We start from the raw sequence: 142740 nt of genomic DNA on the forward strand, positions 1-142740 counted from the left end.
TAAATTAACAACAAAAGAATATATCAACGGTAAATTGTATCTTTATTCACTATTATGTATCTCAGAGTCAATGTATTGTGGGAAATAAACATATAAATTTTATTATATATATTATCCAAATAGCTAGATGAGAGTGCATCCAAAGTTGTAAATGTTGATTCACCTTATGGAATTAAAGTTTGTGGGAGAAATCCAGTAAAAACTTCCAGGACATTTTTGGATCATATGTTTGTTTGATTGGGCATATGATGATCAGTCTTGTCTGAGACTATTTTGAATAATATATTTATCCCAAAAACATCTTAAATACCTTATATTACATATTTTTTTAAAGAAAAACTTATTGTTAAGTGTTCGTAACAAAACCACATAATTCGCAGGTCCAACTATAACTATGAGAAAATGAATGAAAGAATAGTGTCCAAATGTGCTAATTACAGGGAGATTAGCTCCTCAAGGAGAATCAAAACTCCAAAAGGAACTTGCAGAAAAGTTTAGACCTACCAAGCCAATAACTATTAATTTCATTTTCAACGACTCGATAAAATTTTCACATCTAAATTCCGCAACGGCACAAAACTTTGCCACGAGGTAAGCAAATCCAAGCTGCGAAATGATCAAATCAATGAAAAGGCTGCTTGCTCATTAGTATCAACTCTATAAGCGAACAGAGGCACAGGGTCTCGAATTTACAGTGAAAAGAAACATCCTTGTCAGGATCCATATGAACCAGTACACCATCTCTGAAAATAAAGTTTGAATCAAGCCTGAGATGAGCATTCGAGGAAGCATTTTCTTTTGTTGGGGTGCTCTCGCTGATGGTGTGGCATCTGCATTCCACTGGCAAAAGACTACTATTTCCTGAAGTTTTGCAGTGGCATGTAATTGTTTCCGGCCATTCAAACCTCTCATTATTTCCGTCTCTCATTTTATCATCCAATAAGTTGCTGGAACCTCCAGAAATATTCATTCTTCTAACTGCTGCAAGAAGATCCACAGACACTGATGCAACAATATCATGAACATCCTCTGCAGTCCATAGGCTCCTATTTGATCCCCATTTGTGAATAAGAATTTTCTGTGTCAAACTGCGGAGGGTATCTAGACATGTAGGGCAACAACGATACAAGCATAGAACCCCAGACTCGCTAGAGAGACTTGTTTTGCTCAAGATTTCAACATCCATAATATGCTTATCAGCATCACACTTGACATCATTCTGTCCAATACCAGCATCCACTGAGGACAAACCATTAAGCTCATTGCAGACGGTACTAGAACTACAGAGCTTAACGCAGCCAAATTCTTCACAGGTACAACCATCCTCAGAAATGACAACAGATTCAGCGCATTCAAATCCATTTGAATGTTTCAAGGATCCAGAATCGCCATTCCCAACTACATGGTTCTTGTCCTTTTCTGGCTCATGTGGTTTAGGGCTTGTCCCATTTTGGTCATTCAAAATTCCGTCTGAATCAAGAAGAGATTTATCCAGAGTAGAGTTCATTACGACGATTTTCTGGCCAGACAAATCAGAAATTTCAAGTCTACCCTCAGAATTAGGATGACTCAAATCACCATATTCTTCATTTAAGTCAACACTACCAACTTTTTCATTATCAAATCCTTGGGGGTCAATTTCTGGCACTTTAAGCCCATCGGAGCATTTGCTAGTACCATTTGGCTTGGGTTCTTCACTTTGAACTTGATCGTCCGCATGGTGATCATCTGGAGGTCTCACATCGGTTAGCTTAGCATTTTCCATTTTCATTGGAGCATCCACCTCTAAACTGAAATGGGAGCAATCATTGTTAGATAACAACCCATGAAAAGCAAAATTAAAATAAGTAAATAAATAAATAATTCCACAACCACACTAATGGCAGTATAAGCATTACCTGTGCAGTGTGTAAGCCCAGCTATTAACCATGTCTTCCAGATAGGCCACTTGCGATAAAAGGCGAACATATTGATATCTATCTTTCCCACCCTGGATCTTTGCATTGATCTGTAAAACTAGAAGCTCAAGAACCTTCCGTATCTCAAAGGAGACTTCTCTGAGTGATGTGTAGACACCTCTGTATGCCGACAAACCGACAGCAATCAGGCCTCTAACTAGAACAAAATTTTCTTTGCTTTTAATGTTACTGGAGCTACAACCAACAGCTACCTTTTCAATTGAGTTATTAGGACGAGCTATACAAGAATTGAATGGCCAGCCCTTCCAAGGTCCACTTATGTCAGCAGAGGGACCTTCTTTGAGTTTTGAAGTAAACCAACAAAGCTCAGCAAAATGAGGATATCTCAGAATCTGATATCCAAATGAAGATATTGCTAGCAGCAAGCTTGATTTCCCTTTCACTGTTCTATTAGGTGGTGGATGAGCTTTAAGAAGAGACTCATCAGGACCCTGTTTTACACTGTTGTTTGCATCAGCTGATCCATGATCTAGACTGTGATTAACCATCTCTGATTGACCTTCTAATGTACCACAAGTTTTATAATCCTGGCAAGAGCTTGTATGGATGTGGGACGTTTGATGAATTAACAGAACAACCTGTTGAACTATATCTCTTAATAACTCTTCTGCAGATAGATTGATCACCAAATCATGGTTGAAATCTCCATTGACCTGCACTGAAAATCGGGGAACTGTATGCTTCACAGGAATTGACTGATGGTCATTTGATATATCACTCTTGAAGAACTGCCTTATTCTAACTGGAAGTACTGGATCTGCAACTTCCGATGTAGCCTGTTGAAAAATAAAAAGCATTACAAGCTAATATGGACATACATTCCATATTTTTAATATAAAAAGAAATTAAGATTGACATTTAATCTATTTATTTAATACAAAACAGAAATATCATCAAGCAATAGTTTGCATCAGTACAAATGAAGGCAATAAAATAAGCAAAAATAGCCAGGAGACAGACGCTTTAAGCAATGTACATTAAAATTTTCCATGCTTTTATCTTGTGACAGTAAATTGTTATTATTTTTTGGAAGACAGTTATTATAGCCTGTAGCTTCTTTCACCTCTTCCCATTCCCAAAAATATCCCAAGAGGGACCATTTCATCACAAAATGCCCCCAAAATGTTTTGTTCCAATTTTCTATTATTTGAAAAGAAAAAAAAGAAAAAAAAGAAAAGAGATTGCTCCTATAAAATGGTGAAAATACAGTTGACAAGAAGTTACTTAGAACTTACTATCAGGGTTAAGGAAAAAAAGAGAAGCAGAGCATCCATCCCTGTTTCAATAGAACCATAAAAGAATGTGGTTCTTATATAGATTCGTACTCAGATGTTTCCAGGAAAAACTAGCTGTGTTTTCCCATCTGACTGACTTGTCAGCTACCACTTCATCCAAATGCCATTTTTGAGCAACAAGTGAAGCAACTCGCCAAATCAAACTCACAGCCACATAAACTTGTCTATTTATTTATTTTGGTTATACAAGGGCAAAAGCCCAAAAGAAGAGAAAGGGAAAGCACACACACGAACACACAACGCAAAATTAAACTAGGCAAACCCTAGAACTGGAAACACTTTAACATCTTGAAAGAGCAGCTCTTAAAGGCCTGAATAGGCCTGATTAGACAACTGCAACCCAGTTGGTGTAGTACATATAAATTAGCCAAAAATCACAGAAGCTAGCTTCTGTGCAGAAATCTCACACTCTATCTATCAAGTCTCTTCACATAAATAATATTTCATTTCGAATTAAAGATGAAATTCAATGCTGACCTTTTAAGCAAGACTTTTCAATTGGCCATCATCAAAAGAGGACTTTAAAATACATATATAAACAGTGGAAAATTGAAACCTTGAGCTTTTAGCGTGAAATAAATTATGAGAAAGATCCAGATATAAAATAGCCATAAGATTTGCAACTGTATTCTTTAGGACATAAGATATCAAAAGGATTAAGATTATTAGGATTAAAGCACGCCTTCGCCAGCAAAAAAGTGGCAGAGTCAAAACCCTGAAAGCAGCTACATGCTACATCACAACTAAAGCTGTGATTAAAAGATATTTAAGAAAAACAAACAAACAAAAGAAAAATGGGAAAAAAAAGCCTACCAGGATCATCAAGGATGTAGAGACACATATAGATTCCACCTGCTCAACAAATAAGTTCCAGGCATGTGAAGCGCTACATGCAACACCAGGGCACTCGCCCATGTCTTCTGATTTGCATTGCTGTGAAGTGGACCCACTTCCCTCTTCAACAGCTTGACTGTGTACAAAATACGACTTTTCATTTTCAGGAAGTTGATGGTCTGATAAATCAGAATCACTCTCCTCTGTCACTTGAAGAGGTGTCTCCACAGCCCACAAGTCAATTCTTGGCATGAAAACTACACATGGCCCAACACTGGCACATTTCACTGCAATAGAAAATAAAAACTGCTCTTAATATTTAAAATTTAATTGTATTTAACTACTGTTTAACTGTAAACTTCAACTGAATTTATATTTCTTTCTCACATGTATCACCACATCATTTCCTAGTTTTTCCTATGGCTTTTACCTACACTCAACTCGAAATATTTCATCAAGATAAGAACATCTCAAATCATTGTTGTGTCGGTGACATATTCAATGAATTGGTTGCTATACCACAACTCTATTAAACTGAAAGGAAAAAAGAATATTACCAGGTTCAATGTCTGTTTTGACAAGTCATGATGGTGCCTTTAGCAGTACAAATTATCTACTGCTTATATTATTAAACTCAGGAGTGGTGTTGATAAATGTTAGAAGATATAAGGGTAAATCTACATTTTGTTATTCAAACATAGGAGAAATCAAGAAGTTGGAAATACACAGCTTGCTAATCTAGGAACCTTCATTACTGGTGGGACAAAGCTGCATCACATTTGAAAACTTTTGTCCAATGTAGCCGTATGAAGTGCATGGACAGGAGAAGTAATGAATGGAAAAAGTATGCGGCATCATACATGAAAAGAAGCATCCATGTACGACTATGCTTTCCAGACATGGTCATCTTCCCACAGGCCCACACTGAACTTCTAAATCACTTCAGCTAGACCAACACCTCAAATATTGAGGGATCTTATGATACATTAGGCCAAAAACTACCTAGCATCAAAGAATTAGTGGAAATGTTGGAAAAACTGTCTAGGACACGTAGAAATGCATTTAAAAGATAGGCAGATGATCCTGGAACAGTAATCTCCCTTCCAAGGATAAAAGACAAAAAATGAATCACTGAAAGTTCAAACCATGAACATTTCAAGTCAATTAAATATTGTCATACTATTCCAGCTTGGTAAGAGAACTCAGAGTAGCACAACTATTGAGCTTCAAGCATTATAATGCAATAAGCTACCAACACCATGTAGCTTAAATTATCTATGCTAACAACAAAGAAACAATATAAAATACCAGATAACCAAGAGGCACATACTTAATATCTGTGTTATCCCTTGCACCATATCTCCATGCCCTTCTTGTAAAACTGTAGCCAAATCAACCTTCTGAACTTCTACATTCCCAACAAAACAGTGAAGAAGGCAAGAAGCAAGATGCCTTTGGCCAGATCTGGGACTTCCAGCAATCAATATTCGAAATCCTGATTTGTTTGTTGAGGCAACTGATATGTTTTGCAACAAACTAGGGCGTGCACCACCTTGGTGTTTAACTGAAGAAAACTTCAAAATGTTGTCATCGTCATCATCACTAAAAGCATCAGAATTAGCAAAAGTATCATCTCCAAGTAAAATGCCAGTGTGCAGAAGCTTTCTCTCTATGTCCTTCACAACATCTGCTTCCTGAAGTAAGATATCAATATGGGACCACCAACGATCACTGGACATCTTCTTCTTATTCAAAGCCGAAACCATCACACTTTTAATCATTCTTGCAGCTTTCCTGAGAGGAGCCGGCAACCAGAGCCGTTCATCAAGATATAGGGAAACAAGCATAGTAGATAATGGTTGTAGCAGACATGGAATAAGGTGTGTAGGAAGAGGAGAGCATACTACATCATTAGCAGCTATTCCTGCTTCTCTACGAGAGCAGGGAGGCGGAGAACATGTCAGAGCCTCCAACCAGTCCCTGTCCTCCACTGCAAAGGCAGGAAGAGGGAGGCGTTTATGGTCAGAAGCTTTCTTTCCAGCAGCAGACAAAACTTCTTGCAGAGGGAAATTCCTCTTCAAGGACATGATGGCTGCTTGAGTACAAAGTGCTTGCAGATCTGCACCAGCAAATCCAGCAGTTCTTCTTGCAACCAATTTGAGAATGGATCCAGCAACTGGTTTTGGCCACTTTCGAGTGTGTAGCGAAAGAATGGCAGCTCTGTCCTCAACTGACGGCAGTGGAAAATAGATTTCCCTATCAAATCTTCCAGGCCGCCTTAATGCTGGATCAACAGCATCAGGACGATTTGTAGCACCAATAACTACAACAGAACCTCGAGATTTCAGACCGTCCATTAAAGCAAGCAGCGTTGACACAACCGAACTATGTGTCTGATCTTGTTGCCTTGTCCGGCAAGGTGCCAACCCATCTATCTCGTCAAAGAATATTATAGAAGGCTGACATCTCTCAGCAACCTGAAACAAGAGTCTTAGCTGGCGCTCAGCATCACCAACGTATTTTCCTAGACAATCTGCACCTTTGCGAGCAAAATATGCTATCCGTTTATCACCACGCGCACACGCACCTATTAATGCCCGGACAACAAGAGTTTTACCTGTTCCAGGATACCCATGCAAAAGAACACCTCTAGGAGGTGTGAGACCAAGACTATCAAAGAACTCTGGATATAAAAGAGGCAGTATGACAACTTCCTTCATACATCGAATGACATCTTGAAGACCTGCAACAGATTCCCAACCCTGAAATAGTTTTCCACTCTCAGAGTTAGAGCCTCCAATGTACACGGGTGCAATTCTTACCAAATCCCGATGAAGCCTCTTGCTTTCACGTTTCAAAAACTCTTCATCCTCACCACAATTCTCCAACCATTTTTCTTCTGCCTCAATATCCTTCCGCCAAGCATCATTTGAAAGTTTCCTTATTTCCATCTTCATTTTCTTAGCCTTCAATTTCTTTATACGGGCTAAATATTGATTCCCCATAGGTTGGAAGAGATTCCGATGATCAGTGCAGGCGATCAGAAATTTTCGATGATCAAATACGCAACCATAAGCTCGTGCACAAGGCTGCAAAACACAGAATGCCATAAGCCGTAAAATATATGTAATTGGAATAAATATTATGTTTACGTGTGTGTGGGTTGTCTGTTGACAACAAACCAGGTATAGCACATAAATTCGTATTATAAATTGATAATTTTCCTAACATGAGAGCTAAATAACAAACCAAGTGGTAAGTTCGTGGACACCGATCAACACGGCACCCAATTGTGGCTCCTGGCCTTCCACAGCGGGTGCATTTTAATGCTCTCCCTCTGCATAGGGCAGCCCGTACATTCTTTAAGCATCCTAAACCAGCAAAATAAACCTGCAAACATATATCACATGTATGGAGATTTATTGGAACATGAGTTGACTGAAATAGCTAAACACAAATGAAAAATGCAGATTCTAACACACAGTAGCAGATCTATCAAGCAGGTTAAAGTTCAAAATATAAATAAATAAATAATTGCACGTATAGACAAAAGTTTTTGATGATCAAGCAAAAAAGATTGTTGCTTACTTCCTAATTACGTGTTCCATCACAGGGCAAGACAGAGATGGTAAAATGTAGATCCCTAATAATCTGATAAAAGCACAGCATCAGTTAACATTCATGCAAAGAAAAGAATCTTCTAGATCACCAAGAGCAGAGAGCTAACAAACCCAGATTAACCAGCCACTATTTTCAACAGAATAAGTTAAGAGAAGGCTACTGCAAAAAGCTACAAATCAAAGAACTTAACTTAGAGTAATAGAGTGGGGAAATTTTTTTGACTGTAATTTCAGGAAGATAATTGGGATTATCCAAATATAAACCGAGGGTCAGTGTCTTTAAAACTTCAAAATAATATTTAACTAAGGACAATCCAGTCTGTAGAGGTTACTAGAAGTTATGTTAGAAGCAAATGGGTGACCATATAGCTTCCTAGTGCAGTATGCAAACTCTTCTTCATTGGAAGGCTCTCGCCTTTGATATACTTATCATGCAAATAAGGTCCAATACTTTAAGACCGATCACTCAGCCGAATACCATGTCTTAAAACTCTTTATAATGATAACTCAAAACTCATGTTGATGAGGTGTTAACTTTTCTAGCATAATCCTCATCTGGCATTACAGATATACCATAGGTTGATGTCATTGTCGTAATACAGTAAAAAAAAACATTAAATGCAATGGTGTTGTTATAATTAAAGCATCTATGAAAACATAATGTTAAGATGTGACCAAGAAGAAGATAGCATGGAAAAGTGGAATTGATCCATACAGGGCCAACTTTAAAGTTTATCTTCCGTGATACCATTCAGGGACAACTTTTTGGTGGAAGGAGCACTAAAAATTTTGCAACCAAAACAATGATCTTGAATTGTTAAAAGATGAGATTATCCTGTTCGTAATCTCATTACCAACCTCAGAAGCCAACCAGTACTGATAGCAAGTGGTACCAACATGTTCATAAAGCTTGAGATCTTAAAATCTAAAATACAGATAGTACCATGATGTAAAGCACAAAATGTTTAAAAGTCAATCGAGAAACCGCACCTCTGGACTCCACACAGCACAGTGTTGATGGACCCATATTCCAGCAATACCATAACGATCATTTATAGGACCCAAGAGACGTCCAAGCCAGCCAGGTTCATCACCAAAGCCATCCCATATGTTATAGTTAGGTTCCTCAGAGGCTGAAGAGCCACTATATGCCTCATTCTCGCTCTCACCCGTCTCCTGAACTAATTTTTTTGGAGGCATACCATCAGTCCCTCCCCCGCACAAACCACACCGTCTACCCTCCTTAATGCGTGGCTTGCCAAGTGTATCGCATTTCATACCTTTCAACTTATCCACCTTCACATTGTTCACTTCTATTGCAAGATTTTCATCAAGCTTGGCCAAATCCGAATCATTCCCTTCATGACAGCCTGCAACTTCCACTTCATTTCTTGAAACTCCAACAGCTTCTGACATGGCATTACTTTGATTTTCTCCTTCAATCACGCACCCTAATTGTTCCACCTGATTACCATTATTTTCTTCTTGAACCGCACACACTGATTGCTCCACCTGTTCATCAGCATGTTCCATGGTCTCCACATTGTCCATAGTTTCCACATTCTCATTGCCAATGCACCCCTTCTCTAATTGTAAATTCTCCCCTGCCTCAATTATTTTTGTGGAATCACCCTTCACAGTTTCCCCTTGAACCCCACCATCAAGTTCGCTATCCAATTGCAGAGAAACATCTTCATCCTTCCTCATCACTTCCACTTCTTCCTCCACAAGTTCATCTTTGATCACAGGCAACTCATTCTCTTTCTTTTCATGCTCTAAACTATTTGTTGCTCTAATCCTCCCTGGTCTATTCGATTTGACAATCCTAGGCCTCCCACCTTCCAATCCCCCATTCTTATCATTTGATTCAGTGGTCACCATATTCTCTTCACTTCTGCCTCCACCCGTCTCTTCAAAAAGCTTCCTTTTTCCTTTTACCACTGAACCCGCATTTCTACCCCTTGATCTCAACCTCGATCTCCAACTTCCCGGCGTGTCGAAATCCTCCTCCTTCACACTCTTCTCAGCACTCAATATTACATTCTTCTCAATCCTCTGCCGCTTCTTTGGTGGTGCAGGAGAGACATCGAGCATAACTGGGGCCCGCCGAGCCCTGGAGCTCCGGCGCAGCTCCAGTTCACCACTCCCGGAGCTCCCTGGCCCCGGCCCCGCCCCACCATTACCCCCAATCACTTCAACATGGTTTCTCTTATACTCCTTCTCACATATAGCATCAAGCCTCTTGTGCTTCTTCCGAGGCCGAGGCCCCGACCGATTAGAAGCCTTACTTTGCTTTGACGATAATCGCATGACAAGAAGCACACAAGAATCCTATACAAATTTCTCTATGCGAGCCTATGTGTGTGCAGGTGTGATTATATGCAAAAATAACCTGAGGCTTTGGGCAAATGGGTAGTGAGGGATCGCTTTCTTTGTCCAATTGGGCGCCCGATTCAGCTCAGATTCATGAAAGAGAACCTGTATTGAAGCAGAGCTGAAGGACTCACAGGGTCATAGCTGAGTCGATCGGTTCCCCATGGAAAAACAAAAAAGGAGAAATTCAAGAAAGAAATAGAAACCCTAGAAATGAATATGGGGAAGCATATTTAAGCTTCTTTCAGCTGTTGAGATTTTGGGTTTGCTCCGTGAAGATTGGGTCTTCTGGGTTTGGTTTTGGAGACTCTGTCCCCTCTGAAGCTCTCTCCTTTTTCTATCCCTCTGAAATTTCTCTGTTTGCTGTTAAAGTTATAGAGAGACTAGGGCGAGAGGAGAAGAGCTCCACATTGTTTTCATTTATTTTTATTTTTTTAAAACTTATCCCAAGCGCACTCATAGCGCGTGCAATCAAACTCTGATAATCAAGATAGATGAGATTTTTTTATATGAGTAGTATAAACTGCTCTAAATTAATTAATTTATAAAGAGGACGATTCAAACTTAAGTCCAACGGGGTGAAATCACTGTTCTTACAATTGGCCTAACACACATTGGGAGTCTTTTTAAATCAGTGAAGCACATGCAACACATAGTTTGATTTTCATTAGGGCATGGATTTGGGGAATTTGGGAATTTGGTGGGATTTAAATTGGTTGGTTTTTTGGGAGGTTGAGTGCACGCGCGTGGGGAAGGCGTGGGGGTGCATTATCTGAAGAGTGCAATTTGGCTATTTTGCTCCAAGTTTTATTTTGGTGCTTGTTGTTGCCGCCAAATGTGTTGGTTTCTAATTTATTTTTTCCAAAACACAAAGGGATGGGAGGGTGGTGGGTTTTGGAATAAGCATATTGGGGTTTCAATTCAAAGAAGGGATCACAACGGCTCTTTTTTAGTGCCCAAATCTTGCATGGGAGATGATGCTTTCATGTGGGGCTTTACTTTGTGTTGGCATGGCTGCACTTCTAGGAAATAGAGATTCACCCTTTGTAACTTTTATTTGGTAAATAATAATAAAAAAATTTCGGATATATCTTGAGCCAAAATCTTGTTCAGATAACTCTGAAATAACACTAAAATCATGAACTTTTTTTTATATCAAAACACCAAATATATGAACTTTTCCTTGTTTTTTCAACGTATGTAATATTGGGTTTGTGTCTAAATTAATGCCTGAAAAACAGCTTAGTCTGAAGATTTGGCATAATATTAGCACATAAAACATGAAGAAAGAATCCAAACTCAAGATCACCAAGACCAAATATGATCTTCTATTGATATTTTGATAATAATGGTTTAAGCATGTGATTTTAAGATTTAGCATTTAGCATTTAAGAGTTAGGGTTTATATCACATTATGATGACATTGTTTCGACCTAAAGCAGAAAATTACCCTGGTATTTAATTCCAACATATAAAAACCTGGGGAAAAAAAAACTAAAAGAAGTAAAAATTTGGGTGAGTAGAAGTGGGCTGAGATGGCTCATTACACAACTAAACCTAAAACAAAATTAAAGCCTCAATAGGATGGAGGCAAATTCCTTGGTATAGTAACAAGAGATGCGACCGTCCTGGATGAAGTCTCCTCCTAGTTTCATATCACCACAAAATCAAGCCAAAGTCTTATCTCCTAGGGTAGAGCAGTCAGCTGAGAAATAAAGAGAAAGACTACAAGGGCTACAGCAGTCAGCTGAGACTTTAGAATTAATAGCCAAAAAGGTCTCAGATATGACTTCCTGGATGATTGATACATGAGGTTTTCCGTACATTTGGTATGAGAGAGAGAGAGAGAGAGAGAGAGAGAGAGAGAGAGAGAGAGAGAGTGTGCCTTGAGCTGAAGAGCTGAAATATTTTGTTTCTTACAGCTAAGTTAACAATTTTTTAATAAATCCAACTAGAATCAGCTACCTTATTCTGTTCTTGAATAGAAATTCAACCTTCTCAGGAGAATCAGAATTCCTCCTTGCGGTAATTTGTATAAGTGCACCATCCGCAAGCATGTGTTGCACTACCCTTGCTATGTTCTTTGAGTCATCAAATCCAAGATGGTGACTTCCCAACAATGGTAAATGAAGCTCCTTCATCATTGTCATCATTCCTGTTGCCTGCAATCCATAACGAAACAAATATCTTAATTTTGTGTTAGAATTTATAGTTCGGTATTTGGATCTGAAGTTTTGGTGTAAACTTGTTAATGAGAATTTTATGTTAATAAAGTCCACATGTGAATTTGGCTTGATTTCAAATACTCAAAAGGAAAAAGTGTTATTTCGAATTACTCTATAAATCACTTCAATATAGCGTTCTCTTCGCAATCCAAAACAAAAAACAAAAACAAAAAGCTTTCTTTTATGTTTTTTAACATTTAGCAAAAACAGTTTAGACTAGGTAAGCAAATCTGAATCCCTCATTTTAATCCACGTATCCAAATGCAATCTAAAAGAATTCAACACAGAGAAACAGCCTAATAAATCATGAAAAGTAGAGGTGCACTCTGGTCCAGCCCAAAGAATAACCTGAATTAACCTGACAAAGAGTTTGTTGGATGTTTGGCATCAGATTGTGGATCTAAGTTGATGCAAGCCTATTTGATGTATCATTTAATTTCATAGGATTATGCTTGATCATGCTGTTAACTGAAAATACATGATTTGGTAAAGCACTGGAACTGACAGATTTGGTCAAGGCTGTATCTGATACATGGTGGAGATTACCTTGTATTTCATACCAGTTAACCATAACCATAAGGAATACCTTATGTTCAAACAAACGGGAAACTTAAGATAATAAGCCATACAATCCAGAATGCATTTGTAGCATGCATCAATGACGAAGATGTTTAACATTGAATTGAACCTGTTGTTTCATTGAAGTTTGGAACCATTGAGTTCTACTCTGATTCTTTGAACTTTTAGGTTTATTCATATTTAACATCATCAGACCAACCGCATCCAACATCACGTCAATTGCACCAGAAGAGAGTAGATTACCAACATATTTTGGTCAAACCATTCATTCTTAGTTCCATAATTGACATATCATGAGCAAAAGGCAGGTGATGTTTTCTTAAGCATTAAAGAATAAATAGTTTGAACTTTACCCTCCTCTTGTAAAAATTTAGATAGACATCTTTGAGATTGATCCATTCCATAAAATATGACGGAAGCTTCATCCTTGACACTTTGCATTGCTCAGGAACTTTTGTTTTCAAATCCCAGTTTCCACTGATACAAGTTTAATAATACATCAGCAAAATCCAGAAGTTGGTGATGCTTCACCTCAATTGAATATCGTAAGAGAATATTTTGTCAGCATTTTTAAGCAGATATCACGGAGTAATTAAGCGATGACTTTTGACTAAAACTTGAAGGTATTTACACCCAGTGGTTCCACTATGAAGTTTACCGGAAAACAATAATTTTATCCTGAATAGTGAGACTAGTGAAGTGTTATTAGCATCATTTACAGTTTGAAGCAAAAGCAGAAAGTGGAAAGGTTTGATATCACAGGACTAATGAAGTGTTAGGCCAAATATTCATTCCTGAATAGTGAGACTTACCAAGTTACAAATGCTGCTCGATTAAGGCACCCACCCAACTTTTCTCCCCATAATTGATGCTGAATTAGCCAGGCTTCAAATTGTTGAAGAACATCCTTAAATGGTATAGCTGTATCATGCCAAACACTGCAAATTATATAAGTCATATTGATGTCCCACTATCAGCATAAAGAAAAAATATTACAAATGTAATTTGCTAAAATTATCACAATCTGACTTTTCTTTATTAGTATTAGAAACTAACATATGGAATAGCGTTCAATCTAACACTGCAAATTATTGTTTATAGTCAACTCTCTATCACAGAACAACTCTTGTCAATTACTATCATTGTTTCTCCAGTATAAACCAAACCACTCTCTTTGAAAGTTATTCTCTTCACTACATCCTTCTTGGCTTTTCAACCCCAACACTCATCCCAAGCAATCTCTTCCAAATCAGCAGTCTCCAGATCTCGAAACTTCATCTCTACGTATTTAAGGCCATCTAGAACCGCAAAATTGTTCATTCTGACTAGGTCCATTTTGGTGTCTTTCCAGTAGAAGAAGTTGTCTACTAATTTACTGATACCTTTTTTTTTTGGGTACCAGGTCTTTCAGTTTCACATCATTCCCTTTCTAGTTTACATCAGCTGACATCAGCTCTGTAATTGCATCAGACCGGAACAATTTTCATTAGCTACTAACTACTGTGAACCACAAATTGAATGCATACACTTGACAACAAAATTCTATCATAGAAAACATATGTGATATATGACAAATAAATATCTCCGTGTAACTAAATTAAAACATTTTTGCCTTCATTTAGCGTTGCTACCCTGCTTTCTAAATTTGCTTGCATAACTCGATCTATTAGGGTCTTAAATACGAATGAAATTTATTTTTTAATCTGCCAATAATAATGGGAAACATGTTAAGCACAAGTTCTGTGTGGTCAAATCTGAATTACTGGCATACCGATCAACTCCAAATTTGCCATACTTTCCTTCAATATATTCATTTATTCTTTTCTCGCTCATCTCAGATGGCCTCACGAATCTGCAAAAGAATAATGGAAAAGTTAGACAACAAAACTAGCCAGTTCTGGATATCATACTTTTAAGATGAAATCATTTTTTTTATTAATTGAACACCATGAGAAGGCAGGAATAGTAACGGATGCCCCTTTAATTGTCTGAATGGTGCTCCTTTACAGGTACACCAGACAGAATCAGTGTTCCCTTGACAACATGACCGATACTGTTAATAGAAGCATGAAGAATGTACTAGAGTAGGTCTTGCTAATAAATGGGGAAGAAATAAGCAATTGGTGGTTTAAATCGCAGACTCTTCTGTAAAATGAATACTAGTGATCGTCATCTGTTTTGCTCTGATGTGGCTGTTAGTAGTTGCTTACTCTGATTAAGAGATGGTAAACAGTAATCGTTGTAAGAAAACATGAAGGCGCAAAAGTTCATTTTACTTTTTGTTTGACATTTTACGAAACTTTTGCAACAATAGAGATGAGAAAAATTTATAACAATAATGGTGGTGCTAGTAGTAGTAGTAGTAGTAAGCTCCAGCCTTCCAATAGAAAATAAATTATTAGCAGGAAAGGCATATTAGTAATTGCATTGCACTAAAATCCATTGAGGAGGTGCAGTAAAACCTGTGGAAAAAGTCCACGACATCCATGGTATTTGCATCAATCATCAGAACAGGAAACTCAAGAATTTCAATTTTTCCCTCCAAATCAAGCACAAGAAAATAATCTAAGTTCTGAGAGCAGATGCGGTTTGACATGTAATTTGTCACTTGAAGATCTCTGGAGCAATCATGATTGAATTTCTCCAAGTGGGTAGGATCCTCCATCTTCAAAACAAAGTAACTCTAATTAGGTTACAAGTGTTCACACAGTAACATGAATAGGAAAGCAGAACAAAATGATATATACACTAACAACCATTTATATATATCTACAGAGAGATGACAACATTCAAACTATAATTTCAGCAGGTCCCCAAACTCTGATTCAACTCACACAGAAAAAGGTAAGAAATTCAAACAGCATCATAAATTATCACTCACTTTGTCTGAGGCATTCAATCAAACAGATGGAATGCAAGACAATACGCTACTGAACACCAATGCAAACACTTTCCGAAAACATCTCAACAATAAGATAGCTAGACAAACTGCTGCCTACAACAAAATCATGAGTGTACTTGGATTGTGGGAAAAGAGTTTAAGGCTTTAAGGCGTTGGTGGTCTGAAGCGAGACATACCATAGTGCATTTCCCTTGCGTGTAATACAAACACATGGGCTTCCATGGTTGGCTGCTCCTTCTCGGATACGATGGGACCGAAGGAGCTGATGGGTCGTGATGGGTTTGGGAAGCAGAGAGAGAGGCAAAGGGAATGAGGAGGGAACGCATTGGAGGAGGGAGGGGGTGAGGAATGGGAAGGAAGGGTTTGAGAGTTGTTGAGAAGAGTGAAGGAATCATTGGCAGAGTGGTAAGTCTGGCTCTGGCAAATGCCATGGCTGCTTTGTCTTTGTGTCTCCGTCGCTCTGTGTTTCGGGTTTTGCTCAACGGCCTCTTGGCGGGTAATCGTGAAATGAAATTATGTAAGGAAAGACCAGTCAGTCAAGCGTGGACCAGTCGGTTCAAATATGAACCAATAATCCGAATAAATAAATTAATTAAAGTGTGTTTTTCCTTTATTGAGAATAAAAATAATACAAATTTATAAATAAACCCAATCCTAGACATGTATTTATAAAAAAACCCAAGCACTATTTAAACATAGAAACACACCCAAAATCAACCCCAAAGTCAACTTTTTGGGTGTGTTTATAAATGGGTTTTGAGTGTGTGTAATGATGGGTTTTGGGTGTGTTTATAAAGTATTTTGGATGTTGGGTTTTTTTATAATTTCAACCTCTATTTTGGGTGTTTTAGTGAAACTCCCTAAAAATAACTTAACTTTATAATTTTTTTTAAAAATAATTGTGTGAAAAAATGTAGGTCTATCCAAATTTCTTGCCAATAATTTATGCTCAAGTTAATTTTTGTAGAAGTAACTTGATTTACGCTACAACAAGCTGTTAATCTAATATTACTTATTTTCCTAATGTTGCAAACTTAACAAGAAGATTGCTTCTCTCTTTTTCCCTGGAGTAGCCAAGCAATGGCTGTAATAATTTGTTTTTTAATTTATCTGCATATTTTCAAGATATATCTAACTTCATATATAAGAGAAAGGCAAATCGAACTCAAAATGAGAAAAATGTCGTTTACAGTGAAGTTGCCTCTCGATATTTATTTTTTTTACCCCAACGTTAGATATGAATACAAGGAACTTGAAGAGGGTTCGAATTCGCTACCGGAACTGCTTTCAACTACTACATATGCAAAACCATAAAACCCGGACTCTCTGTACAACACCATTCTAGGGAAGGCACATAGCAAGGAACTACAAGCATGTCAAAATAGGCAGCTCAAAGGCTGTGTGCAGACTTTCCAAATCCTGAAATCATCGATCACTCTTCATCAAGCTCAGTAAAATCCTCTATGACATCAGTCATGACAGTGTGTTCCTTCATTGCACGCAATTCATCAATTTCGACGAGTAACAACGGATCACACACCACTTTATCTGCCTGCAATACCTTAGGGCAAGCTGACAGGAGGAAAAATGCCCAAGGGTGAAGCTAGTTCGTCATGTATAAGTTCAGGTCATGTAGATAAAACAAAAGATAAAAATACCTGCAACAGGGCATCGTGTGTTCTTTGACCGTAAGTAATGCATGATTGACCCTTTGTCATAAACATGCTTGCATACGACACTGCATTTGGGGAAGAAATACACCAAGAAAAGATTTTAAAATTGGAAAGGTTAACGAAAGTATGTACTATCAGCAAAGATTATATAAGTAGAGATTCAAAATGGATCTGCATACTGAAAAGCCTAAACAAACATAGAATAGAATCAATATTCAATGCTGGAATTCCTATGCCACAACAAAATTCGGTGAAGACCATACATTCAAATTCTCCCAACAAAGAGAAAAAAAGAATTTTGAAGTAACTCATACAGCACCTGCGAACTGGATGCTGCAGTTCAGTGATAGGCTTTCCACTTAATGGGCAGGTGACATTCAGAATATTGCATTGGTTGCTGGTCATTACAATGTCCTCCTGCTCTTCACCTGGCATAGGCTCTCCTGCATGATGAACATTCTGCAGGAAAGTATAAAGAACATCGACATTTCAGAAAGAAAACGTGAACCTAGCAATACGACGAAAAGCTAAGCAAATTGCTTATGCTCCAAGGACAAAGGACTGTGTCAGCTTTAAGAGATGTGAGTCGGGAATAGCCCGCCCACAATTCAGATTGTTGCCTGTTGGGGCAGGGGAGGGCGCAAATTTACTGATAAAACTATGCTAGACCAAAAAATATGCCTAACAAACAAAATAATATGAAAAATAATACTTACTTCTTTGCCTAAATTCATTTACCATTGTTTTCAATTCTAATTACTTTCATATTAGCATTTACCTAGAATGCAGCAAAACCCACAAAGGTTAAGTAACCACTTACTACAGTCTAAGAACTGATGATCATTAGCTACAGGAGGACTTAATCAGAAAAATACTTGCCTTTTAACTATATACATATAGAATATTAAGCATTCCCTTCAATTATAGAAATAAAATAATTACGCAAGCTATTACAAGGCCAGGCAGAAAAAAGTGCTTTTAACAATTGTTGGCATCTTTCTAGCTGAATTCTCCTGTCCTAAAATAGTTGACGAAAGGTTATTACAAAAAATTGAATTGAAATGTAATGGCATTAACTAATCCATCATACTTGCATTAACATTGTCTCAGCATTGTTAAACGCCATTGAAACTTTCAAAATCTTATTTTGTCCATTTAAAAATAAGGGAAGGTCATACCCAGACAGCTTCCCGGAATTGGCGCATCAAAGGATGGTTTTGTGGATCTGAAGATGAATTAGCCTTGAGCATTACAACCTCATTCTTGAACAACTGATCAAAATCAGTAAGCTGGCTTCAAAGACAATATACACACATCAGCTTGGATGGATTACAGAAATAACAAATATGTAAGTAAGTCGAGATCGGGACAAGAATAAGCAAAGTCATTGAATGAGAAAATGTGCATGAAGAAGAAAATTCCAAGCACCTCTGGCCCAGGTTGGTATTTCTCTCCAACAGATTGAATTGTGGATGAAAAATGCGAACAGTCTTCATGAGTGCCCAACAATTCAATAACAGCATTTTCAAGCTCCTTCACCTGTTCAATATTCAGGGTTTTCATATCTTGAGAAATGATCCTTTATTGCATCTATGGTAACATTTTAATTACAGTTAATATTCCATCCTATCTGCAATTTCTAGCTAAAACACAGGATCCAAATGGCATTACATCAGATAGAGTATCTCAGCAGCTACAGTTTAACAAGAAAACACCCCAATTAGCTAAGGGTTAAGTAACACCTACAAAGTTCATGCTGGTAACTATCAGCCGTATTTATGAACATTTCGGCATACAAAGGTTACTATTTATAATCGAGAAAATGTTGATAGAGTGCCTAACAACAACTGCAGGCACAAAAAATAGACTAACATGAACTAGTATACGAATCAACAATGTTCCATTTGGCTGATTCTCAAATAATCCAAAACTCCGGTGATTGTTAATGTACATTTTATTAAAAACCAAACAGAGCTTAAGACTATTTATAAAGAATTTAAATAAATAAATAAAATAAATTACCCTCTCAAACTGATTATCTCTCTCCAAATCAACTGCAATTTCCTTCATTGCACCCACAGCTCTACGAATATCCTGAAACCAAATAGTCTTCCATAATAACAAGAAGAAAAACCCTAGTTTCTTCTTATTGCTCTTTTTTCAACCAAAGAGAAAATGAAAATATGATAAAATGTTTGATTTATTATAAATAACAGCTTACAGAGATAAGAGACTGGTTGTCCTCGTAGAGAGTGGCTGTGGCGGTTCGGATCCGACCCGTGGCGCCATGAGTTCGAGAAGCGGAGGTCGAGGCCATGGAGGTCTTTGGGTTCTAGGGTTTCCGACAACCGGGTTTGGGCCGAACCGGTTGGCTGATTGGCGGGTTCTTCGCTGGTGAGTGAGGGCAACAGTACTCTCAAAAACAGATATGTGAGGAATTTTGGAGGGAGATTGAGCGTAGAAAGAACAAAAACCCAGACGGCACCGTATAGGCTCTTCCGAAATGCGACGAGTCGTATAACACAAGGCCCAAGCAAGGCAACTCCACAGCACAGCGTGAATTAACATTGTGATCCTAGCCGTCCAATTGATGGGCATGATCCAACGGTTTCAAAATATAGATTCAATTTGTTCAAAATATAGATTCAATTTGTCCAATTGATGGGCGTAAACATCAACCTCTTTCTTTCACTACCTAACTTTTAAATATAACATCAAATTTACATACGTTGTGTTTTTCTTAAATGATCTCAAAATAATCCCTTGCTCAATTAATATAGGTTATTGCATTGTATGCACAAGTAGAAGAACATAGGTGGGGAACTCGTTTCCAAATTAAGTTTTGAGTTAGATTTGTGATTTCATGTCTTAGGAGTATTCTCTAGTGACAACGCCTCGAACAAATGAGAGCTACCTTCGGAGAACGCTCCATGTCATCATCATCATCATCAATTCAAGCAAAAAAAAAAACCTGTAAAATTAGGTTAAGATTTAGAGTAATTTAGGGAGTAGAAATTAGAAAGAGTAGATGAGAGCGAGATGAGAAAAATATTAGGCCAGGACAGAGTAAGAGAGGGGGAGAACCACTTGCAGATGAAAGTCCACTTATACGAATATGATAGAGATGGTTAGAGTTATTAAACAGTTTCTTTCTCTTCTTTTTTGGGTCAAAGAATTAGACAGTTAGGAGTTGATGCTGATCAATGAAATGCACAAGAATGATTAGAATCAGACATTTGCGACAACTATTTATCTTATTATTTCCCTTTAAATTAATTTACTATTCATATAATATTGATTGCTCAACAAACTGATTGTCTGTCACACCAAATAATTGAAAACGTAACAATTGAGAAGGGCGAATTCTATTTCACACCACCATGGCAGAAAATATATATATATATATATATATATATTATGATCCAATTACGAGTCCCATCTGCTAATAATTATCTCAGAAGTAATTAAAATCTGAGATTTAAGATGGATATTGCTATACAAATTGTTTTCCGTTTTTGGTTTTTTTGTTTTCTATTCTCCACTATAATAAATGTAATGTACTTTATCAGTATTCTACTCGAGTAGTAGTGTGGAATATTATCACAAAAGGCTTCGGTAATATTAGTAGTGAAACCATTCATTATATATTTTATTTTATTTATTCAAGTTTCTAATGTGAGACTTTATATTGTTCAACAGCGGGAATGTCGCTGGGGCGGTATTCCAAGCCTATTAAAGTTGCATTGTCATGTCGGAAAATTAAAACGTATGACAATGAATGATTGGCTCTTGGATAGCGCCACACAGTGATATCCTTGGTATAGGTAAGTTTTCCTTGTACTCACCCATATGCATATGAATTGAAAAAGAAATTCTAACACCATCAAACTTAAAAACCAGAAACAGAAAAAGGAAAAAAGGGTCAGAATTATTGTCCTCCAGAATCAGAAGTATATTAATATATATATATATATATGTGTATATTTAACCCCAGCATATATCAATTAAACCCATCACTGCATGCCTATCAAACAAGCATAGAGCTCCTCAAGCTGTTTAACCTCATGATCACTCACTTGATCTTCATGTTGTTGCAGGCTGGAGCTCCCAACACCCTCTTCAGCAGAAGAAGAATTAAACATTGAGCAAATCACAGGATGAGCAGGCAATTCTTGTGTTTGGTTCAATACCAACACCAAGTCATGAGCCTTCTTCAGCTCCCCTCTAAGCCTCTCAACATCTTTCTCCAGCCTCCTCTTTTCAGCTAAGGCAGTCTCCAGCTTTGCTTGGATTGCATTGTAGTCAAGCTCAAGTCTCTGAGTCTTCCACCGGGCGCGCTTGTTCTGGTACCAAATCGCAACCTGTCGCGGTGGGATTCCCAGCTGCTTGGCCAGCAGAAGCTTGCGCTCGAGCTCGAGCTTGTTGTCGGAGGTGAAGTTTCTCTCTAGGAGATTGACTTGCTCTTGGGTTAGCCTCTTTTTGTTGTGCTGAAATGAGTGTTTATGGTTTGGGGTGTGGAAAAATTCCATGATCAAACTGAACTTTCTTGGATTTGTATGAGATTGGGAGATAATATTTAATTGAGAGATGAAAGGATATTAGTGATAATTTTTTTTATGAGTATGAGGCATGTTTTGGGTTCAAGCTATCTTATAATGGTTTGAAAACCAGAGAGACAGAGTTCATGCCCTTGTGGTTTTCACGTGGGAAGTAGCCCTACCCCTACTTCTCTACAATTTTAAAATGTTATCTTTTATGACTTTTGAGTATTAGTTTACTAATTTTTTTTTTTTTTTTTTTGGGTGTGTTTATATTATGACAGATGCATGGTGGGCTACCATTATAGTTTGATCATCAAGCATTGGTCAACATATCAATGTCTTTCTTCGTTGAAGTATAGAAATCGAAGAGTATTTCACTACAACGTGGAAAATGAAGCAAGTTGTTTGTGCTGACAAAGGAGAAAAATGTCTTACAATTCTAATTCAAGGAAATCATCGAGTTTGAAAAAACAAAATGGCCGTCTTTGGAACGAGCTGGATTTGACCATCAATCACAATTTGCAAATAGAAGGTGACCCTTAAATTAGTCTTACCTGCTGTCGTTATCTATGAAAACTATCACCTCAGGAGACATGAAAATATTATAGACAGTTGCATTAAGCCATTACACATCTGAAGAAAGAAAAAGAATTGGACCACAGAAGGGATTCAGACTTAAATATCTTCCAACAAAATGAAAAGAAAAATCACTAAGTTAGTAACTATTAGAATGAGAGCATCTACTCTAAAATCAATTGAGTCTGTCTGACCTTACACATGAATAACCTATTATAATATTATATTAGAATGCGAGCATTCAACCCAAAACAAAACAACTATGAATAACAAGGTCCAAAATCATTTAAACTACTAATGCGAGATTGTAGGATACTCTCAACATACACATAACCAGTTAGTAATATAAAGATCAACTGTACCCATATAAAATATAGGGCCCTTGATAAGGAGATTTCGCTTCATTATAATTGGAGCGGGATACTCGATATGTCATCCATATTATTGATACCATGTCGATATAGAGATCGATGTCATCATACTACCGTAGTACCAGGTGGCCATATACTAGTATATTCATTCTATAATTTATCCTCGATATGAATTGTCAATATTGATGTCTTCTCGATATTTTGTCGAATCCTCTGTTCAAAGCTGAGCCCCGTTGTAGATACATAGCACGCAAAATGCAAATAAAAAACCTATAATATTAGCTATTGCAAGTTGTTCAAGTTGGCGATGGCCATTGTTGTGTTGAAATCAAATGCTTAACGTGTGTCTTCTAATTTCTGGTGTTTCTCCCTTATAGATTGGATAGGCATAAGTACTGTACTTAAGAGGCTCTCCACGGGTTCTGGAGTCACGTGGATGGACTTGAATTAACCCCAAAATGTGAGACAGTTTGATGGGTTCGTCTTGAAATCTAGCGTCGTCTCTGAAAATGCCGAGACCCTGCAACTGGATTATTGTGAGCTAATCAACTGTTTTGAGTTTTGACCCATGCATGCATGTTTGCTAAGTCATTGTCCTTTGATTGCACTATATTCTTTGAGTAATTGACCCTTAAGCCCATATGGAACGTTTGCAAGTAATTGATTTGCGACTTTATCATAACCTACAACATCCACTTGCAAAAGCCCCTATCGCATCAGATAAAGTCTGTCAGATAGTCTAATAAAACAACATTTCTCTTATCGTAATAAGGATAAAACTTCGAATTTATTTTTATCGATGAATTATATTTAATATTAAAATTTCAAACATCCAACTCGAAACTACTCAATAATGAATAGAGAAACAAACAAGTGGATTAACATCAATTGTAGACTTTAATCATGAGTTAAACACCAGAGCTCAAAAACTGGAGACATGAGGTTTACCACCACCATCCGATTGAAACGTAACTTCCAATCATCGATCTATGGTCAACTATACAAAGAAGTTTGACAATCTGCACCCAAAAAAAAGAAGAGTAAAATCTTATTTAGACCAAACTCAATGATTCAGCCAAGAGAAAAAATAAAAAATTATCGCAACCAAATTAAATGCTCCCCCTTTGTATAAGTTTTATCAATCTGATTCTGTCGTTTGGAGGGTTACACAATCTTCCCCACTTATCTTAATCTATATTATTATATACGCATTTTGGTGGTTGGGAACTCTCCATGCATGCACCGTACGTAATGCGATGTATAGCCCCGGGCCTTCTGTGATACTAGAAGATTAGGGTTTCAAGCGTCATATTTAATGGCCTACGACTTATGTTGCTCATGATCATAATAAGTGCATGAACTTAGGCCAGCCGTCACGCCACGCCACGCCACACATAGACACGACAGTGTTTTCACCCACCAGTTTCGACTTTGTTTCTATCTTTTCTTTTGGTCCCTACTGTTTGTTTTAGTATGAAGCTTTTTTAATGAGCCATCATTTTTAGCCTAAATTATTTTGCTAAAACCGTTTTGGGTGTGGAGGGCTGTTTTTAGGTAAGCTCTTTCAAATCGTGGTATTTTGTGAAATCGTTGGTTGCTTGTAAATAATTAAGCAGGATATGTTTCCGCAAAACTCTGATTTTATTTTTAAAATGGAAGGCCTTGCACATCTTAGGAAACATAAGACGTAGGGAAATAAAAAATGTGCATTGAATGTTGGCTTATTTTTCCAAACTTTCCCATGAAGAGGGAAACCAAAACTCAAGTTGAGAGGAGGGCTTCACTTTCCCCATGCTTTCTCATGTGCTAGGCAACCATTTCTCATGCATGGATTTACCAAATATAGGAAATTTATTGATTTATCATCCCCAAGCCTCCTTTCTCATGAACCAAACGGAGCCTTAAGGTTCACGGCGCTGTTATGTTTCCGTTTTGGGACGAGATGGCATTGGAGATGAACCATCCATGACTTGATGAAAACGACGAGGAGATTGATAATTGTAATGAGTTCAGGCAGCAACAACATGCAGTAACGTAAAGAAGGAATAAATCCTTGATTCAACTGTACAGCTAGTTGATATAAATCCTTTGTTCACATTCTGACCATTAACCCTAGCAAATCTGATCCAATTTTTTAGCTTCTAATCATAATCCTTCTAGTTTCATAATTTTTCTTCCATTATCGCAATCTAATCAAAGTTAGAAGGAATGCTTATGTTTTAGACATTTATTGCAATGTTATCATTTTGGTATTCGTCTTTTTTCTTTGAGAGGTTTCTGCCTGATTCTTTGTTCCTAGTATTCGTTTAGTATGTGAGAGTTTAGTATATTATCACCCCTCTCAATACAAAAGACTTCAGAAGGGGAAAAAAAAACACAACCAGCATTGAAGACAAATAATCAAACATAGGGTGTTTGAAAGAGTGGATTCATACTTTGGTGAGGGAATACAATGAGCGTTTATTCAAGAAAGAAAATATGAAGAGAATGGGTGGGATGATAATCTTGGGGTGTGAGAAGAATGTTATATTAGCAAGTGGGCAAAATCCTATAGTTTGAGAAGTTTTCCACTTTAATCTCAAGTGCACCGAGTACATAAGAAAGCATCTTTCACGTCTTTAGTTGGTTCAAAACATGGGACTTTGCCCACGTAAATTTGAGTTTTAGGTGAATTTGAAATGTCGTTTTTGATACGTTATCGCAAAGTCAACGCACTTGAAATGTCAAAAATACCCATGCTCAAGGCAAGCTATAGTGCTACCAGGTCAGAATTCTGTTCAATTTTAACAGAATCATTGCTTGGGACCAAAATTGCAAAACTAAGCATATTACTAGATTAAAATTGCTAAAATTGAAACAGACCAAAGTGAAAATTGCTCAAATAATAGGTACCAAAAGTGTAATGTAGCCTAAATAATAGTGTATTGGGAAAGATTATTATTATTTTTTCAGAATTTGATGAGGTATAGGGTGTGTGGGAAAATAGGATAGCGGTGGTAATAGTAGGAGCACTCATGAGTCAAAAAAGAAATGTAAAAAGTAAAATGACATAAACACCATAAACAGTCGAAAATGAATGCGAATGACTATATATTTTAGGGGTGGCATTTTAAACTGAAAAATCGAAAAACCGCAAAAATCAACCGACAATTTACCGCAATGAAACCCTATTTTCAAAACTTGCGGTTACCGCAAACCGCAAAGTATAGTCGCACGGATGATGAGGTTGAATTGTACAAGGAAATGGAACATATGACAACTTGTAAGTAATTAGTTTATTTATGCTAATGTTATTTATGCTTCTTCTTATAATAAAATGTACTAAACTATGTTGTTTTATTTGTAGATAACATTGGTGCTCAAACAACACAACGAGGTTCTTCAAATCCACTCACCACCAACACTTGAGTTTGTAACATTGGTGCATTGCATTTTCCTTTTAGTTTGTAACTTTAATTAACTTTGAATTGAATTTTTCTTTTTGGTTGTAACTTTAATTCATTTTGCTTTGCATTTTCCTTTTGGTTTGTAACTTTAAAGGATTTGGAATTGGAATGTTTGAGAAGTTTAACTTTAATTGGAATGATTGGAATTGTAACTTTAATTTTCTTAGGTTGTGAATGTTTGAGAAGTTGAGGAGATTGTGAATTTATATATGCTTGAGAAATTGAGGTTGTGTATTTATTTATTTAGGTTGTGAATTTATATTTTTGTGAATGCTTGAGAACTTGCGGTTTTAAACCGCTAATTCTAACCGACCGCATTGCAGTTTGCAGTTTCAAAATCACCAAACCGCAAATAATCGGTCGGTTTGCGGTTTGAGTAAAAATTCGCAGTTACCGAACAACAACCACCCCTAATATATTTGGACCCCAATTGGAACAAGAATGCCATGCACTTGAACATAGTCAAGTGCTTCAAGCCCAAATGGATGGCTTTTGATAAATTTTCTGACCAGCTTTCAGTGCTTGAAAATTTTTCAACAACCAAGAAGTCGATCTACGCAATTGGCACATATAATATTGCCGAAGAATTCAACAGATGGAGGTAAACAAGAAAAAGAAAAAGCACAAAATAAGTACGGAATTGACGGATGCTAAAGAAGATGAGAAGAAATATAAGAAAATTAACACTTGCTTACATTTCCACCTTTCAGTAAAGGACACAAGCTGTTCCTGCCACATCGAACAACACTCTAAGCCATGAAAATTATATTAAAACACCGAGTCTTTTCCACAAAAACATCTCCTAACCAATCCCAAACTAAACATTCCATCAATAGGATATAGCCCAAGCAGCAGCAGAAACAGCATATTACTATTAATTAAGAACAAGACCAACCATCAAAGCTTTTATAGATTTTGATACTTGTGTTGATTCTTCTGTCAAAATATACTAACTACCCGGCGGAGCCCCTCCATCCTCCTGAACGTTCACCAGCTCATATTCAACTAAAGACAGATTGTTATCCTCCTTGACTACAAAATTAGCAGGTTCAGTGACCTCAATACGGCCCCATTTATCAACTGCTAGCCTCATAGATCCTTTGAACATGTCAATCCTTGCATTGCGGAGAATAACAGTTGTACCAGGCTTCAACAAGTCAACTGACCAAACAACATAGAAATAAAAGATACAGTAAAGTACAACAATCATCTCAGTAAAACACATAAATCAAAAAACTGTGAAGCTACAGTTGGTTGTATAATACCTTCCAAGCAAAATTTCGCAATAAACATAACTAGAATACTTATACATGTTGGCATCATAATCTTAGAAGAGAACTTGAATAGGAGTGAAATTCATTTCCATGGCCATTTTCAACAGACAAAGCAAAACCTTATGAACATTAATACATTAGTTTCAAGAAACAACATTAGGCGGATTAATCATAGCATCAACATAAGCTTACATTGAGGCAGATTGTTCAAAAGTTAAAACATAATGTCACATCAAGATGATCAAATGTCAGACTCTAACTCAACAGGAGCTACTATGTGAAGTGCAACAGAAGAATTGCTCAACTAGACTTAACGCCAAATTTCCTCAACTATCCTGATAAAGTTGAGCAACTTACGTAAGCCAATATATTGCTCATTTTCTGTAGTAAAGAGTTCTACTCAAATCATGCCCTAAGATCCAAAAATATCACATCTACATCATCCTCAACAGACTAAAAATTCTACAGAGGTCCCATCCCAATAAACAACCACTTATTAGATGCCAGACCATTGTAATATTTTTCATATTACAAAGTACTATTAACTAAATTTCACAAGTTTTGGATGAAGTATTAGTACTTAATTCCTATCATCTAGCTGCAAACTCAATCCAAACTTGACTCAGCCAGCCTTTTAAAGAAAGGCTTCAATGCCCCAATTCTTCCTATTTTTTCTTCTTAATTTTATACTTGCAACACGCTGCTTATTGTACCAATATATATATATATATATATATATATCAAGTCCACCATAATATCTATTGATCATAAAGCTATTTCGTTCATTTCAGATTTCTTTGCATAGTTAAAAGATTTAACAAAAACACCACAAACAGACAGTAAAATAGTTATATATTTATATAAAAGAGATAGTACTAATAACAAAAAAGCTGTCTTGATTAATCCAAGTATTGGAGACAATGGCACTCCACAGCACCAAGCCTACTACAAACAGAGTTTAAACAACAGAAAACTACACAAATCACAAAGCTTGTGGTTCCAATCAATCTATACCAGCAAAGAGAATAAGTAATGTGTAACTTTTGACTTTTCTTTGATAAAACCAATGATCTCTTAATGGCATAACTAATAAGCAGATTTTTACCAGTGGCATAGATATTTGTTCCAGGTTTTTTTGCGGCCAAGATTAACAAATTTACTGCATTGTCTCAATATTTTGAAAAGGCAAACAGAGAGAAAATACATAACAAAATGTCCATTTCAGAAACGAGACCTTATTTAGGTGGCTAAATCAAGCCAAAAAAACTGGAAGAAGACCAAAACAAAAAATTTACTAAACGTGCAGTGAATTCGATGCCCACAAGCCTACTAAAACCATTTTCTCTAATTCATTTGAGTTTCCCTTCCTCGTTTGAATCCCATCCATTTTGTCAGCAACCAACACATATACAAACAAATCAGTAAAAGATAAACATAATACACATGGATTTATTATTAAACCAAATGGCCAAATAAAGTCAATTTATCACAATCCAAACACAAAAAATGCATAAGCTAAATTTCCCATCATTTCCAGGCAACCAAACAAACAGGAAAATGAGAAAAGCCAATACCTTGATCATTCCTAGCAGTGAAGAGAATAGTCCCAGTCTCGTCCCCAATGAGGCACTCAGAGATTCGGGTCTGGCGGAGGTGCTGAGAGACCGATCGGCCCTTTTGCAAGACAGGGTTGGAGGTGAGGACCTTGGCGACGAGGGTGTGGCCACTGGTCTCTGGCTTGAGGAGCTCGACCTTGGTGAAGACGGGCTTCCTGAGACCTGGCTTGGCATTGCTCTGCTGGGGTTGCTGAGACGGTGCCGTTTTGTTGGTGATCGTCGACATGGCTTCTAAGTTCAAAACCCTAAAACCTAACCCTAAAATCGAAATCTTCGGCAAATGGATTTTCTCACTATTCTGACTCCTCTCTCTCTCTCTCTCTCTCTAGCCGATTCTCGCTCGCTCGCTTTCTGTGTTAGCGTTTTTGGTGCGCTTTTATTTAGTTTAATTGACTTGACGCTACGTATATGCCATTTAATTACTCCTTTAGCATCTTATTCTTCACTCAGTTGTGACTTCTACGCTACCACTTCCTTTGGGCCTCTCTAGTATTTGGAGCCCAAAGACAAGTGTATCTCATTGCACTATGTTGATCAAGAATTGATCTCCACACCCAAACCTACATTTTAACTAAATTCATTTTTATTATTGAAAAAATATATATAATTTTACAAACCAGGTCCACGGTAATAAACCTACATTTATCTGTGCTCTTCTCACCAAGACGATAGGTTCAAGCCCCAATCTATCTGTGTGTAAATTTCCCTCATCATTTTTCTAACTTTTACAAAAAAAACATACTAAAAGGAGCAGAGCTGCGGTTTCTTCCAAGGTTCAACATGCGCCTTTGAAGATTATATATGACTTAATGAGACCCTACGACCCCAATGTGCTGGAAGTTTGTTTCTGAGAGCATGTCAATCACTAGAATCTCCCCTTCAATAACAATATGAATAAGATTTTGATGCCTAACCCATCATGAAGATTAATAAAGCAATTGACGTTTAGCTTATAGAAGGTTTTTTGTGCCTGAGATTTACGTGTTAACATGTCAGTATGGGTATGAGTAGAGCGAGTGAGAAATTAAAACAAGACTTTGAATGCGCGAGTAAACATTCCTAATTTCTTATGAAAAGAAAGCCAACCACCATTGATGAGCCTTGATTGTCCACTTAGAGCAAGTCCACCCTTGCTTCAAAACCGGGCAAAAGGCAAACTGGGAAGGAAGCAACTCAATACAAGCAAGGGCCAGCAAGAGCTGGGTCCCACGAGCCTAGGCAAGCCCACGGGCAAATTCAGCCCGAGCTACTGGGCAATCGATGCAATGCTAACGCTCATAATGACATCAAAAAAAAAAAGGAAAAAAGGAAAAAAACCAAAAATTCCAGAATTTTTTTAAATAAATACCTAGGCATATTCTTTACTTCCCACACCAAAAACTATATACAAATTCATCTCCTCATATCTCATATGAATAGTATTTGCCTTAGACTTGCCCTAGACTTAGCTCTCATGGGTGGAACTACAAATGCAAAAGCTGACACTATTCACGTGAATAGTGGCAGCCTTGCTTGCCCTTGCCTTAGATTTAGCCATTGTGGGTGGAAGTGCTCTTAAAAGACCTCCAACGACCATTTTTTGAACCTTAATGAGGCCAAGGAGGTTCTCTCTCTCTCTCTCTCTCTCTCCTCTCTCGGGAAGGCTAACGATGGTTTGGCCTCCCCTTTTTTTCAAAAGTCTTAACTTTTTTACAACAAAGGCAGCCCACTTATTTTTGCAGCCTATAGCTGGGTTTCTTTATTTGCACATTTGTATTTTAAAAGCCTCTCTTAGGAGATGTGGAAAAAAAAAGGAAGAGAAGTAGCTCACTCACACATTTGGAAGAGATGTGAAATGGAGATAATTTGATTGTCTACCACTTGATTCAAATACATCAATTTGGTTTATTTTACCAACAATCCTCGGTCTCTCCAATCTGCCCAATATGTGACTTGGAAGATGAATCAATTGAGCACACGATTTTATTATGCCCCTAGCTAAGAAGCACGGACACGGATACGGATACGGCGATACGATACGACATGACACGGGGATAAGACAAATCTCCAAAAACTAGGATACGATACGTCATGGATACGGCAATTAAAAATTTATATTAAAATATAATAATAATAATAATATATTTTTTAAAATATATTTTAATTCAACATATTCAATAAAAATAAAATAAAATATTATTAAATTGTCTTAACTAAACAAAACTTTTTTCTTTTTTCTAAACAAAAGTACGTGAGTTTGAAGTTCAACTTTGAAAACTTTAATAATGAATTGCTTTTAATAATGAATTGTTTTTGTGGAGTGGCGACGGATCCCACGTAACCAAAATCAAGCAGCTCACATGGCTGCGAAGATTGCAGACGGTGGGTATAATACACTGGACTAATTGTCCACCACCTTCAATTGTTCGGGTTATAACTTCTGATGGCCTTCCTAGGCCATATTTTCCTTTTTTTGAATCCAGGTCTGGGAACTTCTTTTTGCACCAAGCTGGTTCTAGCTTAGGTTTGTTCCTTTTCCTTGTTGTATCCTTGTTTTGTGCCTTGCCTTTTGGCTTAATGAAGTATCTTTTGGATCAGAAAAAAAAAAAAAAGGTATAAGTTTAGACAAGCTATATCACAATGTCTTCAAATGGGAACAAACTAGTACATGGAAACATCTCTTGTTTCCCTTTTTTTTTAAAATTAAAGCCAGAAGTCAATACCCAGTTCCATAGGTTTTTTCTTCGTGCCTTTAATAAAGCCTGTCTTGTGGGCAGAAAAGGTCAACCTTGATAGCCTGTCCATTTTCTTTTGCCACAATAATTTACCAAAAGGAACACCAAATAAATATTTTAACAAGAAATTAAATGAAAGAATGAAACTATTTGGATTGATTACCAAAACAAAGAAATTTTCATATCGTATGGCCTTACCATTTCTCACCCCTAGCACAGAAGACGAAAGCATCGTGAAAATGGGAAAGAAATGTAACAGATAGCTCGGCAAACCATGTCATAAGATATTTTGAGGTCTTAGGGCACTTCTAGCAGTGAAACTCTTGCCATGGCAAGGGGGGCTAGGGCTGATACTATTCATGTGAATAGTGTCAAAAAGTAAGTTGCACTTCCAGTTGCCATGGCAAAGGGCAAGTACTATTCAATTTTTTGTTTTTTTTCACAAATTTGTTTACCTAAACAATTAATTTGGATAATATTTTCGGATGAGATTTTTTGATAAAATATTCGGATAAGATTTTCAGATAAGATTTTTGGTTTCAAATTTCAGATAAATTTTTGTTTCAAATTTCAGATAAATTTCAAATGAACCGTATGATTGATCGATATACAGAGATACAATCGTCGTATATTCATGAACCCTGTCAAGTTGACTTAATGGAGCATTTATGGGCGGTGAAAGACAATGACGATGAATGAAGTGAAGTGAAGATGTTTTTTAAGATTTTAATGTTCATGTTTTATGTTTAGTTATATTTTTAATGCTTTGGTTGTAGTTAGTTTTTTTATGTATGAAACGTTTTGAATAAAAAGGAATTTTATTTAATAGTTTATTGAGAAAAAGCCATAATGATAGAGAAAATTCAACTTGAAAGTGAAAAAAATTTAGAGTAGAAAGTGAAAAAATTATTGAGTAGAAAGTGAATAATAGTTGGAGAAGGAGAAGATGTATGAGAATTTGTTGTTAAAAGTGAAGAGTAGGGATTGATATTTATAAAAAAAAATTCAGTATTTTTTGGGGTTTTTATAAAAAAATTTACGATTTTTTTTCATAAATTTTTGCCTTGAAAAATTCCTGGCCGTTGAATTGGATGACAACGCAAATCGGAAGGACCAGATTGTGCCACATGGCATAGATCTTTTCGAGTCAGCCCAGGCTTGTGGACCCCACTCTGCCCGGGCCAGCCTTTTTGCTGGAACTTAATTTTGGGCTCTTCCTTCCCCTCTCAGCCCGAGCCCTAAGGGGCTGCTAAAAGTGCCCTTAAAATACGTTAGGATAAGAGTTCGATTCTTTTTGTTGTATACAAAAGAAAACCTTTTTGACGACTAAATTTATGACTCGTCTCGCTAGTGACCTAACAATACGAATTAATAACTAGCATACGAAAAAAAAATTGGTCACAAACAATTAGTTGTTCATAACTGCATACTAACAAAATCGGCAGAACTACCTACCTGTAGGGCTAGGGCCATTGATTTTTAAGTTTGCAGCCGTAGGAGAATGGATGGGGCTGGGGTTTGATACAGAAAACGTTTAAGAAGGATGATGCATGCATTTCACATTTTCACACTCCAGCTGCAACAACCACAGCCTCAAAGTTCAAACCAGTAAAAATTTTCGAAATTTAGAGAAAAACCCAAAGGAAACAAGTAGCTTTCAAAAAAACCCAAAACATTTTCAAAATGGCACGAAAGCCCTTTATCTTGAATAACAAAGACATGCAAGCCCTAGGTCTCTCTTCTCCACAAAAGACGACAGCAACATGTAAAGTCCTTGTCTTTTTCAGCAGAGCAGAATAACAGTACCAGCAGCAGCAGCAACAGTGTAGCAGTCCATAATTTTAAACTTTGTTTGCTTGTACAATCGTCATGTGAATTCTTTGGCTTGTATAGTGTGTGCATGTGAAGTTCATATGAAACTTCAGAGAGTAAGAGAGATAGAAAGTTTCAGATAGAGAAGAACTCTTCTTTTCATCTTTAGCTTCTTCTTTTCTTTTCATCCTTAGCCATGGTAAAGGTCGGTGTAATGTGTGTATATAATTTGTAACTCCGAAGAACGAAGTACAGAACACCAGAGAAGAAAAAATCTCAGTACTTCCTCCTTCAATCAATAAAACTCCATTTGTTCATATACTTTCTCTTTTCCATTTATTATACTTACATACTCCGACCACTGTTAATACCGTCTATCATTGTCAATATCTCCGACCTGTTTATACCCGGTGATAACAGTAGTTCCAGCAACATAAGCAATTAAGTAAGTCATTTTTCTCTTTTATTTTTGGTTTTCTTAGTAGACTTCTTGTCCAAAATAGGGAAACGCTGTTTATAATTATGTTATTATCTTGCTAAACTGACGATCAGTACTGTGTTTGAGCACTTGGTCATGTTTGATATTTGCCATAACAATAATTGGATGTCTGTCAGGGAACCTCTGAGTTCTGCTCCATAGCCCTTAAGTTGGCGTCTTTGCAGTTCCATGTTCTAGTTCCATGTTCTAGGCATGGTGTCTGGTTGTTATTTTGGACTTTAGAAAACCTTGACCGAGCCCGCTGTCAAAATGGTATCAGAGCTTTAGTTTAGCACCTTAATAATATAGTTATACCAGTAAAGTACCTTGAGGACAGAAGTCAATCAACACAATTGATAAAAACCAACGTTTTATAACCTGTTAAAATTTTGTTAATTACCAGAATCACTAGTTGAAAATAGTAAACCGTCTGCATGTTTGGCCCTTGGTGGACACCTATTACAATAAAAGAAAGGTTGCAGGAATTAAAGAAACGGAATTAAAGAAACGGATAGTAGAATACCAAAAAGAAATTAGGAATCTAGAAGAATTAATAAGATTACCAGAAGTAGATAATTATCCTAGAAGAAAGTTAGAAGTCCAGAACAGCATAACAAGAAACCAATACCATTTAGAAATCTGTAAAGAATCAATAGAAGCTTTTCAGGAGCATTTAGGCATCTTAAAAGAAAAAGGTAGACTTAGATAAATTTTATGATGGAATACCTCAATTTAGAAATCAGTGAACAACAAAAGAAAAAATTAACTCTAGATAATAATACATTAGTTTGTTATTTTCCACAAAAAGAACATAAACATCTTTTACATAGTAGTAGTAATCCCTTAGAAAATAGTATTATTGACCTTTTGATTAGTCAAGTAGAAAGTGTAAAATTTGAACATACCAAAAATAATAGAATAATTCAACAGTTACTAGAATATTTTCAGAAAAATTCCTTAAAAACAATTAGACAAAACTTAGACTATATAACATCCCAGTTAGAAGATAATAATAGAAATATCCAAAGATTCCCTAGTAGGAAAGAAATAAAAGAACTCATAGATCTTATAGATAGTAAGCCAAAACAAATAGAACTCCAGTCATTAGAAATTATTGAACAGTTAAAATCAGAAGTGCAAAAATTACAATTAGTACAAAAAACATTAACTGAACAAGTAGAAAGGTTACATCGTAAAATAGATAGACTTTTAGTTTGATGACATTTTCTAAAATTAATAATAAATATATAAAGGCATTAGAAGAAGTTGGTCAACTAGATAAGGAACCAGTAGGTCTCACAGAATTTACAACATCTGTAGCAAGTAGTAATATCCCTATTAGACAAAATAATTTACTTATCCAATTAATTTTAAATTTAGCCGAAAAAGTAGATCAATTAGAAGAACAAATAACAGAAATTAATCAAGTAGTACACAATACCACTTCTACACTACCCAAAGACTTAGTTGATAAATTAGAAAACTTAACCTTAGGAAATAATCCTCATAGAAGAAAAAGTAGAATAAATCCATTTGATAATAGTAAATGGAACTCTTTAGAAGAAAAGGAAAAGAAATAGTTAGAACAGAAGATATATACCCTAGTGAACAAGAAGCACAAGAATTTCTTAGAAAAGGCTTTGAAAAATCACAGAAAAATAAATATAATTTATATCAATTAGGAAGATTTGAAAATAGGCATCGTATTGTAAGTAGTATCAGTCAACATGAAGTAAGTGTATAGATAAAGAAGTAACTCTTAATTTACTTAGTAACACAGCAATAGAACACCTTAAAAAATCACATTATCAACAAATCCATTTAGGAACAATTATGATAGGAATAGCTGGACTCACTAGAGCACAAGTAGGAACCAAAGCACTAGTATACATAGACTGGCAATATTGCACACGACTGCTAACACGACCAATTCACGAAATTATCGGTATTTGGGTTGAGCTTATTGGTCGGGTTGAAAACGGGTGAACCGTTAGCCACCCGTTAAGCTAACGGGTCGTATCGGTCGAAAACGGTTAACCCGTTAGCCACCCGTTAAGGAGGTTAATTCTGTAATTTTGCAAAATATTTTTCTTTTCTTTTCTTCTTCCCCTTTTCTTTCTTCTTTTCCGTGTCTTTTTCTTCTTAAACCCTTTTCCTTTTCTTCTTCCTCTCAGTCTTCTCTTCTTCTCTTCTACTCGAACAAACAATGGCCTCCAAGGGCGAGTCTGTAGACTATGTATACTATGCTCCGATCCCATCCGACCCGACCCACACCCAATCCCAGCAAACCAAAGCAAACCGTCATCCACGACGTGTTTTACTTGCTTGAAGCTTTGGCTAGGGGTGTAATACCCTTTGATACTGATACGGAGGTGGAAGGGACTTTGGGGCTCTTTTTCTTCAAAATTCCTATCAAGGTAAACTTGCTATTGATTCAATGTAGAAGCTTTTAGTGGGTATTGATTCTATCTGAGTTGTTGGTTTTGGTTCTTCAAAAAAGCCAGAGATTGCGTGTTGGCTGGCTGGGTAGAGAGAGAAGCTGTGATAGACTAGTTGTTCCTTTTCTTTTCTTTTTTTGGTTTATTCTTAACGGGTTAACGGGTCGTGTCGGATATTCGCGAATTGTAACGGGTCGTGTTTGGGTCTATTATTTGTCACCCGTTAACTTAACGGGTAGTGTCGTTAACCCGTTAACTTAACGGGTTGACACGAACACGACCCAAAACCCGTTAATTCAACCCGTTTGCCAGTCTAAGTATACATATATGATGACAGATGGGATAACCATTAGCAGGCAGCCATAGCTACAGCAGAAGTAGATCTTAGTACAAACTTAGCAGTCATAGGATGTATTCCAAATTATGTCATGAATATTAGAGAATTTAGTAAACATATTAAAATTAGCATAAGGACAAAAAATTATAATATGAAAGGAGAGTACAAAAATTTAAGTATTAGTCTTATGTATGTAGGAAAAATTTCAGATACTTATAATTACAAATTTAATGTAGAATTCCAAAATTTAGTACAAACTTTTGGTAGTAAACACGTTAATATGATAGAGGCAAAACCAGTAGATAATAGTTTTTTAGAAGGAACAGAATGGATTTTACCTAATTTACAAGTAGCAAAAAATAAACAACCTGATAAGGCACAAATTTTTGAAAATCATATAGGTGAAGCAGTAGTAAGATTTACTAATTATAAACAAATAAATGATATAGAAGACTTAGAAAGTGAATTAGATGAAGAAATACATATGGCATTTGATAACTTAGAAATAAATATGATAGAACATAATTTTGATAATATAGTTGATAAACTCATCGATGACATAGATAATTTAGATGAAGAAGAATATATAGCAAAATATAAAACTTATGAGTTAGGATTACATAGATTATCAGATAAAGAAATGAAAGATTTAATTTTAAATATAGGATTAGAACATATTTTAGGAGAAAAAGAATATCAAAATATGTTAATTGAAGTAGAATGCATGCCAGTAGAAGACCAATATAGTTCATCCGGACCATCTGTAACCCCTGCAAGTAGAACAGATCAGCAAAATCTTAGGCAAACTAATGAACCATATAGAGAAAATAATGAAGAAACAGGTAGAAATGCTTTTCAACAAGAAGCATTTGGAATAAGAAAAAATAGAATCCCTTATAAAGGAATTGAACAAATTAGTTTAGCAGGAAATATATTAAATTTAGATCATGTAGACCCACAGGATTGGGAAAAAACTATAGAAAGATGGGAAAAAGGATGTGTACATGCAGCATTAATGTTAGATTTTAGTAATAATAAAGATATGTTAGATTACTTTGAGCATACTTTAGATGGAATGGTTTTTGATTATTTTCAAGCATGGAAAACTAAAAATCCAATAGAACATCAAGCAGCAAAAGAAATGTTTAATATAGATGCTTTTGTTAAATTAATTAAATATGAATTTTTAGACCATAATAGATTAGATGGTAGAAATGAACAAGAACAAATTAGAGCCATAAGAAATTTAGAACAATTACAAATTTGTGATTTGCAATATATTAGTGAATATACTTCAGACTTTTTCAAGTATTTAGGTAGAACAGGTAGAATTGATGATCTTAATCTATTAGATACTTATATGACAAAAATTAAAGGACCAATAGGAGAAAGAATTTGGAATGAATGGCAAAAACACCCTAGGAAATTAGATGTATCCATAGGTACAAGAATACAACATGTATATGATATATTACGGTCAGAATGTAGTCAAATAAAAGCAAAAAGACAAATTAGAAAACAGTTTTACATGAGTTGTAAAAACATAGATTTACCTAAACAATATGGATGTCATAGGAAATTTAGGCAAAAGAAGCCATATAGAAAAAGCTATAGAAAATATAAACCTTATAAACAACAAAATAAAAATTTTAGAATACAACCTTCCAAAACTTTTAGAAAAAGAAAATATATCCCTATGCAATTTAGAAAAAGAACAAATAAACCATGGATTAGAAAGTATAAAGTACCTAATAAAAGTACATGTAAATGTTATCTTTGTGGTGAAGTAGGACATATTAGACCTAAGTGTCCTAAATTAGGAAAACAACCTAGAGAAAAATTACAATTAATTGAACAATTTCAATTAGAAGATGATGAGGACTTAGAATCAATCTATAGTATAGATGACAATTTAAGCGATAATGAAAGTATTTATAGTGTTAATGCCTTAGACTCAGAATCAGAATTAGATTACTCTAGTAATTCCGATAGTGAATTAGATGAACATATGTGTATGTTTGAAGAACAAACCGAGCATGAAGAATTTAAATATGTTAATTTAGGATGGCCTCAAAAATGTAATCAATGTAAGAAAATAATAGTAGAAAAATATTACACTAAGACAATAGTTTATTGTAAACCTTGTTTCAATAATAGATTAATAGAAATAAATACAGTTGAGATAGATAATCAAAAGAATAATTGCCCTAGTATAGAGAAACAAAAGACTAGTTCATTAATAACAATTAATTGTGAGTTAGAATTGTCAAAAGAAAATAAAATTCAAACAACAGCTATGATAGATACAGGAAGCACAAAAAATGTAATAAAAGAAGAATTAGTGCCAGAACAATATAGGCAAAAATTAGCTAGACCAGTAAGAATCATACAGTTTGATATAAGGCCTGTATACTTAACACATTGTATTAATAATATACCAATTAGGATAGAAAGACAACAGTTTAATTTACCCTTAACCTTTATATCCTCAGTAGGATCATATCCCTTTATCTTAGGATTAAATTTCTTAAAAAGTTTACAAGGAGGATTTTTATATACACCTCCAGACATTACATTTTTTAAGAAAAGTATAACCACAACTGATCAAAGTAATATATTAGAGTCTTACAATAGTATTAACATAGAAGAACAAAATTTTAAATATAATACGGAAGAATTAGAAGAAATAAGTAAAGAAGAAATAAGTGAACAAAATAATCTAGAATATGATGACATAATATTTGATCATGAGTATCCACTTATAGGAAACGTAGAACCTCTAGAAATTATGCAAATTGATAGACCAAAAAATTTAGAAGAATTGTTACAATTAGCTGAACAAACTAGAATTATAGGAGAAGATCCCCAATTACATTGGAATAAGAATAAGATATTAGCAAAATTAGATATTATTAACCCAGACTTAACAATTAAAACAGCAGATATGCCTTGTAACTTGTTAGATAAGCAAGAATTTGAACAACAAATAAAAGAACTTTTAAACTTAAAAGTAATTAGACCTTCAAAATCTAGACATAGATCAGCAGCCTTTGTAGTTAGAAAACATTCAGAACTTAAGAGAGGTAAAGCTAGAATAGTGTATAATTATAGGAGATTAAATGATAATACTTATGAAGATAGTTATAAACTACCAAATGAAGATGAGCTTATGAATAAAATTCAAGAAAGTAAATATTTTAGTAAGTTTGATTGTAAATCAGGATTTTGGCAAATTAGATTAGCAGAAGAATCAATCCATTGGACAACATTTACCTGTCTAGAAGGACATTTTGAATGGCTTGTAATGCCATTTGGATTAAAAAATGCACCATCAATCTTTCAAAGAAAGATGGATCAAATATTTAAGAAGTATGATCAATTTTGTAGTGTATATGTAGATGATATATTAGTTCATAGTAAGAATAAAAATGAACATAGAAAACACTTAGAAATTATTTTAAAAGAATTTATTGATAATGGTATTATTATAAGTAGAAATAAAGTAGAACTTGAAAAACAAGATATAGAATTCTTAGGTATGTATATTAAATCAAGAACTATACAATTACAGGAGCACATAGCCAAAAAAGTGTTAGAATTTCCAGATAAGTTAGAGGATAAAAAGCAATTACAAGCATTCTTAGGTTTATTAAATTATGCTAGAAGTTTTATCCCTGATTTAGGAAGGAAAATTGCAGCTTTACATAGCAAAACTAGTAAAACAGGACAGAAATATTTTAATAGTGAAGATATTAAGTTAGTTCAAAGCATAAAACAAGATATAACTCAACTTAAACCGTTAGCATTACCATTAGATAATCATTACAAAATAGTTGAAATAGATGCATCATCAATAGGATGGGCAGGAATTTTATATCAAAAGAAACATAAAGAAGAAACAAAATCAAGAAAAAATTTGTAGATATGCATCAGGAAAATTTAATGATATACAGGCTAGACTTCCAGCTACTGACTTAGAAATTTTAGGAGTCATTAATTCTCTTGAAGCATTTTCATTATTTTTACATAATGAAATATTTACTATTAGAACAGATTGTCAAAATATTGTTTCTCATTATAATAAAATTACTACTAATAAACAAGCAGCCCGAAGATGGGTGAATTTTGTTGATTCTATTACAGGAAATGGATTTAGGCCAATATTTGAGCATATTAAAGGTATGGATAATGCATTAGCAGATATCTTATCTCGTATTATTCATTAAACAGGTATGCAGTATTTTGGACCATCATCATCTGGCAGCAAAAATAATGGTATACCATCACTGGTGGTAATCCATTAAGCATAAGTAATCAAGCACGATCAGTAGCAAATACTTATTTTTATAATGGAATATCAGTACAAGAAGTTAGAAATCCTTCTTTAAAGTATCGTACTCAAGCATCATTAGCAGAAAAACAAAAAGTTCTTTTAGATAACTTTTGGAATATTAGAATAAATACTGAAAGCATGAGAAGAGGGCATGAAAAGCTTATTAGAGCACTTGAGCAAGAGTTTTTAGCATATAATTATGATTATAAAATAGCAAAACAACACCTTTCTTTTTTGCAGGAAAAATATACATAGCAAAACGGAGAATATGATACAATAGTTAGGCATTTTAGAACTATTAATATAAGATGTCAAATTCTACAAGAAGAGGCTAATAAGCCCACCGTAATTGAGCATAATTTACAAGAAAAAGAGGCTAATAAGCCCAACTTACTTGAGCATAATAGTGAATTTTCTCTTGGGCAAAAATCTAAAAATCCCTATTTTCTTCAAACTCTAGCTAGAGAAAGGTATAAGTTTTTACTAGTAGATGTTAAGAGTCACATAATTGAATTAGAATATGAGCAAAATACATCTCTTCAATTGTACATTCAATCTTTTCTTTTCAATTTAAAAAGTAATCCACATCCTGGCATCACCATTATTACCAAAAACTGTTCCCATTACACTATTTACTTAGCAAGGATTAACATGATTGAATATAGAGAATTGCATTTAGAGCATAAACAAAAAACAATCATAGTTACTCCAGCATTTTTAGCAAAATTTGGTTATCTAGATCAACTTTATGTTGAAAGTAGTAAGCATTTAGATTCATTCCCCGAAAAATTTAGAGAAATTATAAGTTTTTATCTACCTCTCTGGAAAAATGTAAAATTAGATTTCACTAGTATACCCCCAGAGTGGTTTAAAGATAGTATTTACCCAGATTTAGCACAACATAGGATTATTATTTCTTTTGATGAATTACTTAGTCCGGGAGAATCAGCACAAACAGGAATGCCTACTAAGCAAGACATTCAACAATACAGAGGAGCAATAATAGCCGAGCAACAGTTATTTAATGATGATCGTCCCCTCCTGTATCACCCAAATTTATCAAGGTGTATTCGAATCCACATCCAGGAGACCAGATGATATATATGAATACAGGATCAGCACTACAGGAGCAAAAGTTTTTGATGAAATCTACAATCGGATAGCAGCATTACAAAGAAGATAATGACAACTCATACTTGGAATAGCTTAGGAGAAGAAGAGCTACACAACATAGATAACATGATGGATGCATGAAGACCACGTGAAGAATCCATCCAGCAGAATAGTCGCCAAACTATTTGGCTCCATACGGCCAGTACAAAGCAACATATGAAAAGAAGAAACATTTTGGTTTCATCCGGCTAGCAGAAGCAGAAGGATTCCCTAGGAAATTTAGATATGAATAAGGGCATTATGGTCCAATCACTTTAATTTTGTCCTTCTTTATAAATACTGTACCCATTTTGGGTTTATTTATAAGTCTCCCTAAATTTTTTGAACAATTTCAAAATTCAAACCAAACAGACGAACGTGGGGCCGTAAGAACTGACAAAAGGCACGTGTATCTCGGGCAGAAGGTCACAAAAGATTGGGCAGCAAATGTCATCGCTGGCAATGCGTTGATGCGCACTGCCCCACAAATAAAATAAAGAAAGAAAGCATCCTAAGATGCCGACTTCAAACCGTATTCAGTGGGGCACGGCACGATAAATGTGAAAGAAAGATGCCCTTTCGTTGGCCTCCAAAGAAACTCAACTACTCTTCTATAGAAAAAAACCCCATCTCTTGCATAGCCCCTAAACCCTCTCACAAGATCTGAAGATCTTACTTTGGGAACTTGAAGGAGGAAGAAACCTTTCTCTTTTTCTCAAGTTATGCGTGTGTTCGTGCTTGTTTGAAAGACATCTGTGGCGGATGAGATGGTGGATCTTTGGTCAGAATTTTCCTCCTCAGGTGATGAAGCATTGAAAATCACTAGTTTAGAGGAGGAAACAGAAGTTAGGATTCATGGAAAATTTCCGAGGACAAGGCATGTGATATTGGAGTTTCAATCTTTGGAATGGGTGGCATCGGTAAAGTTACTCTTCATTGTCCAGGATGTAGAAGAGAGCTGGGAGTTGTTCTGCAACGAGTAACTCTAATATTTTTCTTCAGCATCCACGGAAAATACAAGATTTTAGAGAGGATAACTAATTTTCAGGTTAGAAGGAAATAACAAGTGCTTAACTCAGTTTCTAATACAAAGTGTTAGGCACAAATTTAGAAATTATATTTACTGTTAATAGGGTGGAAGATAAAGATAACACTAGTGTTATAGCATAAGTTCTTCGGTCATACAACATAAATTCTAATAGAGATGGAGACATAACATTCAACATTTGCATGTTATTGGTGTACCAGTTAATTTTCAATGGTGTATAGCCTCTATTTCTTATATGTGTTTTAATGATTTGTGGTGATATTTGTTGATTACTTTTTCCAATTTAGATCTTCAATTGTTTTGTACCACAATTTCTTCATTTTAAAGACCTTTAAGAATCTTGTACACTGGGGACGAGAGCACAAAGAGTGAGTAACTCAGCAAGACACGATTCAAGGCATCTTCTTGCAGATTTGGGGCTTGCAAGTGATCATCTTCTAAGGGACTGAACCACCAATTCTTGATGCAAAAACACTTGCACAGGCTTTAACACCGGAGATCCAAGAACCTTTTTTGGCTTAATTCCATAATATGAGCATGTGTTACGCACCTGGTAACATTTTCATTATCTTCCTTTTTGTTTCTCTGTAAAGCCTAGAAACCAAATGAATTTGTTCAGTGCGATTAAGCCTAGCTCTGTGATGCATTTCTTTACCTGTAATCTAGGACCACTTGGATTTATGCCATGTTTTGGCTCAGGGCTGTATCAAATGTACCTAAAATGCAAATTGTAACGAACATGGTGATTTAGCCCATGAGAAAACAGAAAATACTTTTTCCCTTTATTTTGGTATATCCACCATAACATATGCTTGGTTTATGATACTGAAGCAACATAAAATGAATGTGCACTGTGAAGTTAGCACACATAAGCATAATATACTTATAGCAGCTATTTTGCACATTCATAATATTTTTGCACATAAGTTGCCTCCACCATTGCGATCAATGATCAGATTTGTTTATGCTAAAAGGGCATGTGAAGAGCACTATGATAAGTTCTAAACCAAGCTATAGGCTTATGCCACATGGAAATGCGGTCCTTTTTTAAAGGAAAAAAGGGAATAAATGCAGGCCGGTTTGGTTTGGTTAAACTGTCGGAGCCAGCCTGGTTTAGTTTTACTACCGAAATTCAGAAAAAAAATGAAATTGGACCAAACCGGCTTGATAGGTCCGGTTCGCCCAGTTTGACTGGTTTTCCAGTGCAAATGCCTAGATGAGAGTGATCTTAGCACTAGGAGATGTAAATATTGGACTCATTAGGTTTAACACTTCAATTTGAAAAGTCCCTTTGTGGAATCTCCTTTGTTCCCTTGTTCCTTCCCATTTTGGTTCAAAACAGGCAAGATAAGTTAAGATGGGACTCTTTGACTATAAATCTAGGAGGCCTATGAGATAGGGCTAATGGGGCAAAACAGGATAGTCATGCAGGCAAAAATTTGATTCTGCTAAATGTTGCGTTGCCTCCTCTGGAATAAAAACCAGAAGGAAACAAATGATGCATACACTGATACAGATTGGGAAGAGATTAAGTAAATCCAAACCATCTCACGCAAATGACGCATGAATTGAAGCTATCCCTGTGAACTAGAGAAAATTAATGCAGTTCATAGTTAGAATACATTGTTCCTCAGGGGTAAAAGATTTCCATTCCAAGAAAATGCTATCTTGTAGTTTTCAATATTTTGCAGTATGCACTTCTGCTAAAAGATTTCCCTTCCAAGAAAGCTTTCTCAAGTATTTTATTCAATCATTTTTTTCCATCTTCACAATCAAAGAAATCAAAGATGAAGAATGCACAAGGCATTTGTAACACCATGGACAATGAGCAATGAGGCAGCTAGGTGCAAGAAGCCTTCCTTCAGCCTTCCTGAAATTGATTACCCCTATATGTAGGGAACAGCTATCCTCTGCGTACCAGTCGGGCCTGCTACCATATCCTCCCAAACCAGATCTGAGAGTGCCATTGTCAGTTCTCCCACCTTTCCTGTTATACAAAACCAATTAAAAAAAATCAGCAATGCATTGTCTTGTAAAAAATCAAAATATCTCTCTGCATTGAAGAAGCAGGGGAGAGGATTTTACTACAGAAAATAGTAGGGAGCCTCAGTATCAAAACCCTCTATTCATTCAAAGGTGAAGAACAGTTTAAGAGAAAGCTGTTACCATCTCCGATGGGTTGTTCGTCCCACGCGATAATTGGCAAAACAGGAAGTGTGCTGCCTACAAACATCATTTCAGCTGAGCTTTTGGCTTCTTCCACAGTAAGATTTGTAGTTTTCACCCCTTTTAGCCGCCCCTGCTCAACCAGTTTTGGTGCTAGTTCAAGAAGCCTTAGCACAGTACACCCGCTAAGGATCTTATCAAAGAAGGGTACTACAAGCTCCTTATCATGAGTTATAAAAGCAACATTCACATTTGGACCTTCTGCTATATAACCTTCCTCATCAACCCATATGGAAGCAAAGGCTCCCTTCTCTTCAGCTTCCAACTTTGAAAGGACATTTGGAAGGTAGTTTACATTCTTCATTCTTGCAAAATCTGGTGACTTCATGGGAATAGTGGATGTAATCACTTTAACTCCTTCTTTGCACTGAGAAAAGTTCTCATCGATGACTACTGCATAGAATGCTGGTGTTGAGGACTCTGCAGGCGTGAGCAAGAAGTTTCCAGGACCTGCACTCAACCAATATCTTAGAGTTCCTTTCTTGATCTGTGATGCTGCAGCCAGTTGCACAAGAATGCTTCGAAGAGTTGATCGAGGGAAGGGAGAGGAAATCTTTGCTTTTGAAGCTGATCTGAGGAAGCGGTTTAAGTGGACGTCCAGTTCATAGATGAATCTGCAGGAATCACAATTCAAGTCAATAACTGCAATTCTGCTCCTTTATTGGATATGCAAACAAAAGTACAAAATTTAGAATCCTATAATTGCATGAAACCTTACAACAAAATCATTGCAAAGCAGAAGCCATAAAGCTTGAGATGTGCCAATGTAAATTTCAAAGAAGGAAAGAGGAAAGTATAATGCCTACCCATTTAAGATAATTGCTGTGTCAAACACACCATGGCCTCGATGAACCATGTGATCATCTATTGGAATTACCATCAAAGCTGGATCAAGAATAATTCCACCATAAGTGCTGGAATACATGGCTGGGTATGGTTGTTTTTCAACCTTGCTCCACTTCTCGTGCAGCTTTTCCAGCAACTGGTTGATGACATAGTATAAGCTTAGAAAGTTCAGAATTAGTCCAAAAGAAATAAGGAGTAGAATTTTAGATTAGGCCATAAGAATGATACTTAAGTAACAAGCCATTGATCTCACAACAGAAAATGACATGACTGCAGAAACCAGAAGTGCAAATTTAGTCACTACAACATATCAGGAAGTGACAAATTCGTGAGCCTATCAAGTTGGTATGGAAATTAGGGAACTACCTAAGAACTCTCTAGACCCAATACCTTCGATCACACACACACACACACACAAAAGATGATTTGAAAACAAACTACAAACAACTGTCCTATGTCATTGTATGCACAAAACATGTAGAGTAATGTTCGCCTTTTGTACAGCGTACACAGTTATGACCAGATATTAGGAAACCATCTAAGCATTATAATCTCCAATCAGAATAATCTTCAAATTTAAGGTCATAGCTGATTAACAAGGTTCGCAACTTGGTGCAACCATCACGATTTACAGCCGAAATAATCTCACTCACATGCAGGATCCTAGATTGAATATTGATTTATTATGTTCCCCTCCTTCTACCCATAGATCAAAATACTTGACACTGACCGAAAGGTATTTGCAGAACATAACTGGATGAAGAATGGAAAACATGTTGCCCTTACGATCATACTGTGACTTGCAGTTACAAAAACCTTGGTAGGCTGTGATATAAAAACTGGGGGTTTCGAGTTCTCACCTCGGATGATGATTGAAACACATGAACTTTGAAATCCTCGACATTTCCGGCATCCAATGTGTCTTCACAACAGCAGCAACATCAATAGCAAGTACATCAACAACCAAAGCACCAATTATGTTTACAGATCATCATGATCAGGTAAATTACGAAATGGGACAACCCAAAAAAGAAAACTACACAAAACAAAACAAAAGCTCACCTGATTTCTGGTCAGAAGAAGGACTGTAGCTTGCCATGGATTAGCAGAAGCAGAATTTAACAGAGCTAACTACAGAGAAGCAAAAAGAGTGAGGAAGAAGACTGATGGAGGTATAATTTATAGGAGGGAAGGGCATAGCAAATGGAATGATATAGAATTGCTTTTGTTGGTATTAACTATTCTAATTAATTATAATGAAAGGGAGCCGCCTTCTGTTTCCACTTTCAACCCTTTGCCTTGAAAGTTTGCTGTTTGTCTTGCAGTGTATCAGGTTACTGACTTTTGTTCTTTCTATTGTTCTCTTACTAGTGGAGAGACTCTACCACAAGGTACTGTGTGATGATTGCAGCGAAGCAATACTAATTCTTCATATAGCTAAGTTTTATATGCTGATAAGAAAATAAGATTATAGTGAAATGAGATATGAGATAAGATTTTGTTCATTGAAGTTTCTAAGTTTTCTTTGGAATTTCAAATAAATACTTCATGTTTAATTAATTAATGTTAGAATTTAACTTTGTTTAGCTAGAAACAAAATGTCTAGTCATTTATTTGGTAAAAAAACTAAAAATTTCATGATTCAAGATTCTTTTTAGATTAAAAAATAAAAATAAAAATATGAAGGTTCTTTTTATTTGAACAGCTTACCTAAAAATCAATGATGACAACCGCATAAGTTAAAAACTTTGTTTTATGCAAAGGACCGTTAGTGTAGTGGTTTGCAGTGATTATTTTGAGATAAGATTAAGGATTAGTCACAATATTAATGTAATATGTGTGAGTTTAGTATATCGCACCTCTCAATAGAAAAGATCTTTATAAATTGTTTTTTTAAAAAAAAAAATTTTTATTTTATAAAAAGGGCTATGTTTTATTATTTAAATCTGTGTTCGAATGTAATGATTTCTGTGCTTTTTCAACTGTGGGTTCCCACGTACCGACGATTTTGACTATGTGGAACCAATTAAACTATAATCAAGGTGCATCTTTTTTAATTCTTTATTAAAAGACAAGTTTGGATGCCATCAGCATTCACCTGTCAAATCCTAATTAGCCAAAGATGAGAAATATTAGAATATCTCCCTAAGTTGTTGTGAGAGCTTTCAGGTAAAACCCTAACCCCACAACCCTGCCAAAGCAAAAAGATTGGTTAACCTGCCAAAGCAAAAAGATTGGTTAACTTTATAACAAAAAGATTGGTCAACTTTATAACAAAAAATATTGATGCAAGAGTAGTGGTACCCTCAGTCGCGAGCAGAGACATTTAAGCTATTGATGAGTGTTAGCCACAAGTAATATTGATGCAAAAAAGTTGTGCTATTGTCAGTCGCGCTTGGCGACTATGGTTGTGCTTGGCGACTGTGTTGGGTCTTGATCATCAGGATACTATCGCATAATGCTTCAAAATTTGCGACAAAAAGGGCGATGTATGTCATATGATCTATTATTAGTAATTCATTACAAATGGGCAGTGGAAGAACAGTATTTTCAGTTCAAATGACCATGCCATCAGCAACAAGAATTTTCAAGCTGATTTACATGTAATTAGCTATTTCTCGTCACTGGCATATATGTGTGAATGTATCTATAAGTTTCTAGCATGCCTTTGATAGAAACATTTTGTCCTTCTTAAAGCTTCTTCAATAGAGTTTGGATCGGCAGCAAATGTAACACGTAGCCAATTTTTCAACCCTACTGCTGTCCCTGCAAAGCAGACGTAAATTTCATTTGTTAGTCATTAAGTACCAAGGAGATGCTTATAACTTTGTAAGCCCCTACAAAAGAAATTTTGTTTAAAGAAAACCAACTATCAGTACAATGATATCCACTAGGATTGTAATTTCCATTTGTTCTTGATAATACTGTATACTGAGAGAAGAAGTACAAAATATGTTTCCGATTTGTCGACTTCTAACCTGGAAGAAAGATCACAGATTCCTCTTTAGCCAGCTTGAAACAAAACTCAATATCATTGGTAATATCCTCCAGTAGTGAAAGGTCTAGTTTCACCTGCATCACAAACAAAATAAATAAGCTGATGTAAATACATAAGAATGCAAAATTTAGTTTCATCTCCTATTTTTCTCACCATTACAGCCATAGATCCTTCTGGTTTGTTTGGACAGGTAATACAAGGAATCTCATTTATCCGATCGCAACAAATATCTGAGGACTGCTTCAGTAAATAGATAGTTTTCTTAAAGAAAACCTCTTCAGTTTGCTCGATGATGCGCGGAACTGCTGCCTATAACTTACCAAATATGTCATCATGAAACAGAGATGAACAATAAGTTAATGCTCTGACTTGAGTAGGCTTGCATAGTCCAAATTATTTTCGGCTAAAAGTTAATGTCTTCACATTTCAAATAGCAGAAGCAATATGTACCAAACTTGTTTCTCTATCTGTACAGAGTATTTGCAGAGGAAATGTAATACTGTATTGTGTTTTTCAGGTTTTGACTACAATTTCTGAGGAATTGGGACTAAATTTTGAACTTTCAACGGTTTGTACTTGAAATTTCCTTTCATTATACCAATCTTGAAATAGCTTTAAGAAATAGTTCTTTTGAGGACAGAAGCTGCAAGTTGCGTGATCTAAAATCAAATAATGACAGGAATCAAGAAAACAAGTATTATGGTGTTTAAGCAATTCAAAACAAGCAAATGAGATGCACACCTGAATGAAGGTTGCAGGTCCTCCCAAAATATCAAAATATTTCTTAATGCGCTCAACAACCTGAATAGGAAAAGCAATATACAATCACTACTAGAAGTGGATGATAGAAGAAATTTTCAACTATGAGATGTGAATAGGAAAAGCTAAAATGTCCAGATGCAGATGGGTGAGCTTGAAAAACCATGTGTAACAAGTCTAACTGGAAGCTTCATGCCATCAACAATGTTAAACCCATGAATCAGCAAAACAACTGAATCAAGGACTTAATCCTATTTCTTGGCCATATGGAAAATCAATTAGACTTTTAAGATGTGCTTCAAACTGGTTAAGAAACTCTGAAGATAATTATCATGAAGTCCACTAAATAGCAGAGAGAAAGGGGCTAATTCTATTCAATAGACAATGCACTGTGATTGTTTGAAATGGTACATAAATCAGTTTAAATGGACTTCAAGATTCTGAGATTAATGAATTAAGAAGTAGTCTGACATACACACACGTGTGTGTGTGTGCGCAAGCGTGCACGTTAGAGAGACAGAGAGAGAACCTTGGGTTTTCTAAACATGCCACACGGATCACTTGTCACAAACCAACCAAGTCGCCATCCAGGAACTATCCATCTCTTTGACAGGGACCCAAGAGTAAGAACAGGAACAGTTGATCCAAAGACTCCCATTGGCACAAATGGTTTACCTCCAAAAGCCAGATGCCCATAAACTTCATCAGCAATTACTAGAATTCTAAGCTTTTTGCAGTTTCTGCAATCTAAGTGCAATACAAAAACAATAAGTTACAACTGAGTCCAATGCCAGTGTCCAAAACGTGGTCTCTTAAAGTACAATATTTCATTTGATGCCATACCATTGACCACTAACCTTTAACAGATGTTGGTAACTGTATACATTCCCACAAGGATTCCCAGGGTTTATAATTACCATTGCAACCGTGTTGTGATCTGCAAGAGCTTCAACAGCATCAAGATCAACCTCCCAGGCGTTCTCTTGCAGGAGATCAAAATGTCGAACTTCAAGATGTCGAAAAGCAGAACAAAGTTCATAAATAGGGAAGCATGGCCTTGGAAGCAAGATATTGGCACCAGGACGCGTAAGCATTGCCAATGCGACATCAATAGCTTGTGTGCAACCAGATGTGACGAAAACATCATCAGATGTTAGCTTGTATGGAAGATCACGGGACAGATATTCAGCAATTGCTCTGTCATGAAGTGAATTTTATAGCAAAATCAATGATATATTTGCTGTCTGACATATTTAAAACAGGAAGGTCACAGTGCACTGAGTAAGCATCATGAACATGATTAGATTGAAATACCCCCTCAGGGGCATTATGTTTTCTTGCCTTACAAGCTTGCAGTGTATAATCCAACACATGCATCAAATGGACTGTCACTATTAAACATGGCCTTATCAAATTTATTTTTATACAAAGTGCTCTAAATTAATCTAATTTACTGGGAGAGGGACTCGAACTTACTGCAATTTGTCAAAGCAGAATGTTAGGTGTTTGACGTTAATGTAGTGATGTAGACCGATGAGTGACTGTCTAATTGTTGGCAAAGTATTAATTATTGGCAAGACTCGGATAAAGTAGTTCCTTACCTAATAACGTACACACATTGCTCCTATTCCAGTTATTATTACTTTTATTTATTTATTCTGGACTGATTTCTACTTTCCCTGTTAGAATTCACTAACCTGTAAAAACTAAAGTAAATTTAGATTTTAGCTATAAAAAAATTTTCACTTTTGAAAAAAGCCAAAACTTTTCTGAAAAAGACAGAAAAATCTCTCAACTTTCAAACTAAAGGCATGCAAATGTAAAGGGTTCTTTAGGAAATCTAAAAATAAATACGGGCATTTTTGTCCATTTTAGCTCTTTAAAAAATATTTCTATCCCCTTTGCCCTTTCCAGAATAAAGCCTAAGCCCGAAAACTTTAAGAAAGTGAAAGTAGAAAGATAGATTTTCAAGTGGATGAAGCATGTTCAAGTTATTTAATTGAACAAATCTACAAAAGTACTTCAAAAAGAATTCAAAAGCAGATTGAAAGAATTCGATGAAAACAAGAAATCCCATTAACAAAAAAGAAAAAAGCAATTGTTGCCATTAAATGAAAGCAAATCTTCCCAGAAGATAAAAGAAAACAAAGAGAGAAAAACATTGAAATTACCTTCTGGTTTGAGGAAGGCCGACAGTAGGAGCATAGCCATTGAACTTGTCAGATTGGATAGCATCAACAACAGCTTCTTGAGCCACTTGGGTTGTGTGGAAGCAAGAATAGGCAGTTGGGTCGCCCATCCCCAATGAAATCAGCATTTTGTTATCATTTTCATCAACATTCTGCAACAGCAAGCTCAGGATGCCTTTTATGGTGATTGTTGCAGAAGTTGTGTCTACTGGTATTTGCTGGTTCACAGCCCCATTTTCCATGGCTGATTTGGTCACTTTTGGGTCTTGCTTTGAGCTTTGGAAACTGAAATTTTGGTTTTTAGGTCAGAGAGAAAAAGAGAGAGAGAGGGAGAGGGGCAAAGACAAATGAAGTGGCTCGGAGGAACTGCACGTCCAAACACCACACGTTGAAGTTCTCTGTTGCATGAAAACAAAACTTGGCGACTGCTGGTTGAAGTTTCAGTTCAAAACAAAAATGCATCACTTCAATTTTTATATATAACAAAAATATAAAAATTGGTGTACTTGATGTAACACATCATTTGAAGTTTCAACGCTTGTTTTTTCAAATTTGTGAAACAAAATTCGTTCTCGCCTAGTGACGTGTCAGTATTTTATTCTCGTCTAATAAAATTTTAGATTTGAGGTGATCAAATATTGTCTTTTTATATTTTATTTTTGGTGTTTCCTAACAGTATTTGTGTGGTTCACAAATTTGGTGTTACCAAATCTAATGGTGACGTGATTATTAGAATTGAAATCGTCCTAATCTTATAGACTTATACAATGTGACAAAACTGTCACATACAAATATCCTTTTAGTAGCAAATAGATTCTTTGTCAACTGGACTTTACAACTCCAACTTCTATGATTGTAATTCGATCCAATGGGGTGAGAACACGTGTGTACAAAAAAAGAAGCCGACATGGACTAACCTTACACCACACGTTGGGAGTCATTTTCCTTTTATTTTTCATGGAAAATTTGAGGAGGTTTGAGAGGAGATGGTAACTTTAACGTGGCCTTATTGTACGAAATGTTACATCGGATTTTTGTTTTTATTATGAGAAATTTGGCCAACAAAGAGCCATAAGGAGGAAATATATAATATGCCCGCCCATACCATAAGGATTAGGGATATATATATGTATAGTCCTTAACGAAACGTTAGATATGCCCATCCCACCTAACCCCTACTTTCCCTTATCTTTATCGCAAACATGGTGCGACTCCCAATGTTTCTCTAACAAATTCAATTAAGAAACAAAATAAGCATGTATGATAATCAACCATATTGAACGCATTAGCCAGGTTTAAAGGTACTCAAACAAGTTGGCTAGAGCGAATTAAAGTTTATAGAGATGGATTTCGTTAAGTTTGTCAGAGTAAATGTGCTCTCTATTATGCAACCGAGTTTGTCTCTTCCCATAAAAAGTAGAATATCACTTGTATAAATAAATAAATAAAGTCACTGGCACAAACATCTCAGAAAGAAGGTGCTAGATCCATGGGTAAATGCTCTCTTACCATATAGTTACGTTATATTTTTAAACTATGATATCAATGGTGGACTTTTTGATATTGCTTCAGAAGTGCTTTTATTAGAAGCAAGTTGAAATTTTTATAACACCCAAATACTTTTTTATGGAGAAACAATTGCTTTTTGAAGAAACACCTCTCCCAAAAAGCACTTTAATGACCTAGAAACACTATTTTTGTGTAAAAGTTATATGAAACGCTTTTGGTTGTTAAAAACTATAGACCTTAGCCTTAGCCTGATTCTAAATCTAGGCCTTAGCCATTGGGAGTTTCATTGTACACTAGACATGGGTTGGGCCTTTCCAGCTTCATATTATCTAAAAGGGCCCACTTTAAGTTAAGACCCAAAGTAGGTCCAAGTTGAAAGTAGCCTCACACAATCATTGTTTGGTTGAACAACTTTTGAATGAACCCAAAACACTGGTCGGAAGATTCCCACCTCCCCCATTTGTTTTCAGAAGAGTACAAATTGATTGGAAGATGGAAGTGAGCCTTCCAATGCTCTCTCTGCCTCCTCCCATTCATTTCCTCTAACAAAATGCATCACAGAAGTCTCCTAATGAAGGATGATACCAGACACTCTTTTGTTGCATTTCGTTCATAGAACCCAGTTCACAAGTTCAACAATAACTTATAAAATAAAAATTAAATCAAAACATAAAACATAAAATGAAACTAAAGAAAATAAGAGAAAGGGTTAATTACCAGTAAATTGTAAGCAGAAATTGAGTGGATATGAAGCTCCCTTTGTGTGGACACTTGCTTCCTGATGAGTAGTGATATTTGAAATGTCCTCCAGGAGTGTTGGGATTGTTCAACGTATATGTATAATATAATGGGGTTGCAGTCCATTTCCAATCTTTAAGATAAGCTCAATGATTCATCCATTTGTTGTGTTTGGGAGAAGAAGAAGAAGACTACTTTAGGACGTCTATCCAACTGGGAAGAAGTAATCAGATAGGCTCAAGGTCAGGGAAAGCTATTTGCATCTCTCTAGCTATATATATATATAGGTTGCATTTGTTTACTTAACAGTCAACTCATCAAATTAAGAAAAGTACCGGTTTGGATAGAGGGATTTGGTTATGAGAATTAAGGATAAATTTACTTAAAAAAATAAGAACCAACGTTAGCTTGAAGGTATTTGGAATAACTAGATGTAGTATATTTGAAATGACTACATGTAGAGACGGATCCGATGGGAATTGATAGAATTGGTCAAACGACCTATAGACTCATGAAAATAAGCTTGACGGTCCTCTTAAGCTGACTGTGTGACCCCATGAAATGCCCTCCACCTGTTTGATATTTGGCTTGAAGGAAAGGCTTACTGAGTGCGTTTAATTATAAAAATAAAAATAAAAAGCTTATGCCGTTTTGGTCAAACGCTTCTTTTTTATTTATTTATAAAACGACATGGACCAAAATGATGTCGTTTTGGCCCAACAATTTTTATTTATATTTTTAAAAATGACTTGGCCAAAATGATGTCGTTTTGGTCTAGGTCTTTAAAAAAAAAAAAAAAACACAGTTCCAGCCATTCCAAAGCCCTTCCACCGGATCCCAACCTCTCTAAAATGAGTTTCAGTTTAATAAAAAAAGAGATAGGTAATTCTAATTTGTGTAATTATTCAACGGGTACTCAAAATGATTTGAAGTGCAATGCGAAAGGGATAGGGCCAGGACAGGATAGTAAAGTAGGCAGAAAACTTTTCTCCTCAACCCTAAACCCCAATCTCCACCCCCCAAAACCTTTAACCCCATTGCACCTCCCCACCCCACCCCACCCCAACCCAAAACCCTTTAACCCTCATCTCCTCCATTGCCGCCACCGCCAAAAAAAAAATTTGAACTTTTACACTATGACCCTATGCGGTAAGATTCCTGGGTCCGTTACTGACTACATATAAGGATTTATCTGAAATCCATTTATATTCTTCCTTTATATCTTGTCCAAACTTGCATACATGAGTTGTATTAGTCTAAACAAAAAGTTTATCTTATAATGTCACATTAGTCCATAGATTTGGAATCCTTCCATCCAAAAATGAAGCCTCAAAAGAACGAATTTGGCTTTAACAGAGAAAGGAAATACAAAATATAAAAATTAATTAAAAATACTCGATGAGAAAACATTAATCTTCTATGTCTTCTACCTTCCCCTTTGTTTTCTTCTAACATGGAAGTTACATCGGAGAATCCTTCCAAATGCATTGTTTGACCTCATATGGAATGTGAAATAAGCCATAGTGGAATGTGAAACTCACAAACGAATGAGTTGGATTCGGGTGTGATCGCAATTGAATTTATCCATGGGACCATTTTTGCCCCTACATAACATAACGACACAAATTTTTTTTTTTATTTTTGTTGAACGACACATCTTGAAACTACTAAAAGTCTTATTTGATTGTGTACGATAATGACTTGATTACTAGAAGAAAAACCATATTCCCATTTTAACTAGACCAAAACAACATTTTCAGTTTCAAACACTCTTATCGATCTTATATTGCATTTGCAGAGTAATTTTTTACGAGATGAGATATTGACGTAACTAATATATCCATAGCACGTGTATATTTATTGATATTATACATAAATTAGGACATTAATTACAAGGACATTTCCGTAATTTATCACTGAAGTCTCCCCAGTCTCTATTGACTCGGAGTCAACCCACTAAATTCATTTTCTTATTCGATTTAATCAATTCACAGGTAACTTAGGCTACTCTATCTGATCTGTGTCTAATAATTTTTCAGCCACAAAATGACCGTGGCTTATATATTTGATGCCATAGATGCACAGTAATTGTGACTATAGTGAGTCGTTACATGTCTCATTCATAAATCAAGTTGGATTCATTCATTCATGTCCCTAAGTAATGTCATGTTTTTCTTCTTCTTCTGGTTCATGCATAAAGACATTGAGAAACTACTAAGGATAGTCTACTTTGATCCATTCCCATTTGCAAGCAAAGGAAAATCAAGCAGAACACTAGCTTACTGAAAAAGAAAAGAAAAGTTGAAAGCTACTGAAGTCTCCAAAGAATAGTCTTCTATTAGCTAAATGAACTAGATGAGTATTTCCCTCTTTTCGGCTGAGGTGGCCGACGAAAAGAACTTTTGGTCCTTCTTCTCTTGGATTGCGTAAGCGTGCCGCCACCAAGCTACTGAATGGCTTGGATGAATATATTGCGCTTCTAACTTCTGATCAAGTGATTGATCAGCCAAACAAGAAACCTCCTCTTGACCTAGGTTCTTTCACTTCCTCGGGCTCAAGAATGATTAAGCGTCGTATGGATATTTTTGTGATTCTTATGGGTTCTAAGTTCAAATGATGCAATTAAATTAAAGATGCGATTAAACTTAAAGACAAGAGTTAAAGTGCGATAAAATAGATCAAAGCAATAAACGAAAGTAAATGAAATGAAGAATGCAATAAATTGATCTTGATTGGTCAGAAGACTTGACCTTGGTTGAATTTTAGAACACAACTAAACATCCACTTTAGAAGTTCTAGATGATCCAACTTTGAAAGTTAGATGTATTCAACCCGTTGTTGGAAGTTGAGTTGGGCTTCTAAGTTCTAGGTCTGAATTATGGTGAAATCGTGCATCTTGAGCTATAAACTTCATTGAAGAATAGAACAAAGATATTTTTCCGTGGTCCTCCCCTCCTTCCTCGCTGCTTCCAGTCTTGGAAAAGTGCTTCATGGACTCAACAATCGTCTCAAGTCTTTCATTCTGCAACCAAATTTTTTCGATTTCAATTCCAAAACTAATTATCTCTATATTTTAGATGACAAACATTTGTGCACGTTAATTATTAATACCCTTCTCTCTCTTCTCTTTTCTCTTCCAAAATGGTCGCAAAGTACTCAACAAAGCTTCACTTTCTTCTTCTTCTTCTTCTGTTAACCCGTTCTGCAACTCCATTAAACTTCAGTTTCTCCAACTTCAGTGGCAGTTACTACCCCAACATATCCACAAAAGGTGATGCTTTTTTCGAGGGCGGATACCTCCGCCTCACCAAAAGCGGGGAAGACCAGCAAAAGAACGGCAGTGCCGGCCGAGCCATCTACCGCCAACCCTTCCTCCTCCGCGAAAAGGCCACCGGAAAACTCGCGGACTTCACCACCAGTTTCAACTTCACCATCGACTCGCTCAAACAATCCCCCTACGGCGACGGCCTCGCCTTCTTCATAGCCCCAAGCGGGTCCTTCCTCCTCGAAGACACAAAACCAGCAGGTGGCTACAATCTCGGCCTCCCCGTCAACTTCGCATCTCCAAACGATACCGCTTTCGTGGCGGTGGAGTTTGACATCTACCCATATCCAACGAGCGACCCCCCGTACGATCACGTGGGCATCGACGTCAACTCTCTCAACTCTACCATTTTCAGACGTTGGAAAGGAGGTATTATGGAAGGAAAAACAAATAATGCTACCATTAGTTACAATTCCACTTCAAAAAACCTGAGTATTGCCTTCACTACTTTTGCACCCGATTCGAATGTTACACAAGAGATGACACATTTTTCTGACATTATTGATCTGAAACAGTACTTGCCCGACTTGGTCGTTGTCGGGTTCTCTGCTTCAACCGGTAACTTTATTTCTCTGAATAAGATCATCTCATGGAATTTCAGTTCAACTTCACTAGGTGATCGTGATACTAATTCTAACCGCAAGTCAGGAAATAAGAGTATAGGACTAGCAGTTGGGTTGGGGGTTGGTGGCTGTGCTGTGTTGTTCGGTGGGTTGGGTTTGGGTTGGTTCATCATGTGGAAGAAGAGGGAAAGAGCTAGGGAAAGTAGTGATGAAGATCATCCTGTGGTTGATGAATTGATTGATGACGAATTTGAAAAGGGGGCTGGCCCGAGGAAGTTTTCGTATAGCGAATTGTCTCGGGCCACGAGTAATTTTGAGGAGGGAGAAAAGCTTGGGGAGGGAGGATTCGGTGGGGTTTATAAAGGTTTTATACCAGACTTGAACTCATATGTTGCTGTTAAGAGAATCTCGAGTAGTTCTAAACAAGGACCGAAGGCGTATGCATCGGAAGTAAAGATCATCAGTCGACTTAGGCATCGCAATCTTGTGCAACTGATTGGCTGGTGCCACGAAAGAAAATTCTTACTTGTGTACGAGTTCATGCCAAATGGGAGCTTAGATTCTCATTTGTTTAAAGAACAAAGCTTGTTAACTTGGGAGGCAAGATACAAAATTGCTCAAGGTTTGGCCTCTGGGTTGTTCTATCTACATGAAGAGTGGGAGCAATGTGTGCTGCATAGGGATATTAAATCAAGCAATGTTATGTTAGATTCAAATTTCAACGCAAAACTTGGGGATTTTGGGTTAGCTAGACTTGTGGACCACGGAAAACAGTCGCAAACCACAGTCTTGGCTGGAACCATGGGTTACATGGCTCCGGATTATCTCAACACCGGAAAGGCTAGCAAAGAATCAGATGTCTACAGCTTCGGAGTTGTCGCTTTGGAAATAGCATGCGGGAGAAAACCCATCGATCCAAAGTTTGGAAGTATTCAAAGCAATATGGTTGAGTGGGTTTGGGAGCTTTACGGAGAAGATAGAGTCATTGAAGCTGCTGACCCAAAACTATGTGGGGATTTTGATAAGAAACAAATGGAGTGCTTGATGATTGTTGGGTTGTGGTGTGCTCATCCAGACTACAACATGAGGCCTTCAATACAACAAGCAATTCAAGTGCTTAACTTCGAGGTACCGTTGCCGAATCTCCCATCAAAGATGCCGGTGGCCACCTATTTTGCTCCTCCGAAATCGCTCTCAATGTTGTTTAGAGATATTAGTGGTTCTCAAGGAGGCCAAACTGAGTTGTCCTCAGGCCAAACTAACTCCTCACAGTTCAGCGCACCTTCTTCTACCACAAATTCTCATCCAAAAACTTCACTTGGGTAAGAAAGAAGCCTAACTAAATAATTTTGATTCTAAACTTTTAGAATTTTTGTAATTCCATGTTGTCCTGTACAAGATTATGCATCTCACTCTTTGTTTTGATAATATACAAATTCAATGTAATGTTGTATCAATTTAGTTACACACTAAGAAATGATATATATATCTATACACGTTTATATTTTAAAACCATCATACAAAGCAGTCCTACCCTGTATGTCTTTCCTAAAGACCGGAAGCGCTGAAAAACCTCACCTACTCAACTTTCTTCACATTTGATTCACATCTATTGGTATGATGTGTACAATCATCATCGTATCTTTATGAACGAACGCGTTAAGCAAAATCGTCATGAATTTTTATGACATCAATAATTCTCACTTAAGGATTTGACATGTCTCTCTTGCTCTGTTTGCCCGTGACTTACCAGGAGACGAGACATTAGGTCCCACATTTCATTTTCACAAATCCCACTCATCCAACTGCCAATTACATTTCGTCTTAAAAAAGAAAAAAAATCAATAAACACAAAACGTGTGGGCTTCATTTGGTGTGGGCTTCACTAGTTAATCACTTCGAATTTAGGTTTTTAGTATCAAACTAGCAAATCCACCCGCGCGATGCTGCGGGTTTTGAAATTGCGTCAAATGTGTATAAAGTCGTAAAAATATGTAGGAAACATGGCTTTGTTTATATGTATATTGAGATCTAAATAGTAGCATCATGCTTAGTTTAGTATGTTTAAGTTACAAAAAAATAAATTAAGATAGATAAATTAATAAGATGATATATGTGCTGCTTATTATGTTAAAATACTGGCCCTATTTATATATAAATTGAGATCTAAATAGTGCCATCATGCTTAGTTTGGCAAGTTGAAGTTGTAAAAATACTATGCATATTTTAATATATCAAGCAACTATTAAAACATCAAAATATGAGCAGCCTTGAGCTGCATATTGTTCAAAAAAACTTGTACATACATCTATCTATATTTTAATGGGTGGTGGACATGGATTTTTCTTTTTTGATGTTTCTTGCAAGGGTATCTAGCTGTTGCTGCATTTGTTGCGTAGCTAGCTGATGTTCCTTCTTCTCCATTCAAGAGGTTTTAACTCTGTTGATATAAAATCGGAAAATGGCAAGCGTTAATTATTATGATAGAATTAAGTTAAAAAAGTAAACCAGAGAAATAACAATTTACATACATCAAGCATTCTATTAATCTGATGGATAAAAGTATAAGGTCGATTTTATTGAATCAATTGAAAATAAACTGAAAACAATTGTGACAATTTTAATAGAATCAAATCAAGGGGCGTTGACTCTGTTGGTATAAACTTGGTAAACAGTAGGTGTCAGTGTCGACAAATGAGAAAATTTGAGCAAAGACAATGGCTATTGTTATAGAATTAAGGCCAACAACAAAAACTGCAAAAACCACAATTTAAATTATCTAAAAATACCTAATAACCTATAAACAGAAATAAGATGATCTAGTGACCTAATGAGCAAATTTGTTACAGAAGTAAGATAATCTAGTGTTGAAGTAAGCTATAGAAGCAGCAATGATGTATAAACAGCTATATGTTATAGAAGTAGAATAAAGGTAGAGATAAGACGCTATAGGTTATAGTTTTGTTAATTACATTTAAAACATTTAATAACAATGTTTCAAATTTGAAAAATGTAATTGAAAGTCAGTTCATATGGGAGCTCCAAAAAAATACGGAAAAAAGAAGAAAATTTTAATAATTAATAAAAAAGAGTAAATAAATTTATATATTTATTGAAGTTAAGAAATATTCATACTCCAACTTCTAAAAACAGGGAAGTTTCTTAGTATGAACAAAAATTTCAAGTGACTAAGAGCATCCACAATAGGCTCCCTAAACTACCTCCTTAGACAAATTTTAGGGAGGAACCTTAAAAATGAAACTCTTATCCACCTCCTAAAATAGAGAGTCCTCAAGGAGCTTCTAATCTGAGGAGAGAGAAAAGACTCTTAGAGGCTCCCTATAATTTAATGCTGCTTTATTGAATGAGTATTTCAAACTTTTATTTAATGCTAACTATTTTTTATTTTATTTTTAAATAGAGATGAACCAATCAAAAAAGAGTTATAGCATTTATGACTCTCTAAATTAGGGAGTATGGTTGAAGTTGAAATTTTTTAGAGAGCTCCTAAAATAGCTTTATTATATTTTTAGCTAAATTTTAGCTAAAAAATAAAGAGCATCATTGTGGATGCTCTAAAATATTAGAATCAGGGAGAATTGAAATATATGTACATCACTTGTGTAAACCAAAAAAATTAATGCAAGGCAAATGCTTTAAAATCAAACACATTGGCTCAAAGGAATGAAACCAAATTGCATTCTAAAAGACATTTGAGAAAAATCATATTTTAAAAGAAGAGTTGATAAATTTTCTTTAAAATTGAATCTTAATTGAAGACAATTATGAAAAAGGAAACTTTGCCCAAATTCAATGCAATCAACTACCATTTAATATAGAGAAATTGAGTGGGGACATAAGCTGTGAACAATGAAATATTATGCATGTAATGTGTACATTAATGAGATGAATGAATTGAAAAGGAAAGAGCATAAACTCTGATGTGGAAGTAGGAGAGGAAATTTTGGAACTGCCCTGGGCTTTTTTCTTCTTCAAACCAATAATTAGTAAATTGTCAGAATCTGACACATTTTCTTCTCTTCTCTGGTTTTATGTTTCTCATCGGCAAGACAAATACTCTCATAAGAGATTTCTATACCATTTGAAATGGCAAAACTATGAGATTCTTGCATCATCTGATTTCGTTTGCTATCTCTAGTCCTTTTACGCATTATGTACAGAAATTTACAACCCCAAGCAACAGATTGATAACTGGAAAGGAGAAAAAACATGCATTTATAAAAATTTAAATTATCAATCACACCTAAACTGTAATTAAGCAAAGCAAATGCACCGTGATATTGACAGAACCACAGAAATGAGAATTTTCAATTGTCATAATATTTGGCAATCAATAAGCTACAGCCACCATGCATGCAGTCTTTTGAAAAGTGGATGAAACACTAACCTGTAGTCAAAGAAGCTATCAAGCACTTTGAAAAACAGCCACACAAAAGTAGGATCACAACAGCTATCTAAAATACAAAGACAGAAAAACAAAATTAGGCTAATAAATATAATTTTGGTTTTGCTTGTGAGATAAGACAGTCTCAATTAATGAATCTGTTTCAATACTGATTTTCGTATTGAAGAATATCAAGAATATAGACCCCAACAGAAACTATACTTTTTGTTACATTTCCTTTTCTTACACAAACAAATGAAAACATGAAAATATGACGATATGAATTGAAGACTGGTTTGTTTTCAAATTCCTTGAGAGGAGAATCACATGTTAATTGGTTGAAAAGTAACCAACACCATAAAGGGAAACTAAATAAACACATCACAACTCATTTCAAAATCCATATGCATGCAAGACAGTGTAGACCAATACCAAATGTTCTGTAAAAAACAAATTCGATAAAACCAAACATCGACCAAACCCTATATAATTAGTTAAGCCAATGTGGTCAATTTGTTTCTGGAAATTAGTTCGATGGCCCATAATTGTGACTTGAAACCAACCATTTGCAGAGGTGCAATTTGAAATAAAATTCAGCAACAATCAAAAGAGCGAAAAATAAAGACATTCTAGATTCTAAAACAGGGCTCTGAACAACCTGGTGATCCGCAATTGGTGCATTAGTGCCACATGTGCTACATCTTTGACAGTGTTTTGATATATAGCCAACCTTTAAAAAAAAAAAATATCATCCTCATTGTTAAAAATTGATGATCTTTTCCCACTTTAAAGTTATTTCCACTATGAATTGAAAAAAAAAAACATTTATTAAGAAAAAGTTCTTTCACTAACTGTATTGCAATGAAGATGCTACACTGTCTATTTAAAAACTATTAGATGCTGCATTTGAAATAAAGAGTATACGATTACTGATTATAATGTCATGCTTTTTAATAATGTGTTCTTTAATTTGAATAACTTTGATGCATAATAATCAAGCACCGTGTAGGTTAATGTATATATTCGCAGGGGATGCTTTGATATCAAACTTGCATACCAAAAATTCATCATTAAAAAATTAAGAAGAACAGTACATATGCCTAAATGATCAACACAAATGGGAAATTGATGCCATTGGCTAAAGAAAAATGGAAAACAATTAATTTCTGCCAATTAATTTCAACCAAGAAATTTCCCCATTGCTTAACAGAACCAAAAGCAGGAACCTAAAAGCTCTATCCAAACCAGTAAAATAAGCCAACACTTTGAGAGCACTGCATAGTTTACAACATCTAAGTTTTCTTTTTGGTCATTGGTGGAAATTTCACTATTCATTGTATTTAGCTATTTTTGGTTAATAAATATTTTGATGCCATTTAGTGAAGAATTTAGAACAGATGCTAAATGTAGATGCACCAAGTATGAAACCGGTGGAAGATTTTGAGTAACTGTTTACAACTCAACAACATTTTCCTTGGCACTAATGCATTCAATATCGATCTATTATAATTTAACTCAGGCTTTTTCTGGTTTTTGTAATTCTTTTAGGCATCATATTCAAAAATTACAAATTCCAACCAACACATCGATGGCTGGAAAGGAAAAAATAAACATGGATGAGTTAAATTACAATATTTTTATTACATCGATAGCCTAATCAAGCAAAATGGACGCACATCAACAGTATTGTAGCTATATAAATAAAAAATTCCAAAACAAACATATGAAAACGAATTAAATTCAATTTCTATAGCCTAATCAAGCAAACCATATAAGCAATAACATCACAATGATAGAAATAACAATTTTCAAAGACACAATATCCAAAAACCAATTAGCCACAGTTGATATGCAAGACTTCTTCAAAAGACAAATAGAAAACTGCCCTGTTGTCTAGCAGCAATGGGAAGAGATACCAAACAGTCTAAAAAACAGTTATACAGCACCTGTAAAAAACGCAAAAACCGAAAATTCAGTTTCTTCTTCTCATAAGGCATATAATCCTTTTTTTGCGTTTGAAAATTGTTGAAGTCTATTTTTGTATGGTTGCCATCTTTCTTTAGGACTTGAAGAAAAAATAAGAAGCACACACTTATCCCAACCAATTGTCAATTGACACAATTAGCTAATTCCATGCTCTATTCACAAAACTTAAAACAATTAATTGGAAATTTCAGCCTAGAAACTCAACTCTTGCTTAACATAACCGAAAACACCAACCAAACTGCTCTATCCAAAGCAACAAAAGACCACCTGCAAAATATCAAAAGAAAACATGGTTAAAAAAATAAAAATAAAAAAGAGAGAAGAAAAAGGAAGAAAAAACAGAAAAAATGGAGAAGAAATTAGCTTGCGTATTTTTATACATGCACAATCTTTTCATAAAACCAAAACTTTAGCCTGAGCAAAATCTGCAAGGCAAGAAATCACTCAAGATTACCCAAATTAATGTGTTTTGGGCAAAGAAAAACACTGTAAAAGCACAGGAAAATGGCTGTTTAAATGATCCTAAATGCATATGAAACAAAGAATATAAGATCAAAAGTCACCCTAAACAATCAAGATTTTTTTATATATTTTTCAATTCCATTTTTCTGTTTTCCCTTTTTCCCCTTTAAACAGATATCAAAATTTCATACTCTAATTCAACAATTGAGTCATCTCAAAGTCTTTTCTAACAATCTAAATATCAAGCTCCAATTTGTACTAAACATATATGCCTAAAAATCAACCCAAAACATCAATCAAATGAAACCAAAGGCAGTTACATCTCATTTTTCATGTTAAAAAAGCTCCCTCAAAAAAACAAAACATTTCAAAAAGCTTCAGCACACGAAAAGGCATTAATATATAATCAAAAGCAACATCATGTTGTTATCACTCTTAGCAGCAATCCCTCCAAATACATCATATCTTCCATAAACTAAAAGGAAAAAGTCAAAAATATTAACATATATTTAAGCATAGATCATACATGAAACAGCTTGTCATTAGTTCAAACCACATAAGAATTACTTGGCTTCATTTACAGCCGTACAACCATAGCAATTAGTTCAAATTTATCCCAACCAATTGTCAATTGATGCCATTAGCTAATTACTATGCTCTATTCACATAACCGAAAACAATAAATTGAAATTTCAACATAGAAACGCACCTTTTGCTTAACAAAACCAAAAACAATCACCAAACAGCCCTATCTAAAGAAGCAAAACAACACCTACAAAACATAAAAACAAAACATGATTAAGAAAGAAGAGAAAAAGCAAGAAAAATTTGCAGTTTATGATTTTCTAGTCCCAAAACTGTCCAAATATGTTTTTCTTTGCAGTGTTTTTATATGAGATGCCTGAACTTTGTTAGTCCACTTCTAAAACAAAAGAAAAATCCCGGAAAACAAAAACAAACAGAGATAGAAGAAAACAGAATATCAGCCATCATCAAAATCCAAAGCAAAAATCAGAGTCAAACTTCGCCCAACAGATCAATAGTTGGGAAGGGAAAAAACATTCATGAATTAAACTATTATTTCTTAATTACATCTATAGCCTAATGAAGCAAAATGGACACACACCAACAATAGCACAACTATAGAAATAAGAATTTTCAAACAACACAATATCCAAAAACTAATTAAATAGAGCTTCTATAGCCTAACCAAGCAAAACAGATGTAATCAATAACATTAAATAACTGTGACTCCATGATACCACAAACAAAAATTAGTGCAACCCCAACTCCTCTTTACACCTCCAAACCTCAGACAAAGAAGCTCTCTGCATGTTCAAATTTTATCTCCATTGAAATGTGTTTTGTTTTTCGCTAATTTGTTCCAGATAATAGAGGTAGTGTTCAAACTTAGAAAGAGAGAAGAATTAAAATTCAGAATTAGAATTCAAATATTGGAGGTAGTGTTCAAACTTTGAACATCTCTAACATGACATCACCAAATCAGTAAATATTACATAAAATTAGAATAAAAAAACATAAACAGAAAAACAAAAAATAAAATAAGAAAGCAAATATTAACAACAATAGATCATTACACAATTTGTGTAATTAGTGCCACATGTGCTACATCTTTAACAGTGTTTTGATATGTAGCCAACCTTTAAAATAAAAAAAATAAAAAAACTCATCCTCGTTGTTAAAAATTGATGATCTTTCCCACTTTAAAGTTATTTCCACTATGAATTGAAAAAAAATATATATATTAAGAAAAAGTTCTTTCACTAACTGTATTGCAATACATAACACAACAATTTCTTTTGTTTCTATATAATATCCTAATTTCCTTTGTTTCCATGGAAAATTGGCATTTTTCAAATAAGGAAAAGCCAGAGAACAATTTCATTACGTAGAGTCTCAATTGCATTGCATTGGACACTTGTTTTTTTACTTTATTTTTCAGGTTTAATCCAAAAGAAACAGAAAGGAGGGGAAATATTGTGCAGATAAGATTCAAGTCTCTGACTAACATATTAAAAAAAAAACACACACTGAAAAGCATTATCCTGAACTGAAAGCTTTCAATTCCCATATCAATATCAAAGTCCAAAAAGTCCAACTTCTAAAAACAAAATACATAAAAACCAACCCATGAATCAAAACAGCATAAAAAATAACCCAAAAAAACAGAGAAAATTGCACCAAGATCCATGATCCATCTATTTATAATTACCATCACTCTATATATTAGCTTGCTTTCAGAGCCTTCAACTGTCGAATGAACATCAAACCACTAAAAGAAAGAAAGTCTCTTGACAAAAAATCTCCCAGCCAACAAATTCTTCATATGGAAGAAATACTTGGGAATGGAAGGTATAGTGCTACCACCCTTCTCTTTCTATTTTCTCTTTCTCACTCACACAAACACATATATTCTAGTGTTCCAAACAACCAATGCTCTAATAATAAGAATGAAACAGGGAGCACGGAAGGCTGTATGAGTGAGACTATAAGTAAAGAAAGAGCTGAAGCTGCGAAGAATGATGCAGAACTACCACTCTTCAATTTAAAAAGAGTTTTAGCTGCAACAAACAACTTCAATGTAGCGAATAAACTGGGAGAGGGAGGATTTGGCCCTGTTTATAAGGTGACACTTTCTAAACTGCTTGATAAATAATAATGTACAGTTTATCTAATATATGCTAACTTAGACAGGCCAAAGACATAACAGATTTAGGTTCCTTGAAGGAGGCAGCAAAAATCTTCATTCCAGGTATATTGTAGCATGATTTCTGTTTTCTCAGCCTCTCTAATTCTATAAACCAAAAACTTCAATATATAACTTTAATTTTCTGTAAGCGTTGATCTAGATTTACATTCCCTTTGTCCTGACAACTCAATCGAACATCTCAATCGAAAGTCATCCTAAACAATCAAAATCACAAAACCACTCTCTCACTCAGGATGGAATCGTTGCACAGACTGTGATCTACATAAGCCTGCGGCAATCCTAATATCTAGGATATTATGTTCAATTGTAATTTTAAAGGACAAACCATACACATTCAAGCAAGAACTCTACAGCATGCCTGCTCAATCAGGCCATACAATTTTCAGAACTTATGTACCAAGCATATCGAACTGACAAAGTAAACTATATGTTTCCCCAGACACCATATGCTTGAGAGTCAATCTAGATAAATGGGTTTTAAAACATGAATTATTTCAAGAAGATAAAAGGAAACCTTTCTTTCTAGTTGAACATAGGGAATTTAGGATAGAATTTAAGAACCTGTGACATATACAGAAAAGCTTCGCAGTCAAGAACTATATTTTTCATATACAGAAGCCAAAGTTTAAGCCACATAGCTATGTCTCAGAGCATACGGTGAAAAAATTGACGTGAGCAGAACTTAGAGAGTACACAAAGAAGGGAAGATGGCACTTTATCAGTATGGTTGCTGGTTAATCATTCCCAATTTCTATTTTGTCGAAACCTGATTAATCTTCACTTCTTTTTTCCTTATGTTTTATCAATAATTTTTTCCTCCATATTTAGGATACAGCAACCAAAAGCAGATAACAAAAGGATTTTTTTTTGTTTTTTTTTTTTGTTTTAAAGCACGCTTGGTCTTTGCTTTCCAGTGTTTTATCGGCAACCAAAACAGAAATTGGGAATGATTTCCATTTCTAAGATTTCTCCAAGAGAGCAAAGTCATTGAATCGACAATTGATTAAAAAAATTAATAATAAGAACGATGGAAATACCTGAGCTAATCTGTGAGATTCAATCCCCTTCCTGATAGAACCCAATATGTTGTGAAATATAAATACCTCAGCTCCTCTTATATAGCATCAGGGATTACCCAAGAACCTGAAATCAAATTAACCAAATAAATGAACCCAAATTCGTAAAAAATAAATCAAAAATACCCTAAAGATAGAACATGGCTCACACCCACGTTCTACAAAGGACGAAAAATCTCCCAGCCAACAAACAAATTCATGAAATGAAGACCAAAAGATCTGTTAAAAAGTTGACGGGATGCATACCTGAAGACAAAGGATGCAAAAACTCGCAAGCAAGAAAGATGGAAGACGTCTGAGTCGAAGGCTGTAGAAACGATGAGAAATCTCGCGACCACAAATCTGTGAGACGAAGACTAAAAGTGTGGCTGGATTTGCAGCGCACCTCCCAAGCGAAAATCGACGGCCCCCCACGCATGTCTAACAATGAATGCAGATCTTCCATGGCTGCCCCCCAACCAGCTGGTTCGAAATGGACTGAAAATGGACGCCTTCTCTGAGCGAACGAAACGTTCGCAGGGGAGGGGAAGGGGCAAAAAGGGAACAGAAGAAGATGTTTAGTTGAGGGTAGTTTCGTCAATTTACTGTTATGAAGAGAAAACAAAACAAAAAACAACAGTAAAATGAGGGGCATTTCCGTTATTATACTGTGCTTAGGAACAGTGTTTAGTTGGATTGAGCTTTAGTATATATATAATTTTTTGTTACAAACCTAAAATCAAATTCAAAAGGACCATTATATATACCCTAAATAATCAACAATATCAATAAATAGGATCAAAGTTGAAGACAATTGAGTAGACGTGATATATTCACAATGCATCATGTTAGACGCCAAACGTAGAGAAGTCGCACAGTCCGCACATTAGTTTTTACCTTTTAGATTTCTTCCTCTGTGAGGCTCTGTGAAGTTGCACAGTCCGCACATCGTCGGCATTGAATATTTTGTTAGTCATATATAGCTACAAACTTGTAGTATTGATGGGTCTAATCCCATTTTTTTATTTTTTATTTTTTTTAGTATAAGTGATAGTCTAAAACTACAAGATAGGGAGATTTCTCACACACACACAACTATAATGCCTTGAAGATTCGAACTTGAAACCTCTAGTCTACAAGTTGATGCCTTTCCACTGAGCTAGACCTCTAATCCAATTTTCTTAGTTGATATTCTTTGAGTTTGACCAGATCATATTTTGGCATTTTTGTGTGAGGAAAGACAGCTTGATATGAACATATGACAATGCCAACGGGATCTACCGAGTGAAAAAGTGCCTTGAATTATAGACCGGAGGTCTCACGTTCGAATCCCCACGACATCATAATTGTGTCTATGTGTGAGAAATCCCCCCTCCCCTTGTGTGTATGTGTGAGAAATCCCCCCTCCCCTCTTGTTTAGACTTATACTAAAAAAAAAAAGAAAAAGAATAGATGACAATAGATTTAAGACCAAAAAGGAAAAAAAATGATGAGTTGCTACTTTACATGCACTACTATTATTAGGCAAACCTAGTACATTTCTTAAATTAAGTGTTTCATTTAATGTACACTATCACTTTTCTTGTTTCATTTCTTGTGATTGTGTTTAAATTAAGTGTTCTTAACATATTCAAACTGGATTTGCTTATAAACTATCAAGTTCTCGTGAGAACGACCTCGTATTTACAAATCTATACTCTAATAGATTCGTACACTTGCGAGTATTTTAATTGGATAGTTAGCGTATTAATTTACGCCCGTTATCAATGCAACATTGCTACTTTACATGCACTACTATTATTAGGCAAACCTAGCACATTTTTTAACTAGTACCCTATGAATTGTAAAGAAACTTGTAGCTCAAATAGTTAAAAGTTTTTAAAAATGCTTCTTGAGAACTGAAAATGTGTGGTAGAAAATCTTATCAGTATTTTTAGGTCATGGAATTTGATATCTATAAGGATATAAAGAGTCATACATTGGGGACCCTACTTTCCAACATGTGGTATTGACATCAACTCTCTCAATAGTCTATTACCAATAGTACATGGGATGGTGGTATTATGAATGGACAAGAAAATGGTGCTACCATTAGTTATAATTCTACCTCACAAACTCTTCTGGTTGCCTTCACTACTATTTTAAATGGTACCCAAGTGAGTAGTTATCTAAATCAGAGAGTTGATTTGAGCTACTTGCCGGATACGGTCATTGTCGGGTTCTCTGTTGCCACGGGTGCTAAATTTGTTGTGCATATGATCACCTCTTGGAATTTTAACTCTTCTCCCAATGATGACAATGGAACGAGCGGAGTGAACTCGGTAGTTCCTCTGCCAAGCATTAGTTTCAACGAGGACAACCAGCGGTTGCATTGGGTGTTGGTGGATGCATTACCTTGGTTGGAGCTTTATGCTTTGTTTGCTTCATCTTGGGGTGGAACAAGCTGAAAACAAGAGGAGAAAGTGAGGAAGATCCCTGCTAAATGATTGCATTGACGAATTCGAAAAGCGAACATGCCCAGGAAGTTTTCCTACACAGAGTTGGCTCATGCAACGAGAAATTTTGAGGAGGGAGAAAAGCTCGGAGAGGGAGGGTTTGTTGCGGTTTATAGAGGCTTCTTAAAAAGCTTGAACTCATATGTTGCTATTAAGAGAATGTCTAAGGAGTATACGTCTGAAGTAAGAATCATCATTCGTCTTTTTGATCGGGAAGGAATTTGGGAATTTTGACTATATCGTTGCGTAGAGCACAACGAGATGAGTCCGTAGACATGTAGTGTGCTCGAATTGGAGTTGTAACGAAGAATATACGAGCAAAATACCTTTAGTGGCATAATCGTAATTTTGGCAAAAAAGGTTTGTTAAAAATCTGATTTTCCTTTCTCTCTCTCTCTCTCTCTCTCTCTCTCTCTCTCTCTCTCTCTCTCCACGCACTCTCTCTCTCTCTCTTTTGAAACTCCGCCCGGCCATGGACAGGGACCGGTGCCAAAAGGACCGGCCACCGTCAAGACTCGGGCCTTCATCGACATCGGCCGCCCGGCTGCCACGCCGCAAAAACGTGATTTTTAGGCGGGTTTTCGCTCGAAACATCACTGGCTCTGATCTTTCTCCTCCGGCCGCCATTTTTGGTGATCAAGGTATGGAAATTCATCCATTCTTCATAATCTAGCTGATGGTTGGGTAGAATTGGACCAATTTTGAGCTTAGGCAGCTTGATTTTCGAATTGGATTTTGGTCGGTTTTAGGATCGCGATTCCGGCCACTTCCGGTCACTTTTTGGGGTAGGTCCAAGAACAAAAGTGGTTCCAAATAGGGTGTTACACTTAGGGTCGGAGTCTTGAGCCATGATTTTGAGATTATCTAGTGAAGCGTAATCGCTTTGGACACCCACGCGATGCCGGCATGTGTGGCGGCGAGTGGGCACTGTAGAAAAAGGGCATTGTGTCCCGACGTAATCTCATGGTCCTCACGAGTGCGTAGGTGTGCTCGGATTTCAATTCGGATGTCGTTTGACTATCGAAGGAATTTTGCCTATTGTGCATTATCCGGGTTCGATAGGTTTGAACCATTGGATAGTCTTGAATTTAATATATGATGATAAAGACATCCTTAGGATTGTGTAGGATTCGACGGATCGTAAAACAGAGTCCCGGATACTCCGGAAATGCCAACCCTAGTGCTAGGTTTACAGTAACCGTTTGATTGTGCGATCGTGAGCGATCCGACTGTCCGATCTGGACCAAACTTGCAGAACGTGTATCCTAAACCTTGTGGAACCCATAGGAACTTTCGGATAAGAAATCGGAGGTCGTGGGCCCCATTGGCCCGTTTGACCAAGTTGAAGTTGGGGTAGTTGGACCCCTCGGTTGACCGTGAGTCTTCCGAGGTAGTTTCATCCTTCGAAAGGTATTAGGATAACCTTTTTATCGAGTCTTAATTGTTATTTGAGGTTAAATTGGAAATTGATTCTATTTGGGAATTTCTTTAAAGGTTGTTGCTTATCATTAATTAATATTATTTGATTATAAATAAAGTATAATGTTCTAATTGTGTGGTACAATATTTTATGGAATTGGTGTGAAAACAAGCGTTGAATAATATTTAAATTGTTCTAGGATCTTTATGAAATTTATGTTTATGTGCATGATCGTTGGTTAAAAATAATATTATTTCCACTGATTAAATTACGTTGCAGTCTACTATAGACTGGTATTGCTAAATGGGGATTATCTCTATTAGTTTGGATAATTGAGAGTTATAATTATTCGGAATACAGATTACAGATGTTGAGTACCATCCCACAGATACTAGACTTCCCATACGTGGCGTTGGATTTTCTGGCGTATGGGGAGATTATGTGATTATTAGGTCTCACGTGGCGTTGGATTTTCCGGCATGAGACAGACCCCATACGTGGCGTTGGATTTTCCGGCGTATAGGGAGATTATGTGATTATTAGGTCTCACGTGGCGTTGGATTTTTCGGCGTGAAAGAGACCCCATACATGGTGTTGGATTTTTCGGCGTATGAGGGGATTATGTGATTATTAGGTCTCAGGTGGCGCTGGATTTTTCGGCATAAGACAGACCCCATACGTGGTGTTGGATTTTCCGGTGTAAGACAGGACCCCATATGTGGTGTTGGATTTTCTGGCGTATGGGGGGATTATGTGATTATTAGGTCTCACACGTGGCGTGAGATTCTTCCGGTGTGTAAGACAGACCTCATACGTGGCGTTGAATTTTCTGGCGTATGGGGAGATTATGTGATTACAGGGGAATGAATAGAGGATTGTTATATTATATTAGGAAAGGCAGATGTGAAAAAGGATTGTATTTGGTAGGATGTGATTCAAAGGAAAAGGGAAAGGAATAATTCTAGAATGTATTAATTGGTATGGCTATAATGGTTTCTATGTTATTAGAACCAGGATTTTTGTTAGGAAGAACTACGTGTGGCTTGATCCCTCTGTAAGGGTACATAGGTAGCCTGGGGTCCCACCTGGGTGTAGCCACGAACTAAAGACATTCATGAAACTTTATTTTGGTCGTTGGATCTAATCTCACTGGTTATGGTGTTTGGATGAGTTTAGTGCCGACCATGTCGGTGGTTTTAAAGCTCGTTTGAGAACAAGGCTGGGTTTAGTGATTATTCTCTTTTTCATCGGTTTAAGTGAGAGTGTTGTTAAAGTGTGGTTGAGGCCAAGATAGGATTGTAACCCGTATTGGATTGTGTACGATTTGGGGCTAAGTGCTTAAACTACATACGTTTGTATTAGGAGGTTAAACCTCGCATGCTTAAAATTTGGGAAATTAATTTATGTTATTTTCCGTGGGCATTCATAAATGAGTTTGAGTTTATTTTATCTACATTGTTCAATGCGTTATTTTGATTTAAGAACATTGCTGGAGGTTCTGTTTCCGTTTATGTGAAGGCCGAAGGCCGATCATATGAATTGCATGAAATTATATTGTGCATGCTGTCTATTGGGATATTAAATTGTGAATTTTGTGCAGGTTGAAATTTTGGGAAATGTTCAATTTACAAGAGGAGACTCTGCTAAAGACCGAGACTTTCTACCAAAATTTTGGCAGAGTCTTCCCTAGAAAGTGACGGAAGGAAGAAGAAGATGGGAAAAAAATAAAAATAAAAATAAAGGCGTTGGGAGAGATGAGATATGTTGAGAATAAAAATTACAAAAGAAAGAAAAAGAGGGGTTGATTTGGGTGCATCTTCAGATGCACATGCATGCTCTCACATTTTTATTATTATAATATTTATTATTTAGAGTAACTATTACTAATTATATAGAGGGAAGGGAAAAGATAGTGAGAAAGATTCCATCCATATATTTTTATTAAATTATTATTGTAAATATTTTATTATGGGAAAGATTATCCTCTTATATTTTATTACATTATTACTATTTATGCATCAGTTACAATAAAATTTATTATATTTAAATCATTAAACACAAATAATGGTGACTAATTTGGTTAAGAGCGTTGTTATAATACGTACGTATAACATGTTATAACACAAAGAAACAGACCTGAATAAAAAACAAAGACACAGGAGACATTTATCCCCCTCCGTAAATTACTCCTCGTGTCTGTTTTCCATCACAACTTCCTCCCTCCTTCCTACTAGAATCAAAAAGTTGAAAGCTTCATTGACTTGGAGTCAACCCACTTGTCAGGAAACTTCAAGTCTTGCCGGTATACTTCAATTCCAGCTCTACCTGCTCTGGCTTGCTCTATTTATGATGACAAGCAATAATGCAAGCTCCACTCTCTCTCAGAGTCTCATGCTCTCCCCCAAAATGGTTGTCACCTGCAACTCTTCCATCAGCATATTCACACTACAACCAACCAAGCTTTACTTCCTCCTTCTTCTTCTTCTCTTCTTTCTGTTAACCCCTCCTGCAACTCCATTAAACTTCAGTTTCTCCAGCTTCAACAGCAATGACGCCACCACTATATCCAGAGAAGGCGACGCTTATTTCGACACCGAATTCCTCCGCCTCACCAAAAGCGCTGCCGACGTCGCAATAAACGGCAGCGTAGGCCGAGCCACCTACAGCCAGCCCTTCCTCCTCCGCGAAAATGCCACCGGAAAACTCGCAGACTTCACCGCCTTTTTTAAGTTCGCCATCGACTCCAACAACAACACCAACTACGGCGACGGCCTCACCTTCTTCATCGCCCCAAATGGGTCCTCACTCGACCCAACAATAGCCGGCGGAAGCAGCCTCGGCCTCCCCGTCAACACCACGCCTTCGTCAAACGACGCCGTTCCGAGGAACCAGTACCCTTTTGTTGCCGTGGAGTTCGACATTTACCAGAATGTACAGCCAATCATCAACGACCCCAGGCACAATCACGTGGGCATCGACGTCAATTCACTCCACTCTGTTATTTACCAGAATTGGAGTGCAGGCATTTTGCAAGGGAAGGAAAATAACGCTACTGTTAGTTATAATTCAACCTCAAAAAACCTGAGTGTTGCATACACTACAATTCTGGATGATGTCCAAGTGATTAATTATCTTGATTACACGGTTGATTTGAAAGACTATTTGCCGGATTGGGTGGTTGTTGGGTTCTCTGCTTCAACGGGCAGCTCTGTTGCTCTGTTTAAGATCGTCTCATGGAATTTTAATTCAACGTCGCTGGTTGATCACCATAAGGTCGACATTGCAACCGACAACACGACATCGGTTGTTGCAGTTCCTGCGCTGAGCCCCGTTGCCAGTGCTTATAACCCCAAGCCAGGATATGATCGCAGGATTGGACTAGCAATTGGGATCAGTATTGCTGGATTTGCTGTCTTGGTTGGTGGGTTGGGCTTGGTTTGGTTCATTATGTGGAAGAAGAGAGGGACTGGGGACACTAGTGATGAAGATCCCATGGTGAATGAATTGAAGGATGATGAGTTCGAAAAAGGGGCTGGCCCGAGGAAGTTTTCCTACAGCGAATTGGCTCGAGCCACCAGTAATTTTTCGGAGGAAAAAAAGCTTGGAGAGGGAGGGTTCGGTGGGGTTTATAAAGGCTTTATACCGGACTTGAACTCATATGTTGCTGTTAAGAGGATATCGAGGGGATCTAAACAAGGACCCAAGGAATATGCATCGGAAGTAAGGATTATCAGTCGAGTTAGGCATCGGAATCTTGTGCAACTGATTGGTTGGTGTCACGAAAGAAAGTTCCTACTTGTGTACGAGTTCATGCCTAATGGTAGTTTAGATTCTCATTTGTTCGAAGAAGAAAAGTTGTTAACTTGGGAGGCAAGATATAAAATTGCTCAAGGTTTGGCCTCTGGGTTGCTCTATCTACACCAAGAATGGGAACAATGTGTGCTGCACAGGGATATCAAATCCAGCAACGTTATGTTGGATTCAAATTTCAACGCAAAACTTGGGGATTTTGGGTTAGCAAGGCTTGTGGATCACGGAAAACAGTCGCAGACCACAATCTTGGCTGGAACCATGGGCTACATGGCTCCGGAATATGTTAATACAGGAAAGGCTAGCAGGCAGTCAGATGTCTATAGTTTTGGAATTGTTGCTTTGGAGATTTCGTGCGGGAGAAAACCCATCGATCCAAAGTTTGGAAGCTCTAAAGTCAATATGGTTGAGTTGGTTTGGGAGCTTTACGGAGAAGATAGAGTCATTGAAGCAGCTGACCCAAAATTGTGTGGGGATTTTGATGAGAAACAAATGGAGTGCTTGATGATTGTTGGGTTGTGGTGTGCTCATCCAGACTACAATATGAGGCCTTCAATACAACAAGCGATTCAAGTGCTTAACTTCGAGGTTCCGTTGCCGAATCTCCCATCAAAGATGCCGGTGGCCACCTATTTTGCTCCTCCGAAATCGCTCTCAATGATGTCTAGAGATACTAGTGGTTCTCTAGGAGGACAAATTGAGTTTTCATCAGGCTGTGGTTACAACACTAATTCCTCACAGTTTAGCGCATCTTCTTCTACCACAAATTCTCATCCAAAAATTCCACTCGGGTAAGAAATAAGTCTAACTCAATAATTATGATAACCTGGATCCTAAACATTTGGAACTTTTTTGAATTTCAATGTTCTATGTGGTAATTGCCTGAACGGATATTCTTTGACCAGATCATGATGCGTTGTGAGGAAATACATTTTGATGAAAAAAAATGAAGGGATGACAAGGATGAAGATGGCGCCTTGCTCTTTCTCTGTGGTTCACCAATTAAGAACATGTCTTACAGATCCCTGTTTTACTGAAAGACTTCCTCTTCATGACTTATGACATTGTGATTAAGATATTTGTTAAAGTTTTAAGTGTTGTTGGATTTGTCTGCCATATTCTGTTTTTAAGAGTTATCAAAGTTGTAATGTGTTTGATTTGGAAAGTGCAAAAATTGATTGTATATAAGAATTTGGAAGGAAGCATATATAATTGGGTAATTTCACTTTACCTCACCACCATACCCTCTCGTCGCAGCCCATCACCTCCCCTTTCTCTTTCTCTCACCCTCTGTCTCTCTTCCCTATGTCAATAAAGACATATTCATATCCGCCGTCAAGTCCCACCTCAGAAGCTCCCTCCTTCTCTCCCACCCCAGATCCATAGCCGCCATAGCCCGAGGCCTCAACCACTGGCACAAGACCCCCCACCTCAACTTCGATCGCCACATCATCGTCGTCCCCAACCCCGTCACGGCCGCATCGCATTTTGACCGCCAGACCGCGGGTATGGTTTGTGGGTTCTGCTAATTGGGTTTGTAGGTATGGTTTGTGTCAGCTTGATTTTTGTAGTGGAGTTTGCATTGAGGATCTTGTTGGTTTAGCCACACTCCCCATAATCTCCTAGGGTGATGAAATTCAGGGCGGAAGATTGAAGGTTACTGGACTCTCGCACCAACTCTAAGAAATTGAAATTGAAGGTTAGAGCATCTGACAGTGAGGGAGAAAGTAGAGGTTGGGGTGTGGGTGTTGGTTCCAGCAGTGCAACCAAGGGGAGGGCTTTGTTTGGGGGTTAGGAATTGGACCCAGCAGACTGGGCTGGCCCGAGTTTTCCCCTGGCATCCTATTTTTTTTAACGTTGGTGCAAAAATTTGATCGCGCCGCTACAGTGCTGCCAACGGCTCTCTTCCATGTGTCGCACTCTAGGCTCTCTGATAAGATTTTTTCCTTTAATCCAACGGCAGTTAATTTTTGTGCAATAAAAACATGAAAAAAAAAAACCAAAAAATTACTGAATTTTTTTTCTATAACTACCAACCAATACTCGATATGAATTTTGAAATTTATCTGAAATTTGAAACCGAAAATTTTATCCGATATGAATAGTATTGACACGTAGGAACCCAAAAATTTTATAGGAAAATATTATATAAATTAATTGTTTAGGTAAAAACAGTTGTAAAAAAACAAAAAAAATGAATAGTATTTGCCATGGCAAATGACAATTGCTAAAAACACACATTGGTTTTTGTAAGAGCAGCCACTATTCACGTGAATAGTAGCTGCCTACCTCCATGGCAAGGGCAAACTGTTGGAAGTGCTCTTAGGGTGGGTCGAGTTGGGGTGGTTGTACGGTAGGGTGGGAGGGGAGGAGGTTGTACAGTGAAAGATTTTTTAAAAAGATTTATCAATTTTTATTTTTATTTTTGAAAATATATATACTTTTTATATTTTTTATTGATTAATTAAATTAATTTTCATTTTGTCAAAACCACGTGATATCATATGAGTGGGTCTACGTGGCATATTTATTAGGGAGTTTCACTAAAACACCCAAAATGGAGGTTGAAATTATAAAAAAATCCAACACCCAAAACACTTTATAAACACACCCAAAACCCATCATTATACACACTCAAAACCCATTTATAAACACACCCAAAAAGTTGACTTTGGGGTTGATTTTGGGTGTGTTTCTATGTTTAAATAGTGCTTGGGTTTTTTTATAAATACATGTTTAGGATTGGGTTTATTTATAAATTTGTATAATCAGACTTATAAACGGCAAGAGTAACAATACGTATGAAAGTGGTAGGAAAACCAAATTTGTGTATGTGATTTTGATGAAAAAAATTTGATATATCAAACTCTAAAAATCGATAAACTTTACCATAATAAAGTGAAAATTACCCTACATAACTTGTAAGGAAACAAAACGTCCGATTGTTGGGGGAAATGGATATAAATAACCAGTTTTGTCAATTGGACACGGTATGGAAATGAGAATTCAGAGATGGATTTTACTTTGCTATATTAAGGTTTTTTTTTAATAAAATAAAATTTTAAATTTAGTCTCCCAGGATTGGGAAGACCTTCTTAGAGTCAACCAAGTCTAAGTCCTCTAAGTCCTTTATCCGAGTCTTTTAATTCCGTGTCTGCGTACAAGATTTCTTAGAATTAATTATTTTTTAAGGGTAGTCTTAGAACAAGAAAGCCACCAGAAGGTTGAGAGAAACTTCAAAGTTTTATTGATAATAATGAAAAGGGATCATTTGGCAAAAAAAAAAAAAAAAAAGAAAAGAAAGAAAAGGGTCCAAATAGTAGCTCGGAGTGGAAACGGTTGGATTTTGCTATTTCTCAGTTCACACATGTCAAGCTGCTTCTCGATCATCTCAGCTAACTGTTCTACATCACTTTTCTTGCTGCACAAACAATGTACGTTCATGGAGACTTATTCTTCCCTCCACCTTCACTCCCAACGTATTCTTGTGATTTGTAGAAAAAAATATTGAACTCTCCATTCCCATTTGCAAGCGAAGTATTCGCTTACTAAATCAAAGAGTTGGAAATCTACCATAAAGTCTCCCAAGTCATCGAACCAGTTCTTCATTGACTCAGACTAAACCAACTAGTGTCAAGCCTTTGAGCCAATATATATATATATTTGAATTCGGCTCAACGGATACCTCTGCCATCTTTTTAGCCTCTCTTCCAAAATGGTTGTCATGGGTAACTCTTCTGCTTTCATCACAACAAAGACCCTCCACTCACCAAAGCTTCACTTCCTTGTCCTTCTCTTCTTTCTGTTAACCTCTTCTGCGACTCCACTAAACTTTAGTTTCTCCAGCTTCAACGGCAGTGACTTAGCAACCATAACCACAGAAGGCGATGCTTTCTTCGACACCAAAATCCTCCGCCTCACCAACAGCGGCACAGACGACGAAAATATCTTTAGTGTGGGCCGAGCCACCTATCGCCAACCCTTCCTCCTCCGAGAAAAGGCCACCGGGAAACTCGCTGACTTCACCACCAGTTTCAACTTCGCCCTCGACTCCAACAACAACTCCAAGTACGGCGACGGTCTTGCTTTCTTTATAGCCCCAAATGATTCCTCACTCAATAGCGTATTAGGCAAGGGTGGCAACCTCGGCCTCCCTGTCGATACCGTAACTCCAAACGTCGTCGGTCCGAGGAATCAGTACCCCTTCGTGGCAGTGGAGTTTGATATTTACCAGAATACACGCGAAACCATCAAGGACCATGCTCACGAACATGTAGGTATCAACGTCAACTCTCTCTACTCTATTATAACCAAGAATTGGACTGCAGGCATTTTGAACGGTACAACAAATAGTGCTGCTGTTAGTTACAACTCCACCACAAAGAACTTCAGTGTTGCCTTCACTACTTTTGTGGATGGTGTCCAAGTGATTCATTATCTTGATTACAAGGTTGATTTGAAAGACTACTTGCCAGATTGGGTCGTTGTTGGGTTCTCTGCTTCAACTGGTAGTTCTGTTGCTCTGTTTAAGATCTTCTCATGGAATTTCAATTCAACTTCACTAGTTGATCGCCATGAGGTCAAGTCGGGAAATGATAACAGGATTGGACTAATAATTGGGGTAAGCATTGGTGGATGTGCTGTTGTCTTGGTTGGTGTTTTGGGTTTGGTTTGGTTCATTTTATGGAAGAAGAGGGATGGAGGGGAAAGTAGCGATGAAAATCCTATGGTAAATGAATTGATTGATGAAGAATTCGAAAAGAGGGTTGGCCCGAGGAAGTTTTCGTATAGTGAATTGGTTTGTGCAACGAGTAATTTTGGGGAGGGAGAAAAGCTCGGAGAGGGAGGGTTTGGTGGGGTTTATAAAGGCTTTTTACCGGACTTGAAGTCATTTGTTGCTGTGAAGAGGATATCTATGGAGTCTAAACAAGGACTCAAGGAGTATGCTTCGGAAGTAAAGATCATCAGTCAACTTAGGCATCGACATCTTGTGAAACTTATTGGTTGGTGTCATGAAAGAAAGTTTATACTTGTGTACGAGTTCATGCCCAATGGCAGCTTAGATGCTCATTTGTTCAAAGAACAAAGGTTTCTAACTTGGGATGCAAGATACAAAATTGCTCTAGGCTTGGCTTCTGGGTTGCTCTATCTACACGAAGGATGGGAACAATGCGTGCTACATAGGGACATTAAATCGAGTAATGTTATGTTGGATTCGAATTTCAACGCAAAACTTGGGGATTTTGGTTTAGCGAGACTTGTGGACCATGGACAAGAGCCGGAAACAACAGCACTGGCTGGAACCATGGGCTACATGGCTCCGGATTATCTCAACACCGGAAAGGCTAGCAAAGAATCAGATGTCTACAGCTTGGGAGTTGTTGCTTTGGAAATAGCATGCGGGAGAAAGGCCATCGATCCAAAGTTTGGCACTGGTAAAATAAATATGGTGGAGTGGGTTTGGGAGCTTCATGGAGAAGGGAGAGCCATTGAAGCAGTTGACCCAAAACTATGTGGAGATTTTGATGAGGAACAAATGGAGTGCCTGATCATTGTTGGGTTATGGTGTGCTCACCCAGATTACAATATGAGGCCTTCAATACAACAAGCAATTCAAATGCTTAACTTCGAGATTCCCTTGCCTCCTCTCCCATCAAAGATGCCGGCGGCCACCTATTTTACTGCTCCGAAATCGGTCTCTATGTTGTCCAGAGATACCAGTGGTTCTCAAGGAGGCCAAACTGGCTGTGGCCACAACGCTACCTCACATGATGCATGGTTTTAACGCAATGTTCTCTTGGATGTGGTAATTGTCTTAATTGATTTTATTTGGCCAGGTCAAAATGTGGCATTTCTATTCTATGAGAAAATACATCTAAATGGCACAACACTTCTCCTTCTTTCTCTGTGCTTCACCAAATGAAGTGTTACAGATTTTGTTAACTCTGTTTCATTTTTAATAATTGTATTTGTGGTTAAGATATATTGTACTGGTTCAAGTCTTTTTTTTTTTGTTGTTGTTGAAAATAAACGATAATATATTGTTGATGAACAAACAAAAGTACAAGTCATTTGATTCAACTATCTTAATTTTTTTTTTAAGCAACGCAACACTTCTATAATTGGTCTAGATTTGACTATAATTGTTTCATGTTTCAGTATTTTATTTTTCCCATTATTAAACCGATCATTTAATTCAATTTAAATCCCAAGCTGTAATTGTATTGAATTGGATTAAAAGAAAAACCTGCAATCAATGATCATTTAATTCAATTTAAATCCCAAGCTGTAATTGTATTGAATTGGATTAAAAGAAAAACCTGCAACCAATCTTAGATTATCTTATTGAATGGGTGCGGATTTTACCAAAAAATTAATTGTTTCAAACTTGCGGATACCCTATGGAGCAAATATTTTTGCCCACCACTTTAACTCAAAATGTATATCTTATCACCCATTTTAATATTTGACACGTGTCTATATACACAATCATGGTTAACATTTTACTTTGTATTAAGTAACCATGATTATGCATATGGACACGTATCAAGTATAGAGAATGGTGGTAAGTATAAACCTTGAGTTAAAATGATGAGCAAGTGTTTGGTATAATTGCTTTAATCTAATTGACATTTTTTTTTCTTTTTTTGAGAAATTCTATGATTGTATTCATAATTCAGCCAAAAAAACCACTAGCCACAAAGGGCCAATACAAACTAGCCACAATAGGGCCATTACAATAACGGAGCAGTCTAATATCAAAATTAAGACAATTTGATGCGTCTCCACTAACGATCAGGTAGGATCGAAGAAATTCTGACATAGGCATCCCAACTAAGATTGCAAACTTAGAATAATAAAAAAGAGATAAAGCTTGAAAAAACCAAGCCATAACAATACAAATAAAACTCTCACAAAGGAGAGATGAAAAGCTCTCACAAAAGAGAGATGAAAAACTCTCACAAAAGGAGATGTGAAAACTACACAGAGAACTCAAAGAATCTCTGCAACTTATTCCAAGCATAAAGAAATTGCAAAAGAGATGGTGGCGAAGATCCGACGCCGAAATACAGTGAAGATCCGACGCGGCCGCTATAATAGTTGGATGAAAATCATAACAAAACTAAGATAAATAGGGAAAATCCTTTGTCCTTGAAAATGGGGAAGAGGTGAAAGGAGAAAGAGAAGAAGGGAGAGGGGGGAAGAACAATGGCTTCCTCCCCCCTCAAAGTGGAAAAGGCTCTAAGAGTGTTTTTTGGGAGAAAGGGGGCTAGGGTTTTTTTGCTTACCAACCAAAAGTTCACGTCAATGGTTTTAATCGACATTAAATAGAGAAAGTGGCAGGACAATTTTTTCTTCATAATACTATTTGTGTGAATGAACGCGACACTTGACCTTGACCATATATACAACTTGTGCATAATCATATTGCAAGTAGCAAAGTTTGTCACGAATGAAAAGGGTTTTTGATATATCTTGACGACGTCCATCGCTTAGAACTCAAATAATGGTTTGTAACCATATTTGGTCAGAACCTAGACAAATATTCGCCCTTGAAAAAAAAATAAATAAAAAAAGACAAATATTAGACATTATTACTTACTAATAAAATAAAAAAAGGTTTTTTTTATCACAAAACGTCTCTGATATTTAGAAAACTATCGAATTGCGTCCTTAAAGTTTTTTTTTGTATCACTCATGGTCCCTAACGTTAATATGGGTGCTCTTAAATAGTCAATCTGTAAAAAAAAAAAATGTTAAATCTAGGAATATAATCGTCAAATCAATTCATTTTCACCTCTTCAACCATTAATGAATTTATAGGTTAGTTTAGTTGAGAGAAAAAGAAATGGTGGGAGTTGCTCCAGAAGCAGATGATGGAAGTAGGAGACGTTTACCACAGTGGATGCTGGGCATATCTTCTTCTAGCCAGGTAAGGAAGCCTAGTAATGGTAAAGAGGAAGGACCTACCTTTTATGAAACTGAAACATTGGGAGAAAACTCACGTGTTCTTGTAAAATGTGAGACAAAGAGAAGAAAAAGAAAATCAACTAAACAAGATGCATACTATGGAACCATTTCCCTCCATTTCTTGTGGGAATTAGTTGGAAACTAAAGGTAAGCACTGAAAATGGAAGGGAATAACATAAAAAAATTGAACTATAAAAATCCAGTTGTTGTTTTGCCTAGAAATTTGAAGATTTTTCGTCATCAAAAGTTTTTAGCGACAGATATTCATCAGATTTTTCGTGGCTAAACATTTTATGCGACGGTGTTTTTCAGATTTTTCGTTACTAAAAGTCAAATTTCCAAATCAACTTCAGACTTATATATGCCTTCGGCTCTAGCCAATTGCGACGGATGATCAAAATTTCCTTATTTTTTGTATTTCCTCGATCCTGGTTATGGTTACAGGGTTTCTACACTTATATATATATATATATATATATAAATAATAATTTTGGATTAATTTGACAATTATATCCCTAGATTTAACTTCTTCTTTTTTGACAGATGGACTATTTAAGAACACTTATATTAATATTAGGGACCATGAGTAATACAAAAATTTTTTAAAGATGCAATCTAATAGTTTCGCAAACGTCAAAAACGTTTTGTGATAAAAAGCCAATAATATTTGAATCTTGACTATGTCAATAAATAAAATATTATTTTTCGAGAGCATCTCCTATAAATAATACATGTACATGAGTCCCAACATTGATTTATTATTATTTTTATATGTATAATAATGTTGCCGGGTTATTATTATTATTTTCATAGAATTTTTGAGACATAATAACATGCTAAATTCATACAAGACTTGAAACCTAGACTTTTTCTAGAAAAGCAATTTCTGCAAACCTATCCTTTGCGTAAACATGCGCTCTAGGCTCAAAGTTTTGTGTGAACATTGATAACATTAAAGTAAGCAAAAATATAAAAAATCTATCATTTTCAGATAATATAAAAAATCTCTCCTTTCTCCCTCCTTCCAACAATGGTCTCCAAGTCTCTCAGCAATTAATAAATTATTTACGATTTTAATTCCAAAATTAATTATCTCTGCGCTCTTCGCTCCATATTTTGGGTGACAAACATTTGGGCACATTAATCTCTCTTCCTCTTCTCTTCCAAAATGGTTGCAAAGTACTCAACAACAAAGCTTCATTTTCTTCTCCTTCTGCTTCTCTTCTTTCTGTTAGCGCATTCTGCAACTCCATTAAACTTCAGTTTCTCCAGCTTCAGTCAAGACGACATCCACACCATATTTCCCGAGGGCGATGGTCATATGGACGTCCATTTCCTCCGCCTTACCAAAAGCGCCGAAGATGACGTTAAAAATGGCAGCGTGGGCCGAGCCACCTACCGCCAACCCTTCCTCCTCCGCGAAAACCACACCGAAAAACTCGCTGACTTCACCACCACTTTAGACTTCGCCTTCGAATCGAAGAACGACTCCAGCTATGGAGACAGCATCACCTTCTTCATAGCCCCAAAAGGGTCCTTGCTCAACACCACACTGGGATCTGGTAGCAGTCTCGGCCTCCCCTACAACTTGTTAGATTTGTAGGGGAAACAAAATGATTTTATTATATTGGAGGAGAATAGTACATAGTTTGGTGTAGGCTAATTAGCCTTCTAGACTTTACATATTGGCTTATTGGCCACTACATTTGATTTAGATTGGTTTGAGCTATTTGACCCTTCACTTAGATTGGTGAGCTTATTGGCTCCTCAACATATTTTATTTAGGTAGCCTTTTTGCTCCCACATAGACTGGGAGTTGATTGGTTTACTCCACATTTCATTGTGGTTGCATGCCAATTTATAGGCTTGATCAACCGACTTGCGTTGTGCCACGACTTGGGAAGATCAACCCCAGCCACATGTTTGTATGCTCTAGAGATTTCTTCCACCGCCATACTCTTGCCATTCACTTATCACTTTTTCCAGAATATTCCACCATATTCATTTTGCTTTGTTGCCATGCAACTTCTTTATTGTGAGCTCTTGACTTTTCTAGAACTTTGTAGAACAAATGAGCATTAGTTTTTCAACACTCCTCCTTAATGCGCATTGGTAATTCACCAAGCATGCACCTCACGAAGCTAGCATTGACAAACATCTAGTTGATGTTGCAGTTCCGTGCTCGTGTGGCACTTTCTCCGTTCGTAGTTAGCTTGATAGTTCTTCGTCGGCAATTTTTATTCTCCTCATCGCCCAATTTTTTAGTTTCAACATCTGGGCATCTTTTTCTGAGTGTCTTAACTTTTTGCACACCCTACATGGAGGAAAGTTTTTCCTCTCATGCCATCTCTCTTTATTTTCACTATCTCCTCCTCTAGAACTTTCTCTAGATTTCCTTCCCCTTTTCTAGAATTCTTGAAACTTTGAATTGAGTATTGATAGCACGTATCTTGTTTCCTTAGAATCGGCCCATGCGCCCCAAATTGATTGAACACGGCTCTCGAGTCGGCCCTTACGCCCAAAGTGATCGAACTAGCTCTCGAACCAGCTCTGACACCCAATGCGATCGAACTAGCTCTGATACCACTGTTAGAATTGTGGGGAAAACAAAATGATTTTAGGGTTAATGACCTAAATGGTCTCCCAACTATCGCTCCATTATCATTTTGGTCCATCAACTAAAATTTTCAATTCAAACGTTCTTAAACTTTTTATTTTGTACCAAAATCGTCCTTCCGTGACAGATTTCGTCACTTTCGACATGGCCACGTGACTAAGTTTTGAAGGGTATATGCGACTTTTTGAGAAGACCTATCGTTCCGAACCAAAATCCCTCCAAAATACCTCCACTTTTTGAGAAGCCCACTCATTTCCCACAAATACCATCGAGTGAAAGGGATTCTAATGCGAGTTGCTGAATTGGTTGATGTTGTAGTGTAGTAGTGTGCGAGTCGCTGAATTGGTGAAGTTAGTGTGTAATTTCACTGTTAGTTTTGGAGTTTGAATTTGGGAGTTTGGGTTAGGGTTTGATTTTGAGGATTTTGGAGATTTTGGGAAATTCTGACAGGACCCGCCCCGAATTTCCAGAGCGAACCTGCGGAGACCCGGCATCACACCTACTGGGTTCACTCCTTAAAACTATGTCCTCATTTACGAGAGAGGATTAAGGGCACGAGACTTTCTGAAATTTTGTGAGTTTCCCTATAAATTGAACATTTCTCCAAAATTTCCACCTGCATAAAACACATTTTATAACCCAACCGACAGCACGCATAATATAATCTCATGCAATTTACATAAATGGCCTCCAACCTTCAAAAGATTCTCGCAGAACTGCCCACCATGTTTTTAAAATAACTTAATGCATCAAACATGCATATAACAAATTCAAAACCTATTTATGTCCACCTTCACTCACTCAGTCCACAGGACAAGCCTCAATTCAACCAAGTTTCATGACCAACAACAAGGTCCGAACCAATCTCAATAAGACCACCTAAGTGGGGTCTAATCTGTGGCTGCACCTAGTAACTTCAGGCTGCCTACGTACCCTACTAAGGGATCAAACCACACGTAGCTCTTTCGTATCATTCATGGCTCCTAATATCAACTAAGCCATTACCGTCATACAATTTCATACATTCTAGGATTTATCCATCATAACACGCCCAACACAATCACATAGCTCCTCATACGACGGGCGCCGGGCCTCGTATGAGTGCATCAACTTTCTGCCGGCTAATCCAAAGACCCGTGCGACCTCAACACCGGGCACGGCTACATTCTCACCAGCCCGCACATAATCATATCTCCCCTCATATGTCGGGACGCACCCGGCCACGTATGGGTCTGTCAACACGTTGGCTAATCCAAAGGCGGCGTGCGATCTCAACTTGGTGCGGCTACATTCTCACCAGCCCGCACACAATCATATCTCCTCAAGCGTCGGGGCGCACCCGACGTATGAGATCTGTCAACACGCCGACTAATCCAAAGATCGTGCGACCTCAACACCGGGCTGACTATATTCTCACCACCCTCATACAATCATATCTCCCCTCATGCGTGAGCGCACCGGCCACGTATGGGAGTGCATCAACTCGCGGCTAATTCAAAGGCGCATGCGACCTCAACCTTTGGGCACGGCTACATTCTCACCAGCCCGCACACAATCATATCTCCCCTCATACGTCGGGGCGCGCACCGCCACGTGTAGAGTGCATCACACTGCGGCTAATCCAAAGCGCGTGCGATCTCAACACCGGCTGGCTATATTCTCACGGCCCTCATACAATCATATCTCCTCATACGTCGGGCGCACCGGCCACATATGGAGTCTGTCAACACGCGGCTAATTCAAAGATCGTGCGACCTCAACATGGGCACGGCTACATTCTCACCAGCCGCACACAATCATATCTCCCTCATACGTCGGACGCACCGGCCGCGTGTAGGTGCATCAACTCGCCGGCTAATCCAAAGGCGCGTGCGATCTCAACACCGGGCACGGCTACATTCTCACCAGCCCTCACACAATCATAGCTCCTTCATACGTCGGGGCACCCGCCACGTGTAAGTGCATCAACACTGTTGGCTAATCCAAAGGCGCGTGCGACCTCAACTCTGGGCTGACTACATTCTCACCACCATCATCTGTTCACTTTGGCTGGCTACATTCTCACCACCATCATACTATTCACTTTGGCTGCCTACATTCTCACCACCATCATCACTGTTCACTTGGGCCTGCCTACATTCTCACCACCGCATGGGTTTAAGGGCCTCAACATAATCACAATATTGGGGGGTACGTGGGGTAGTGCGTATAGCACTGTAAAGTAACATTCGATCCCTTTATTTACTTTTTATACAACCACACAATTAAATATATAATATATAATTTTTAATCCTATATTAACCTTAATCAATAAAGCATTCCATAAACTCCCCCATTTAAATTCACCAATTTATATCATAAACCTACAATATCCATTTAACTCAACAATGCTCAGGACCTGTCACTAAGGTCATTCTAACCTTCCTGGAATGGTAGAACTACAACGAAAGTCTAGAGGTCAACCCGGGGTCAAACTACCCAAACTTGGTCAAACAGGCCCGCGGGGCCCACAACCTCCAAATTCCAATATGACAGTTTCTATAGGTTCTACAAGGTATAGGGCACACGTCCTGCAAGTTTGGTCCAGATCGGACGGTCGGATCGCTCACGATCGCACGATCGGACGGTCACTAAAACCCTAACCCTAGGGTTGGTATTTTCGGAGTATCCGAGACTCCATTTTACGATCCGTCAAATCCTACACAATCGTAATACCTAGATTAACATATTATAACTTCGGGACCATCCAAAGGTCCAAACCTAAGCGAACCGAAAATACGCGATATCGATATCATTGAACTCTAACAGTATTCAAAATGAGATCCGAGCACACCTATGCGCGTGACATTGAGAGGATCGCGATGGGACAAAAATGCCCTCAGTTGCCTGCGCCGCGTGCGTGGGTGTCAGCGATACCCATCGCGGAAAACTTCCAACTCAGAGCCAAGACTCCTACCTTAGGTAATACACCTAATTTGGAGTCACTTTGTTCTTGGGCATATCCCAAAAGCCCGGCCGGAAGTGGCGAGAATCTCCCTCGAAATCCGGCCAAACCCAATTTGTAAATCGAGGTTGCCTCGCTACAAATTGATCAATTCCTACCTAATAGGCAGCTAGAGCTCGGAAAATAGGTGAGAAACCATACCTCACTTGCGGAATCGGTGGCGGACGACGGAGAAGCGGCGGTTTCAGAACCAAGCTGTTTTCTTGATTTTCGGCGAAATCCCGACGGTGGTGGCGAGACACTGGCTGGGGTAGGAAGAGGACGGCCGCCAGAGCCATTTTGTCACCCCGTCAAGTTTGGTAGCCGAGCGAGAGCACGGCCGGCCAAAGCGTGGCTGGCCATCGTGGTATCCACGAAAACCATAGGAGAGAGGGAGAGGCGCGTGAGGAGAGAGAGAGAGAGAGAGAGAGAGACGGGGGCAATTCCGTCTTTTAACCAAAAAAAACCATTTCAAAATATTTACGATTATGCCACTGAGTTTCATTTGATCGTATCTCTCTCGTTACAACTCCGATTCAAGCCCACTACGCGTCTACGGACTCATCTCGCCGCGCTCTACGCAATGGTACAACCGAATTTCCAAATTCCTTCCGGATAAGAACATAACTAAAATACCCCTATCACACGGGTAAATTCTTAATTCCGCTTAAATAAATTAAAATATGCAATAAATTTGGAGTCGGGGTGTTACAAATTCACTAGTTGCTGATAATGGAGTACGAATTCCGTTCGGGTGGAAAGACTCCCAAATATGGCAAGGGCTTCTATAATGCATTTTATGTTGTTTTTGTTTGGAAATTGATGAAATGGATGAGTTGTCATTGTCTGGAACTGTGGTTTCTTTATAAAGATTCCTTTTTCTGTGTTTGTGTTCGGCTTTTTGGTTGTTTTATGTTTAAAGTAAGGGTAAATGAATCGTTTTCTTGTATGTGGATGTGGATTTGGCTTTTGCTACATTGACTGTAGAGCGTAAGCTTTATGTCTGTGGTCCCTTGGTTGTGGTTCCTGTATGTTAAATATTGTGTTTTTTTTTATAAAGTTGTGGTCCCTTGGTTGTTTGGTTCACACCAGTAATTGTTGCCCTTATTGTCGTTAGCATTAACAACAAAACTATGACTTTAGAATAACCTATTGTTTTTTCAATTTTGCAGCTAACAATGGAATGTGCACTCTATAATTACATCATGGGGGCTGGTTTGAAAATGAGGTTTATAAGAAGGGTAAGGTCTGTTATTTGGACAATATTATAGAGGATTTTCTGTCCTTGTTAGATTTACTGAAAATTGGGAGAGGTCTTGGGTATGAGGTTGACATTTCTCAAGTTGAGCAACGTTTGGAAATTAGGTGTAAAAACCCTGAGGGTGGACTGGAGCTTGTTACATCAGATGCTACAGTAGTTGAAATGGTTGGTCACATACCATCCAATAAGGTTATTGTGTTATACTATAATGAGATTGAAGACTATGAGTATGATGCAGATGTAGAGAATTGTGATGAGGATTTGACTCAGAATTACCAAGTGAACGAGGTGGATTATATTGAAGTTGAAGATGATTAGACTTTTGAGAATGTTGGGACAAAAACGGCAAATGAAGATGCTGTCAAAGAGGTACCAAATGAAAATGCAGAGGCAGAATTACCAAATGAAGATATAGGGGCACATTTCACTATTGATAATGAAGGTGCAGAATTGCCAAATGAAGATATATGGGCACATGTGACAATTGATAATGAAGGGGCAGAATTGCCAAATGAAGATGAAGATCCAGATTCAGAAATTAAAGACAGTGATTATGAGTTCAGTTAAAATGAGGCAGAAGATAGGCAAACTGTTGGAGAGAATGTAGCAGATGAGGGGACTAGTCATGGTGCTCCAATAGAGGTGTCATCAGATGGTGCTGACACGTCAGAATTTGACAGTGGAAGTGAGACGATTCTGAGGGTAATGGTAGAAAAAAGATAAAACTGCCAAAGTTTAAGCAGTATAGAAGAGATGTGGATTTGAAAAATTCTGAGTTTAGATTGTGAATGAAGTTTGCAAACAAAAAACTACTGATAGAGGCTATCAAGGAGCTTGCAATTATTGAGGGTAGGGAAGTGAAATTATAAAAAAAACGACAACAGATGAGTTCAGGCTAAATGTGTGAAAGGGTGTTCTTTCCAAGTATATGGATCAAAGATTAATAGAGAGGAAGGGTCATTTTCTATTAAAACTTTGAGCCTAGAACATCAGTGTGGAAGAGTGGACAAGCTTATGCATACTACAACAAAATGGCTTTGTCATAGATATGCAAACAAGCTGAAGCGCAACTCAGACTTTGATCAGAAATCATTTCAACAAGATGTGTTGGAAGATTACAAAATAAATGTCACCAAACTTCAAGTTTATAGGGCAAAGAGGCTAGCCAGAGATTTAAATGAAGGTACTTTCAAAGAACAATATGCTAGATTGTGGGATTATGTTAAAGAATTGAAAACTGCAAACAAAGGTAGTACAGTAAAGATTAAAACTCAGATTGTGAAGGGTGAGATAATGTTTCAAAGGATATATGTGTGCTTGGCTGCCTGTAAGAAGGGATTTTTAGAAGGTTGTAGACCTGTTATTGATGTTGATGGCTGCCATTTGAAAGGGCCTTATCCTGGACAGATTTTGATGGCTGTTGGGGTGGATGGGAACAATGGTTATTTCCCAGTAGCTTATGCAGTGGTTGATATTGAGAGTAAAGACTCTTGGATTTGGTTTTTCAATCTTCTAATTGAAGATTTATGGATTACAAATGGAAGAGCTTGGGTAGTGATTAATGACAAACAAAAGGGACTTCTACCTGCCATTGAGAGAGTACTTCTAACTGCAAAGCACAGGATGTGTATAAGGCACCTATACAGTAACTTTAGGGCATCAAATATTGGTCTTGCTCTGAAACATATATTATGGGCTGCAGCAAGAGCTACAACTGTGCCTTGGTGGGAGGCAGAAATGGAGAAGATGAAAAATGAGGATGAGTAAGCATGGAAGTGGTTGAAGAAGAGACCTGCAAAAAATTGGAGCAGATCTCACTTCGAATCACATTTTAAATGTGATCTTTTATTGAATATCTGTGTGAAAGTTTCAATGCAGCCATACTAGATGCAAGGGATAAGACAATTTTGAGTTGCTTGGAGAGGATAAGGGTGTATGTGATGCTTAGGATGGCTAGTAGGAGGTCTGCATGTCAGAATTGGAGATACTCTGTTGGGCCTAGGATCTTCAAGATAATTGAGAAGAACAAGTTAGGTTCATCACAATGCATTCCTAGATTGGCTGGTGAGAAATTGTATCAAGTGAGCCACATTTATGGTAGAGAATTTGTTGTAGACCTTAGAGCAAAGATATGCTCTTGTAGGAGGTGAAATTTATGTGGAATACCATGTCCCCATGCAATCTCAGCAATATTTCAAAGATGTGAAAACCCAATTGCTTATGTGGATGATTGTTATAAGCTGGAGACTTATATAAAGGCTTATAAACCACTGATTCACCCAATCCCTTCAATGGACCAATGGATTTTACCAAAAAATTAATTGTTTCAAACTGCGAATACCCTATGGAGCAAATATTTTTGCTCACAACTTTAAACCAAGCTGTATATCCTACCACCTTTTAATACTTGACACATGTCCATATGCATAACCATGGTTAAGTTTTACTTCGTATTATATATGGACCCATGATTATACATATGGATACGTGTTAAGTGTTGAGAATGATGATAAGCATAAACTTTGGGTTAAAGTGATGAGCAAGTATTTGGTATAATTGCTTTAATCAATCGACATTAAATAGTGAAAGTGGCAGGACTTTTTTTCTTCATAATACTATTTGTTCAATTATTGTTGTGATCCATACCTGTTGTGTGAATGAATGTGACACACGACCATATATACATATATACAATATTTTTTTGACCATACATACAACTTGTGCATAAGCAGAGTTTGTCAAGAATGAAAAGGGTTTTGGATATATCTTGACGACGTCCATCGCCTAGAACACAAATAATGGTTTGTAACCATATTTGATCAGAACCTAGACAAATATTCGCCCTTGACATAAAAATAAAGACAAATATTAGTCATTATTACCTACTGATAAAAGAAAAAAAAGGTAACAACATCTAATGGCCTGTTTGGATCTTGACTATGTCAATAAATAAAATATTACTTTTTGGGAGCATCTCCTATAAGTAATACATGTACATTATGAGTCATGACATTGATTTATTAATATTTTTGTATAATAATGTTGCCTGGTTATTATTTTTTTTTATAGAAAGTTTTGAGGAGTGATAACATACTAAATTCACATAAGACTCGAGCAATTTCTCTAAACATGCACTCTAAGCTCAAAGTTGAACACACTGATAACATTAAAGTAAGTAAAAAAAAAAAAAATCTATCATTTTCAGGTAATATAAAAATTTTCATAAGATTAAAATCGATATGTACATACAAAACTACCAATAAGAATCCAATTTACAATTAGACGGATTCCTCTCCTTCCTCGCTACTTCCAACAATGGTCTCAAGTCTCTCAGCAATTAATAAATTATTTACGATTTTAATTCCAAAATTAATTATCTCTGTGCTCTTTGCTCCATATTTTAGGTGACAAATTTGCGCACGTCTCTCTTTCTCTTCTCTTCCAAAATGGTTGCAAAGTACTCAACAAAGCTTCACTTTCTTCTTCTTCTTCTGCTTCTCTTGTTTCTGTTAGCCCACTCCGCAACTCCATTGAACTTCAATTTCTCCAGCTTCACTTCCGACGACCGTGACACCATTTTATCCTAGAGTGATGCTTATATGGACACCCAGTTCCTCCGCCTCACCAACAGTGAATTGGCCCGAGGAAGTTTTCCTACAGCGAATTGGCTCGGGCCATGAGTAGCTTTAAGGAGGGAGAAAAGCTTGGAGAGGGAGGATTCGGTGGGGTTTATAAACCTTCATACCAGACTTGCAGTCATATGTTGCTGTTAAAAGGATATCGAGGGGTTCTAAACAAGGATCGAAGGAGTAGGCATCGGAAGTAAAGATCATCAGTCGGCTTAGGCATCGTAATCTTGTGCAACTGATTGGGTGGTGCCATGAAAGAAAGTTCTTACTTGTGTATGAGTTCATGCCCAATGGGAGCTTAGATTCTCACCTATTCAAAGAACAAAGCTTGTTAACTTGGGAGACAAGATACAAAATTGCTCAAGGTTTGGCCTCCGGGTTGTTCTATCTACATAAAGAGGGGGAGCAATGTGTGCTGCACAGTGATATTAAATCGAGCAATGTAATGTTAGATTCGAATTTCATCCCAAAACTTGGCGATTTTCGGTTAGCTCGACTTGTGGACCACGGAAACAATCACAAACCACAATCTTGGCTGGAACCATGGGCTACATGGCTCCGGATTATTATCTCAACACCGGAAAGGCTAACAATAAAGAATCAGATGTCTACAGCTTCGGAGTTGTTGCCTTGGAAATAGCATGCGGAAGAAAACCTATCGATCCTAAATATGGAAGCAGTCAAATCAATATGGTTGAGTGGGTTTGGGAGCTTTATGGACAAGATAGAGTCATTGAAGTAGCTGATCCAAAACTATGTGGAGATTTTGTTGAGAAACAAATGGAGTGCTTGATGATTGTTGGATTGTGGTGTGCTCACCCGGAGATTCCCTTGCCCATTCTCCCATCAAAGATGCTGGTGGCCACCTATTTTACCCCTCCAAGATCACTATCAATGTTTTCTACGGATACTAGTGGTTCTCAAGGAGGTCTCCAAGCAAAGAAACCCCATTGAGGTTTCAATCCTGGGTGCCATGGGGGAGGGGGAATCCACCACAACTGTGACCCATTTAGTCTACTTTAATAATTATGATAACTTGATTCCGAAATTATAGGAATTTTGTAATTTCACTTTTGTCTTGTTTTCGACATTATGCTTGTCACCCTTTGCGTTGATAATATGGAAATTCAATATGTATTGTTGTAATAATTTTGTTATACGGAAATATTTTTGCTCACTACTTTAACGCAATGTGCATATTCACCACTCTTCTTAATACTTGACACGTGTCTATATGCATAATTATAGTTAACTTTTTACTTTGATTTATGTAACCATGGTTATACTTATGGACACGTGCAAGTGTTGAAAAGGGTGGTGAACATACTTCTTGGGTTAAAGTGATGAGCAAAAATGCTACATTTGTAATACATACAATCTCAGTTGATATTTTATTTTATCTATATATATAAAGCAAAAGGCAGAGATGGTAAAACATTCAAAATACCATAAAATGCTCTTGGTTAATGCAAACATTAAGAATTGAAATTATTAATTAAATGAGGATAATATAGTAAATTCAAAATTTTCATATTAAAAAAAATTAAAATTAAAAGAAAAATTGGATAATGGATCCTATTTTTATGGAACACAACTACCCATTTTCTTTTTTAATTCTAAAATTAATTATTATTATTTTTTTTAAAAAAGCCCCTCGTAGGCGCGGAAGCTCATGCGGAGAGACTAATTTTATTTTATTTTTGATGAACTCAGTTGATATTTTATATATAAATAGGCTCATTCTAACATCACATATTATACAAAGTACCCATGTAGAGTCTATTTGGAGATAAAAATTCAACACTAGCCACTTGTCATTTTTTTAACTGGTTCTTAGAAAATTTTAACACACTAAAAACCAATTAAACAAGAACGAGTGCCTAATTTTGGAGTTTTCTCTTCAAATAGGCTCTATATGAGTTTTGTACAATGTCATGCAAAAATGGGGTTTTTAGTAAAAACCTATAAATTTTAACCATCATAAAAAGCTGTCTAGCTATATGGAAAACGTTCTAATATCTTTCCTAAAGACTTCACCCGTAAAGAAAACCTCACTTCTATTTAGTATTCTTAAAATTTAATGCCATATGTTGACATACTCTATTGTTGTAGGGTGTGAAATTATCATTTACAATTTATAAGTTTCTAGTCTTGGCCTAAAAATCGACTTAAAACCTATAATAAGATTGACGACAACGATGAAAATCGCGCAGAACGCAATGAATCTTATCTTATTTGTCCATACACATATTTTTCCTTTAACTGTTGATGGAAATTGCGTTTCAACCGTGTTTTCTTTTTCAAATTTATAACAACCATTTTAAGAGGAAAAAAAAAAAAAAACCAAGGACGTCTTTGAACATTTTTATTTTATCTGTATTCGAAATAGCATATACGAGTGAGCACGTGTGCTGCGCGATTATAAGATATGGCCTAAATTGGCACACAAATGAATCAAACACACGTGCAAAACACTCCAATTCGTAGTACCCCATCAGCACTCAGAATAGCATTAACCACCTCTCAAGCATTTGATTCGTCCTAACCCCAGGTCATGAGAGTAAAAATCTACCACCTTAAAGCTCTACGATTTCTGTTTCTGATGAAAGGTACGTTTCATTTATAGCCTTCAGCGCAGCAATGTTTGCAACATCAATAAATTCGCTCATGATCAAGTTACAACCTAGTTTTTAATTGTTATATTAAAGTGTTTTGTTGTTTCTTCCTCAATGCAGCATTGCCAAGCGGGCGGTCCCTGTCATGTTTATTCAGCTAGCTTTTCTCTGTAAGAAGCTTGCAAAATTCGTTTGAAACCACTCCAAGACCTCCCCATCCAGCTTGACATCCCCATCAACATTCACCATCACCACCAATAAGGAGGAGGCTGAGGAATCAAATATTATTCATTTTCAATATTTCTTTTGACCATATATACAACATGTGCTTAATCCTCGCAAAGTTTCTCTAGAATAAAAAACCTAGTATATATTAAATTCGGGAACGAAAAGGGTTTTGGATATCTTGACTACCTACATCGCCTCGAAATAATGATTTAAAAGACGAGGAGTAGAGACGAGGCGTTTTTAGTCCGCTATGTAGGCGTCAGCCTTGAAGCAGTGAGGCTTAAGCCTTTTGAACATTAATTTAATTTAATAAAAAAGTATAAATAATACAATTTAGATAAATTGTACTACTAATTCTTATTGAACCCAAATATTATATCAATATAAGTACTAATTGTCATTCAAGCATAATAATAAATTCCCAAACATAAAATACTTATTCAACATAAAAAAAAAAAAAACTCAATTCAGGCATCCCACTCCTCATCATGACAACATGAAACATCAAATGCTATGATATTTAATATTTATGTGTGGACTTGAGTGTTATTTTTAATGGATTTTATGGATATTGTGTTGTTTGGGAAAAAAAAAACTAACATATATATATATATATAATGAATCTAGTACAAAGAGAATTGCATATCGAATGAGAGAGAGGCTTCAACTTATGGAGAGAATTAGAATTGATGCAGCTTATCGCATTAGGGATATGCATATAGGTCCATTAATGTATTTATTTAGAAGAAAAAAAAAAAGAAAAAAAAGGGAAGTATTGTTTGTTTCAGTGGGGGGTTAAAAGGTGTTTGCTTTAAAAAAATTTTAAAAATTAATTAATTTTTTTAAAATAAAAACCAAAATGTGCATTTAAGACACCTTAGTTCGGAAAAAAAAAACTTTAGTAACGAGATGAAACGACGTTGTTTCATTAAAACAAATCCTTAAAAAAATTCAAGCGAGGTCGTCTTCTTTCCTCGCACTTTGGCTTGCAGACAGCGGTGCTTCTTCGCACCTTCCATACCTCGCCACGCCTCGCTACATAAGGCTACGCTAAGCGTGCAACAAGCTAAACATTCATACTCCCAAGGGCGGAGGCACGTAGGGACCAGTGCAATCACTGGCCCCGACTCAACTTTTTTTCTTTCTTTTAAAATGTAATATGTATTGTTGTTATTGAATAATCTATATTAATTAATATGTTTGTTTTATCACGTGGGCCAGAAGCCAAATCCTGTTTTCCTTTCCACCAAGCGTAAGCCACTTTCCTTTCCTTTTTCCAAAGGTTTATGGCTCTTATTATTATATATTTACCCTTTAAAAAAAATTGATAAAATCCTAACCCATTTTTCTCCTTTCTTGTAGATACACAAGCAACAAAGCAGACTTTCTCAATGCACTGTCTCTGAGTTTTTCTCTCAAACTCCATATTAAACTATCAAGTTTTAATTAGGTTAATTTATTCAATTAAAGTTTTTTTAGCAGTTCTCTTTTTTATTTTTTTTCTTTACTTATTTATTTCTAGTTCATAAAATTTTGATTTTTTTTCTTTTTATTGATTTTAATAGATCTTCAATTTATGTATAAATGATTGCTTCGTTGCATATATTGAGAGATACATTTTCAATAGTATAGATGACGAGGTTGTTATGCAATGATTTCAAAATATGAAAACTCGTCAAGAATGATGATGATTGTAATGAATACACAATATGATTTTTGATGTTTTGGTCTGTCTTGTGAGTTCAAATTTTTTATTGTTAATATTTTGTGGGAGGCCCCCACACATGAAATTCTGGCTTCGCCACTGCATACTCCTAAGGTGATTTCCCTCTACCTCACTTCGACGCGCGCTCCGACTTGCACTTAGGCATGCTTTTGAAAACACTGCCTTGAACACAAAGAATTGTAGGAAAAATGATAAATTTTACTTATCTTTGATATATGTTTAATATCAAACACCATGCTACATGATATACTCAGTGGGGGCATAAACTTTTATTTTGTTTAAGTGGGGGCATACAAAGTTTAAATACAACGAGAACGTGCAAAAGCAGACTTAAAGCTAATCGTGGAAAGTAAAGAGAAGATGAAATTTATTTCATCCACTGAGATTATGTACGTACATTCAGCCATGATAAGTTCATGTTTCTTTCTTCTTTGTTTAATTAATTTCCTCTTATTAGTGGCGCACTACGACCATTGGTAATCTTTTTATTCAAAGTTTGGCATACAATCAAAGTTGAGAAAACAAGAAACGTGGCGTGGGTAGCTTTGGAGAAAGAAAAAAAAGACATACCCGTGGTCCTCCTCGCTTTCCTCGCTTCTGTTCTGCCCGTCTTAGATAAGTGCTTCATGGACTCAGAGTCGATAACCAACAATGGTCTCAAGTCTTTCAGCAACCAAATATTTCGATTTCAATTCAAAAATTAGTTATCTTTGCTCTATATTTTAGATGATGACAAACATTTGTGCACATTAAAGAGTACTTACTCTCTCTCTCTCTCTATCTCTCTTCCAAAATGGCTGCAAAGTACTCTACAAAGCTTCACTTTCTTCTCCTTCTTCTCTTTTTTCTGTTAACCAATTCTGCAACTCCACTAAACTTCAGTTTCTCTAGATTCAACGGCAAGGACTACCCCACCATATGCACAGAAGGCGATGCATATATTGACACCCAATTCCTCCGCCTCACCAACAGCAGCCTAGACAATGATATGAAAGGCAGTGTTGGCCGAGCCACCTACAGCCGACCCTTCCTCCTCCGTGAAAACAGCACTGGAAAACTCGCTGACTTCGCCACAAGTTTCAACTTTGCCATCGTCTCCATTGACTCAGACAACAAATCCAGCTATGGCGACGGCCTAGCCTTCTTCATAGCCCCAAACGGGTCCTTCATCGGCACCAAACTAGCAGCTGGTACCACTCTCGGCCTCCCTTACAACTTCACATCTCCAAAAGACACCGCTTTTGTGGCGGTGGAGTTTGATATCTACGCTAATCCAATGGTCGATCCCCCGTACGAACATGTGGGTATAGACGTAAACTCTCTCAACTCTAGCATTACCAGACCTTGGAAAGGAGGTATTAAGGAAGGAAAAAGAAATAGCGCTACCATTAGTTACAATTCCACTTCAAAAAATCTGAGTGTTGCCTTCACTACCTATGTAAGCAATACGAGTGATACACAAGTGATGAAGCATTTTTATTACATTATTGATCTGAAACAGTACTTGCCTGATTGGGTTGTTGTTGGGTTCTCTGCTTCAACGGGTAACTATACTTCTCTGAATAAGATCATCTCATGGAATTTCAATTCAACTTCACTAGGTGATCATGACAGTAAGGTCGGTATTGCAAAGGACAACCAAACACCAAGCGCCATGGCCAGTACTAATTCCAACCGCAAGTCAAGAAACAAGAGTATAGGCCTTGCAGTTGGGTTGGCGATTGGTGCCTGTGCTGTCTTGTTTGGTGGATTGGGTTTGATTCGGTTAGTCATGTGGAAGAAAAGGGAAACAACTGCTGAAAGTAGTGATGAAGATCCCATAGTTCATGAATTGATTGACGATGAATTTGAAAAGGGGGCCGGACCAAGGAAGTTTTCGTATAGCGAATTGGCTCAGGCCACCAGCAATTTTAGGGAAGGAGAAAAGCTTGGAGAGGGAGGATTCGGTGGGGTTTATAAAGGCTTTATACCAGATTTGAAGTCATATGTTGCTGTTAAGAAGATATCGAGGGGTTCTAAACAAGGACTTAAAGAATATGCTTCTGAAGTGAAGATCATCAGTCGACTTAGGCATCGCAATCTTGTGCAACTGATTGGCTGGTGCCACGAAAGAAAATTCTTACTCGTGTACGAGTTCATGCCTAACGGGAGCTTAGATTCTCATTTGTTCAAAGAGCAGAGCTTGTTGACTTGGGACGCAAGATACAAAATTGCACAAGGTTTAGCCTCCGGATTGCTCTATCTACACGAAGAGTGGGAGCAATGCGTGCTGCATAGGGATATCAAATCAAGCAATGTTATGTTAGATTCGAATTTCAACGCAAAACTTGGGGATTTCGGGTTAGCTCGACTTGTGGACCACGGAAAACAGTCGCAAACCACAATTTTGGCTGGAACAATGGGGTACATGGCTCCGGATTATCTCAGCACCGGAAAGGCTAGCAAAGAATCTGATATCTACAGCTTCGGAGTTGTTGCTCTGGAAATAGCGTGTGGGAGAAAACCGATCGATCTTCCAAAGTCCGGAAGTAGTCCAATCAATTCTGTTGAGTGGGTTTGGGAGCTTTACGGAGAAGAAAGAGTTATTGAAGCTGCTGACCCAAAGCTGTGTGGGGATTTTGTTGAGAAACAAATGGAGTGCTTGATGACTGTTGGGTTATGGTGTGCTCATCCGGATTACAGTAAGAGGCCTTCAATACAACAAGCAATTCAAGTGCTTAACTTTGAGATTCCCTTGCCCATTCTCCCATCAAAGATGCCAGTGGCTACCTATTTTGATCCTCCGAAATCGCTATCAATGTTTTCTACTGATACTAGTGGTTCTCAGGGATGTCAAACAGAGTCTTCAAACTACGGTCACAACGCAAATTCCTCAGAGTTTACCACATCTTCTCTTGCCACAAATTATCATCCTTCAAATTAATTTACGTAAGAAATAAGCGGACCTTAGTAATTATTATAATCTGGATCCTAAGGTTTTGGGATTGTTGTAACTTCACTGTTGTTAACCATCATATATATAGCAGTCTTGTCCTATGCAAGATGTCTTGTCTTATAAGACTCAACGCTGTTAAAAAGTAATGCACACTTGTACTACAAAGAAAAATCTTGAATAATTTAGAAAAATGTAGAAAGATTGAGAGAAAGTAGACAAGTTAGAAATATCCATGTACAAACTAGAGAAATCTAGAATAATTTCTCTAGAAGGGGAATGCTAGCAACTTTCTCTCTAACCTTCTTCTTTGGACCTTTTCCCTTTTTTGCTTGACATGTGTCATTCTCCTTATACTTAAAATAATGTCATTAATATATTATACAAGTTAACTTTTACTTTTCAAGTTTACCCTTATTAAATATATTCAATTTATCCACACAAAAATTCACAACTTTCTTACAATCTTTATATATTTTCTTTAAATGTCAATTATTTTATTTAAAGAAAATGTTTGCTTTTTTCAAAAAAGAGGAAATGTTCATTTTTTTTTTAAACACAGAGGACTTTTTTTTTTTTCTATCTAAACCCTTTGTGTTATAAATTAATAAAAAAAGACGGAACATTTCCTCTTAAAAGCATATATTTTCTTTAAAAATAATAATTGACGTTAGAAAAAAATTAAATAAGATCGTAAGAAACTTGTGAAATTTTTTTGGATAAATTGAATACATTTAATAAGGGTAAACTTGGAAAGCAAAAGTTAGCTTGTATAATATATTAATGACATTGATTTAAATGTAAAGAAAATGACACATGTCAAACAAAAATGGAAAAGGTCCAAAGGAGAAGGTTAGAGAGAAGGTTGCTAGCATTCCTCATCAGCTATTAGCAGCCCATATGCGTTGAAGGAAAAGCTAAAACTACAGCTTGTCTAACTCCCCCACCAGCCAACTCTAAAGCTTTGTACCTCTTTTATTTCAATCAATAAAATAAAATTATCTTGTTACTCTTTTAAAAGGTTTTCCTTTCCAACTCAAGCTATTGTCCTAAACATTACTAACCATTCTCTACCATTCTCTAAACCTCTTCTCTCTTAAACTAACAGTGGTATCAGAGCTTGTTCCAATCAATCTTAGGCGTTGGTTTACTAGTCCTCCATCATGTCTACCAAAAGCCAAAACTCTGACCCTCTTCCTCTTTTCGCAGAAGAAAACTATGATTTCTAGAGTATTAAAATGAAGACCTATTTTATGTCTCAAGATTTATGGGACATAGTTGATAGTGGCTTCAATAATCCATAAAATCCAATCGTGGAACAGTTGAGGCAACTGAAGAAAGATCAACAATGCAAAGGCCTTATATGTCCTGCAACAAGTCTTGCATGATACAATTTTTCCAAGAATCATGGGAGCCACAACTGCAAGGGAAGCATGGAATACCTTAAAGAAGGAATTTCAAGGCAATGCCAAGGTACGTGCAGTTAAACTACAAACTTTGAGAAGAGAGTTTGAAAACATTAAAATGAAGGATTCTGAGACCACACAAGACTATTATGCTAAAAAAAATTAATAATTAATCAATTAAGAGCCTATGGAGAAAATATTAATGATTCAAGAATTGTAGAAAAAATACTTATAAGTCTTCCTAATAATTATGATCCTTTAGTTACTGCCATTGAACAGACAAAAGATTTAACTAGTCTGTCAATGACAGAACTAATGGGCTCTCTTGAAACTTATGAGAAAAAACTGAGTAGGCGAAATGAAAATTCAGTTGAAAGCGCCTTTTAGTCAAAACTAAATTTAAGGTCTCAGAAAACTAAAGAAGGAGAAAGGAAAATTGGAGAAGGTTCTAGAAGAGAAGATTATAAATCCAATAAGAATTGGGGAAATAAAAAAGAAATAAAGGAAAGAAAAAACTATCCTCCCTGCAAGGGAAAATACAAACCACGAAAAATATTGTTGGTTCCGTGGCAAGCTCAAATGTTGAAATTGTAAAAAAAATAGGGCAAATAAAAAAAGACTGTCAAACCAAGAACTGTCAAGCCAATTACTCAGAAAAAAGTGAGAAGAATGAGCATATGTTTTATGCTCATCAAGTCAAACCAGAAGGAACCAACAAGAAATGGTATATTGACAGCGGCTGTAGTAATCACATAACTGGAGATGAAAGTATCTCCTCCAACATAGACAAGTCTGTAAAATCCCAAGTAAAACTGGGAAATGGAACATTGATGGAGACAAAAAGAAAAGGTACAATTTCTATCCAAACTAATAAAAGGAACTAAATATATTAAAGATGTTCTACTAGTACCTAGCCTGGAGCATAATTTATTAGGTGTTGGACAAATGATTGAAAATAGATACTTTCTGCTCTTTTCTAGAGACTCTTGCACAAAATTCGATAAATAAAAAAATCACATAATAACAAAAGTAAGGATGGAAAATATAAATTTTCCTATCCAATGGCAACTTGTAAAAGCCACAGCCATGAAAGCAAAAGTAGAAGATTCATGGTTATAGCATAGAAGATTTGGCCACTTTAATTTTTATGCACTAAAAACTCTTTATCAAAAGAATATGATGAGAGACCTTCCAAACATAAAAGAGATCCATGATGTCTGTGAAGGTTGCCAACTTGGCAGACAACATCGACGAGCATTTCCATCTGGAAAGGCTTGGAGAGCTAAGGCCTTGTTGGAGCTTGTTCACACAAACGTTTGTGGACCTATGAGGACTCCATCTCTTGATAACAACAGGTGCTTTATCCTGGTTATAGATGACTATACTAGAATGACGTGGGTTTATTTTCTACAAGAAAGATCAAAAGTATTTAATATCTTCAAAAAATTCAAAACCCATGTCGAAAAACAAAGTGGCCACTATATTAAAGCTCTAAGAACTGATAGAGGAAAAGAATATACATTTTTTTTCTGTAAGTCATATCCTCTGTTTCTTCCTCATACACGAATGTTTTCTCATGCCACCATCATACGAATAATAAGCTTCAGTTCTGTTTTTTTTTTTCAATCATTTCAATTATGAAACCCTTGTGTATATACGTTGTGTGAAGTACTGGTGAAATTTGATTTGATCATTTCGCAAGCAAATTTACAAGTAGTGAGCCAAAAAGACACAAATTAATTTAGGTTTACAACAGGATTAAAGCAGCAGAACAAACTTTGACAAACTTTGACAAACTTTGAACACAAAAAAGAAATTCCAAAATCTAAGACCAAAAACCTGCACTCAAGTGGCAGACTCAGGAGCAGCATCCTGGAGTAGTGAGCCCTCCTTTTTGTTTCTTGCGCAAGACCCTCTTAGTACGCATAATCCGGTTGCAAATCCTGGTGCGAAACTTTCTCTATCACAAAAACCCTCTCACACATTTCCCAGAACAGTTGGTGTGCTTCCGGAGACCTCAACTGGTACCCGAGCAAAACGACGCCGTCGTCCTTCACCAGCGCCTCCATGGTGGACACGAGCGGGCCCCCATTCTCCTCTATGTAAACGACGTCCGTCGCCACGACGACGTCGTACGGAGGGCTCAGGGACTTGGCCTGATCCGCCGCCTTGTTCCAGTGCACGATGGCGTGCTTGAGCGTCTTCCCCAGGACGGGCTTGTTGCGCTTGAGGTTGTGCTTCAGTGCGGGCATGACCGCGGGAATATCAATGAGGACGATGTCGGTCAAGCCGAGCAGATAGAGACCCATGCCGGCGGCTCCGCAGCCGGCGCCGAGCTCCACGGCTCGCTTGCCGTGGAAGTCGAGGAGGTTGGCGTAGGGGTTTTGGGCATCGGGGCTGGGTGGGGCCCAGCGCTTGGCGAATTTGACGAGGACCAGGGAACAGGGCCAGACGGAGGTGCCGACGTGGAGGGAGCCGTCGTCCTGTTGGAGGGAAAGGACGGCGGTTCGAACCGGGAGCTCTATCACTGGTGAGTCGGTGAACTTCATGCCTCCCAATTCTCTGGTCCGTAATTGTTACTTTGTGTTTTTCTTGCTCGTATTTTGCTTTTATTAATGTTAAATTACTTTTTTTCCTTTTCTATTTTTAAGGAAAATAAAACAACATTAACAAATATAAATTGGCTTGGAAAATTTTAATATTTGATTCTAATATAAGTTATTAATTGGCTGGTCAATTTCTTTTTATATAAATCTCTTGTGAAAGGCTAAACTATTAAAATTCTGCAATTATATGTACTAAAATTTGTTTATTCATCAATTAGTTTTAATTTAGTGTTATTTCTCTTCTTGAGAGAGATTCTAAATTCGAATTTACAAACTTTTATTACCTACGGCACAATGTAACTCAAATTTTTTTTTTTTCCCTTGACCAAGATTATGATGAGCTAGCTCTTTCAATTTCAATGATACTCTCTAAAATGACACAAATGCAAAGCTAATTTGTAAGGATCTTTCGTATCTCAGAAAAGAAAAACAAGTAAACTAGAAGAATAGGCTTTAGAAGTTGAAAGTTGATGGTGTCCATAGGAGAGACTTTAAAGAGGGCTGGCCCAAGCTCAGGGCGAGCATGGCTGGAGCTTGGGGTTGCTAGAATGTAACACCCCGACTCCAAATTTATCCCATGTTTAATTAATTTAAGTGGAATTGAGAAACTACCCGTGGGATAGGGGTATTTTAGTCATTTTCTTACCCGGAAGGAATTTGAGAATTCCAGTTATACCGTTGTGTAGAGCACGGTGAGATCAGTCCGTAGACACGTAGTGGGCTCGAATCGGAGTTGTAACGAGAGAGATATGGTCAAATGAAGCTCAGTGGCATAATCGTAAATATTTTGAAGTGGGTTTTTGGTTAAAAGACGGAATTGCCCCCGTCACTCTCTCTCTCTCTCGCGCGTCCTCTCTCCTCCTCGGTTCGCGACACCACGGTGGCCGCCACGCTTTGGCCGGCCGTGCTCTCATCCGCCACCAAAGTTGACGGGCCGTACCAAAATGAGCCGCGTCCTCTTCCTACCCAGTAGGTCTCGCCGACCGCGGGTTTCGCTGAAAATTGAAGAAAACCGCGGTTTCGCCGAAACCGCGGCCGTTCTCCGTCGTCCGGCCGCCATTTTTGGCAATCAAGGTATGGAAATTCATCCCTTCTGCATGATCTAGCTGATGGTTGGGTAGGATTTCATAAATTTTGAGGCTAAGTAGCTCGATCTACGATTGAAATTCGGCCGGTTTTGCGATCGCGATTCCGGCCACTTCCGGTCAGTTTTTGGGGTATGTCCAAGAACAAAAGTGACTCCAAATTAGGTGTATTACCTAGGGTAGGAGTCTTGGTTCACGATTTGGAAGTTTTCCGGCGATGCGATATCGCTTTAGACACCTACGTGCTGCCGGCGCGTGTGGCGGCGCGTGGGCACTGTAGCTGAGGGGCATTTTTGTCCCATTGCGATCCTCTCGATGTCACGAGCGCGTAGGTGTGCTCGGATCTCATTTTGGATACCGTTAGAGTTCCGAACGGATATCACATATCGCGTATTTTCCGGGTTCGCTAGGTTTGGACCGTCGGATGGTCCTGAAATTATAATATGTTGATCTGGGTATTTCCAGGATCATGTAGGATTCGACGGATCGTAAAATGGAGTCCCGGATACTCCGAAAACGCCAACCCTAGGGTTAGGGTTTTAGTGACCGTCCGATCGTGCGATCGTGAGTGATCCGACCGTCCGATCTGGACCAAACTTACAGGACATGTGTCCTAGAGCCTGTAGAACCTATAGGATCTTTCGGATCGAAATTTGGAGGTTGTGGGCCCCGCAGGCCCGTTTGACCCTAGGTCGACCGTGAGACTTCCGAGATAGTCTTACCTTTCTTTGAAGGTTAGAATGACCTTAGTGATAGGTCTCGAACGTGGTCGAGCTAAATGGATTTTGTGGGTTTAGGATAATTGATGAATATAAATGGGGAAGTTTATGGAATGCTTTATTTGTTGAGGTTTATATAAGATTAGAAATGATACTTTATATATATAAAATTGTGTGGATGTTTAAAAGTAAATAAAGCGATTGAATGTTAGCTTACAGTGCTATACGCACTACCCCACGTACCCCCCCATATTATGGTTGTGTGAGGGCTGGTGAGAATGTAGCTGACCCAGTGTGAGGTCGCACACGTCCTTTGGATTAGCCGGCGTGTTGCACCATTACGTGGCGGGTGTGTCCCGACGTATGAGGAGATGTGATTGTGTGATGGCTGGTGAGAATGTAGCGAGCCAGGTGGTGAGAATGTAGCGTGCCCAGATGTGAGTCGCACGCAGCGTCTTTGGATTAGCCGGCGTGTTGCGGACCCCATACGTGGCGGGTGCGTCCGGCGTATGAGGAGATGTGATTGTGTGATGGGTGGTGAGAATGTAGCGAGCCGGGGGCTGGTGAGAATGTAGCCATCCCGATGGTGAGGTCGCACGCAGTCTTTGGATTAGCCGGCGTGTTGACAGCCCCATACGAGGCCGGGTGCGTCTCGTCGTATGAGGGGGATATTGTGACTGTGTTTGGTGGGTTGTGATGGATAAATATTAGAATATATGAAATGGGTATGGCTGTAATGGTTTATGTGATATTAGTAGCTAGGATAGATACGAAAGAGCTACGTGTGGCTTGATCCCTTAGCAGGGTACGTAGGCGCCTGAAGTTACTAGGTGCAGCCACATATTAGACCCCACTTAGGTGGTCTTATTGAGTTTGGTTTGGACCTCGTTGATGGTCCCGAAACTTGGTTGAATTGAGACTCGTCCTGTGGATTGAGCAAGTGAAGGTGTGCATAAATAGATTTTGAAGTGGTTATATGCATGTTTGATGCATTAAGTTATTTTAACAAAAAAACTCTGTGGGCAGTTTTGCTAGAATCATTTGAAGGCCGGAGGCCATTTGTGTAAATTGCATGAGATTGTATTGTGCATGCTGGGTTGGAGTTATAAATGCGTTTTATGCAGGTGGAAATTTTGGGAAATGTTCAAATTCTAGAGACTCAAAATTTCGTGAAAGTCTCGTGCCCTTAATCCTCTATGGTAAATGAGGACATAGATTTAAGGAGTGAACCCGGCGTGGGTGTGATGCCGGTCTCCGCATGAGGTTCGTTCGGGTTCCGGAAATTCGGGACGGGTCCTGTCATAGAATATTTGGCTGACTCGTCATGATTCATGGGCAAAATGAGTATAAGAAAAATAAAACATGGCTAAAAGTCATTCTTAGTCCATGTAATTTACATAATTCTCACTTTTCATCCATATAGTTTTAATTTGGTCAATTATACCTTTATAGTTTCGTAATTGTAGCAATTCAAAGACAAATGCGAATTCCGTCAAATTCTTTAACGGGATCAGGGGTATTTTCATCAACTTTTGATTTTGACTTTAGGGTTTGTTGATTAATGAATTGAGAATTAGATTGGGAATGCTTTGATTATTATTCGCCACTTTGGTCACTTTGGAATTTCATTTCAATAACAAATCAATTGCCTGTTTCTTGTTTACGATTAAAAAAAATATTTAAATCTAAGTTTCAATTTTTTTAATAACTTGAATAGACAAAAATACCCCTGATGTCGTGAAAGAAATTGATGAAATTCGTGACTTGTCCTTGAATTGCTACAATTATGAAACTATAAGGGCACAATTGACCGAATTAAAACAATAAAGACGAAAAGTGAAAAATAGATAAACTACAGAGATCAAAAGTGACATTAGCTTAAATATTTGGGTGACTCATCTTTGCAATATAGAGAAGTAAAAGTACTTAGCCAAAAAGACAAGATTGACCAAGAAAAGAAGACCTGGAATACTCATAAAGAAACTAATTTGTTATAAACAATAAAATTATCTATTGCATGATGCAAATATTACAATTAAAAAAATGATCCACATCAGGGTTATTAAATCAGACCTATTCATAGAATGTTTTGTTTCAATCTAATCAATTCATTATTTACAAGCTCTGACCAGTCACGCTGAAAAGAGGTCAAACATGCATATCAAGGAAGGAGCAACCGAAAAAACCCGAAACTTTCCAAGTAATTCTGCAGCAATATCCAAACCAGTTTCTTCTTTGTTGCAGTCCTCCTTCCATCCCAACCACGCAAAAGAAATATTTGAGCAGCCCAAGGAAAATTATTTTGATTTGAATTGGTAAGAAACCAACTGCTGATTAAGGCACTTTAAAATATTAAACTCTCCGTACACTCTCTGCTCTATTTTAGACGCAACAATTTGATCTGCAACCTTACCAGCAAATTAGAAATGGTTGTCCTTCTTCTTCTCTTGTTTCTATTAGCCCCTTGTGCAACCTCATTAAACTTCAGTTTCCCCAACTTCACAAATGATGACATCACCACCCTATCTCTGGAGGGAAATGCTTACGTCGATGGTGAATTCCTCCGACTCACCAATAGCGCTGTTGACAACGTAAAAAACGATAGCGTCGGCCGAGCCACCTACAGACAACCCTTCCTCCTCCGCGACAACACCACGGGAAAACTCGCGGACTTCACCACAACTTTCACATTCGCCATCGACTCGCAAGGCAAAACATTCTATGCAGACGGGCTCGCCTTCTTTTTGGCGCCAAACGGGTCTGCACTCAACACAACAATGGGCAGAGGCGGCTCTCTTGGCCTCCCCATCAAACACCTAGGAGCAAACGAGTCCACGAATCTGTACCCGTTTGTGGCAGTGGAGTTTGACATCTTTCAGAATACAGGGGCTAGTATTGGAGATCCCAGGGGCGATCATGTTGGTATTGATGTCAACTCTGTCAAGTCTAAAGTTACCAGGGCGTGGAATGGTAGCATTACAAAGGGACGAGTCAATAGTGCTTCGATTCGTTATGATTCTGGATCGAAAAATCTTAGCATTACCTTCACTAATTATGAAAATGGTGTCTCGGTTGAGAGGTATCTTGATTACAAGGTTGATCTGAATGAGATTTTGCAGGGTTGGGTGATTGTTGGGTTCTCTGCTGCAACAGGTATTACAACTGCTCTGCACAAGATCAACTCATGGAGTTTCAATTCGACATCGCTGATTGACAACACACCAGCAGCTCCTGAGCCAACCCTCATTGTTGAACCCAAGTCAGGAAATGGCATCAACATTGGACTTGTGGTTGGGCTGGTTGGTGGTGGGTGTGTTCTTTTGGTTGGTGGGTTTTGTTTGGTTTGGTTCATTTTTTGGAAGAAGGAGGGAACAGGGGAAAGTAGCGACAATGATGAAGATCCGATTGATGAGGAATTCAAAAAGGGGACAGGCCCGAAGAAGTTTTCGTACAAGATATTGGCTCAATCGACAAATGATTTTGACGAGGGAGAGAAGCTTGGAGAGGGAGGGTTTGGTGGGGTTTACAGAGGCTTCGTAAAAGATTTGAACTCATATGTTGCTGTTAAGAGGGTATCAAGTGGGTCTAGACAGGGGCTGAAGGAGTACGCAGCAGAAGTAAGGATCATCAGTCGACTTAGGCATCGAAATCTAGTGCAACTCATTGGTTGGTGCCATGAAAAACAAGAACTCATGCTTGTCTATGATTTCATGCCCAACGGCAGTTTAGATTCTCATCTTTTCAAAGAAAAAGGCTTGTTAACTTGGCAGATAAGATACAGTATTGCTCAAGGTTTGGCCTCTGGGTTATTTTATCTACATGAAGAATGGGAACAGTGTGTGCTGCACAGGGATATCAAGTCCAGCAACGTTATGTTGGATTCAAATTTCAATGCGAAACTTGGGGATTTCGGGTTAGCTCGACTTGTGGACCACGGAAAACAGTCACAAACAACAATTGTGGCTGGAACCAGGGGATACATGGCTCTGGAATACGTTACCACAGGAAAGGCTAGCAAGGAATCCGATATCTACAGCTTTGGAGTTGTTGCTTTGGAAATTGCTTGCGGGAGGAAACCCATCGATCTCAGTTTAGAAAGTGGCCAAATCGAAATGGTGGAGTGGGTGTGGGAGCTTTATGGAGAAGGCACACTTATTCAAGCAGCTGATCCGAAACTTTGTGGACATTTTGATGAGAAACAAATGGAGTGCTTGATGATTGTTGGGTTGTGGTGTGCTCATCCGGATTATAAATTCAGACCTTCAATACAACAAGCGATCCAAGTGCTTAAGTTTGAAGTTCCATTGCCCATTCTCCCATCCAAGATGCCGGTGGCCACCTATTTTGCTCCTCCAACATCACTCTCTACGGTGACCACTGACAATACTAGTTCTGAAAGAGGTCAAACTGAGTCTCACGACACGGTTATAACACCGATTCCTCACAATTCACCTCATTTTCTACAACAAAATTCATCTCCATCAACAACATTTCAGTCTCCACAATAAGTCTAAGTTAATAATTGTGATAAACTGTATTAAAATCTTTTGGAATTTATCTTTCAATTGTATGCAAGTGTTAATATCACCCGCTCAGTCAGAATCGCTATAAGCAGATAAGAGAAAGGGACCTGAAGCAGAATAAGTAAAACCATACCTGAGTGTGCTCTGTAGATAACGCAGAATGCGTTTCACCAAGAAGAAATGATGCTTGGTAGGATTATTCATGAATTGACCGACCATATTAACAAAATGGGCAATGTCGGGCCTTGTAGATTTTTGGATTGTGTTTATGAAAGATGAAAATTGGGAGAAAAAGGGCAGAGATAGTGGGTTGTTGGCTCGTTTTGGGGGATAGGGTTTTTTTTTTCTTTTTTTTCTTTTTTTTCTGGTTTATTCTTAACAGATCGTGTTTGGGTTTAGTATTTCTCACCCATTAGCTTAACATGTCGTGTCGTGTCAACCCATTAAATTAACGGGTTAACACGAACACGACCCGAAACCCGTTTGCCAAGTCTAGCAGAAATTGGATTTATCACTATCCATGTTAAGGGTAATGATTAAAATATCGATCTCGAGTATTAAGAACCTGAAAAACCATTTGAGTTCCAAAAACCTGAAAAAGTTTCACTTGCTTATTAAATCTACACTAGTTTGTCTACTTCGAGAAAGCAAGAGAGTGAAATTTGTTTGTACAAATGATAATAATTGCAACCAATATATGCAATTGCATATCCTGGTTTACAAAAGTCATTAAAAATGAATTTTATTCAAGTTTAGGCTCAAAAGAGACTGCGCAATTGCACGTCCCATGATATACAAAAACTAGATAGCGGTGTACAATTACCCTTTCCTTCATCTGTTTTATTTGCAATCAATCAACAACCAACATAACCAAAGGGGCATTGGTTAATTTATGTTAATTCACTTCTGCAAAGCTTCATAACTGATTCAGTAGCAAACCTAATAATGAAATAAATATATTAAAAAATAAATTGAAAATTTAAATTGCAAACTAATTAAAATAAATATAATTACATACAACTTGCAAATCTATCCACTGTAACCTGATATTTAAATCACAAATAAATTACATTTAAAACTAAAAATACTCAAAATGAACTAAGTTATCTAGCACTTAGAAGATCACGAGCAACACGATGTAAGAAAACCTTTCTTTTGTTCTCCACGATCTTGACCTTAAACACAAGCAAAACAGAAAGAAAATAACTTTGTTAAAAGGCCTTGGGTTTTCGTTTATGCAATTAAAAAAGAGGCTTAATCAAATACACCAAAAATTTGACCAACAGAAGCTCTATATTTTGACTACCTAATAAATTTTTGTTCACACAACAGACCCCCATCTTCCCTTTCAAGTTCTTAAAGTTGAGTTTAAACATATCAGCACCCTTCAAGTATTTGGAATTCAAGCAAACACATACCAACATAAATGATCTCCAGGTTTCTACATGGCATATTTTAAGAGACTGAAACGAGTGCTTCATACCAGGAAATAATGCTTGCAATACAGGCTTCAGATAACCAACAAATTACTGAAACATCGACTTGCTTGCCAAGTCCTGTGTGAAGTGAAGTTCCCACCACAATTAAATCATACACAATAAGAGGCCTCATGGGTATTTATATATACAATCAGATCAAGAGGCACTATAACAACCCAGCAGAAATGCACAGTGGGAAAAGAAATACAAAATGTGAATAATTATTAATTAGTAAATTTAGGTTTTAGCAAAAAAAAAAAAAATTTCACTTTTGGAAAAAGCCAAAGCTTTTTAAAAAAGACAGAAAAACCTCTTAACTTTCAAATCAAAGACATGCAAATGTAAAGGATTCCTTAGGAAATCCAAAAATAAATAAGGGCAATTTTGTCCATTTTGGCTTCTTTTACAAAATTTCTCTCTCTTTTGTTCAGTGAAAAAACTGAAACAACAATTCAAAAAATCACTAGTGATTAGCAATTTACAGCACCAAAAATCACCTCACTCATCATATAAACATGATAACAAAATCCTTGATTTAATTACCAAAAAAGAAAAAATGAAAGCTGGTTGGCTGACTTAATAGAGATTACTTACTTAACAATCATAACAGAAAATAAAAATATATGCAGCAAAATTGGAGTTGTCTATCTTTTGGCACAAAAAGGGAAGACAAATCGATGTTTACTTAAAGCAGCAAGTTATTGAAAAGCAAAAGTAGAGCAGTTCGTTAAGTGCATAACTTTAATTTTCTAACTTCTTTAATCAACTGCACAATAATCTACCAAATTCTCATTTATAGCCAAAATTGTAAATCACATATTAAATTTTAACAGGAACAAATAAATGGCAAAACCCAAAATTTCATTTACAGCCACACAGTTCATAATTCACACAAAAGAAGAATAAATTAAATAGAACTATCAATTACACATAACGAAAATCAACACACGAACTTACCGAGATGGAGGAAGCAGCTGGAGAAGACGGAGTGGGTTTCTGCGTTTTGGCTGAAATCTGCTCCTCAGATGGAGAAGACGAAGTGGGGGGAGCTTCTTCAGGCTGTAGAAAGCTGCGCAGCTGTGACTTCAACGAAATAGAGCTGTGGCTGTGCAAAGCTATGGAGGAGAGAGACGAAATCGAGTACGCATCCTAGGTTTTGAAGGAGCGTGATTTTTTTTCCTTATTTTAACCGGTTAACCAAAACAACCAGTTTCAATTGTTTTTAAAAAAGCCCACGCGACTCGGCTGTACCGGTACAGCCGAGGCACCACAGAAGGACTCCCTTCTTCCATCCCAACATGAACCTCACCCCGTCAACCACGCAAAATAAATATTTGAGCAAAGAATACATAGATACGAGAAATTCAGATAGTCACCGTCACCACCGTGTTCTCCACTCCCATCCCATGCCAACACCACCACCACTCACTGCCAAAAAAATTAGAAATGCTTGTCAATTACTCTGGCTATTGGATCATCACACACCATTCACAAAACCTTGACCAAATCCTTTTTCTTCTGTTCTGTTTAATAACCCCTTCAGTAACTCCATTAACCTTTGATTTCCCCATCTTTTATTGGTGAAATTTGATTTGATCATTTCGTAAGCAAGACAAACACATCAGCCTCTTCGTACGCGTAATCCGGGTGCAAATCCTGGTGCGGAACTTTCTCAATCACAAAAATCCTCTCACACATTTCCCCCAGAACAGTTGGTGCGCTTCCGGAGACCTCAGCTGGTAGCCGAGCAAAACGACGCCGTCGTCCTTCACCAGCGCCTCCATGGTGGACACGAGCGGGCTCAGAGTCTCCTCTATGTAAACGACGTCGTATGGAGGACTATCCTTAATAAGATCATTCTAATTTGAATTATTTTTTGCGAAGATAATCCTTGAATAAATACTTTTTTTTTATACAAGTGGACTGAGAAAGTTGGTCGACCTGGGTTTTGAAATTGAACATGAAAAAAAGTCCCCCGTAAACGATAAAAATTACATTCCAATCAAGCAAGTTCCCAGAAGAAACAAAGAAAAGTAGCAGAAACAAAGGCTGAAAGCCCTGGTTTCCCTAGTTTCGGAACCCTTTCGCATAGAGGTCAGTCAACCATGTCTAAGTCCTCTAGCTGAAAATCTTGTTTTTAATTGGAAAATTAGCTCTGCAATCTGCTCTATTTTAGTAGAGCTCCAAACTCTCTTCCCCATAAACAAAAATGGCTGCCATCATCACACTGCACTCTCCAGAGTTCTTTCTTGTTCTGCTCCTGTTAACCCCTTGTGCAACTCCTTTAGCCTTCCATTCCCCCACCTTCCAACGAAGTGATCACTGCAGCAGCACTACGAAATTATTAAATAACAAAGGAGATGCTAGCTTTCTTCATAGCGCCAAAAAGGTCCTACTCAACCGTGCATTAGGAGTATGTAGCAGTATCGGCCGCCCTGTCAACAGCTCAATGGAAAATGTCATTGAGCGGCGCAATGAGTACCCATCCGTGGTGGTGGAGTCTGATACGTACCAGAATCCATGGCCAGCAGTGGAGGATTCTGAAGGCAATCATGTGGGTATTGACGTCGACAGTGTCAAGTCGAATGTTACCAGGCCTAGGAATGCTGTTACTGCAGAAGGAAAACTAAATCACGCTTGGATTAGTTATAATTCTAGCTCAAAAAATCTTAGTGTTGCCTTCACCACTTATGTAAATGGTAGCCAGGAACAAGTGATCAATTCTCTCAGTTACATGGTTGATCTAAATAAATACTTGCCGGAGTGGGTCAGGCTTGGCTTCTCTGCTTCAACAGGAGCTGCTTCTGCTCTGCATAACATCATCTCATGGAATTTTACTTCTTCTTCACTAGGTGATGATGAATCTCTAGCTTTTCCTGGCCAAAGAAAAAAGAAAAAGAATCCCCAGTTCGTGCGTGGCACTATGAATCTAAAACCAACTCAAGAAAACGCAAGAAACCACTGGTGGTTGAGTACTACTATTGGTGATGGTGGTGGAGGAGGACTTATCTTGGTTTGTGTGTTAGGTTTGGGTTTGTTCAAGTCGTGCAAGAAAAGGGCACCAGAAGGAAGGGCTGCAAAAAATCTTATGATTCCCATTACATGATTGAGCAATTGGAAAAGGAGATCCGCTGCCCAAGGCAGTTTTCGTACAAAGAATTGGATTCCGCGACCAGACATTTTTCTGAAGAAGAAAAACTTGGAGAGGGAGAATTTGGTGTGCTTTACAAGGGCTACCTAAAAGATTTGAACTCTTACATTGCTGTTAAGAAGATCTCAAAAGGATTTGAACCGGGGCTTAAGGAAATCGTGTCAGAAGTAAGCGCCATTAGTCGACTTAGGCATCGGAATCTGATACAACTCATTGGTTGGTGCCACGATGAAGGGGAGCTCCTACTTTTCTATGAGTTCATGCCTAACGGCAGATTAGATTATCATTTGTTCCAAGGAAAAAGCCGGTTAGTTTGGGAGATAGGATACAGAATTGCTCAAGGCTTGGCCTCTGGGTTGCTCTATCTACACCAAGAATTGGAACAATGTGTCCTGCACAGGGATATCAAATCCAGCAATGTTAAATTGGATTCAAATTTCAACGCTAAACTGGGGGGTTTCAGGTTTGCGAGGCTTGTGGACCATGGAGAAGAATTGGAGGAGATGACTACTATAGTTGGAACTTTTGGCTACATGGCTACTGAATATTTGATGACACGAAAAGCTAGCAAGGAGTCAGATATCTATAGCTTTGGAGTTGTTGCTCTGGAAATAGCCTGCGGAAAGAGAGGTTTTGATGTATTGGAAAGTGGTAAACCTAATATGGTAGAGTGGGTTTGGGAGCTTTATGGAGAAGGTAAAGTCATTGAAGCAGCTGACCCAAAATTGTGTGGAGATTTTGATGAGAAACAAATTGAGTGTTTGTTGATTGTTGGGTTGTGGTGTGCTCATCCAAATTACAATTCCAGACCTTCAATACAGCAAGTGATTCAAACGCTTAACTTTGAAGTTGCAGTGCCCATTCAACCATCAAAGATGTGAACTGCTACTCCTCCTCTTACAATATCAGTTTCAGGTTCGTCTTCTAGTATTGGTTCTGAAGGAGGGCAAGTTGATGACTCTGGCCCTGATTATACCACCAATTGCCCAGAGATCACTGAATCTTCTGCAACAAATTCTCCTCCGTCAATTTCGCTCGGCTAAGAAATAAGTTTTGCTTGTGATAATCTCGAATGCTACGTTGATGAAACCCATGATTATAAACGTAGGTTATTAATTAGTAAAACTGATCTAGAAGAAGCATTAGGTTGGTGCTAATGGTTTTGGCTCTCTGCATTTCACCGGTTGCCATATTTTTTGTCTGTAAGTCAGATCCTCTGTTTCTTTCACACACACACATGACACGAATGTCTTCTCATGCCACCACCACATGAATAATAAGCTTCAGTTCTGTTTTTTTTTTCAATCATTTCAATTATGAAACCCTTCTGTATATATGTTGTGTTGTGTGAAGTACTGGTGAAATTTGATTTGATCATTTCGTAAGCAAATTTACAAGTAGTGAGCCAAAAAAGACACAAATTAATTTAGTATTAAAGCAGCATAACAAACAGCACAAACATTGACAAACTTTTAACACAAAAAACCAAAAGAAGAAACTCCAAAATCTAAGACCAAAAACCTGCATTCACAGAGAGTCGGGAGCAGCATCCTGAGTCAGCCCTCCTTTTTGTTTCTTGCGCAAGACAAACACATCAGCCTCTTCGTACGCATAATCCGGGTGCAAATCCTGGTGCGGAACTTTCTCTATCACAAAAACCCTCTCACACATTTCCCAGAACAGTTGGTGTGCTTCCGGAGACCTCAACTGGTACCCAAGCAAAACGACGCCGTCGTCCTTCACCAGAGCCTCCATGGTGGACACGAGCGGGCCCACAGTCTCCTCTATGTAAACGACGTCCGTCGCCACGACGACGTCGTACGGAGGGCTCAGGGACTTGGCCTGATCCGCCGCCTTGTTCCAGTGCACGATGGCATGCTTGAGCGTCTTCCCCAGGACGGGCTTGTTGCGCTTGAGGTTGTGCTTCAGTGCGGGCATGACCGCGGGAATATCGGTAAGGACGAGGTCGGTCAAGCCGAGCAGATAAAGGCCCATGCCGGCGGCTCCGCAGCCGGCGCCGAGCTCCACGGCTCGCTTGCCGTGGAAGTCGAGGAGGTTGGCGTAGGGGTTTTGGGCATCGGGGCTGGGTGGGGCCCAGCGCTCGGCGAATTTGACGAGGACCAGGAACAGGGCCAGACGGAGGTGCCGACGTGGAGGGAGCCGTTGTCCTGTTGGAGGAAAGGACGGCGGTTCGAACCGGGAGCTCTATCACGGGTGAGTCGGTGAACTTCATGCCTCCCAATTCTCTGGTCCCTAATTGTTACTTTGTGTTTTTCTTGTTGCTACTTGCTTGTATTTTGCTTTTATTAATGTTAAATTACTTTTTTTTTTTCTATTTTTAATGAAAATTAAACAACATTAACAAATATAAATTGGCTTGGAAAATTTTAATATTTGATTCTAATGTAAGTTATTAATTGGCTGGTCAATTTCTTTTTATATAAATCTCTTGTGAAAGGCTAAACTATTAAAATTCTGCGATTATATGTAGTAAAATTTGTTTATTCGTCAATTAGTTATTAATTTAGTGTTATTTCTCTTATTGAAAGAGATTTTAAGTTTGAATTTACAAACTTTTATTATTAGCTACGGCACAATGTAACTCAAAAGTTCTTTTTTTTCCCTTGACCAAGAGTATGATGAGCTAACTCTTTCAATTTCAATGATAAACTCTCTAAAATGACACAAATGCATGAGCTAATTTCTAAGGATCTTTCGAATCTCAAAAAAGAAAAACAAGTAAACTAGAAGAATAGGCTTTAGAAGTTTGAAAGTTGATGGTGTCCATAGGAGAGACTTTAAAGAGGGCTGGCCCAAGCTCAAGGCGAGCACGGCTGTAGCTTGGGGTTGCTAGAATATTTGGCTGATTCGTCATGATTCATAGGCAAAATGAGTATAAGAAAACACAAATAAAACATGTCTAAAAGTCATTCTTAGTCTATGTAGTTTACATAATTTTCACTTTTCATCAATATAGTTTTAATTTGGTCAATTATACCTTTGTAGCTTCATAATTGTAACAATTCAAAGACAAAATGTGAATTCCATCATATACCGATTCTTTAACGGGGTCAGGGGTATTTTCGTAAACTACTGATTTTGACGTAGGGTTTGTTGATTAATGAATTGAGAATTAGGGCCAGTTTGGCATTGTTGTGCTGTGAAACTAATTGATGTCAAATTTGCCGTGATAAAATCATTTACTGTCAAAGAAAGCATTTTGGCGTTTGGTAAAATTTTTGTTCAAAGTGTTGTTGGTACTAATTCTCGCATAATTTGAAAATGATTGCCACATAATCATTAAATCCAATGCTTCTTTCAAACTGATTCCTGCATAATTAGAAAATGAAAGCACCTCATTAGCTGCTTTCTCTTATAGCTTTCTATCACAACAATTTTTAACAATAAGTGATTTTCTTATAGTTTACCAAAAGGGACCGAGCTTCCCAAAATTTTAAAAAAATCACTTATCATCCCAAATAAGCAATACCGAACGGGCACTTAGATTGGGAATGCATTGATTACTATTCGCTACTTTGGTCACTTTGGAATTTCATTTTAATGACAAATCAATTGCTTGTTCTTGTTTACGATTAAAAAAATACTTAAATTTAAGTTTCTATTTTTTTATACCTAAAATGGACAGAAATACCCCTGATGTCGTGAAAGAAATTGACGAAATTCGTGACTTGTCCTTGAATTGCTACAACTATGAAACTATAAAGGCACAATTGACCAAATTAAAACTACAAGAATGAAAAGTGAAAATAGATGAACTTCAGAGACCAAAAGTGACATTTAGCCATAAAACGTACCCTAAAATATTCGGGTGACTCATCACTGCAATATAGAGAAGTAAAAGAACTTAGCCAAAACAACAAGATTGACCAAGAAAAGAAGACCTGGAATACTCATAAAAAAACTAATTTGTTATAAACAATAAAATTATCTATTGGATAATGCAAATATTACAATTTTAAAAAAATGATCTACATCAGAGTTATTAAATCAGACCTATTCATAGAGTGTTTTGTTTCAATCTAATCAATTCATTATTTACAAGCTCTGACCAGTCACATTGAAAAGAGGTCAAACATGCATGTCAAGGAAAGAGCAACAGAAAAAACCCAAAACTTTCCAAATAATTCTGCAGCAATATCCAAACCAATTTCTTCTTTGTTGCAGTCCTCCTTCCATTCCAAGTGTGGAATGAACCTTTGTTGTAGTCCTACATGACCCGTCTATTCATCAACTTCACCCCGTCAACCACGCAAAAGAAATATTTGAGCGAAGAATATATAGATACAAGAAATTCAGAGTCACCGTCACCGTGGTCTCCACTCCCATCCCATGCCAACACCACCACCACTCTCTTGAATCTTCAATTCTTTATTTATGTCCGTTGCTCAAGTGATATATTCTTGAAAAATGAAGATAAGACTGTTCAACTCTTAGATTGCGAATTTAAACCATTGATCAAGTTGATTTTTTCGTGAATGTTTAATCGATATTCACAATTTGACATTACAACATAAATAAAAATACACAATATGCAAGTCAAACAATTAGACTCAACGATACGTCTCAAGTCCTCCGAGGAAAATTATATTTTGATTTGAATTGGTAAACATTGGCTGCTTATATATAAGCGCCTTGGAAAGTTAACTCTGCATGCAGTCTCTCGGCTAGCAAAGCTTTTCACTAAACTCTCTGCCAAAAACTAAGAAATGCTTGTCAATTACGCTGGCTATTGGATCATCACACACCATTCACAAAACCTTGACCAAATCCTCTTTCTTCTTTTCTGTTTAATAACCCCTTCAGTAACTCCATTAACCTTTGATTTCCCCATCTTTAGTCCTACTGATATCAACACTATATCTCTGGAGGGAGACACTAATCTCGACAGACAATTCCTCCGACTCACCAAAAGCTGTTCTCTCGATCAACAGGAACAAAGCGTCGGTCGAGCTACTTACCACAAACCCTTCCTCCTCCGGGAAACTACTACCGGAAAACTCGCTGATTTTAGCACACATTTCACATTCATCATCCATTCACAAAATAGTTCCGAATATGGAAATGGACTCACCTTTTTCCTAGCGCCAGATGGGTCCTTACTCAACCGCAAGCTAGGAAAAGGTAGCAATCTTGGCCTCCCCGTTGAACACCTCCCGGGACACATGTCAACGAATCAGTACCCATTTGTGGCGGTGGAGTTTGACATCTCGCAAAGTGGAATCCCAACCATCCAAGATCCCATCTACGATCATGTAGGTGTCGATGTTAACTCTCTCAAGTCATCTAAGACCGCGCCTTGGAATGGTAGGGTTTCGGATGGACAAAAAAATGAAGCTTGGATTAATTACAATTCTAGCTCGAAAATACTTACTGTTGCCTTCACGAGTTTCGTTAACGGTACAAATGGTACCCAACTGCAGAGAACCATCAACTATCTCGATCACATAATTGATCTGAATCAGTACTTGCCGGATAGGGTTATTGTTGGCTTCTCAGCTTCAACGGGGACTCCGGTTGCTCTACATGGGATCAATTCTTGGAGTTTTAATTCAACTTCATTGCTTGATGAGAGTGCAAATGACAACATTAATATTGGTCTAGCAGTTGGGTTGGGTGTTGGTGGATGTCTTATATTGTTTGCGGGGTTGGTTTTGTTTTGGAAGAAAGGGAGACTCAGGAAAAGTGAGGAAGAGCCTATAGTTGTTGATGATGAGTTCGATAAGGGGACCGGCCCAAGGAAGTTTCCATACAATGAATTGGCTCTAGCCACCAGTGATTTTAAAGAGGAAGAGAAGCTTGGAGAAGGAGGGTTTGGTGGGGTTTATAAAGGCTTTATAAAAGATTTGAACTCATATGTTGCTGTTAAGAGGATATCCAAGGGGTCAAAACAAGGGCAGAAGGAGTATACGTCAGAAGTAAGGATTATCAGTCGACTTAGGCATCGAAATTTAGTGCAACTCATTGGTTGGTGCCACGAAAAAGGAGAACTCCTACTTGTTTATGAGTTCATGCCCAACGGAAGCTTAGATTCACATTTGTTCAAAGCAAAAAATATGTTAGTTTGGGAGGCAAGATACAGAATTGCTCAAGGCTTGGCCTCCGGGTTGCTCTATTTACATGAAGAATGGGAGCAATGTGTGGTGCACAGGGATATCAAATCCAGCAACATTTTGTTGGATTCAAATTTCAACGCAAAACTTGGGGATTTCGGGTTGGCCCGCCTTGTGGATCATGGAGAACAATCACAAACAACGGTTTTGGCTGGAACTATGGGTTACATGGCTCCGGAATGTCTTACCAACGGAAAGGCTAGCAAGGAATCCGATGTTTATAGCTTCGGAGTTGTTGCACTAGAGATAGCCTGTGGGAGAAAACCCATCAATCCTCAATTGGAAAGGAATCAAATCAATATGGTAGAATGGGTTTGGGAGCTTTATGGAAAAGGGAAACTCCTCGAAGCGACTGATCAAAAACTGTGCGAAGATTTTGATGAGAAACAAATGGAATGCTTGATGATAGTTGGGTTGTGGTGTGCTCACCCGGATTACAATATGAGGCCTTCAATACAACAAGCAATTCAAGTGCTTAACTTTGAAGCTGCATTGCCAGTTCTCCCGCCAAAGAAGCCAGTGGCCACCTATTCTACTCCTCCACCATCACTCCCATTGTTAATGTCTTCTTGTAGCACTACTGGTTTTGAAATATGTGAAATTGAGTCTTCAGGGTATGCTTATAGCACTAATTCCTCATAAGTTAAACGCATTTTGTACAACAATTAATTCTTAACTATTACAACACTATCCACATTTCCTTTCTTATTGCGTTCTTTTCTTAGTGATACAATGGAGCCTTCACGTTACAACTTATAGCACCATTATGATCTCAATCCAATGTATCGCGCCGACATGATTTTTCGTTATTGACTTTTATTCTTGAATTTATTTAAATGGATATGCTTGACGACATTGTTGTATTTAGTTGTAAATATATACTTCTTTTTCGCTTTCAAGACTTGAACCCAGCTAGCTAAGACCTCATCTTTTCTAGTTCATATTTTATCTCGGGATGCTTATTCCTTGCCCTCTGCCTGGTGCTTAATCTTCTGTTGTGTGGTTTTTCGTTTGTTTTGTTCTTTTGGCTTGTTTTTAGTTCTATGGTTTGGTGTGTCTCTTCTGTTTGTTTGGTTGCGTTTGGCTCCCCTTTGGGCCTTTGCCAGTTGGCTTTTATGATATCTTTGTTGACCAAAAAAAAAAAAATGACCTCATCTTTTACCAACACTTTTGTGTTTGGGTATTGGATATGCGGATCGAATATACTTCCGCATCCTCCTACCTATCAAGCCAACTCGCTCTAACTCTTGTACTTTCATTCTTTTAGGTGTACCTAACGCTCATTTGCTTTTCTTTTCTTTCTTTAATTAATTTTTTTTTTTAATGGTCAAATGATACTTATAGTCTTATTGTTCTTTCTGATTTTCGCATCTTGTTATTATAATTTTGGTAATTTAGGGCTGTACGTAGTTTACTTCAAATCCAATCTTTGTTAAATTTGCCAAAGGGTGTATGGCTTTCTGGCCCAACATGAAATCCACTCTTTACGTTAGCTATATTTAACAAATTTAACTGGTTGGAGTTGATTGCAAGCTTAAATAAATTGCTTGTCTTTGATCACAAAAACTGAAACTACATGAACAAATAAAGTAAAAACTCGATCGCGAAAACCGCTTTCTCCTTTGGAGTCTTTGTTCTGGTGCCATGCCCTTATCTAACTTCATCTTGTAGATGACACTCGCACATGATGGATGTACTCTTTCATTTATCAATTCATCCAAGTTGGACTACGCTTGCCTCTCTTGTGTTCAGTCTATATGAAAGGTACTTCTATAAAGTTTTAAGTTGGCTCATTAGCATAGAAACTCTCAAATCTGAATTCTAACCACTTCCAAGCCTTATCAATCCACCAGGACAAAACTTACTAGTCTCTCAAGTCCCCACACCACATCACTCGCCCGCCTACTCTTTATAGCAGTACAAGCTTCCCGCCAACCAATACCACACAAAACATACAAAGCAATAAATTCACAAGCAAATTTAGACCATGTCTTCAAGCTCCCTCTCGAATGTTGGTGCATTATCATAATAAATTGAAAATGACTAAATAATTTGAGAGAAAAAGAAGAAGAAGAAGAAGAAGAAGAAATACAAGAGTAAGCGTCGAATAGGTCTCATCAAGTCCTCCTCAAACTAGATTTTTCTTGATTTGAATCGGTAAGCAAAGGACTTCTGATCAAAGCATTTTGAAAAATTAAACTCTACAGGGTCTGCTCTATATTAGATCACAATTTGATCTGTAAGCTTACCAAAAACAAAAAAACAAATTTGAAATGGTTTTCCTTCTTCTGCTTTTGTTTCAGTTAGCCCTTTGTGTGACATCATTAGACTTCAATTTCTCCACCTTCCCAAATGGAAAAAACACCATATCTCTGGAGGGAGATGCTCGCATCGATGGAGAATTCCTCCTACTCACCAAAAGTGCTGTTGACGACGTAAAGGAACAAAGCGTGGGCCGAGCCACCTACAGTCAACCCTTCCTCCTCCGCGACAACGCCACAGGAAAGCTTGCGGACTTCACCACAAATTTCACATTCGTCATCGACTCCCATGGCAAAACGCCGTATGCTGATGGACTAGTGTTCTTCATAGCGCCAAACGGGTCCTTACTCAACAGCACATTAGGCAGAGGAGGCAGTCTAGGCCTTGCCGTGGAAAACCCGCAAAACAACATATCAAAAAATCAGTACTCCTTTGTAGCAGTAGAGTTTGACATCTATCAGAATGAAGTCACCTCTATCCAAGATCCCGCGGGAGATCATGTCGGGGTTGACATCAACACTGTCAAGTCTAAGATGACCGAACCTTGGAATGGAAGTATTGCAGAGGGTCGAGTGAATAGTGCTGGCATTAGTTACGATTCTAAATCAAATGGTATTAATGTGGTTTTCACTAGTTATGTGAATGGTGTCCAGGTGATGAGGTATATTGATTGCATGGTTGATCTGAATAAGATTTTGCAAGGTTGGGTGATTGTTGGGTTCTCTGCTGCAACAGATGCTACTACCGCTCTGCACAAGATCAACTCATGGAGCTTCCATTCAACTCAACTGTTTGATGAAAAACCAAAGAACACCACACCAAAGTCTGGAAATGGCATCAATATTGGACTAGTGCTTGGGTTGGGTATTGGTGGACTTGTTGTCTTGGGTGGTGTGTTGGGTTTGGTTTGGTTCATCTGTTGGAAGAAGAGAGGGGAAAGTAGTGATGAAGATGTTACGGTGAGTGACTCGATTGATGAGGAATTCGAAAACGGGATAGGCCCCAAAAAGTTCTCGTACAGAAAATTGGCTCAATCAACGCGCAATTTTGATGAGGGACAGAAGCTTGGAGAGGGAGGATTTGGTGGAGTTTACAGAGGCTACATAACAGACCTGAACTTAAATGTTGCGGTGAAGAGGATATCAAGTGGGTCGAGACAGGGGTTGAAGGAGTATGCAGCTGAAGTAAGGATCATTAGTAGACTTAGACATCGGAATCTTGTGCAACTGATTGGTTGGTGCCACGAAAGAAAACAACTCCTACTTGTTTATGAGTTCATGTCCAACGGCAGCTTAGATTCCCATTTGTTCAAAGCAAAGAGCTTGTTAGCTTGGGACGCAAGATACAGAATTGCTCAAGGCTTGGCATCCGGGTTGTTCTATCTCCATGAGGAATGGGAACAATGTGTGCTGCACAGGGATGTCAAATCCAGCAATATCATGTTAGATTCAAATTTCAACGCAAAACTTGGGGACTTTGGATTAGCTCGACTCGTGGACCACGGAAAACAATCACAAACTACTGTTCTTGCTGGAACCATGGGCTACATGGCTCCCGAATGTATGACCACCGGAAAGGCTAGCAAGGAAACAGATGTTTACAGTTTTGGAGTTGTTGCTTTGGAGATAGCTTGTGGGAGAAAACCCATTGATCCCGAGTTCAGGAGCAGTCAAATCACTATGGTGAAGTGGGTTTGGGAGCTTTATGGTGAAGGGAGAGTCATTGAAGCAGCTGACCCAAAACTATGTGGAGATTTTGAGAAGAGGCAAATGGAGTGCTTGTTGATTGTTGGGTTGTGGTGTGCTCATCCGGATTACAAGATCAGGCCTTCGATACAACAAACAATTCAAGTGCTTAACTGAGTTCCATTGCCTATTCTCCCGTCAGATGCCGGTGGCTAGCTACTTCTCCTCCGCTATCATTTTCAATCTTGTCTGGTACTGATTTAGAAGAAGGTCAGGTTATGGCTACAACACCAATTCCTCACAGTTCACCACATCTTCTGCATCAAATTCTTCTCCATCAACATCACTTTTGTACTCAAAATAATTTTAATTTTAATTGTTGTTTTATAATAATGCACAAACTTTTTGTAATTTAATTTATATTTACAATTGGGTAGGCTAGAGGATGTTCAGAGTTGGCTATAGCTTTCAGTTCTGAATTCTAAATCTATTTACATTCCCAAGCACTTCAATGAGTTCAATCCATCTTTCCATCCAAACTTTATCAAACTATTAACTCACAAACTTTCTATCCAACATGCAATAATTATCAGACTTATTGGCTTTGGCCCGTCGACCTCACAAACAGGACTAAGCAATAAATATAAGATAAGAAATTAAATGTAGTTAGTCAATATGTTGAGAAAGACTCCATTAAATGGAGAAATTATAGAATAGTATAGTATCACCACGTCTATGGTAATACTTTTATTCAAAATTTGCCGTTTGTATTATTTTTATAAGAAATTAAACTATTCTTCCAGTTGGATTTGGATTTGAAACTCCACAACAAAATTTTAAAAATTGTTAGAAAAACAGAGAAAATGAAAACAACCCGTCATCGCAGTGACACCATCATCCGACGGCTCTTCCTCTCTGTCTTTCCATTACTCGATGTGCATTCAAATGTCTCAGTAAATTAGTATTTCAATTTGATAATGATTAAAGCCTCTTTGTTTGAATATGGACCCATTTGTAATGATTAGAGATCTTGTAGGTGCTTCCATGGGTTCAAGAGAAGTTGCAGTTTCAGGGAGAGAGATGAAGGGCCTGCAGAGTAACCAAATTAAATAATAATATCTTCATGTCTAACATACAGCGTGATCGAAAAAGACTTGCTACTATGGGTTTGAGGCTTGCAGGATGGGCAAATTATTTGTCTTTGATTAACAAATTGAAATGGGATTTGGGTCTTCTGCGGTATTGTTTGTTGAAGAAGAAGCTTGCTTGGCACAATTGGGAGAAGGGCAATGATGGGATGTGATCTGATTGCAAACACACGAAACGAGAGGAATACGGCGAGCATGGGAGACGAAGCGGCGGCACGGCAGTTAGATTGAGCAGCGATTGTTCTTTGGAACATTTTCTCTTCTATTTCTTTTAATTTTTTTAATTTAAAGGGTAAAATTGGAGTTTCAAATGGTTGAACAAAAGTTTAATTTCTTATAAAAATAATACACTATTTTGTTATCTGACGAATAACATTATACACATACTAACACTATTGATCGGAATAATAGCAGTGATATCCTATCGCAACTAAGTTTTTCTCCATTATTTCACTCTCAAGACACCGAGGTCTCTTCTCCCATCCCGTCATTACCATTCTATTGAATCTTGATCCACTATTTTATTACAGATGAAAATAAATAAATGAAAAGTCCCCTTGTAAATTCAAACAATGAATATATAGCATGTTGAACGAATCAAGAAAATAAAAATACCATACAAGGTAAAGCTGCAAATAAAAATATATAAGATGACATGTCAAATTTTAAAAAGTCAATAAAAGAAGAGTTGGAATCAACCAATGCCTCAAGTCTTCCAACGAAAATTGTTCTCATTTGAATTGGTAAATTAACTATGCGCCACACATATGCTCTCTACTTGGAAATTTGCTTTGCAGTCTTCTCTAGCTTTCACTAGCTCTCTCCAGCCGCTGATTTAATTTCTTAGGAATGAAATTCACATGTTTAATTCTACGAGATGAAAATGGAAGATGTTTATTCTCATGTTTGGGAACGTTGGGAAATGAGGACTAGGAAATATCATTTTCTCTCATTTTTCATGTTTAGTTTGTGTAATATTAGGAATGAAAAGTTGTTCAATTTTCCTACAATACCCTTAATTTTTTTTAATTAAAAAATTAAAATTATGTCTAAAGGTTTAAGGGTCAAAGTGATATTCCATGAAACCTTAGCCCCTACATGTAGAAAAACACTACCATAGCCGTTTTCACTTTGAGGGGGGAGGAAGTCACTGTTTTTCCTCCCATCTCCCCTCTTCTCTTCCTTCATTCTTTTCTTCCCCCATTCTCAAAGACAGAAGGCTTCCCCTATTTGTCTTCATTTTCTTATGATTTTCCTCCAACCATCACAGACAGTTGCGTCACGGCGTCGGATCTCTATATGTGTTTCGATGTCGGATCCCTCCCACCACCATCCTTTTCTTTCGCTTGTGAGAACTTTTCACCTTTCCTTTGTGAGCTTTTCATCTCTCCTTTGTGAGGCTTTTATCTCTCATTTGTAGAGTTTGTATGTTATAGCTTGGTTTTTCAAGCTTTATATCCTTTATTATTACAGGTTTGCATCTTAGTTGGGATGCCTGCGGACTTTCTCGATCTTGCTTGATCGTTAGTGAGACAAATGGAATACTAGTCAGTACCTTGGAGTCTTTCTGTTTGTTTGATGCAATGTCCCCATGTGTTGTAGATAATCTTGACATGATCAGAGATTGTGCTTTTTCTTTTTCTTTTTCTTAATCCAAAAATTCAAGTTGGATTGGAAGCTTCTCTCCTTTGCATTTTGTAACTATAAACATTGTAACACCCGACTCAATTATTTCCTATTTTAATTAAATTAAGAAAATTATTAATTTACTCTTGGTTAAGGGTAATTTTGGTCATTTTTGATCAGGAAGATTTTGGGACCACAAGTGGTTTAGTTGCATAGGTAGTGCTTGAGGCAAGTAGTAAGCAGTGATAGGCTTGAATCGAAACTTAATGAAGTTTGGCGATCAAAATAAGCTCGATGGCGGAACCGTAATTATTTCGAAAAGTTTGGAGTAAAAATCAGATTTTTTTTCATTTTTACCTCACTCTCTCTCTCTCCTCCTCCCACGCGCACAGCTCTCTCTCTCTCTTCTGTTTCTCTCTCCCCGACACCGACTTTCTCTCTCTTGATTCTCTCAACTCAGACCACGCGAAAGGGCGTAACGGTCCGTTCGACTCGTCGTGAAGTGAATCCACGACCCACCCAATTTTCGCGCGGAAACCTCGAATCCGGCGTCAATTTAATAGTTGAACCGGAAGTTTTCGATCGTTCTTGCATCCTGCCGTCCGTTTGAGTAAAATTGATGGGCTTTCTTCTCTTTTTACATGTTCTGGTATTGCTTGGATTGGAGCGATTTGGAGTTTTGGAAGTTAATTTTGAATTAGGTTTTGGCGGTTTCAATTTGAAATTCCGGCGATTCTCATCTGAAGTGGACCTTGTGGCAGTTGAAGAAAGTGATCCTGACCTTGAGAAGAAGCTAGGATAGGAAGGATGAGCGTTGGTGTGGAGATTTTCCGTCGCCGGAAATTTCTCTACACACCCATCTTGTGCCGGTAGCGTGTGGCTGAGTGTGGGCAAGGTTGGTGAAGTTACTTTTATCTTGATGAGATCCTTAGGTTGTCACGAGTGCGTAGAATTTTGCGGATCTCAATTTGGAAGTCGTTTGACTATCGAACGGATTTCGCATATTATGCATTATCCAGGTTCGATAAGTTCTAATCGTCGGATCGTTTCCAAACTGAAGTATGTTGATCTAGGTATTCTTAGAAACCTATAGGAATTCACGGATCGTGAATGAATACTGGATGTTCGATTCAATAATTTGGTTTGAAATCGATGCTGATGCGATTAGGCGATTCCCAAACACATGTAACGGACCTTAGGATATTCCATTGAGCGTACAGAACAGGGATTTAAGTATTTCCTTCTGTAATTTCTATTTTTGAAGTCGTTATTTTAATCAAGTTCGTATCTGAAATATGTACTTGATCGATCATTCAGCGTGACGGGACCCTCTCGGAGTAGGCAGGATTATTTGTGAGTGGACTTTGTTTTAAGCATATGCATGGTTTTATTAATAAAGATTTGTGCATATATTTTAAATGGTGATTTTGATTTAATAATTATTTGGTTGATGGATTTGAATATTCTTATACGTATCGGCAATATATTTTGAGGATGGATATATTTGAGTATGAGGAATATGTTTATATTAATTTTGGGATGTCTATCTATATTGCCTATGTATAGAGTATGAGGGGTTGTTGTGGTGAGATGGTGGAAAGTTATGAGTTTTAGGGATGGTGGTGAGATGTATGAGTATGTTAGGTGAGTACCATTCCCTAGTTACTAGGCTTCCCACATACGTCGTTAGCAGTCATCTGGTGGGTGAGAAGGCCATGATTGTGGGTCTCACACATGTCGTTAGTGATCTGGGTGTGAGACTTCCCATAATATGTCGTTGGCGGTGCGTATGGGAAAAGTATGTATATTACTTAGTATCATATCACCACGTCGTTGGTGCCGTGGGGTAATGATACATGCTGTAACGAACTTGTTATGAGATTTGTGAGCTACGTGTCATTGCGGTGCGTGTGTGAATTGTGGAGTTCCGTCCCGGTTGCACTACTCATCCACAGGCGCGGGTTAGTGTTAAATCCTGCGTCGAAACAATCCCGGTTGGATTGTTTTCCAGTACATTAGTATGGAAGAGTATATATTATATTATAGTTATAGTTATAGATATTTATATATATATATATATATGTGTGTGTGTGTGTGTGTTTTGGGTTGAGGAGAGTTGCATATCTTTAGGAATGGACTTGTGATTTTGAGATTGTGAGAGTTATTGGACTTTGAGATAATGTGTTTGGGTATTTGGTTTACGAATTGTGGCTGCATGTTAAGCATTATTTTCTGTGGTGGGGTTATTATGTTGTTTTAAAATGCAAACTTTATTTTTGTCCACTCACATTTTACATTTGCCTCCCAGGTGATAGTTGCTCTTAGAAGCGTTGAGTAGGTTGCGAGCTCAAAACATTTCATCAAGTAGATAGGACTTGTAAATTCCTTCTACTCAAGTGTTTGTTATAAACAAATACATTAGATGCTCTTTATCGCTCATGTTAGGTTGTTACTTGAGGTAGGAGGCCGTTTATTTGGATTGTTGTATGTTGAAAATCTTTGGATTGGATTTTATTTTATGTAAATTATCAGGTTGAATATTGTTGGGTTTGAGCGTTTACAGGCTCTAAAAATTTGGTAGGATGTCTTAGGTTTTTAGTAAGTGGCGGCATCGGTGTGATCTCGGCACTAAGGCGAAGTCACCCAGGTTTGAAGTGCGGTAGTCGCGTAAACATCATATAGAACTTCGAATCAGGTCGGGTCATTAATCATGACCAATGCAACGACTATGAATTTGCTCAAAACCCGAACTTTGAACTTTCAAATCTGAAATCTAACTTTTTCATTCCCACAAAACGAGTCAGAACCAATACCACCAAAAAGGCACAAGGCAATAAGAAAAAAGAAAATATAGACCATGATCTTTCTTTAATTTTGAATTGGTAAGCAAACAATTGCTGATTAAAGCACTTACAAATACTGAATCTTATTACCAGCAACAATTTGATCTGTAACCTTACCAGCAAATTAGATATGGTTGTCCTTCGTTTCCAAATTAGAAATGGTTGTCCTTCTTCTTCTTCTCTTTTTAATCCACCCAGAATTTTTTTAGTTCCACCAAACTTATCTATTTTGGGGGCTGTTTGACTTACATGTTTCGTGGGAACTAAAAGTCTTTGTCGGTGGATTACAAATACCACATAAAGGCACAAAGCAATAAACAATTTAGACCATGATCTTTCTTTAATCTTTATACACTGAAAACATATAAGTTTTCTTTTTTTTTTTTGGAAGAGCAAACACACAAGATTAATTTGTAGGAAAGAATAGATGCTGGCTTTAGTAACTATAGCTGTGTCTGCCTATTTTGCCCCAGTGAAAACTAATTGGCTTGAAGTTAGATCACGATAAACTTTATATAGGACCACAATCCTGCATCAGCACAAAGAAATAAGTAATTAAATAAATACATGTCAAGCTAGAAAGTCAATTGCTAATTTTCCCCTGCTTCATCAAAGTCCAAGTAAAAATTATTTTGATTTGAATTGGTAAGCAAACAACTGCTGATTAAAGCATTTTAAAATATTTAAGTCTCTGGTCTATTTTAGACCCAACAATTTGATCTGTAACCTTACCAGCAAATTAGAAATGGTTATCCTTCTTCTTCTTCTCTTGTTTCACTTAGCCCCTTGTGCAACCTCATTAAACTTCAGTTTCCCCACCTTCCCAAATGGCATCAACACCCTATCTCTTGAGGGAGATGCTTTCGTCGACGGTGATTTCCTCCGACTCACCAAAAGCGCTGCTGACGACGTGCAAGACCAAAGCGTCGGTCGAGCCACCTACAGCCAACCCTTCCTCCTCCGCGACAACGCCACGGGAAAACTCGCCGACTTCACCACAAATTTCACATTCGCCATTGACTCGCTAGACAAAACACCCTATGCAGATGGGCTCGCTTTCTTTTTGGCGCCAAACGGGTCTGCACTCAACAGAACAATAGGCAGAGGTGGCTCTCTTGGCCTCCCCGTCATAAACCCAGAAAAAAACGAGTCCACGAATCTGTACCCGTTTGTGGCAGTGGAGTTTGATATCTACTCAAATAACGTCACTTCTGTCGAAGATCCCGCCGGCGATCATGTTGGTATTGATGTCAACTCTGTCAAGTCTAAGGTTACCAGGGCGTGGAATGGTAGTATTACAAAGGGACGACTCAATAATGCTTGGATTCGTTACGATTCTGGATCAAAAAATCTTAGCGTTACATTTACTACTTATGAAAATGGTGTCCAGGTTAGAAGGTATTTTGATTACATGGTTGATGTGAATGAGATTTTGCAGGGTTGGGTGATTGTTGGGTTCTCTGCTGCAACAGGTGCTATGACTGCTCTGCACAAGATCAACTCATGGAGTTTCAATTCGACATCGCTGATTGATGAGAATGCAAATAACAACACACCAGTAGCTCCTGAGCCGACCCCCATTGTTGAACCCGGGTCAGGAAATGGCATCAACATTGGACTTGTGGTTGGGCTGGTTGTTGGTGGGTGTGTTCTTTTGGTTGGTGGTTTTTGTTTGGTTTGGTTCATTTTTTGGAAGAAGGGGGGAACAGGGGAAAGTAGCGACAATGATGAAGATCCTATGATCAACGATCCAATTGATGACGAATTCGAAAAGGGGACAGGCCCAAAGAAGTTTTCGTACAAGATGTTGGCTCAATCGACAAACGATTTTGACGAGGGAGAGAAGCTTGGAGAGGGAGGGTTTGGTGGGGTTTACAGAGGCTTCGTAAAAGATTTGAACTCATATGTTGCTGTTAAGAGGGTATCAAGTGGGTCTAGACAGGGGCTGAAGGAGTACGCAGCAGAAGTAAGGATCATCAGTCGACTTAGGCATCGAAATCTGGTGCAACTCATTGGTTGGTGCCACGAAAAGAGAGAACTCCTACTTGTTTACGAGTTCATGTCTAATGGAAGCTTAGATTCCCATTTGTTCAAAGGAAAAAGCTTATTATGTTGGGAGGCAAGGTACAGAATTGCTCAAGGCTTGGCGTCCGGATTGTTCTATCTACACGAAGAATGGGAACAATGTGTGTTGCACAGAGATATCAAATCCAGCAACATTATGTTGGATTCGAATTTCAACGACAAACTGGGAGATTTCGGGTTGGCTCGACTTGTTGACCACGGGAAACAATCACAAACCACTGTTCTGGCTGGAACCATGGGCTACATGGCTCCTGAATGTGTCACCACAGGAAAGGCTAGCAAGGAAACAGATGTTTACAGTTTTGGTTGTTGCTTTGAGTTAGCTTGTGGGAGAAAACCCATTGATCCCAAGTTGGGAACAAGTAAAATCAACATGGTAGAGTGGGTTTGGGAGCTTTATGGACAAGGGAAAGTCATTGAAGCAGCTGACCCAAAATTGTGTGGGGATTTTGATGAGAAACAAATAGAGTGCTTGTTGATTGTTGGGTTGTGGTGTGCTCATCCAGATTACAAGATCAGGCCTTCGACACAACAAATCATTCAAGTTCTTAGCTTAGAAGTTGCGCCGCCTATTCTTCCATCAAAGATGCCAGTAGCCAGCTACTTTTCTCCTCCGATATCATTTTCAATCTTGTCCGGTGATGTTACTGGTTCTGAAAGGGGTCAAACAGAGTCTTCAAGTTATGGTTACAACACCAATTCATCACAGTTCACCTCATCTTCCGCTTCCAATTCTACTCCATCAGCTTCACTTTTGTACACAAATTAAATTTATACTTAATAATTGTGTTATTCAAATTTATTTTTTTATTTATATTTATATTTGAATTCTTTAAGTAGATATGCACATAATTTATCAATTATATATAGTATAATGAAGAGACGATATGCACTTAACAATTGTGGCATATCTGTTTCTTCTACTATTGAGGTCTATAATTTATCAATTATATATAAGGGGACTTCCAGATTAGTTTACAATTCCAACCCTTCTCAATGATGCTCGTTTCATTGCACTTTTCTGAAGGGTATGTCAGATCATGAAAGTCCTCTCCATGAAAAGTTGTGGTTTGAATTGGTAAACAAGGGCTGCTGCGCGTCTATTTTAGATCACAATTTGATCTGTAAAGATTACCTACTCTCTCGGAATATTCACTCTCCCAAAGAAATTAGAAATGGCAAAATCAAGAACTCAAAACAGTCAAGCCAAAATCGATTTTGCAGTTTTCCAGCTCAGTTCGATTCATCAATTTACCGGTTTAAAAGGCCCTCCTAACCAGGTGTTCCAAGCCCAACAATGGATCATCGTCATTCAAGGTAGGTACAAAAGCCCAATCTAGCCAAAAGTAAGAAAAACTAGCGGGCAAAACATTTCTTAACTAATATAACTGACCTTCTAGATTCACAAAGGTCCACGTGGACTTAACCCGCATTTGAAAACAAAAAAATAAATCTTAATTAAATTGGAAGAGAACATGAGTTTCCTGTTAAAATATGAATATGGTTTGAATACTTTAGGTTAAGTGCTAGTTTGACATTGCTTATTTGGGGTGATAAGTGATTTTAAAAAAAATTTGAAAAGCCCGTTTGGTAAATTGTGAAATCAATTATTGTTAAAAATTGATGTGAGAAAGCTATAAGGAAAGCTAATGAAGTGCTTTCATTTTTGATTATCTGAGAATCAGTTTGAAGAAGATATTGGGTTTAATGATTATGCGACAATCATTTTCTAATTATCGTCAAATCTCAATACAACACTTTTAACAAAATTTTACAAGCGTAAACTACTTTATTTCACGGTGATTTCTCTACGTAAATCACATCGATTATTATTTGTGCCAGTGATCCAAGCCCGGCGCCCTGTTGTATTCTTCTTCATAAGTAGGTATATATAAGACTTTACATGAGTGCTTTACAAGGAAATAGATACAGTAATCAATTATGATAGTATCTCCTAATTATACAATGATTTGTCAACTATATAAAATAACAAAGTAAATCCCTTAATTAATCAAGGAAATAAATCTCATTGATTAATTAGGAAGGCTCGCGTCAACATTTCCTGTAAAAATGAGGGTTGTTTTTTAGTGACCCTCTCAAAACTACATTGTGCACTTATCGTTTGCTTATATTGTAATAGGTGCATTAATAACACCATATGATGGTGGCATTATGTTCGCATAGAAAAATTTCTTGTAAAGATGCTACAAATCTTGACTTCACATATCATCACGCCTTCTACTTGAGTTTTTTTTTTTTTAATTTTTTTTTTAAAATGTGAAATGTACGGTTGTATAAATTTGTCTATATTTCAACAAACTGTCTTTTGATGGTTCCCTATGGATATGGTTTTACCTCTTTTAGCCATTCAAGGCAATGTGTCTTTTTTCGGTGGTCGTTCTCTCGTTAGGAAGGAGAGCCTTGCTCTCTCTAAGTTTTTCTAATTCCACGTCTAGCCGTCATCGTCCCTCATCATCTTCACTCTATCTATCGCTAGCATAATTTGTCGTCACCCTATTGCAATTGCTCGGCTTTACTGTTTTGACAGATGGCGCCTATCGCTAAGCGGGTCCTTTTTTTAATATATAAATAGTATAGCCGTGCAGCCATACCCTTTCTTTTTTATCTTTTTTTTTCTTCAAAAATAGTGCGGCAAGCAGGCTATACTCATTTTAGAAATTTTAAAAAAATAGTATAGGCGCATGGCTTTACTGCGGCTATACTCGTTATATTTGAGGCAATTTCATCCAAATTACCACCAAGAACAAAACTTTTCTCAATTAGCATCGAAATAAAGTTAAGGATCTATTTGGTTGCCGAGAAAGTTGTAGTTCTAAACATTATTAGATTTTAAAACAACAATTTGGTATTACTGAGATGGGTGTTTTACATTTTTCATAAAGCAAAAAAAATCATAAATCAAAGGGCACACAAAACTGCACTTTGTTTTGTTTAATTGGGGATTAGTGTTCTTCCATTTTCACAAACCAAGCGTAGCTGGTTTTGATATACAAAATAATCACAAATCACAAATAGTTGGAGTATTTTGGATAGAGTTACCAAATGAGGAACTTACTCTGCATATTTTCAAAGTGGTGCAAACTTCATTTCTTTTTCTACTTTGCTTTTCAAGTTTTCGGGAAATGGGACGATGAAGCCGGAGAAAGGTTAAGACCAAATTGCCCTCAAATTGGTTTACATTACCTCATATCGATTTTTAACGACAATTTGGATTAAATTGACTTAAATCTAACGGTTGGTCTAAAATTCGCAATATAAATTAGTTCGGGTGCTAAGAGCATTTCCACCCATTTGCCATGGCAAAAGGTAAGAGGAGGCAAGGGTTGGTACTATTCACCCATTTGTAAAATGACTTATAAGGACTTCTAAGGACCAAAATATTAATACAAAAGTAGCTAGGCTAAGTTTTCCTACCCATTCAAGAAGATAAATCTTCTTAGGATCCAAGTTCTTGTTAGAATTTGGTCTCCCGCTGAGGATCTCCAAAGCAACATGTAACACCCCGACCCCAAATTTATCCCATGTTTAATTAATTTAAGTGGAATTGAAAAATTACCCGTGGGATAAGGGTATTTTGGTCATTTTCTTACCCGGAAGGAATTTGGGAATTCCTGTTGTACCGTTGCGTAGAGCACGGTGAGATGAGTTCGTAGACACGTAGTGGGCTCGAATCGGAGTTGTAACGAGAGAGATATGGTCAAATGAAGCTCAGTGGCATAATCGTAAATATTTGGAAAATGGATTTTTGGTTAAAAGACGGAAATGCCCCCGTCTGTCTCTCTCTCTCCCCCGACGCGCGTCTCTCTCTCCCCGGCTGACTCCCTCCCTCTCTCTCTTGAAACTCGGCCACCATCCATGGCGTTAGGCAGGACGTCTAAAGGGCCGCTCATTGCGTCGAGACGGCCCTTCTCCGCGTCGGCCGCGGGCCGGAAAATCACGGGTTTTGGCGGTTTCGCGAAACCGCGGCTCGATCTCCTCCGTACCGTTTGGGTGATTGAGGTATGGATTCCTACCTATTTTTCATGATCTAGCTGATGGTTTGGTAGGATTGCATCAATTTTGAGTGTAGATCATCCGATTTTCGATTTGGGTTTCGGCCGGTTTTGCGATCGCGATTCCGGCCACTTCCGGTCAGTTTTTGGGGTATGTCCAAGAACAAAAGTGACTCCAAATTAGGTGTATTACCTAGGGTAGGAGTCTTGGTTCACGATTTGGAGGATTTCCGGTGATGCGATATCGCTTTAGACACCCAAGCGCTGCCGACGCTTGTGGCGGCGCGTGGGCACTGTAGCTGAGGGCATTTCTGTCCCATTGGATCTCGATGTCACGAGCGCGTAGGTGTGCTCGGATCTCATTTTGGATACCGTTAGGGTTCCAAACGGATATCGCATATCGCGTATTTTCCGGGTTCGCTAGGTTTGGACCGTCGGATGGTCCTGAAATTATAATATGTTGATCTGGGTATTACCAGATCATGGAGGACGGATCGAATGGAGTCCGGATACTCGAAAATGCCAACCTAGGGTTAGGGTTTTAGCGACCGTCCGGTCGTGCGATCGTGAGCGATCCGACCGTCCGATCTGGACCAAACTTGCAGGACGTGTGTCCTAGAGCCTGTAGAACCTATAGGAACTTTCGGATCAGAATTTGGAGGTCGTGGGCCCGTAGTCCTAGCGACCAAGTTTGGGTAGTTTGACCACAGGGTTGTGCTAGACTTTCCTTGTAGTTCTACCATCCCGGAGGCTAGAATGACCTTAGTGTAGTCTCGGCGTTGTTGGTGAAGCGGAGACCGTGAGCTTAAGATATAATTTAGTGAAATTAAATGGGAGTTTACGGTATGCTTTATTGTAGGTTTTATATAGAAATTATATCTTATATAATTATTTGTGTGGATGTTTAAAAGGTAACTAGCGATTGAATGTTAGCTTACGATTGCTATCGCACTACCCGTACCCACAATGTTGTGATCATGTTGAGGTTTGGTGAGAATGTGGCGAGGCCCGGTGTGAATCGCCGCAGCGTCTTTGGATTAGCCGCGTGTTGAGACCCCATGCTCGTAAGGGTGCGTCCGACGATGAGGGGAGATATACGTGAGGGCCGTGAGAATGTAGCCGCCCAGAGGTCGACGCTCTTGGATTAGCCGCGCGTTGATTGCACTCCCGGTGACGGCCACGGCATGCCCCGACGATGAGGGGAGATATGGTTGTGTGAGGCTGGTGAGAATGTAGCCAGCCAGGCAGGAGGTCGCACGCGCCTTTGGATTAGCCGGCTGCGATTGACAGACCGTGACGTACGGTGCCCCGGACGATGAGGGAGATATGGTTGTGAGGGCTGGTGAGAATGTAGCCGGTGCTCAGCAGAGGTCGCACGCCGCCTTGGATTAGCCGGCCAGAGTTGACAGCACTCCATACGTACAAAAGGCCCACGATGAGGAGATATGGTTGTGCGAGGGCCGTGAGAATGTAGCCGTGCCAAGCAGAGGTCGCACGCGCCTTTGGATTAGCCGCAGTTGACAGCATCGCATACGTGGCCAAAAGGCCCCGACGCATGAGGGGAGATATGGCTGTGTGAGGGCCGTGAGAATGTAGCCAGCCCGCAGGAGGTCGCACGCCTTTGGATTAGCCGCTGCAAAGGACAGACCCATACGTGGCGGCGCCCGACGATGAGGGGAGATGTGATTGTGTGAGGGCCGTGAGAATGTAGCCAGGCCTCAGGAGGTCGCACGCTGCCTTGGATTAGCGCGCGAGTTGATGACTCCCATACGTACGGGTGGGCCCGACGATGAGGGGAGATATGGTGTGTGAGGGCCGTGAGAATGTAGCCAGCCCTGGGACGCTGCACGCGCTTTGGATTAGCCGCAGTTGAAAGACAGACACGCGTGCCGCGCGGCCCCGACGATGAGGAGATATGGCTGTGTGAGGGCTGGTGAGAATGCAGCCAGCCCTGGCAGAGGTCGACGCGCCTTTGGATTACGGCAGTTGATGTGCCCCATACGAGGCCGGGTGCGTCCCGTCGTATGAGGGGTGATACTGTGATTGTGTTTGATGAGTTGTGATGGATAAATCCTAGAATATATGTATTTGTGTGGTGGTAATGGCTTATTTGATATTAGGAGCCAGGATAGATACGAAAGAGGTACGTGTGGCTTGATCCCTTAGTAGGGCATGAGGCGTTCTCGGTTACTAGGTGCAGCCACAGATTAGACCCCACTTAGGTGGTCTTATTGAGAGTGGGTTGGACCTCGTTGTTGGTCCCAAAACTTGGTTGAATTGGGACTCGTCCTGTGGACCGAGCAAGAAGGAAGGTGCGCTTAGATTTGAAATTTGTTATATGCATGTTTAATGCATTAAGTTATTTTTAAGCTAGCAGGGGCTCGCTAGAAGCATTTGAAGGCCGGAGGCCATTTATGTAAATTGCATGAGATTTTATTGTGCATGCTGCCGGTTGGGTTATAAAATGCGTTTATGCAGTGGAAATTTGGGGAAATGTTCACTTATAGGGAGACTCAAATTTCGCGAAAGTCTCTGCGCCTTAATCTCTATGGCAAATGAGGACGAGAAGGGGAGTGAACCGGCATGGGGTGATGCACGGGTCTCCGCAGGTTCGCCAGAGTTAAGGAAGTGGCCGACGGTCTGTCACAACAACGAAACCAAAAACATCAGCCTTTTCTGTCAGATGTCCACGCATTGCATACTCCGGCGTCAAATAGCCTCTACAAGATTATCAAATGTTTACTAAAAATGCTGCTTGGATTACACCCTTCCTAGTCATGATTACATTGTATAACTTAAATGAGGGCTTACATTGTGCCTGCAACGCGGGTGCTCATGTGTGTTTTCTCGTCATCACAAAGCTTTGCCCATCCAAAATCCGATA

The 142740-nt window shown here is 37.7% G+C and overlaps 10 protein-coding genes, 2 long non-coding RNA genes and 12 pseudogenes across 18 annotated transcripts in view; 13 read left to right on the forward strand and 11 right to left on the reverse strand.

The window, feature by feature from the left end:
- Positions 1–373: 373 nt before the first annotated feature.
- LOC103326007 (P-loop containing nucleoside triphosphate hydrolases superfamily protein) lies at positions 374–10472 on the reverse strand. The gene is made up of 6 exons (XM_008228209.3): positions 8719–10472; positions 7358–7498; positions 5439–7197; positions 4088–4395; positions 1899–2755; positions 374–1790 (listed from the first exon to the last, which is right to left on the reverse strand). Exons 1-6 carry the CDS (start codon positions 10036–10038, stop codon positions 623–625), a joined length of 5553 nt encoding a protein of 1850 aa, XP_008226431.2. The 5' UTR covers positions 10039–10472; the 3' UTR covers positions 374–622.
- A 1113-nt stretch (positions 10473–11585) lies between these two features.
- Positions 11586–16356, reverse strand: LOC103326005 (Polynucleotidyl transferase, ribonuclease H-like superfamily protein). Its single transcript, XM_008228207.3, has 6 exons — positions 15984–16356; positions 15368–15570; positions 14677–14757; positions 13718–13843; positions 13259–13382; positions 11586–12263 (listed from the first exon to the last, which is right to left on the reverse strand). Exons 1-6 carry the CDS (start codon positions 16236–16238, stop codon positions 12063–12065), a joined length of 990 nt encoding a protein of 329 aa, XP_008226429.2. The 5' UTR covers positions 16239–16356; the 3' UTR covers positions 11586–12062.
- Positions 16357–16951: 595 nt separating this feature from the next.
- HPY2 (RING/U-box superfamily protein) lies at positions 16952–19937 on the reverse strand. Its single transcript, XM_089049234.1, has 7 exons — positions 19702–19937; positions 19503–19574; positions 18909–19019; positions 18659–18769; positions 17800–17939; positions 17466–17545; positions 16952–17379 (listed from the first exon to the last, which is right to left on the reverse strand). The coding sequence occupies exons 1-7, from the start codon at positions 19795–19797 to the stop codon at positions 17240–17242; spliced, it is 750 nt and encodes a 249-aa protein (XP_088905360.1). The 5' UTR covers positions 19798–19937; the 3' UTR covers positions 16952–17239.
- A 1170-nt stretch (positions 19938–21107) lies between these two features.
- LOC103326003 (homeobox-leucine zipper protein ATHB-52) lies at positions 21108–22221 on the reverse strand. The gene has a single exon (XM_008228203.3). The coding sequence runs from the start codon at positions 22007–22009 to the stop codon at positions 21494–21496; it is 516 nt and encodes a 171-aa protein (XP_008226425.2). The 5' UTR covers positions 22010–22221; the 3' UTR covers positions 21108–21493.
- Positions 22222–27086: 4865 nt separating this feature from the next.
- On the reverse strand, positions 27087–29706 carry LOC103326002 (uncharacterized protein At4g28440-like). The gene is made up of 2 exons (XM_008228202.2): positions 29263–29706; positions 27087–27575 (listed from the first exon to the last, which is right to left on the reverse strand). The coding sequence occupies exons 1-2, from the start codon at positions 29528–29530 to the stop codon at positions 27364–27366; spliced, it is 480 nt and encodes a 159-aa protein (XP_008226424.1). The 5' UTR covers positions 29531–29706; the 3' UTR covers positions 27087–27363.
- Positions 29707–43016: 13310 nt separating this feature from the next.
- Positions 43017–44401, forward strand: LOC107880738 (uncharacterized). The gene is made up of 2 exons (XR_001677486.2): positions 43017–43616; positions 43904–44401. It is a non-coding gene; the product is annotated as an uncharacterized LOC107880738 (long non-coding RNA).
- Positions 44402–45184: 783 nt separating this feature from the next.
- Positions 45185–48168, reverse strand: LOC103326000 (D-amino-acid transaminase, chloroplastic-like). Its single transcript, XM_008228201.2, has 5 exons — positions 47751–48168; positions 47549–47610; positions 46649–46824; positions 45783–46456; positions 45185–45603 (listed from the first exon to the last, which is right to left on the reverse strand). Exons 1-5 carry the CDS (start codon positions 47785–47787, stop codon positions 45503–45505), a joined length of 1050 nt encoding a protein of 349 aa, XP_008226423.2. The 5' UTR covers positions 47788–48168; the 3' UTR covers positions 45185–45502.
- A 989-nt stretch (positions 48169–49157) lies between these two features.
- On the reverse strand, positions 49158–55020 carry TAT7 (Tyrosine transaminase family protein). Its single transcript, XM_089048073.1, is given in 8 exon segments — positions 49158–49454; positions 49667–49760; positions 49840–49995; positions 50428–50487; positions 50975–51192; positions 51296–51642; positions 52617–52919; positions 54861–55020. Coding segments are annotated over 7 exon segments (1290 nt in total). The 5' UTR covers positions 52877–52919; positions 54861–55020; the 3' UTR covers positions 49158–49299.
- A 2633-nt stretch (positions 55021–57653) lies between these two features.
- LOC103326038 (L-type lectin-domain containing receptor kinase IX.1 pseudogene) lies at positions 57654–60265 on the forward strand (annotated as a pseudogene).
- A 708-nt stretch (positions 60266–60973) lies between these two features.
- LOC103325523 (uncharacterized) lies at positions 60974–70048 on the reverse strand. Of its 4 annotated transcripts, none has more exons than XR_016125588.1 (5): positions 69676–70048; positions 69391–69496; positions 66332–66394; positions 63178–65427; positions 60974–61209 (listed from the first exon to the last, which is right to left on the reverse strand). It is a non-coding gene; the product is annotated as an uncharacterized LOC103325523 (long non-coding RNA). The 4 variants fall into 4 exon arrangements; XR_016125589.1 differs by lacking the exon at positions 66332–66394 and having other exon boundaries at positions 63178–63244; positions 63833–65427; positions 69676–70047; XR_016125590.1 differs by lacking the exon at positions 66332–66394 and having other exon boundaries at positions 63178–63904; positions 65121–65427; positions 69676–70045.
- A 5462-nt stretch (positions 70049–75510) lies between these two features.
- On the forward strand, positions 75511–78350 carry LOC103325998 (L-type lectin-domain containing receptor kinase IX.1-like). Of its 2 annotated transcripts, XM_008228196.3 has the most exons (2): positions 75511–77924; positions 78039–78350. In XM_008228196.3, exons 1-2 carry the CDS (start codon positions 75670–75672, stop codon positions 78043–78045), a joined length of 2262 nt encoding a protein of 753 aa, XP_008226418.2. In that variant the 5' UTR covers positions 75511–75669; the 3' UTR covers positions 78046–78350. The 2 variants fall into 2 exon arrangements, with proteins under 2 accessions (XP_008226418.2, XP_088904539.1); XM_089048413.1 differs by having other exon boundaries at positions 75541–78041.
- A 2498-nt stretch (positions 78351–80848) lies between these two features.
- LOC103326036 (L-type lectin-domain containing receptor kinase IX.1 pseudogene) lies at positions 80849–83011 on the forward strand (annotated as a pseudogene).
- A 3261-nt stretch (positions 83012–86272) lies between these two features.
- Positions 86273–86707, forward strand: LOC103326035 (lectin-like). Its single transcript, XM_008228240.2, has one exon. The coding sequence runs from the start codon at positions 86273–86275 to the stop codon at positions 86705–86707; it is 435 nt and encodes a 144-aa protein (XP_008226462.2).
- Positions 86708–92979: 6272 nt separating this feature from the next.
- LOC148918784 (uncharacterized) lies at positions 92980–94115 on the forward strand. Its single transcript, XM_089048705.1, has 2 exons — positions 92980–93728; positions 93833–94115. Exons 1-2 carry the CDS (start codon positions 92980–92982, stop codon positions 94113–94115), a joined length of 1032 nt encoding a protein of 343 aa, XP_088904831.1.
- Positions 94116–95608: 1493 nt separating this feature from the next.
- On the forward strand, positions 95609–96587 carry LOC148918785 (L-type lectin-domain containing receptor kinase IX.1-like; annotated as a pseudogene).
- A 4141-nt stretch (positions 96588–100728) lies between these two features.
- LOC103343446 (L-type lectin-domain containing receptor kinase IX.1 pseudogene) lies at positions 100729–103221 on the forward strand (annotated as a pseudogene).
- A 2949-nt stretch (positions 103222–106170) lies between these two features.
- LOC103343449 (uncharacterized) lies at positions 106171–107092 on the reverse strand (annotated as a pseudogene).
- Positions 107093–111337: 4245 nt separating this feature from the next.
- LOC103343450 (L-type lectin-domain containing receptor kinase IX.1 pseudogene) lies at positions 111338–113506 on the forward strand (annotated as a pseudogene).
- A 3280-nt stretch (positions 113507–116786) lies between these two features.
- On the forward strand, positions 116787–119368 carry LOC103326129 (L-type lectin-domain containing receptor kinase IX.1 pseudogene; annotated as a pseudogene).
- A 108-nt stretch (positions 119369–119476) lies between these two features.
- On the reverse strand, positions 119477–120311 carry LOC103326068 (uncharacterized; annotated as a pseudogene).
- Positions 120312–122697: 2386 nt separating this feature from the next.
- On the forward strand, positions 122698–125061 carry LOC103326133 (L-type lectin-domain containing receptor kinase IX.1 pseudogene; annotated as a pseudogene).
- Positions 125062–126186: 1125 nt separating this feature from the next.
- LOC103326069 (L-type lectin-domain containing receptor kinase IX.1 pseudogene) lies at positions 126187–128690 on the forward strand (annotated as a pseudogene).
- A 5715-nt stretch (positions 128691–134405) lies between these two features.
- Positions 134406–136679, forward strand: LOC103336354 (L-type lectin-domain containing receptor kinase IX.1 pseudogene; annotated as a pseudogene). The gene has a single exon (XR_016125218.1). The product of XR_016125218.1 is annotated as an L-type lectin-domain containing receptor kinase IX.1 pseudogene (transcript).
- Positions 136680–142476: 5797 nt separating this feature from the next.
- The window catches only part of LOC107880678 (putative LRR receptor-like serine/threonine-protein kinase At1g56130), a 4695-nt pseudogene continuing 4431 nt past the window's right edge, over positions 142477–142740 (reverse strand). Inside the window, exons 13-14 of the transcript XR_016125324.1 lie at positions 142668–142740; positions 142477–142576 (exon numbers count right to left, since the gene is read on the reverse strand). The exon at positions 142668–142740 is cut by the window's right edge and continues 159 nt beyond it. The product of XR_016125324.1 is annotated as a putative LRR receptor-like serine/threonine-protein kinase At1g56130 (transcript). The remainder of the gene's footprint in view (positions 142577–142667) is intronic.

The sequence above is a fragment of the Prunus mume genome, linkage group LG3 (genome assembly GCF_029339155.1).
Source record: "Prunus mume cultivar Tortuosa linkage group LG3, ASM2933915v1, whole genome shotgun sequence".
Classification (NCBI taxonomy): Eukaryota; Viridiplantae; Streptophyta; class Magnoliopsida; order Rosales; family Rosaceae; genus Prunus; species Prunus mume.

What these genes read in the sequence shown, in the direction of transcription:
- LOC103326007 (XM_008228209.3), bottom strand. Translation starts at nt 10,038, where the DNA reads ATGCGATTATCGTCAAAGCAAAGTAAGGCTTCTAATCGGTCGGGGCCT. An exon ending in GTGCTGTGTGGAGTCCAGAG is followed by an intron (nt 7,499 to 8,718) that starts GTGCGGTTTCTC and finishes ATATGTTTGCAG; the next exon opens with GTTTATTTTGCTGGTTTAGG. An exon ending in AGGGATAACACAGATATTAA is followed by an intron (nt 4,396 to 5,438) that starts GTATGTGCCTCT and finishes TTTCTATTGCAG; the next exon opens with TGAAATGTGCCAGTGTTGGG.
- LOC103326005 (XM_008228207.3), bottom strand. Translation starts at nt 16,238, where the DNA reads ATGGCATTTGCCAGAGCCAGACTTACCACTCTGCCAATGATTCCTTCA. An exon ending in CGCAAGGGAAATGCACTATG is followed by an intron (nt 15,571 to 15,983) that starts GTATGTCTCGCT and finishes TTTGTTTTGAAG; the next exon opens with ATGGAGGATCCTACCCACTT. An exon ending in CGAGCAGCATTTGTAACTTG is followed by an intron (nt 13,383 to 13,717) that starts GTAAGTCTCACT and finishes AACTTGTATCAG; the next exon opens with TGGAAACTGGGATTTGAAAA.
- HPY2 (XM_089049234.1), bottom strand. Translation starts at nt 19,797, where the DNA reads ATGGCCTCGACCTCCGCTTCTCGAACTCATGGCGCCACGGGTCGGATC. An exon ending in AATTCCGGGAAGCTGTCTGG is followed by an intron (nt 17,940 to 18,658) that starts GTATGACCTTCC and finishes ACTTTCCTGCAG; the next exon opens with AATGTTCATCATGCAGGAGA. An exon ending in CACACGATGCCCTGTTGCAG is followed by an intron (nt 17,380 to 17,465) that starts GTATTTTTATCT and finishes TCCTCCTGTCAG; the next exon opens with CTTGCCCTAAGGTATTGCAG.
- LOC103326003 (XM_008228203.3), bottom strand. Translation starts at nt 22,009, where the DNA reads ATGGAATTTTTCCACACCCCAAACCATAAACACTCATTTCAGCACAAC.
- LOC103326002 (XM_008228202.2), bottom strand. Translation starts at nt 29,530, where the DNA reads ATGTCGACGATCACCAACAAAACGGCACCGTCTCAGCAACCCCAGCAG. An exon ending in CACTGCTAGGAATGATCAAG is followed by an intron (nt 27,576 to 29,262) that starts GTATTGGCTTTT and finishes TTGTTTGGTCAG; the next exon opens with TTGACTTGTTGAAGCCTGGT.
- LOC103326000 (XM_008228201.2), bottom strand. Translation starts at nt 47,787, where the DNA reads ATGGCAAGCTACAGTCCTTCTTCTGACCAGAAATCAG. An exon ending in TGTTTCAATCATCATCCGAG is followed by an intron (nt 46,825 to 47,548) that starts GTGAGAACTCGA and finishes GTCATCAACCAG; the next exon opens with TTGCTGGAAAAGCTGCACGA. An exon ending in CGAACAACCCATCGGAGATG is followed by an intron (nt 45,604 to 45,782) that starts GTAACAGCTTTC and finishes TTTGTATAACAG; the next exon opens with GAAAGGTGGGAGAACTGACA.
- LOC103325998 (XM_008228196.3), top strand. Translation starts at nt 75,670, where the DNA reads ATGATGACAAGCAATAATGCAAGCTCCACTCTCTCTCAGAGTCTCATG.
- LOC103326035 (XM_008228240.2), top strand. Translation starts at nt 86,273, where the DNA reads ATGGTTGCAAAGTACTCAACAACAAAGCTTCATTTTCTTCTCCTTCTG.
- LOC148918784 (XM_089048705.1), top strand. Translation starts at nt 92,980, where the DNA reads ATGCATACTACAACAAAATGGCTTTGTCATAGATATGCAAACAAGCTG. An exon ending in AAGATGAAAAATGAGGATGA is followed by an intron (nt 93,729 to 93,832) that starts GTAAGCATGGAA and finishes TCTGTGTGAAAG; the next exon opens with TTTCAATGCAGCCATACTAG.